This window comes from Delphinus delphis, chromosome 2 (assembly GCF_949987515.2).
Source record: "Delphinus delphis chromosome 2, mDelDel1.2, whole genome shotgun sequence".
Lineage (NCBI taxonomy): Eukaryota > Metazoa > Chordata > Mammalia > Artiodactyla > Delphinidae > Delphinus > Delphinus delphis.
This window is the reverse complement of record NC_082684.1, coordinates 152,520,060-152,664,238: the sequence shown is the minus strand read 5'-3', so window position 1 is coordinate 152,664,238 and position 144,179 is coordinate 152,520,060. Positions and strand designations below refer to the sequence as shown.

General features: G+C 42.0%; 3 protein-coding genes and 1 long non-coding RNA gene across 7 annotated transcripts; all 4 read left to right on the top strand.

Annotated features, from left to right (window-relative positions):
* Positions 1–28,762: 28,762 nt before the first annotated feature.
* Positions 28,763–70,874, top strand: LOC132421005 (dihydrodiol dehydrogenase 3). Of its 2 annotated transcripts, XM_060005977.1 has the most exons (11): positions 28,763–28,875; positions 41,782–41,831; positions 51,653–51,690; positions 55,223–55,390; positions 56,244–56,360; positions 57,519–57,596; positions 58,334–58,456; positions 61,015–61,124; positions 62,051–62,216; positions 64,578–64,660; positions 70,800–70,874. In XM_060005977.1, the coding sequence occupies exons 1-11, from the start codon at positions 28,763–28,765 to the stop codon at positions 70,870–70,872; spliced, it is 1,119 nt and encodes a 372-aa protein (XP_059861960.1). In that variant the 3' UTR covers positions 70,873–70,874. The 2 variants fall into 2 exon arrangements, with proteins under 2 accessions (XP_059861960.1, XP_059861961.1); XM_060005978.1 differs by lacking the exons at positions 28,763–28,875; positions 41,782–41,831; positions 51,653–51,690; positions 70,800–70,874 and adding exons at positions 52,816–52,899; positions 66,870–66,912.
* On the top strand, positions 70,792–97,781 carry LOC132421006 (aldo-keto reductase family 1 member C3-like). 3 transcript variants are annotated; one of them, XM_060005982.1, is made up of 11 exons: positions 70,808–70,880; positions 80,705–80,831; positions 82,074–82,216; positions 83,889–84,056; positions 86,087–86,203; positions 86,902–86,979; positions 87,963–88,085; positions 92,622–92,731; positions 93,444–93,609; positions 94,197–94,279; positions 97,548–97,781. In XM_060005982.1, exons 3-11 carry the CDS (start codon positions 82,130–82,132, stop codon positions 97,588–97,590), a joined length of 975 nt encoding a protein of 324 aa, XP_059861965.1. In that variant the 5' UTR covers positions 70,808–70,880; positions 80,705–80,831; positions 82,074–82,129; the 3' UTR covers positions 97,591–97,781. The 3 variants fall into 3 exon arrangements, with proteins under 3 accessions (XP_059861964.1, XP_059861962.1, XP_059861965.1); XM_060005981.1 differs by lacking the exon at positions 80,705–80,831 and having other exon boundaries at positions 70,792–70,880; XM_060005979.1 differs by lacking the exon at positions 80,705–80,831 and having other exon boundaries at positions 70,792–70,880; positions 82,071–82,216.
* A 6,254-nt stretch (positions 97,782–104,035) lies between these two features.
* LOC132419868 (uncharacterized) lies at positions 104,036–107,457 on the top strand. The gene is made up of 3 exons (XR_009518264.1): positions 104,036–104,138; positions 105,472–105,605; positions 107,374–107,457. It is a non-coding gene; the product is annotated as an uncharacterized lncRNA (long non-coding RNA).
* A 10,260-nt stretch (positions 107,458–117,717) lies between these two features.
* Positions 117,718–118,536, top strand: LOC132419867 (malignant T-cell-amplified sequence 1-like). The gene has a single exon (XM_060003751.1). It carries the CDS (start codon positions 117,849–117,851, stop codon positions 118,392–118,394), a length of 546 nt encoding a protein of 181 aa, XP_059859734.1. The 5' UTR covers positions 117,718–117,848; the 3' UTR covers positions 118,395–118,536.
* The last annotated feature ends 25,643 nt before the right edge of the window (positions 118,537–144,179 follow it).

Here is a 144,179-nt window from a genome sequence, read left to right as displayed (position 1 = left end):
CAGATATTCTTTAGGTATTTTAAATGCCTTTGTTTCCATGAACTTTTCTAGAATCATAGAGTGTTTGGCCTAAAAGAGAGGTCATGCTCTAGTTCAATCACTTAGCTCAGGTCACACACAGGTTACCCTCATAGCTCAGGCCCCCAACACGAACATTCTCGAGGGTCATCTTCTTTTGCAAAGCTGGATGAGGCAGCATTTCTGACCATGAGGAGGGAACAGGACTTGGCCTTGAGAGTGAGGGATTGTTTCGGACATGGAGCCCCTAATTGAAGATCATATTATTGTAATGAAATTAAAATTAGAGATTATTAGAGATTTATTCAAAAAGACAAGTTGTAGGGAGTCAGACTGCATTGAGATTCCATTTTATCTCTAATAATCAAGGAAGGGTGAAGAATGTATGCGTGGGTCTCCACAGCTCGAGGCTGCGTTAGCAGGGAGTGGTACCTCTATAGTCGGCTTTTGAGAGTGTGAAGTCATACAATTAATTTCCATTATAGAAGCTGAAGGAGTAATTCAAATTTCAAGGAGTACGCTTATGTGTATATATATGTGTACAAGACAGGGAAAGTAGGGGGAGAATAAACAATGGATAAATCTGCAATTTTGGCCAGTAATTGTTAGGAAGTTAGGGAGAGAAGCTGCTATAAGCAGGTTCATCCCATGATGCCAGATCACTGGCCAAATGGGCAGGGTCCTCCACTATTGATGCTCTCTCTTGTTTTGTTCTACAAGTCAAAAAATAAACACCACTTTGCCACTTCTGCCTCCACCCAACAATGCCCCAGATTCCTTACTCCAAGTAAAAGGAGGATCATGAGTAGGATGAAAGGCAGCTGTCTTGTTAAAGCTTTCCCCCTCTATTCTACTACGTAGAAACATTCAATAAATTCAATCATCCCTCCAAATCAGGTTTATTGGAAACCTACTAAGGACAAGGAATATAAGTGCTAAGTACTTAGTACTAAGTATTATAGTAAGTACTAAGTATTACAGGAGTCTGCTGCTCAAAGTGTGGTCCTTGGACCCCCAGGCTCAGCATCCCTGGGAGCTTGTTAAAGATGCAGAATTTCCGATCTCATCCCAGACCTAATGAATCAAACTCTTCCTTTTAATAAGAGCCTCAGGGGAGAAGAGCAGCTATGGGAAGCACTAACAAATGGCTTTATTTTTATTAATTAATTAATTAGACCTTGCCGGGCTGCTTGCAGGACCACCAGGGAATTCCCACAAATAGCTTTATTACAGGAATATTTTTGTAGACATGTTTGAGGAATCAGGTGATTGAATGAGAAGAGAGCCTTGCAAGAAGACTAGAAATGATCAGCTTTTTAATCCTTTGTGGGACACAGCTTGACTTTACCCCAGGGAAAGCCGAGGGGAATAGTGTCACTTTGCTCCCATTAGGGTCTGTAGCTTTGGGAAGGACACCATGTTACCATGGTGGGGGGCTGGAAGTAGATGAAATTAAAAGTACTGTTCAGTAAGACACCCCAGAAATAGCTCGTTGGGCCTTGGGGGCAGTGTGGACAGTAGGTTCCATATTATCAGACCAGGGCATGAGAAATTGGACTTGTAACCTGAGAAAATGTGGGTACATGTATTTGTAGCCATAGCATAGATGTTATTTTATATTCTGCCCTTTCTCCCCCTCCCACTGCATTTTTGAACATTTAAAAATCTGCTTCTCTTTCTGCTCATCTGAGACTTACTTTCCCACCCACTCTGTGTCACAGGGACAATACATTCCCTACCCTCAATCTCACACTCTGTGTACCAGGTGGATGGCTTTTGGGGTTGCTCCAGTTCCCCTGTGGGAAAGGGAGGTCTGAACAGTCATCTTGGTGAGCAGCAGGCACCTTCTCAGGTCCCAGGGTTTGCAGAAACTATCGCTAATGTTGTACCGTACAGAAGGCAGAGAAGCCTGGGTTGAACTTGAGCTGCTAACGAGAACATCACTGCTCTGTGGAGTCTCCCTGCGGCAGCTCAGAGGTGAAAATGAGATCGTCCCAAACAATAATCTGTTGTTCATTCCAGCCAGCTAGTCCTTCTCTCCTAGGCTTATTTTCAAACATCCAAACTTTGTTATTGAAGAGATGGCTGGCTTCTCAGTGCTCTGCCGTGATGGTAACTCCACTATCCCCGTTGTAAAACAAGGGAGTTGCCCAAATAACCCTCTGTGCACTCTTTTTTGACCCCAACTTTTTTTCAAAAATTTTCTAGAAACGTAGAGATAACAGTGTGATGAACACAGGTATACCCTTTATCTAAATCAGCCAATTGTCAACATTGTGATTGCACGCGTGTGTGTGTGTGTGTGTGTGTCTTGTGTATGAAGAATCCAGGCCAGGTATCTTGTGGAATGCCCCACATTCTGGATTTGTCTGTTTCCTCATATTTAGATTCAGGTTAAACACTTTGGGCAAGAATATCACATTGACGATGTTATGTACTTTTTATTGAATCATATCAAGAGTGTGTGTTACTGGTAGTGTTAATTTTGTCATGTAGTTAAGATGGTTTTCCTAGATCTCTCCTTTGTAGTCAATAAATAATCTGTGTTGATGTTTTGAGAGCATGTGAATATCCTTTTTCCCCCATACCCTTTCACCCAATGGTTTTTAGCATTTATTGACATTTGATTGAATAAATTATAACATTGGGGGTTGCAAACATTAACTTTCTAATTCCATAATCCTTCACGTTTATTGGCTAACATTCTTCTGCAGAGAAGAATTTCTCACCCCCAACTTTCCCCTTTCTTTCTCTCCCTCTCTTTTTCTGTTTTGTTTCTGAATAACACCACAGACACAGATTCTTTGTTAAAAAACTTCCATGTGTTAAAATCCATCACTATAATTTTTTAAAATTCTCAAATTAGTCAAAATTTGTTGCATGGTGGGCCTTCAACCTCCTATGTCCTTTGTCATGTCCCTATTAGTTTTTTAAAAAATATATCCTTACTTTCTGGTAAAGCAAGATGTTCTAGGCTTACCTTGTAATTTCACTATCCAGCTGTCTGGGATCAAACATTGTTCCAAAGAACCCTGGTTCTTTTTAGTGGGAAGGGTATATAGAAACGGTATTTAGTGGGGATGCTTCTTGCTACAAGGGTATCATTGTTTCTAGGCCCTTTCTATAGGCAGAGCTAGGAAATGTATTTTAAGAAATAATGAGGCCTTCCCAAGTTGATCTATGGATTCAGTGCCATCCCAATCAAAATCCCAACAAAGCATTTTGTAGACATTAGAAAGCTGATAATAGAAATTTTGATAAATGATGTGTACCAAGAATACATAAACAGCACCTATGACTCAATAATAAAGACAACACCCAATAAAAATTGGCAAAAGCTTGAACAGACATTTCACAAAAGAAGATATCAAAATGGTAATGTGCAGATGGCAACATTTTTAGCAATATCAATCATCAGAAAAATGCAAATTAACATTGAATTGAGAAACTTCCAGTTTCTGGTTAGGATATAGGAATTTAATCTAAGAAAAAACAAGTACCCCTATCTTACTTTGGGCTGCTATAACAGGATACCACAGGTTGCATGGCTTATAAACAACTAACATTTATTTTTCACAGTTCTGGAGTCTGGGAAATTCAAGATCAAGGTGCCAGCATGGTCATGCTCTCATGAGCGTCCTCCTTCTGGTTCATAGCTGGCACCTTTGTCTTCCCACAGTGGAAGGGGCCAAGGAGCTCTCTGGGGTCTCTTTGATAAGGGCACTAATCCCATCATGGGGCTCCACCCTCATGACTGACGCACTTACCAAAGGCCCCACCTGCTAGTGCCATGAACTTTGGGGGTTAGGATTTCAACATATGAATTTTCGGGGGACACAAACATTCAGACCATAGCAACCTCCAAGGAGAGATGATTGTAAGTTCTCCTCAAACCTCATTGGGTGGTCATGAGAAAGATTGGACAGAGTGAGACATGGAGAAAGCCTGTCTCATGGTGTAGACTTAGAAGAAGCCACCTTGGGAGAGATACAAAGTGCTGTCCAGATGCTTTGGTCCATCTCACCCACAGAACAAAAGCTCTCTACTCACAGGAGAGGGGAATATATGCTGGGCCCAGATCATTGGAAGCCCCCTACCAGTATGGGGGAGGCAGGATTGTTGAGCAATCCCATCCCTGACATCCAGGCAAAATTCTATTTGAAGGTAGAATATAATTAACCAAACCGTATATTGTAAAATCTAGGGTAACCACCAAAAACATTTTTTAAAAGGATAAATAATAAGGTAAGAGTGGAGATAAAATAAAGTCATAAAAAATAGTCAATTCAAAAGAAGGCAGAAAAATAGTTTAAAAGAAATGAGGAACAAATGGAAAAAATAGAAAATGGCTAGCAAAAATTAGATTTGAGTCTGACAATATCAATAATTATGTTACATATGATCAGTATAAACACATCATTTGAAGAGTTTGTCAGGTATGATAAAAAAGCAAGACTCAACTACATTCTGTCTGAAAAGTACCTAGCTTAAATGTAAAGTCATGGATAAAAGAAAAGGATGAAAGAGATCAACTATGCAAACACTAATGAAAAGAAAGTGGGAGTAGATAGATTAATATCAGAGAAAGCAGACTTAGAAGAAGAAATATTACCACAGATAAAGACGGAGGTTACATAATGGTAAAGGAGTCAAATCACCAGGAAGCTAGAATAATCCTAAATGTGTGTGTGTCTAACGACAGAGCTTCAAAATACATGTAGCAAAACCGATAGGACTGAAAAGCAAAATACATAAATCTACAATTACAGCTGGAGATTTTAACCCTTAGGTCAGTAATTGATAGAATAAATAAAGAGGAAACTCATTACGAATTGGTGACTTGAACAATGGTCTCAACCCATTTGACCTAATTCACACTTAAAAAACATTCCACTTAACAGCAGAATACACATTCATTAAAACTGTACATGACTGAATCACCAAATACACCATATTCTGGGTCATAAAATAAGCCCTAATAGATTAAAAAAAGGAAATATTACGAAGTATGTTATTAGACTATAAAATAATTAAACTGGAAATTAATGACACAGAGATATCTGGAAAAATCCCCCAACTTTTGGAAATTGAACAAAAACAATTCTAAATAGTCCATTGATCAAAGAGGAATCCCCAAGGAAAATAAAAAATATAATTAAATGAGAACAAAAAAACCAATGTATTAAGAATTGTGGCATGTATTTAAAGCAGTGCATAGAGGAATTAAATGCTTATATTGGAAAAAGAGAAAGGTCTCAAATCAAAGATCTAAACTTTGTCCTAGGAAACGAAAAGCAAATTAGGTCCAAGGCAAGGAACTTAAGCAGTAAAGATAAGAGTATCTATCAATGAAATTGAGACTAGAAAAAGAGAGAAACAATGAAAATAAAAGCTGGTATTTTAGGCATAGCCAGATAAATAAGTAAATATTTTTTTTAAAAAGCTGGCATTTTAAAATATTTATTTATTTATTTATTTTTGGCTGCACTGGGTCCTGGTTGCTCTGCGTAGGCTTTCTCTAGTTGCGGTGAGCGGGCTTCTCATCATGGTGGTTTCTCTTGTTTTGGAGCATGGGCTCTAGGCATGCAGGCTTCAGTAGTTGTGGCACGTGGGCTCAGTAGTTGTGGCTCACGGGCTCTAGAGCACAGGCTCAGTCGTTGTGGCGCATGGGCTTAGTTGTTCCGCAGCATGTGGTATCTTCCTGGACCAGGGCTCGAACCCGTGTCCCCTGCATTGGCAGGCGGATTCTTAACCACTGCAGCACCAGGGAAGTCCCCAAAGCTGGTATTTTTAAAGATCAACACAACTGATAAACCTCTAGCTAGGCTGACCATGAAAAAAGAGAGACGACCCAAATTACTGATATCAGGCATCCAAGAGGGACATCATTGCTGACCCTTCAGGATAGTAATGAATATTACAAACAGCTCTATGCCCATAAATTCAATGACTCAGAGAAAATGGAAAAAGGTCTTCTGTGTTCTTTGCATCTCTCAGTCACAATGCATAGTTCTTTGCTGAGTGATAGGACAGGCATCTGGTTCCTTTGTCTCTTTCTTCATTCTGACTAATTGTCCATTAAAGCTTTGCATTCACTTGATTCTTTGGCTGTCACATGTCTCTGATGCCCTAACCTTTGCTAACACCCCTCCACTGAGTGTAATCTGAAGAGAATTAGTTGTAAATGACGGGAAATCTGTCCAGAAATGAATTTTCTTCAGAAATATTTGCAAAGGGGGAGCAGGTGGGAGCAACACTTAAATATCAGTAATAAATATGTTTCAGTTTTCAACAAAGGAAGTGCTTCAGAGATGCCCTGCTTCGCCATTTCAAAATTATAGGACTAGTTAATTGTTCCATTTGGAAGAGGAACATGTTGGGTTTGTAAAAATAGATTTTACATGATGAAGGAAATCTGAATTTTTGGTAAAGTCATTTGTTCACTTAAATATTTATTGAATGCCTATGGCCGTCAGGGACAGTCTGGACTTCGGGAGATTAAAGGTGCAGCAGGACAGTCATGATTCTTGCCTTCAAAACAGCATCTCTCAGAGCAAATGATGAACTCATTTCCTGTTGAGAAGGGATAATTCCTATTCATCCTTCACTTCAAAGATTAAGTGTCAGGTTAGATGTCTAAGAACTGCCAGATCAAAGAATCTGTACTTTTATAATTTTAAAAGATACAATAATATTTGAAAAATATTGCCAGTTGTCCTCTATAATGACTGTAGCAATTTGCAGTCTTAATAGCAACATATGAGAATGCGAGTTAAGGTCTGTTGAATCTGAACCACCTGCCAGGTGGGCTGAAGTGGGCTGAGGGTGGGTAAAGAGGCAGTGGCCAGACGGTGGGATAACCCACTACTACAAGAGAGGAAGACCAGGGTTCTGTGAGGACATCCCGAGGGGCCTCGTCCAGTCTTGGGGTCCACCAAAAGGTTCTTAGATGTCAAAGCTCACATTTAGTATGAGAGTTGAAGGATGAATAGGAATCACCCATTTCCAACAGGAAATAAGTTCCCGTTTACTCTGAGAGAAGTTGCTGTCTTGTTCAATCTCTAATGTAACTTTCTCCAAATCCCAGATGAAGATAAGATTTCCTGTCTGTCTGCGTACTTGGGGGGATTGTTTTCTCCCCCCCTTCCTTGATCATGCACCTAAAAAGAAAGCACTTTTTTTTTTTTTTTTTTGCGGTACACAAGCCTCTCACTGTTGTGGCCTCTCCCGTTGCGGAGCACAGGCTCCGGACGTGCAGGCTCAGCGGCCATGGCTCACGGGCCCAGCCACTCCGCGGCATGTGGGATCCTCCCAGACCGGGGCACGAACCCGTGTCCCCTGCATCGGCAGGAGGACTCTCAACCACTGCGCCACCAGGGAAGCCCAGAAAGCACTTTTAACAAATACATTCTTTATGATTGAGTTTCCTTCAAGCAAGACCTTTGATGGATTGTTTAATATCCTCCCCTAGCATCAGCTTCCGACAGACTGATGGGAGAGCAGAAGAACTTTGTGAATACCAACGTAAAAGGACTGCTTCTAAATATGCTCCTTCGAGCCTTAACTCCAAAGCATATTACAGCCCTGACATCCTTAGAACGTTCAAGAACCTTTGCCCCTGTTTGGACTGTGCAGGAAGAAACATGAGCAAGCTGCCCTGAGGGTAATGAAGTAAGGACAAGACTGAGGGGAGGGAGAATTGCTGAGGCTCAGCTGGGCACAGACTGATCTATTGCTTCCTTAGTAGCTTCACTAAGAAATGTGAATGAGAATCTGGTTCAACAATATTCAGAATGCATTTTCTGGAACACAGTTTTGTACCAGGTTCTGTTTATGGGCCCACAGATACCAAAACAGAGGTGACAGAGCCACTCCACTGTCCTCCGTGACCCACACACCAATGGAGAAAATACAAATAACACAATTCAGTCTATGAGACATACCATTATTTTTTTTAAATGTTATAAAAATTGAGCAATTATGATATGAGTTGGGTGTATGTCAGTGTCCTTATTAGGAAAGACAATACCTATTCCGTCTCCAACTAACCACTCAAGAAGGAGAAAGAAATATACTTACAAAGCCTAGGTGTATTGACAAAGTGGGTGAGTTATTCCTTTTCTCAAAGTTTCTCCCTCTCTGGACATTAAGAATTGCTGTTTCAGCAAGTGGTGCTGGAAAAGTTGGACAGTTGCATGCAAATCAATTAAGTTAGAACACACCCTCACATCATGCACAAATACACTCAGAATGGCTTAAAGACTTATACATAAGACATGACACCATAAAACTCCTAGAAGAGAGCATAGGCAAAACATTCTCTGACACAAATTGTACCAGTGTTTTAAGTCAGTCTCCCAAGGCAATAGAAATAAAAACAAAAATAAACAAATGGGACCTAATCAAACTTACAAGCTTTTGCACAACAAAGGAAACCATAAAAAAACCCCAAAAAGACAATCTATGGAATGGGAGAAAATATTTGCAAATGATGTGACAGACAAGGGCTTAATCTCCAGAATACACAAAGAGCTCATACAACTCAACAACAAAAATCCCCACGAATAACCCAGTTGAAAAGTGGGCAGAAGACCTTAAGAGACGTTTCTCCAAAGAAGACATACAGATGGGCAATAAGCGTAGGAAAAGATGCTCAACATCACTAGTTACTAGAGAAATGCAAATCAAGACTACAGTGAGGTACCAATTCACACCAGTCAGAATGGCCATTATTAAAAAGTCTATAAATAGCAAATGCTGGAGAGGGTGTGGAGAAAAGCGAACCCTCTTGCACTGTTGGTGGGAATGTAAACTGATACAGCCACTATGGAGAACAGTATAGAGGTTCCTCAGAAAACTAAAAATAGAATTATCATCTGGTCCAGCAATCCCACTCCTGGGAATATACCCAGACAAAACTATAATTCAAAAACTACATGCAACCCTATGTTCATAGCAGCACTGTTCACAATAGCTAAAACATGGAAACAACCTAAAGATCCATCAACAGATGAATGGATAGAGAAGATGTGGTACGTATATACAATGGAATACTACTCAGCCATAAAAAAGAACAAAATAATGCCATTTGCAGCAACATGGATGCAACTAGAGATTATCATACTGAGTGAAGTAAGTCAGAAAGAGAAAGACAAATACCATATAATATCACTTATATGTGGAATCTAAAACATGGCACAAATGAACTTATCTTCAAAACAGAAACAGACTCATAGACATAAAGAACAGACTTGTGGTTGCCAAGTGGGAGGTGGGGAGGGAGAAGGATGGACTGGGAGTTTGAGATTAGCAGATGCAAACTATTTCATTTAGAATAGATAAACAACAAGGTCCTAATTTATAGCACAGGGAACTATTTTCAATATCCTGTGATAAAATATAATGGAAAAGAATATAAAAAAAGAATGTATATAGGTGTATAACTGAGTCACTTTGATGTACAGCAGAGATTGGCACTACTTTGTAAATCAACTATACTTCAATAAAAAAATTGAATTGTTGTTTCCATTGGGATGCTGGCATTTCCAATTCAATCAATGTTTTTGAGGACATACCATGTGAGAGGTTCTGCAAGGGACACAAAGATGAAAAGGGTTGGCACCTGTCCTCCAGGGCTTACAGTGTGTGTGTGTGTGTGTGTGTGTGTGTGTGTGTGTGTGTGTGATTACAGACAAAAAATAGCTACCAGAAAAGCTATTGTAAATTGAGTACTTCCTATATGCCACGCACTACTCCAAGTTATTTTTAATCTCATTTAATCCTCTCAACAACGTGTAAGGTAGGTATTATTCTCAACTTACAGTTAAGTGACTTTCCCGGGGTCATGAAGCTAATAAGATAAGGATCACAAGAGAATTCCAAACAAAGTGATGTGGGGGCTCAGAGGACGAAATATCACATTCGAGTAAGAGGATATCCAAAGTTTTATCGTAGAGGGCGTTTATGCAAGGTCTGGACATTGGGGAAGAATTTTGAAAGACAAAGACTGTGGGTGTGAGGTGTGGGATGTATTCTTGGTGGAGGGAATATATGAGCAAAAGCCGAGGGTGTTCATGGAACAGCGTGGCTGGTGGGTTGGGAGGTGTTGGGGTGCAGTGAGAGATGAGGCTGGAAAGTTGGGACCTTTTTTGAGAATGGCAGCTGCAATGTAGGGAACATTAATGGCTGAGTAGCAGACTTTGTGATGTGGTCTTAGCTGTGCTTTGAGGAGGACCCTGCTAGGATTAATACTGGAGACCAGGAATGTAGGAAGCAGTGAGACCCGTGAGGAGCGCACCCCAAGAATTTCATTAAAGGTAATAAGAGTCTTAACTAGGGCAGGGACTTTGGGAGTGGGCACCATTATGGTTTTTAAGATGAGCATCATGTGGGCTATTTGGTTTTAGGACTCCCAAGGAAGAAACTGTGACTATTTTCAGCAAGTAAACCCTGAGTATAAATACTTTAATGGATAATATGGTTCTACTAATTCATCTAGAAATTATATATGCTAATCCTTTCCAAGGAACGTTGCTTCCAAATAGCTCCAGTAGCCATCTGCTGATGCTTAAGGCAAAGCACAGGTGGTAACATCAGCCCTCAGCCCTTAGTCCCATGTGACAGGCCAGTAGCTCAGCCCCTTGCTCACAGGCTACAGCAGGCAGACCAGGGCCGATGCTGTACCTCCAGGTGCTGACGTCACTCAAGGAATTAATCACAGGGGACCATGCCAGGTCATACAGGGGTCCTTCTTTTGAGAGGTCAACTAAATGTGGTGGAAAAGTAACTTCCTCTACAAAAGTTTTCTGGAGGCTGGTCTTTTCTATCTTGATGCTCCCGTATCACCTTGTACGTACTCTCATGAGACCACTTACCACGTTTCACTGTTATTGTCTCTTTACCCAGCTCACTCCTCTATTATCTTGTGAGCTTCCCAAGGGCAGGGACTGTGCCCTATTTACCCCAGGACATTTATCCCAAAGCCCAGCAGTAAGGAGGTGAAGCCCTCAATGAGTGTTAACTGGATGAGGATGAGCGAATGTTAGAAGGAACACAACATCTTTGGGAACCAACTTTGATCAGAGACCAGGATCAGAGTGAGAGAAGCCTTGTGGAGGAGGGCAGACAGTGGGGGGAAAGTGTCAAGACCCCACGCGCATTGAGCCCATCCTCTCCTTCCTGTCGCCTAGAGCTTCTCCTATCCACCAGTCTTCTGTTCAAAGCTTGGAGGGTTTTCAGTTTGGTTTTTATCACAGAGATCATTTCCCTTTCAAAACCGGAGGGGTTTGGCAGGTTGAACGTGAAAACTATGCTTTTCACTGTGTTACAGCCAAACTCCTCCAGCCATAGTGGAAGGAAGCTTTTGACCTTCTTGGTGTGAAAATGAGGAAGGAGGTGAGTATTGGAGTGAGGACAGCAACAAGTAAAATCTGTGGGGTGCCCACCTTTCAATCTGGGAGGAGATATTGGGCAGAATTCATCTGACCAAATTTTGTTCTTGGGAGCAGGTAAAGTTTTGTTATCCTTATTTTACTGAAGATGTAATTGGACCCAAGGTTAAGAGGGTCCAACAGCTAGTAAGAATGCAGATCTTATGACTTCTAAGGCAAGACTCTTTTCTCAAACTCTCTGAAGCTACTTGAGCAATAAAGTAAAGAGATCACTTGAGCTTCCTCCAAGGAGTGAGTCAACTTCCCAGCTCTTTCACATTGACATAAGTGCCTTTCTTTTCTGGGCTCTGGAATAATCAGAAGTCATCTTAGATGTAGACACATCAGGTAGTTTGGGTTAAGGGAAGGGGGTATGGACCCCCCCACCCCCAGGGTAAAGCAACTTCCTGCTATCCCATCACCCTTCCATAGGAAGGCATTAGATAGAACAGTCCTCTAGAGAAATGACATCCTTTTCTGAAAGTTCAATATCTTTTAACTTTGCTAAATACTCACTCATTCTATTTATTTTTGTTACAAACTCCATGGCAAACTCATTAGTAGCTTATTAGCCAGGACTGTTGGAGCTGAACTGATGCTAGTTAAGGAAAACTTGTTTGTGGAAGTTCAATCAGTGCTGGAAGTGACCCTTGTCTGGGCTAACGAGAGCTTGATAAATGTCACAGCAACAGTGACAAATGTCGGCAATCAGAGGCAATAAAACCTTTAATGAATTTCAATAATTCTGTCAAAAAAGGTCACATATTAGTCAGGGCTGGGATGAGCAGAAGGAGAATGTAAGAGTCAGAGAGTAATCTCATCAGGAATTCAATAAATTTGCCAGGTTTTGGAAAGGAAACAAACAGATCTTTTTTTTTTAAGTTTTTAATTTAATTTAATTTATTTTTTTATACAGCAGGTTCTTATTGGTTATCCATTTTATACATATCAGTGTATATATGTCAACCCCAATCTCCCAATTCATCACACCACCACCCCCGCGGCCACTTACCCCCCTTGGTGTCCATACATTTGTTCTCTACATCTGTCTCCATTTCTGCCCTGCAAACCGGTTCATCTGTACCATTTTTCTAGGTTCCACATATACGCGTTAATATACGATACTTGTTTTTCTCTTTCTCACTTCACTCTGTATGACAGTCTCTAGATCCAGCCACGTCTCTACAAATGACCCAATTTCGTTCCTTTTTATGGTGGAAACAAACTGATCTTGAAGCCCAAACTTCAGGGCAATGGTAAATATGTTAAAGGAATCTTGCTGTTAAATGTTAAAGAAGTATTGATATGTTAATTCTTGATAACGTTATCGTCTTGGGTTCCTTATAGAAATGATCGGTAAGTTTGGATTCACAGTGAAAGGGAAGAAAAAGAATGCTTTCCACTTGTAAAGCTCTTAATTCTGTTCTTAACCACTGCCCCTCTATGTGATTCCTGGGCATTTCAGTCCAGCGTGGTTTAGTCTGTTACTTAGAGGCACAATGGATGGATGACTAGGTGACTGGACCGTGCCGTCTTTGAGGGCCCCATCTAGCCTCCAGTTTGGATGCTATAAAATGAGATCCAAGAACCTATAGAATGAGTGGACTTTGTCTTTGGCTCAATGAGACTCCAAATAATTTCATACGAGTAATAAGGAGAAGCCCACAGTCACAGCCACCCTGCTTTATAAATACCTGCCCTTCCATCTTACCTGAAGAGGTCATACCTTCTCTTTAGGCTGACTGGTACCTTTGGAAAACTTCAAAGGCAGAATTTGTGAGACTCAGACATTAAAATATATATATTTTATATAAATTTACATACAGTAGAATTGACACGTGTGTGTGTGTGTGCGTGTGTGTGTGTGTGAGAGAGAGATGTTTCAGCTCTGCTCTCCAAATAGAAAAATTTCCATCATGTTTTACAGAACAGACACTTGAAGGCAACCTATAGGACAAAATAACTACTGCCAGAAAAAACTTGCATGCCTGGTGAGGAGTATCACCCAAGCCCAGAGCAAAGCCCCTGCTGGATAATAAACATGATAGATAATCTGTCTGTATGTGCTCTTTGTCCTATATGGGAGAAGGGACAAGCATTCTGCATGTAATTTTCAGATCTATTTACTCTTGTATACGTACGTTATTAAGAATGTTTTGTCAGCTCAATTTCCTCCGGTGCTGATGACTCCCACACTTATATATTCATATCTTCGGGTGCTACCTGTCTTCTAAATCAATTGTATACAGTCCTTCTCAGTCTTTTCTGCATCTCACATTTCACATGTACAAAACTGAGCTCTGATTTGTAAACCGCCCCCCTCCCCCCGCCCAAAATCAAACCTTCTCCCTGCAGCCTTCCCTGTCTGGATTAACGGCAATTTTATTTACTCGCTTCCTTAGGACAAAACTTTTGGCATCATACCTGACTATTCTATTTCTCTCAGAGTTTGTTGCAGCAAAAATAGAAATGAAGTTTTCCCTCTCCTGAGAACAAGGAAAATAAAGGGAACAGTGAACAGGCTAGAGAAGAAACATAAATTGGCCTGAGTTAATCAATCCTAGTTTTATTTGAACTGTTACTAATCTGTAGTGTCTGTAACTAGATTTGCCCTTCACGAAGCTAACCTGTCATCCCTAATTCTGTGTAATTTAGGTAATTTACTTCCTGCACCTGGTATTTGCTCTTTACTCTCCCTATAATTTCTTGTAGCAAATCTCTCTTTGTAGCTGTATTTCAGAAAGGAGGTCGCAGACCGATAACCCAGAGACACTAACGGACCCAATTACCGGGCTGCCAGACCCAATTACCGGGTTGCCGGACTCCAGTGGTGACTGTTTTGAAATAATGCAAGAAGAAGAATGCAAGACCTTCACCATTTTGATCCTTACCATTCACTTTGGACTGCGATTTTCCCTATAAGAATCCCTGTAATTCCCCAGGAAGGGGGCGCACAGTTCTTGAGGCGCTAGCCTACCGTGTCTTCCCTTTGCCTGGCAAAGAAAATAAAAAGCCTCTATTTCTTATCTTCCAAATCTCTGTCTCCGCCTTATGCACAGGGAGCCAAGATTTGGCAACAGTATCACATCTGAGCTGTCAGCAAATCCTGTAGACTTGGTCTTTAAAATACATTTGGAATTAAAAAAAAAAAAACTATCAACATAATTCATCACATGCACAGATTAAAGAATAAAATGATATGATTATCTCAATAGCTACAGGAAAAGCACTTAATAATACTTAACATATTTTTTGATTTAAAAAAACCTCTTCATTAAATTAAAAATAGAAAGGAATTTCTTTAACTGGATAAAGGGTATTAAAATCTATAAGTATCATCAACCTAAATGGAGAAATATTAGAAACGTTCTCTTTAAAATCAGGGGCACGGCCGTGGGATTTGTATGACTTCCCCAGAGCCTAGCCCCAGGGTGGACACAAACACAGCAGGTCTTCAATGAATAGCTGGCAAATAAATGAACAAATGAATTAATGAAGGAGATTAGTATAGAGATGTATCAAAGTCACCTTAGGTGAAGGGATAGAAGCTTCGTGAGTTCATTGAAAAGATGGGGGGCCGTTTCACATAAGTGTGGGAAAGAAATTCCAGTCTGTTCCAAGAAGGTAAGTCAAGTGTGCTGAGCCTGCCCCCGCCAAGACTGACCCCTCCCCCAGTTCAGGTGCCAATCCCAAGTCCAGGTTGTCACCTGTGCTTCTGACCAACTGACTACAAATCTGGGTTCCCACAACCCCCTCCGAAGGTTTGATGATTTGCTATAACACTTCACAGATCTGAGAGAAAAACAGTGTACTCACTAGATTAGCAGATCATTATAAAAGGATACAACTCAGGAACAGCCAGACGGAAGAGATGCACAGGGTACGGCACAGGGGGAAGAGGCAGGTCCTCTCTGATGCTCCACCCCACCAGCACCTCCACATGTTCACCAACCTGGAAGCTCTCTGAACCCCTTCAGTTTAGGTTTTTTATGGAGGCAGCATTACATAGGCACGATTGATTGAATCATTGGCCATTGGTGGTCAACTCAACCTCCAGCTCCTCTCTCCTCCCCAGAGGTTGGGGGGTTGGGCTGAAAGTTCCAGCCCTCTAATCAGTGGCTGGTTCCCCTGGCAACCAGCCCCCAGCTTCGGGGGTTTTCCAAAAGTCACCTTATTAGCATAAACTCAGGTGTGGTCTTTGGCTCAATGAGGGCTTATTACGAATAACCAAAGGCACGCCTTTCACCTTTATGGCTCTTATCACTTAAGACATTCCAGGGGTTTTAAGAGCTCTGTGCCAAGAACTGGAGGAGAACCAAATATATATTTCTTCTTATAAATCACATATCATAATGACCAAAAAAAAAAAGAAAAGAAAAAAAACCCCTTCAGCTTTAATGGGATTGTCTCAGGAGGACTCCTGTTCTGAGTACTTCGTGACATTTGGTTCCCTCTACTGCTCTCATCGACTGACATGAGGCCTCCGGGTTCCCTGAAATAACATGCAAAGGCTGATCAGAGGGACAAATGATAGCAGTTATTATCATCTTAAACATCAAAGATGAATTAGATATAACACAGAGATATCAGTTTGCATGTACTTGGCAAACACCTCTACGCAAGGATATGGTGAGGCAGGAAGCCTTGAGTGTGAACAGCCAGAACATGGTCCCTGCAGCAGGATTCTAAGCCAGTGGAAAGGATGGGTTAAGTAGATGGGCTGTAAGTTACATGGATCAAAGCCTTGTTAAGAGAGAAAGAGAGGGTTAGGGTCTAGTTCATGGTGCCTGCTATTTAAGATATATTTGTTGAGTGAAGTTGTTATTGTTAGCCACTTCATTTATAGGTTTACATTGTAGGCACAAAATTGTAGATTTACACAAGTCCATTTAATGGCAAGGAGAATCCTAATGGTCTAAATTGAGGACAGGTCCTAAATCAAATCCTATAAACTTACAAGAAGATAAAAGAAGCAGTAGAAGTTTGGGATCAGTGCCTCCGAACTCATCAGCAGGAATGGCAGCCCCGGGGTAGAGTTCTGGGGTGCCCTGTGTAATCAGCATATTTTAGGGATGTGTATGGGAGCAATTAGAGGTGACAGAGGCAATTAAAAGGTAAGGCACAGAGGTGGGAAGGTTGAGTCACAATCTAGTATGATTATATAGTGTTCAAATATATGAACACAGAGCTGTCCAGACCAGTTTGGCTAAAATTTTCCACCTTCATTATTTCAACTCTTCTGCATAACTCATTTTAAATTTTAAAAAATGCTATTATTATATCACCTTTAAACGATGATAATATTTGAAAAGATTAAATATTTGTCTCAAACTCACATAGAGCTACTTTCAGTTAGGTATCCTTTTAATATATTCCCACGTGAGTGAATACTTTTGCTATAATTTTAGAACACATATAACTTAGTTTGCTTCTGATTAATATTACATCGTAAGCACCTTGTTGTGTATCTATTGTCTTCATGGATTTTTTTTTTTTTTAATGGCTGTAGAATATTCCCTGAAGTTGCTATACTTTGTCTCTCTTCAGTTTGTGGGCCTTTTGTATTTAAAGATTTTTTCTCTCCTGTGACTGCCTTGGCACAAAGTAACTTTATGTTGATAGCTTTTTTTTTTTTTCTGTCTGCTTTTGAAGTATTGGCTTGGGAGTAAATCTCCAACATTGGTTTTAGTGGTTCAAAGCATAACATTTTTTTAAAAATTTATTTATTTTATTTATTTATTTTTGGCTGTGTTGGATCTTCGTTGCTGCATGTGGGCTTTGCACATGGGCTTTCTCTAGTTGCGGTGAGCGGGGCTACTCTTTGTTGTGGTGCACGGGCATCTCATTGCCGTGGCTTCTCTTGTTGCCGAGCACGAGCTCTAGGCACGCAGGCTTCAGTGGTTGTGGTGCACAGGCTTGGTTGCTCTGCGGCATGTGGTATCTTCCTGGACCAGGGCTCGAACCCATGTCGCCTGCATTGGCAGGTGGATTATTAACCACTGCGCCACCAGGGAAGCCCCTTATTTTTTTATTTTTATTTTTGGCTGCGTTGGGTCTTCGTTGCTGTGCGTGGGCTTTCTCTAGTTGCATCGAGCGGGGGCTACCCTTCATTGTGGTGCATGGGCTTCTCATTGCGGTGGCTTCTCTTGTTGTGGAGCACGGGCTCTAGGCGCACAGGCTTCAGTAGTTGTGGCTCACGGGATCTAGAGCGCAGGCTCAGTAGTTGTGGTGCATGGGCTTAGTTGCTCCAAGGCATGTGGGATCTTCCCAGACCAGGGATCAAACCTGTGTCCCCTACATTGGCAGGTAGATTCTTAACCACTGCGCCACCAGGGAAGCCCTGTACTAGTCTTATTCTCATCAATTTTAAGACTTTTAGCTCCTCCAATTTCAGGAGGAGCTAATTGCCACTTTGAGAGCAAATGTTGTGAGTTATATATTTCTATACACTAATTGTTTCTGTCAGTAGTACTGGGCCCACTTTTGAAAGTAAATACTTTCTGATCCTCAGTAAGTAGTTTTTACTTATAAGCTATTTCTTCCAATAGTCCTTTGAGGTATTCTTTCGAACCTTGTAATAGGCTCCTTTATTATTATTATTAACAGATAGTAGGGAAGGGAGTGTGACTTTGGGGGTGTGGCTTAACTGCTCCCAAGGGGATGAAATGCGCAGAAGTTGGCAATAAAAACAGAAAAATGTCAAGGAACATATAAATAGGAGGAAATTTATTCAAACATTGGACATATGTTGTTGAATATTAGCAGTTACTGACTGCACAGTGTTATGTAACACCCAAAAAACTCAGTTGGCTTAAAATCATAACCATATTCAGCTCACAATGCTGTGGATCAGCCCTTTAGGCTGGTGGTTCTTCTGGTCCCAACTGGGCTCAGGTACAGGTCTGGAGGTCAGCTGACTGTGGGCCGGGCCACTTAGCTCACAGCTACACATCTCTCCTAACTTTCCAGTATATCCTCACGTGAGATCCTATCTGAGCCGTGGAGTTTGCCCAAAATGTGGACAGAAGTGGCCAGAGGGAGGTGGAGAGAGCACCTGAGGTGTAAAGGAAAGACCTCGGAGGGTCCCATGGCCATCAGAGTGTTCAGAATCTCACCGGTTAGCTACAGTTGGAGTTGGAGGAATTGGGAGGTGGGAAAAACTGGGATTCAACAGTCAAGCTGTAACAGGGAAGAGCCAACTCTGACTACATGTTGGATCTGTTCCTTTTACTTTAACCTTTGCTTGCTGTTGCTTTTGTTCACTAAAAGGATACTGTCTATACACAATGGCCTGCCTCAGGGAAGCCTGCCCCTCTGCCTGAATGTTAAACCAAAGTGCCTTTGTTCAGGGAAGCATCCCGCCCCTGTCCACCTGTGGATGGCTGCAAGAAAGAAGAAATTAACACATCCCCTCCCCGGGGCTGGCCATTCCAGGGGACTTTTGTAAAACTCATGGCCTTTTACTTTACTTCCTCATCTCCTCCCCCTCTCTGTTCTATAAAAGAAACTGGCATCCAAACCCCCATAAGATGGTTTTCTGGAGACATTGGTCTGCCGGCTTTCTGAATAAAGTCGTATTCTTTGCCTCAACACCTCGTCTCCGATTCATTGGCCTGTAGCGTGGGGAACAGAGCAAGCTTGGACTCGGTAACAAAACTGGGAAGATATCAGTGTCAGGGAGAGGAGAGAGATGGGGAGGGGGTTGGGGGCTGAAACCTCAGCCAAAGGAGCTGGGAGATGTGCTGGAGCTGATGGGGCTGGGGGAGAAGGGGGGCCACTGCACACAGGGAGCTGAGAGGCTGTGCTCCCTGAAAATCCATGCATCTCAGCGTCGTCATGGGTCTGGGGAAGGCAGGCATCAAGCTCCCGGTGGAACTGTGGTGCCGAAGCAAGGCAGGAAGGAAGGCAGGTCCTGACACAGGTCTCGTTCTCCATCTGGGATGACTGCACAGACTTATATTTCAGGTTTTCTCTACTCCCTACCTTCTCTCCTGTCAGACAAAGATCTCAACAGCATTAAGCCCAGCACCATGACTGATCTGTGTTCTCCACATTTGGAAATCAAATCAGAGTTAAATCTAATCACTGAGGAATCAGTCATGGTCTGTGCTGGGCAGTTCCATCACCTCCAGTGGGGGAAGGAGGTGGTACTGATTTCATGCACCCGGAAAAGGGACAACACCTCCGTTGGAAGGATTTATAAGAGATTAAAAGAGAGTGAGGATGCAGTCCTGGGACGACGTCTTCCCACCCACACGAGGTTCACAAGCAATGCTGTGTTCAGTCCCTGTGAGGACCTGTGTCTCTGTTCTGTGTCCTCATCGTAGGAGACCCAAAAGCAGTCAGGGCACGCTGCTGGCATAACTTTAGGAGCAGAGCTCAAAATTATCCCTCCCATGGGACGATCGTGGTGTCGGGAATCAAACCATTACAGATTTCCTGCTCTGAGGCTTGAAGATACCGTGAAAAGAGTATTTCCTCCAAATGTCACCGGTGCGGTGGGGTGGGGTGGGGTGGGGGGCGGGGAGCGGGGAGCGGGATGGGGGACGCTTTGCGATGGGACAAAGCCTTTTTGGGAGAAGGAAGAGGAGCTAAAAGTCAACTCAAGACGAACCAGATCAGCTTCACAACCTTGTCCAGGAGTAGCTCTAATTCCAAACACTGCCGGGATTATTTTCTTCTAAAGTTGGTGTTTTGGGCAATAAGAAGAGTAAGCTGCTAGGCTGTTGGAGTCTCCGGTCTATGGAAGCTCACACGCTAAGACTTAGAAGAAATTCCCTTCTTTGCTAATTTTGAACGTCTTTCTTCATGGTTTTCTTTCAACTCTATTAAGAATATGTAAGCTTCATGCAGTAGGAGTCATGGCCGTCTCATTGGCACTGTAACCCTGGCACAGACACCCAATAAATATGTGAGCAAGATGTGTGAACCGTCGTGTTTTTCAGCCTGTAACACCTCCAAGGGAAGCAAGTTCCAAAGATTGGCTGCCCACCATGGAAAGTAACACTTTCTTTGTTCTTAAAAACGAAATTGGTATTTCAGGTTCAGAAGAATAGGTGATCAGATTGTAAGTGGTTTTCAATTTCTCCCTTTCCTGTTTTTTAAAAAATTGTTTTTTGTTTAAAGCAGTGAGACTATTTTAACAAGTGCTAATTTACTTAGAACTTTAATATGTAAAACATATATAGGACCAGGCCTCCCCTTCATTAACTCCACAAGGCAGCTTAGATAGTGTCAGAATCCCGACACCTCTGGGAATATGAAAACCGCGGGACCTTCCAACTCCAGCATTCTCTGTATGAGTATATGTCGCAAACACCCCATACGTGTCTAAAGAAGTTGAATTCATATTCTCCTTCTTTCATCCATTTTAGAATTTTATACTCATCATTGTTAGGAAATGCTCTTTAAGAAAAAAAAAAAACTAAGCACATTTTTTTTTTTAATTCTTCATCTCTATTTAGAAGAGAGAGTTATATGACTCCAAAGTGACTTGAAATTCAGTTACCTCCTTTCAAAATCTGGCCATAGTCTTTTTTGTTTACAGTCAAATAAAAAAGGGAAGAGGGCTTCCCTGATGGTGCAGTGGTTGAGAGTCCGCCTGCTGATGCGGGGGACACGGGTTCGCGCCCTGGTCCGGGAGGATCCCACATGCGGCAGAGCGGCTGGGCCCATGAGCGATGGCCGCTGGGCCTGCGCATCCGGAGCCTGTGCTCCGCAACGGGAGAGGCCACACAGTGAGAGGCCCGCGTACCGTAAAAAAAAAAAAAAAAAAAAAAGAGTGAAGAGACATAAAGTTCTTGGTTGTTTTATCTGATCATTTACCTAACTTGATATGACCAGGTTTTTGGAATGGTTAGAAATTAAAAATTTTTTAAGAATCAGTGTTTTTTCCTCCTGAAAACAAAAAAAAAATACCCGTTTTAAGAGCAGCTTTAGGCTCCCAGCAAAGTTAGGGGAAAGTACAGAGATTTCCCATTCACCCCCTGCCCACCATGTGAACAGACTCCCCCAGTATCAACATCCTCCACCAGAGGGTACATTGCTACAATCAATGAACCTAGGTTGACACATCATCATCACCTAAAATCCATAGTTTACATTAGGGGTCACTCGTATTCTGTGGGTTGTGTATTCTGTGGGTTTGGACAAATATATAATGACATCTGTCCATCCTTATGATAACAAACGTTCTTGTCTCAGTGCTCTAACATTCTTCTCCTCCACCTGTTCATCCCTCCCTTTCTCTAACCCCTGTCACTCACCAAACGTTTTACTGTCTCCATAGTTTTACCTTTTCCAGGATGTTATATAATTGGAATCACACAGTCTGTAACTTTTTCAGATTGACCTCTTTTACTTAGGAACATGCATTTAAGCTTCCTCTATGTCTTTCATCGCTTGATAGCTTATTTCTTTTTAGTCATGAATAACGTTCCGTTGTCTGGATGGACCACAGTTTATTTGTCCATTCACCCTCTGAAGGACATCATGGTTGCTTCCAGTTTGGGCAGCTGTGAATAAAGCCGCTATAAATATCAGTGTAGGTTTTTGCGTGGACATAAGTTTTCAGTTCATTTGGGCCAATACCAAGGAGTGTGACTGCATAAGAGTATGTTTAGTTTTGTAAGAAACTGCTAGGCAGTCTTCCAAAGTGAAGCTTTCAGGAGGTTACTTTTTGTTGTTGCCTCTGAATCTCACTGCTTCACCCAATAAGCAAACATTTTAGAAGCAAACAGACCTGAGCTCAAATCCCATTTCTCTCATTTATTAGCTTGCCTTGGGCATGTTACCTTCTCTAAGCTTCTGTTTCTCCATTTTTATGATGGAGAAAACGGTATCAGTCGTATTTGGCAGGATTTCGGTGATGATTAAATGCGGGTGTGTATACATAGAGTGACTTACGCATGGTAGGTAAGTGGGAGCTATCCTTCCTTCCCCTCAGAATAACCAAGAGACACGGTGCTTTCCTCCAGGGCTCAATCTCTAAGCTTGCTGGGGAAAAGGGGGTGTTACCATTTCAGAGCCGTCCATCCGCAGGGTATGGGACAACCTCACAAAGCATCCACGCATGGAGGTGCAGAATATAACCCATTCAGAGCCTCACTTTAGACCTTTAGGTAAAAGCACTTTTATTCTCCTCTCCCCTACACCCACCCCTTGCAAGGAGCTACTGGTTCCCTGCAATAATTTAATTTCTCTCCCCAAATCTCATCCCAACATCTAGGTTTTATGAAATAATTTAATGTTATTAGAATTTTCCTTATAATCTGTCTCTTCTGGTACAAAGGTTCTTATTTATACATTCTCAGAGACTCTATTCTCACCATTAATATTTAATTGTATATTGTAAGGCTTGCTGGCCCTGTTTTCTCTCCTCTCCATCTTCCCCCATTTCGAAATCTTTCTCTTTGGTCATGGATTGTTTAGCTAGCTTTTTTTTTTTTACATAGGACTCAGAGATAATATTCTCTCTGTTTGAGTCTATCATTAAATATCTTTCTTTTGTCTCAATAGGAAATGGTATGTTGGCTGCTTGGAGGGTTCTTGGGTGGCAATCTCTTTCTAGAAGGTCTGTAGATGTTCTTTACTGTCTTCTCCCCCAATGTGCCTGCTAGTCACTAGGGGTCTTATTAAGATGTGGATCTGAATCCAGAAGGACTGGGCTGGGGCCTGAGACTCTGCATTTCTATGACCCTCCCAGTCGATACAACAGCTGCCAGTCAGTGGATCACACTTTCTGCAGCAAAGTTCCAGGTAAATATGTAGCAGACAAGAAGTCCCAGATGAGTTGGATTCCCCCCCCGCCCTGGTCCCCTTTATGGGTAACTGATTCTTTTCCCAGGATGTTTGCAAATTTCTCCCTTGATCATGATAATCCAGAACTTCATTAGGGCATGCTCACTTATGTACCCTTTCTCATCAATCTAAACTAGGATTCAGCGAGCCCATTAAAACATAGACCCAAGTGTTTCTTCAACTCATGGACATTTTCCTTCTATGACTGTAGTTGACCCTCATTATTTACTGAGTGTGTATTTGTGAATTTTCCTAAATGCTAACATTATTTCTAACCCCAGAATCAATACTTGTGGAGTTTTTGTGTGCTGGGTGGTAGATCCTGAGTCGCCCCGAGTGCACCTTCCCAGCTGAGGCTGGACCAGATGACAGTCTGCCTTCTCACACTACCTGCACGTGTGCTTTTCACAGTCTACTTTGTGCCACATTTTTAGGTTTTCTGCTTTTTCTGGGTGATTTTGCTGTTCAAAATGGCCTCAGGCATAGTGCTGAAGTGTTACCTAGTATTCCTAAGTGCGAGAGGATGACACGTGTCTTGTGGAGATAATACATGAGTTAAAATTTCATTCAGTAATGACACAGCACTGTGGGTCATGAGTCCAATGTTAATGACTTAACAACTTATATTAAATTAAATGAGGTTTCCTTAAATAGAAGCACATGTAAAGCAAGGTTATGTACTGGTTAATTGATGAGAATGTTGTGACCAGAGGCTGGCAGGAACATAATCCAGTATTTCCCCAAGAAGTGATGGTTCAGTATTCACTAATTCAGCGTTCACAGCAACTTTATCAAACGTTGCCATAAATAATGAGAATCATGGTATTTAAAAATGTTTGTCTTTTCTCTATCCGTTTCTGAGATCTAATACCATTTGATCAAAATGTATTATCCTCCTTACATATTGTTGGGTTCAATTAGCTATTTTGTTGATGATTTTTATATCTATGTTTATGAGGAATATTACCCTGTAGTTTCCTTTTTTGGTGATATCTTTGTGTGGCTTTGGTATCAGGGTAATAAGATTTTTAATTACAAATTCAATTTCATTAATAAATACAGGGCTAGGGCTTCCCTGGTGCTGCAGTGGTTAAGAATCTGCCTGCCAATGCAGGGAACATGGGTTCGAGCCCTGGTCCGGGAAGATCCCACATGCCACGGAGCAACTAAGCCCGTGTACCACAACTACTGAGCCTGCACTCTAGAGCCTGTGAGCCACAACTACTGAGCCTGCGTGCCTAGAGCCTGTGCTCCGCAACAAAAGAAGCCACCGCAGTGAGAAGCCCGCACACCGCGATGAAGAGTAGCCCCTGCTCGCCGCAACTAGAGAAAGCCCGTGCACAGCAACAAAGACCCAACACAGCCAAAAAATAATAATAATAATAAAATAAATTAATTAAAAAAAAATACAGGGCTAGTCCTATTAACTATTTTTTTCTTGAGGGAGTTCATAGTGGCTTTCTCAACTATTGTTTTCTCAAACTATAATTTTTTCTTGAAAGCTCAATTTTTATTCTTGGCAACAAAAACTGTTAGTTGTTTTCCTTGCAAGGAGAAAATGCCTGCTATTTACCTGTGTTTGAGTAACCAGCTGGAGTTTGTCTGTCTGGCAGTTGTTCTTTTTTTTTTTTTGCAGTACGCGGGCCTCTCACTGTTGTGGGCTCTCCCGTGGCTGTGGCTCCGGACGCACAGGCTCAGCGGCCATGGCTCACGGGCCCAGCCGCTCTGTGGCATGTGGGATCCTCCCACATGAACCTGTGTCCCCTGCATCAGCAGGCGGACTCTCAACCACTGCGCCACCAGGGAAGCCCTGGCAGTTGTTCTTTCAAAGTAAAAATAACACTCTATGGAAAAAGTGACTTGTTCAGCCTGAAATTCAAACAATTGCCCAAGTGTTTCTCCTTGAAACAACCATTGTGCTGTGGATGTGACTGTGTTCTTCCCATTTTGTCACACAGGATAGTAAAAAGATGCCCAGTCTAGTGTTGAGAGGGCTGAGACTTATCTGTAATCTTGTGAAGGACAATCTCTTGTGAAGCTGGCAGTCCTGCACTGTCTGTCATCCAATGTTAGAAACACCTTTCCTACATTTTGGCTTTCTAGTCGCCTGTGGCAGGAGGGCAGAGGTGGTCCCTGTTATTTCCTCATAATCTGTTTCTTTTTCTTTTTCTGGAAATGCTATTCATCAAAAATCAGCTCTCCTGGAGCTATCCCTTCTGTATCTTCTCTTTCCCTCTGATTTCATCTCCTATTATTATTACTTTTTGTACTTTGACACATTTCTTAACACTTGGTCTCAATAGTGACCGACCATCCTCTTCTTTAATTCATCTACTAAATTTTAAAACTCAAAGCATGTTTTGGGGGAAGCCCCTGGAAGTCTTTTTGTGCTTTTCTTCAGTTTTCTTGACTGCTCTTAGTACCTTTTACTGCAGGTGTTCATTTTTCTCCCCCCTGCAGGTTTCATTGGGTTTGTGTTCTGAATGTTTCACCAGCTCTTCCTCTCTGGCTGGTGGGTCCTTCAGACGTGCTGTGATTTTTGTTCTGTCCGCTCCCTGGGAGTCACATCTTGTTGCTAGAAGTAACATAAAGGCAGGAATGCTGATACCTTTTCATTCTAGGTCAATATCTTTCTTTAAAAATTGAGGTATAACTGGCAAATAAAATTGGATCTATTTAAGGTGTACAATTGATGATGTGATATATACGTACATTGTGAAATAATCACCACAATCAAGCTAATTAACATATCTATTACCTCACAGTTACCATTTCCTTTGTGTGTGTGTGTGCCTGCGTGTGTGTGTGTGTGTGTGTGTCTGTGTGTGTGTGTGTGTCTGTGTGTGTATGGAGGGAACACAGGATCAAGATCTACCCTCTTAGGAAAATTTAAGTACGCAATACAGTTTTTACTTATAGTCACCATGCTGCACATTAGATCTCCAGTATTCATCTTGTACCATGAACTTTGTAGCCCTTGACCACCATCCCTCCACAGCCCCTGCCCCCCTGGCAACCACCCTTCTGCTCTCTGCTTCTACGAGTTCACCTATATTAGATTCCACGTACATGTGAGATGATGCAGTATTTGTCTTTGGCTTATCTCACTTAGCATAATGTCCTCCAGATTCATCCATGTTGTCTCAAGGGGCAGGAGCTCCTCCTTTTTAAGGCTGAAGGTCAATAATATCTTTGTCCTGGGTCCTGCCCTACATGTCTTAATTCTTTGGGAAACCTAAAGACTCAAGTAGGATTGGGGTCAGAGGTAATTACTCCCTTTGTGTGTGTGTGTGTGTGTGTGTGTGTGTGTGTGTGTGTGCGCGTGTGTGTGTGTGCGTGTGGGGAAAACAAGGCTCTGAGTCATGAAGTCCTTGCCTAGACTTCATCAGGGATCAGAAGCGGAAATCCAGGGGGGACATCTATGTCGTCATAGCGATTATCAGCCATCTGTTGAACTCTTACTCAGTGCTGGGCACTGAGATAAACGTTTTACACTATATATTTATTTATTTTTATTGACATAAGGTTGATTTACAATATTGTGTTAGTTTCAGGTGTGCAGCAAGGCAATTCACTTATACATATATATACTTTTTTCAGATTATTTTCTATTACAGGTTATTACAAGATATTGAATATAGTTCCCTGTTACACATAATATTTTAATCAAAGTTTCTTCTGAAGCTAAGTTGTCTGGTTATTAACATACAACATTTGTCCTGGGACGTAGGTACAGGGATCCTTCCCACCTAGGGATGGAATGATGAAACTGTGTCTTTCCCAGGTAGGAAGTGGAGAGATTGGGACCTGAGTTCAGGCCTGTCTGTCTCTGAATCCTCACTTGCTCTTGACCTCTCTGCTCTACCATCCCAGCTTTGGCCTCCATCTGCCTTGGACAAGAGTGGGACCTGCATCCATCCTCTGCCGCCCCTCTACACTTTGCTCAGGGGGCAAACATCCTTCATATTCTCCCAGTGCATGGGGTCAAGGGCACCGCCTCCTCATTTTCCCTGCATTCTTCCCAGCACAATAGCTCAGATGTGATTATTATTTTTAATTACTTTCCTATTTAATGCATAAAGAGGCTGGTGGGTTGGGAGGTGTTATCAGGTGATAATCCTGATCTCCTTTTTGCTTCAAACATCCCCGCCCTCTGCCCTTTAGAGTAGCTGATTCACAGGCTTCTCCTTATTACCATGAAAGCTGGGGGCAGAACTATTCTATTTCTGGTTGCCATCAGCATTTTTATTTTGAAGAGCTTGTGAGTGACGGGTGTCGCATACTCAAAAGTTCTCTTAGGGATCTGTGGGTCTCTGCCAAAGGAGTTTCCAGGCACAGTCTAAGAAAGAGATGTAGATGATCTGAACGAATGCTTAACCCCCAGTGATGTTTATAAAATCTTTGGAATGCAGCCTGTGGGAGAAGGTTGCAGGAGGAAGCCAGATACACCGGGTGCCCTGATGGGGGCTCCTGCAGGGGTCTAATGGCAGAAGAAGGAGTTTGGCTTCTTCCTGGTGTAGTGGGATCAGTCAAACCAGGATGTGTCCAGGCCAGCAGCTCTGACCCAGCAGTCACCGTTCCGGCCATCCAGGGAACTCCTAGGCTCCACCCCTACAGGTTCCATTTCAGAAGATTTTGTGGGGTCCTGGCATGTATGTTTGGACAAAGGTCCTTGGGGTGATGGAGCACCAGCCATCACTGCCCAGAGGACGCAGGTTCTGGGGTCTGGGGTCATTTACCACCTACGTGAGAGAGCCAGTGCTGATAGATAACTCCCGTAAAGTGCTTGCATTGTGCCTCGTCCTGACTGAACGAAAATTATTACTGTTACTGGACCAGGAGCAGGGTGGGTACTCCTAGGACAGAAATGGGAAGTGGGCTTGGAAACACCGAGGATCATCAAGCCAAGGACAGCGAGAGGCAGAGCCAGGCATGACCAGGAGACCCGGGATTCGGGTTTTAAAGTTGGAACAATCTAGAAAGGTAGAGACAGGTTCTCAAGGGACACAGGTGATCCAGGGCCTTGAACACCTGACTTTATGGAGTGCCCCACCTGCCCTCCACCACGCCTTGCTTTGCTCTCAACTCCTGCTTGTTCAGCCTTTCTGGTTCCCCACCTGGTTCTGACGTGATTCCCCAGAGACTTTGGGGTCCATACGCTACAGGAAATCAATTCACCCTCTGTGCCCTAGTACCATCATGGTAGATTTTCGATTTCCTGGGTGACCAACGCTTAAATGACTTACCTTCCCATCTGGGCCCCCAGTGGACCATCTCTGGACGCTCTGCACAGAGAAAGGAGATGGAGAATGAGTCAGTCCAAGGAAGGGAGGGGATGCGGAGCTCAGCCGTGGACGTGTGGGGACAGACCATGATTAATGACGTGCATCTCTCTTGCCTGGCAGAGTCAAGTTTTTCACTTAGCCCTAAGTGACCCCTGCCACTCAGAAATGTAATTGCTGCACTTGCCAAACTGAAACAGATTCACTACTGAGTTTGGAAAATGAGACAACCTGATGGCGAAGCTGCCTCCTTCACCTGGGACAGCCGGGGAGTCAGCAGCATTGAAGGCCACGGAGGAGGGAGGAGATGTTGATCCCCAGGTTGCCCTTCGTACTTTCCTGCTCAGGTACTGGCTCTGATGGGCCCCGATCCCACCCGGGGGCTGAGATGCAAAATGCTGCAGACATCCTTCCTTGACTGGGATCCCTGCCTGACATTTGGTCTCTAATTTATGGTCAAAGTGATTCTCTTTACTGCAAGAGTGACAAGTAATGTATTCATTTGCTTAAACACGAAAGTGAAAATTGGGGGATTTAGCTTCAATAGGTTTGACTAATTTACCCTTCAATGTGGTTACACCCAGTTTTCATTCCGCCGGCTGGGTATGAGTGTACAAGTTCTATATGCCCTGTGTCATCAAACACACACATTTTCTTTAGGCTGATGAGCAGGAAGGAATATCTCACTTTGCTTTCATCGGCATTTCCCTGATCACGAGCTGATCAGCTTCTCATATGTTGATTGGACATTTTTGTTTCCTCTTCTTTGAGTTGCTTGCTTATATCCTTTGCCCGTGGTTTCTATTTTTATAGTCCTTTTGTATTGATTTTAGGAATTCTTTATACTTTATGGCTTTAAGTCCTTTGCTGGATATTTATGATATTTCTCCTGGTTTGTCGCTTGATTTTAATTTTCCTTGTGGTCTCTATTAGGAAACTGGAGTTTTAAATTCTGATGTAGTCAAATTGATCAGTCTTTTCCCCTTTGATTTTGCTTTCTTGTGCCTTAATTATGAAGGTCTCCCACCCTCCTAGAGAGATTCCCCTATATTTTCTTGTAATATTTTTCAGATATTGCCTAATATTGCCATTTTAACTGAGGTTATCCATCTCTCATTTTTTTAGGAGATGTTGTGAAGTGGGGATTTAACTTAATTCCCCCTCAACTATACAGCCACTAGTGTTAATACCCATCAGTGACTGCTTCTCCACCCTCCCCCTTCCTATGGCCACTGCCTGAAATGACGTCTATACACATGTACTAAATTCCACATCTACTTTGTTTTGTGTCTGGGCTGCATATTCCGTTCCATTGACGTATTTGCTGATTACTGTTCTGTTAACACGCTGAATCACAATAGCTCCAGAATATTTGCAATCTGAGGGCTGTCTCCACATCTTGTTCTTTTTCAACACTTTCTTGGCTCTTCCTGTGCACAGGAATTTTAGCATCAGCATCGTTTTGATGATTGTTCTTTGCTTGTTTCCTTTCCTTTCCCAGTTGAATCTTTCACGCTTTTCTCTCCCCCACCTCACTAGTTTTGTCGCTTTGCTTACTTTGTCACCCACATTTCTCGTTTTCCTCCGTTTTCTTTGGGGAGGTGAATAGAGCCCTGGAGGGGAAATCAGGGAATCTGAGTTTTAACGCGAGTTCTGTCACCAGCGAGCTGTGTAACCTTGGGCAAGTGGTGTCTCCTCTCTGGGTTTTAGTGTCTTTTTCTATAAAACGAGGGAGTGGCCAAGTTCTGCTCTTCTTTCACAGGGCAGCCCATTCTTCCAAGTGACTCAACTCTACTCATCAACGTAGGACGTAGCAAAGCCCTCCTTTCTCTCTCTGCAGCCTCCCACCCCAAACTTCCCCTCCGAACCGCCTGCACCTGTAGCCCCCTGACCCCTCATTCAGGTGTGTGATGACCAGGTGCTGCTGACCAAGATGCTTGGACTCAAGATTTCCAGGCTGCTCCTCAGCAGAACAAAGAAGGGGAGCATCTGGGGCTGCCACAGGGAGGCTGAACTGGCTTCCCCTTTCCTGGAGTCCCACTTGAAGACACAGAGGGCCTTGCTGCCCTGCTCACCCGGGGAGGATTAGCTGACAACTCGCTGCCCACGTAACCACCACCTGTCGACCACGAGGCCTCCATCTTCAACCTTGCAAATGGCTGGGTGGTATTTGCCTTGTCCGGCTGCTGTGTTTGCGTTTCTAACTGTAATGGTCACAGTTAGAGAGTTAATGAGGCAATAGATGCTCTTCTGGGTAATTAAACGCTCAGTGAAGGTGAAGCATTAGCTCAGGCTGTCTGCATCCTCATTTGTCTGGAGGGAATGCTAGTGGGCCACCCTACTCCCATGAATTTTCTAAGGTCGTGGGGGAAGGTCTGTTCCATTCACCTGGGACACGATGTACCCTCTTCAGACATTTAAAAGAGGGTGTGTGTGGCCACTGTGGCTTGATGATTTGGTCTAAAGTTCTAGAAATTCTTGGAGGGCAGGATGGTTCACATCTGTACCCCCCACTGGAACATTTTTAATTTTTATATTTTTTATACAATTTTAAAGGTTACACTCCATTTACAGTTATTACAGAATATTGACTATATTCCCCGGGCTATACAATACATCCTTGTATCCTGTCTTACACCCAGTAGTTTGTGCCTCCCCTCCCCAACCCCTGTTGCCCCTCCCCCACTCTCCCCACTGGTAACCACTAGTTTGTTCTCTATATCTGTGAGTCTGCTTCTTTTTTGTTATATTCACTACTTTGTTGTATTTTTTAGATACCACATATAAGTGATATCATACAGTATTTGTCTTTCTCTGTCTGACGTAATTCACTGAACATAATACCCTCCAAGTCCATCCATGGTGCTGCAAATGGCAAAATTTCGTTCTTCTTTTTTTTTTAAGTTTTTTTTTTTAACATCTTTATTGGAGTATAATTGCTTTACGATGGTGTGTTAGTTTCTGCTTTATAACAAAGTGAATCAGCTATACATATACATATATCCCCAGATCTCTTACCTCTTGTGTCTCTCTCCAACCCTCCTTATCCCACCCCTCTAGGTGGTTGCAAAGCACCGAGCTGACCTCCCTGTGCCATGCAGCTGCTTCCCACTAGCTATCTATTTTACATTTTGTAGTGTATATATGTCCATGACACTCTCTCACTTCGTCCCAGCTTACCCTTCCCCCTCCCCGTGTCCTCAAGTCCATCCTCTAGTAGGTCTGCGTCTTTATACGCGTCCTGCCCCTAGGTTCTTCATGACCTTTTTTCTTTTTTTTTAGATTCCATATGTATGTGTTAGCATACGGTATTTGTCTTTCTCTTTCTGACTTACTTCACTCTGTATGACAGACTCTAGATCCATCCACCTCACTACAAAAACTCAATTTCGTTTCTTTTTATGGCTGAGTAACATTGCATTGTATGTATGTGCCACACCTTCTTTATCCATTCATCTGTCGATGGACATTGTTCTTCTTTATGGCTGAGTAATATTCCATCGTGTATGTATATATTTATATATATATATATATCTTGTCTTCTTTATCCATTCTGTCGGTGGACTTGGAAATTGACCCCGGAAGCAAGAAACTGCCTCACCCAAGGTTGTATGTCCTACCGGGGTGATTCACTGCCGCTGATTGCTGGTGCCCGTACACAAAGCTCCGGCCCCCCCCTAAACTCAAGACAACTCACAAAGCTCCCCAGCCCAGCGGAGCCTCAGCTGCCACTGCTTTGCCGGCCAGCTCCTCCCTTGGCCCAGTCTTGCCGTCCTCATCTCCTCACAGGTGTGTCTCCAAGAACATTCACCCAAACCTGCACATAGCTCTCTGTCTCAGAGTCTGTCTGGGGACCCTGACTTCAGACACACAGAGGACACACACACCGCATCGTCAGCCTGGGTACCAGCACCTTCTTTGGGGTCAGGGGCTCCCATGTCTCCACCTCCTTCACGTGGAGTCTGACCCAGAGCACTCACGCAGTGTTCATTGAACGAATGAATGAATGAAAACAAAGTGTGGTGGATGAGATGGGAGAAGTTTGGAATTATGTTCAGGCATATCAAAGTGAAAAACAGGAAAAATTCACAAAAAGTCCCTTTTAAGGCAATTTCTGAGAGAGCATGGAAAGTGACCCTGGGGAGCGTGTGTTGAGATGGTACAACTTTTACTATATTGCCCAGTGGGCGTTTTTGTTATCTTTTCAGCAAAACGCCTTCAGATTTGGCAGGTGGGTGGTGGGACTTGAAGTGGCCGGCAGCCTATGACCTGAAGGGGTGCGGATGCTCTCAGCTCCTTGCTGACTCTCTCTCAGGGACCCACAGGCAGGTCACGGCTGTTCTCAGCTGAGCCGTGTCTTTATCCATCCCCCCTCCCGCCCCAGCCCTGAGCTCTGCTGACACCGGCCTTGAACTTCTGGCTCAGGTCTGTGGGCTCCTATGTACCCCTCCCACCAGGCGGGTCTGTTGGCTGCCAGGCTTCCATCCAGGGACTTTGCACTTGGCTTTTCTTCTCTCAACCTTGAGGCCACCCTAAGAGGCTGTTCGTGTCCTTCAAGAATCCAGTCTGCGCTGAGCTCAGGACAGTCCCAAGGGCAGGAATCTGGCCTAGCTGTTCTTCTTTGCCCTGCAGCAAAGAGTCATTATTACTGGGATTTTTCCACTTTTGTTGACCTTTTCCATGGTCACAAGGAGTTCGATTTTTTTTTTTTTTCGGTACACGGGCCTCTCACTGCCGTGGCCTCTCCCATTGCAGAGCACAGGCTCCGGATGCGCAGGCTCAGTGGCCATGGCTCACGGGCCCAGCCACTCCGCGGCATGTAGGATCTTCCCAGACCGGGGCACGAACCCGCGTCCCCTGCATCGGCAGGTGGACTCTCAACCACTGTGCCACCAGGGAAGCCCAGGAGTTCGATTTTTTACTAGACTTTTTGTTCTTCCTTCACTCAGGCTCTTTCCAGATACAATCGTTGTCCAACACTTGGACTGGAATGTCCGGAGAGGCAATAGTAACAAATTAACACTTACTGAGTGCTGCTGATATGATGAGCTAAGGCTTAGGTTATACACACATCCCAACACTCCTAGGAGATGCAGCCCAGGGAGGGTAAGTAGCTTGTCCAGTTTACTGCAGATGAAGTAAAGTTTCAGGAAGCTGCCCAAGGTAACACAATGAGTCAGGGCTGGGATTTGAGCCTGGCTGTCTGGCTCTACAGGCCACCCACTGGGGTACCTCTAGACGGGACTGCTCTGCTGAATAGTGTGACAGTTTTCAAAGAGCCCTAGGTCACTTGGGTTATAATCTCAGCTCTGTTTTGGACTTCCTGGGTGAGCTCTGGAGAATCACCCAGCTCTTCTGGGCCTTAGTGAAACAAGACTGCTTCTTTGGGTCACCTTGAAGATTCACACTGGCTGGGTGATTCTAGAAACCCTCTTTCTTCTTCCCTCCATCAGTTAAAATCTTCCTCTCCTAGCCCATCTTCTCATTTTTTTTTTTTTTTTTTTTTTTTTTTTTTTTTTTTTTGCGGTACGCGGGCCTCTCACTGTTGTGGCCTCTCCCGTTGCGGAGCACAGGCTCCAGACACGCAGGCTCAGTGGCCATGGCTCACAGGCCCAACCGCTCTGCAGCACGTAGGATCTTCCCGGACTGGGGCACGAACCTGTGTCCCCTGCACCGGCAGGCGGACTCTCAACCACCGTGCCACCAGGGAAGCCCATCTTCCCATTCTTGACATAGAACACCGGTGGCATTTGGGGAGAAAGGATAGTTTCCTGGTACAAAGAAAACTTCAGTGCCTACTCCCTTTCAGGGAAGAGGTGAACAGCTGGTTTGCTACTGGTGCCAACTCTTGCAATATGTTTAAGTATGGGTGCCCCAATCAGCAAAGAAACTCTATGGTTCCAGCCAGCATCAGAAGGTGGTTCAGAAGTGTTATTCTCTCATGAGCTACGGGAATTAATAAGGAACTTGATATCGTTTAACTGCCTCTCCAAGGGCAAGACAGTTGATTGTTGCTATTTTAGTTTCTTCCTGGTGTCGGATAATATTAACTAGTTGGGCTTCCCTGGTGGCACAGTGGTTGAGAGTCCACCTGCCGATGCAGGGGACATGGGTTCGTGCCCTGGTCCAGGAAGATCCCACATGCCGCGGAGCGGCTAGGCCCATAAGCCGCTGAGCCAGCACGTCCGGAGCCTGTGCTCCGCAACGAGAGAGGCCACGACAGTGAGAGGCCCACATAACGCAAAAAAAAAAAAAAAAAATTAACTAGTTAACATCTGACATCCTAAGTCTTTGTACTGTGCTTAAAATTTCCTTTAAGGGACAATCAAACAAAGAGAGTCACAGAGTTTCAGCTTGTTGGCCGTGGAATGTGATTTAGCCACCAGAGTGGCCAGATGACGGCAGTGTGACATCTGTCTCAGCTGGCCTGTGGCCCAAACAGAAAGGAGCGATAGTTTTGGCCTAAGAACCTGTTTTCCCTTGTAAAAGGTAAATATCTTATGGGTAACATACCAAGGTACTATTCATGAGTTGTTCCCACCAGTATGGAGTTATACGATTCTTAATAGAGAAACTGTAATTTAAGAGCAGCTTTTCTTAGAGGGAGCAAGTGAATTTCTCATTTTCTCATTTCTCTTTCTGGCAAAAGTGCTTGAAAATATCCAGTATCCAATATCTCCCCTCCCTTTCTATCCTCTTTTAAGTCCAATCCCGTGGAGCTTTCTCCTCCTCAACCCCGTGAAATCCTTCTTCTCAAGGACACTAGCAACCTCTGTGCTGTCAAATCTCACTGTCCATTCTCTCTCCTGCTTTGCCTGACCTGTCAGCACCACTGACCTTCTGGGGGCCTGGATGGATTCCCCACATGCTGGGTGGGGGGTGTGCTGTACAGACAGGAACACTGAGCCTGGAGGATTAACCACTTTGGCAGCAAGCGGAAGGAGCCTGCTGTTTGGGGAGAGATGTTATTCCACACTGAAAACTGCTTGCTGTGAACACGACCCTGAGAAACAGCCTTGGTAAAGAGCAGTGAGGCCACATGGTCTCAGTACACCTGGCAAGAGTATGCAGGGACACCCAGGGCCCAGGGCCGTTCGCCTCTCCCAGCAGCGTGTCCCAAAGGCCATCATTCTCCAGTTCTCAAACGTCAGGTCTCCAGCCTAGCCCTGACTACTGATCATTGGCAAATATCCCATCATTAACCTACACCTCATCATGTGATGTATGTAACCGTAACCAACGCGCTGATCATCTACCATGGCGTGAGCCTGGAAGTAGCCTCCTTTAATCTCTACAGCCTCCCAGGAAGGGCAATATTTCCTGGCTCATACAGGCTACTAATTCAATCAGTGAACAGTCGGTGGTGGAACTGAGATTCCCAGCTGGGTCTGCCTGGTTCCAAAGCCTATTGTCTTGATGCCTCTCACACTTCCCGACTCAGTCTGCCGCACATGAAGTGCACACATGGGAGGGGATGAGGGAAGAGTCATGGACCAAGGATCACACGTTGAGGGACCTTGAAGAAGCCAAGAGGTGAACTTTTTACAAGAGGGACGTGAGCATCAGGACACGAGAGCTTAGGTAGATAAAGTCTGAGATGGGGCCAGCGCCTGACTCCTGGCATAGAAAAGGCATTAGTGGTGGAAGCTCCTCATCTTCTCTGACTACTAGACTGTCAGTCAGAGCCGGGTTTTCAGATTAGCTGATTGATAGCTTGTCCACGTCATAAGACATGGAGAACTTGAGGCGATGTCTTTCCAGAGGTGGAGGGGAGGTAAGGGAACGTAGGGCTGCAGGACCGGCCGGCTGGGAGTGGAGGTGACCCAGGGAAGGAGGCTGATGATGCACTGCTGGTCTCTGGAGTCAGACAGACCCAGTTCAAACCCCCAGGCCATCACCTCTTAGCTCTTTGGAGAACCTTTCACATCCCAGACTCTACATCTTTCTCATTTATGAAATAGGCATTATGATACCCGTGTCTCAGGTTTTTGTGGGAATTGAATGAGCTAAAGCACTGTCTCAGGTGTACAGATTTGAATGTGGTTGAAAAAGAGATCATTACACTTTCAACTCCAAAGTAGTGTCATGTGGAGCAACTAAGCCCGTGCACCACAACTACTGAGCCTGCGCTCTAGAGCCCACAAGCCATAATTACTGAGCCCACGCGCCTAGAGCCTGTGCTCCCAACAAGAGAAGCCACCGCAATGAGAAGCCCACACACACCGCACACAGGGGAGGCTTGTTCTACCCTGTCCTCATCAGCATGATGTTCAATTGCTCATTTGTGTCACGTGTTCATCATTTAACACGGGACACCGAGATCTTCTTTCCCAAACACGTCACCCCACCCCCAGATCTGAGAGCCAGGTTGTGATTCAGACCCTGTTGTTAATCTGAATTTCCACTTAGGGCACTGGAACCTCTAATATTTCATATGATGAAAAATTCCTTTTTCCATCCGTGAAGAATGTGACAGTGACCACAAGGACATAGGATGATCCTATCATATTGGGATACCATCCTATCTTCCTTCTTCCTCTCTTCATGTCTTGGCCTCCCTCTCTTCTTTGAGCAACTTGTGTTGTTCTAAGACCGTTGATGGCTTTCACCAGTCGCCCCTTGATGTATTGTGGACGGTCTGGAGTTACTTTTGGGGGGTTAGCATTTGACAGTATTTACAACATGTCTTGGACCTGCTCTCCTCTCTTCTGTGATGTGAGGCCCTGCTGTTATCCTGACAGCTCAGACTTTACTCTGTGACCCATGTGGATTTTTCCAAGCCTGTAAGGTGGTGCTCTCCCATCACGATCCCCCGGGCAGCCCCACTTGTCCCCAAGGCTCAGCTATGATCTTGGTGCAAAATCTGTAACTAAATCTACATTTTGCCCCTGAGCTCCTGCTTCTTTATTAACCTAGTAGATACTTCCACCTGGATATGCTAAAGGGCCTTTAAACTCAGTATGTCCAAAATGGAAATGGTTATTCCTTGACCTCACAAACCTTCTTGCTCCTCTCCTCTGTCCTCCATATCGCTTGATAGTACTGTTGACCCTTTAGTTCTTTAAGCTAGAAAATGAGGGTCTTTAAATCCTCACCATGCATACCCCGTATCGCACAAACAAAGGCTTTCTGGTCTTTTTGTCTCCAAGCATCCTTCAGTTTAGCCAGAATGGCCTTCCTAAATTGGACAAGAGTTCATAATTCTCCTCTGCTGAAGATCCTTCAATAGCCACGCATCTTGCCAGGATGAAGTTAGAAACCCTTAGTTTACTTGGTGGTAACTTGGTCTCTGCTAACTCTCCAGTTTTGCTGGTTTAATAGGCAAATCCTCTCGCACAAGGACTTGCATGGATTCGTATTGTTTTTTATTTGAGATTTGTCATCACCTTCTTCTCTGTTTCTGATGACAAATTCCTAGGGGGCGAGCACTGTGCTTTACGGTTTGTGGAAATTCCAAAAGCTTCACGGGGAGCCGGGCCGCCTGCATGGAGCCCTTTGTTTGCACGGTTTGCCCGGACGAGGCAGCAAAGTTGGCAGACGGGCACCTTGCAGGCCCGTCACCTCTGCCAGCCATGGCTGAGGGACCTGCCATGAAACCTAGGTCTTCTGGGTTTCCTTGTCTGTGAAATAAGCTTGTTGATGGGAGTTTCATCTCTAGGTTTTCCTCAAACTCTTGTCTGTCTGTGGTCACAATCCTGGGCTCATGCAATGTCACAGCCACACACGAGAGGGAAGCATTGGCTAAACTGTGTTGAGAAGCCCACGTCAGTTTGACTCTACTTTGGAAGTTGATTTTGCTTTGTTTCAGCAAATAATGGTGACGAGGATCACGGTAGAGTGAATGCAGTTTATCTCTCAGAGCATGAGTGTTGCATAATGTCATTATTTGTCTGGACGGGAGGATCCCTTAACCTACCCAGAGGGGCATATGAGTCAGAGGGGGTGGTGTCCACCAACCCTTCAACCCTATGAGGGATGATGCCAAAGTTCTCTTTGCCAAGTGGGCCACGATCACTTCCCTGGAGTCCAACTGAAATCCTTCTGACTGAAATAAGCTCTTCTGATCCTGTCCCAAGTGGGGATGAATAACAAATTGGGGGACCGTATAAGAAAACTTCAAATATTTAAAATGATTCATTGCCAATATTACATCTCGGTTTATTTCAGGATGAAAAATTTCAATTTGTTCAAACTCGTTTTTCCTCACAGGATGCTCTGAGTTCTGCCTTTGGCTGTGGCATAAGAATTTGCTAATAAGGATTCTGACCATGAATCCAAGGTAGAGCACAGATAGATCAGTGTCTCACTGAGGAATACTTAGAGCCACTCACATCCTTGGAGGAGCTCAACGTTTTGGAAATACCTGTTGTCTTTACCTGTGGAGAACGAAGGGCACTTTCCCTCTGCAGGCTCCAGGGGAGACTCCTTCCTGCCTCTTCCAGCTTCTGCTGGTTCCAGGGGTTCCTGGGCTTGGGGCTGCATCCCTCCCGTCTCTGCCCCCCATCTTCACCCTGCATCCTCTTCTCTCTATGTCTTCCCCTTTTCTGTCTCTTATAAGGACACTTATCCCTGGATTTGGGGCCCACCTGGATAATGAAGGATGATCTCATCTCAAGATCCTTAACGTAATTACACCTGCAGAGACCCTTTACCCAAATATCTCGTTTATAGGGTGAACATACCTTTTGGGAGCCACCATTCAATCCATCCTAAGACCTCTTCGCTTTTCAGCAGGGAGCTCTTGTCTTATGTCTTCTCTGAAGACTTTTATATGTGTTTTTATGTATGAGGATGGATTTATAGTCATGACCGATAATACTTCCATATGTGTCCTGCAAACCTGGATGTTGCAGACTTTAGTGGTTCTCAGCCTCAAGTACCATCATTATTCAAATCTAACAAGTTGACAGTTGTAAGATGCACTATTACTTTATGTGCTACCTAAGAAAGAAAGAACTCTGCCAGTTAAGTGATGACCTACTGTCAAGTTTAAGAGGCACCTTGATTTCACTTTATGTGAGAGAATGCGCAACTGATGAAATGCGGCATAACCTATAAAAAGTCAATGTGAATCATGAAAGTTTTAAACATTAGGATAAAGAATGTCTAAAGTAACAGTGGCTGTTTTGCCAGGAGAAGAAACTTCTCAGAGTAGGTATATTCAAATATCTTAGTAAATTTCCTGTAAAAGCCTGGTTAGATGGTGGTTTTGTCAAGCTTTGGGGTCTGTACCAGTTACCTGGAGGTGCTTATTAAGTATATGGATTCCCGGTCTCACCTCCACTGATACATTGAATATAATACAGTTACCCCAGTAATACACTGCATTATGCATCACTGCATAATGCTGATGTAGGAAGTTTGGGCTAGAACCCCCAAATCTGCATTTTTAACAGGCAACCCTGAGATTCTGAAAGGGGTTATCTAGGAACCACTCTTGGAGGAATATGGGATCACATTGATGCTTTTTAGTTCCAAATATTCCAACTTTGGACTAAGACTTTTCAACAATGAAAAGGAACATATTGGTACATGCAGTGACATGGATGAGTCTCAAAAATAGTTTGGTAAATGAAAAAAGAAGATAAAAGATTTCACATTGTATGATTCCATTTATATGAAATTTGTGGAAGAGGCAACACTCTTTAGACAGAAAGGAGGTTAGAGGTTGCTTAGATCTGGGGTTTGGGAGCAATAATTGGCTTCCAACGGGCACAGGGGAACTTTTGGGGGTGTTGGATACGTTCTGAAATGGGATTGTGGTGGTGATTGCAAAACTCTATAAATTTACTAAAAATCATTGGACTGTACATTTATGTACGGTGAATTTCATGATATGTAAAGTATACCTCAATAAAACTGATGAAAAATATCGATAAATATAGCTATTGCTATTACTATTTCTCTCATTCCACGATTGGTCTAACCTTCCTGGGCCTGAAAACCAGGAACAGTGACGGCCATAGGTGCAAGCAGCTGCCCTGCAGGCTCTGCTCTTAGTCTGGATAGGTGCTCTTGGGGTGGAGCAAAGACCAGGGTCTCCTCAAGACTTGAGTGTGTCTCCTGATTACGCTTTTTGGACTCTGGGCACCTCTGCTCTTTCCACAGTTCATGGATTGTATAAGGTCTGGGGGGCGGAGCAAACTCAGGATGCTGAAATCAGCTAGATTTTTGGTGTCAAAGGGGCAGTTCCATTGTCTGAAGTTGGAGTGTCTTTATTTGGGACTGATCCCCCAGCAACTAGTACAAATTCCCTGATGTGGATTCTTAGGAAGATCTGGGTTAAGAAGGCGGGCTCCTAGACCAGCCCAAAGTCTGCACGTTAGAAAAGCCAGATTTTCAATCTGTTGGGCTCCCTTGGCCAAGTGTGTTATAACCAACAGATAACAGAGTCAACTGCACTCAAATCCCTGATATTTTTCCATGGCATAATCCATGTGTAATCCTTGGTCTTCTAGGTCATGATTTGAGAGGTTTACCTCTGGACAAGGGGCTTCAAGATCCAGCAATAATTACTCCTGTGTCCCTGTTTCAAAGAAGGTTGTCATTTTAGAACCAGGGCAAGATTTGAGGGTATAGTCCTGCAAAAGCAAATTTCAAAACTCTTAAACTTGTTCTTACAGGCATGACTTAAAAAAAAAAAATCGGGAACAGTGTTTTTCATGTAGGAGAGACTCTGTAAATATTTGCTGAACTGAATTCTAGTTACAACACTTCCTGCAGCCCCACCCAACGTTTAGTAAAAGTGGCCCAAATCGTGTTAGTGCTACAGAATTTTTCCATTTCCCCAGGAGCAAGTTTAACATCTCTAGTTACACATTCAGTGGACATACTTACACTTACATAATCCAGTGTTCTGTCCCATTTGCATGGAGTACACAAGAAGACTGTATCTGACCAACAGGTAATGTTTACATAAAATGTTAAAATTGCTTAGAGAGGCTCCTATGAACACATTCCCCGAGGACGTTTCTCTTCTACACTAATTCTCATTAGAGCATTCATGTTCACCAAGCGTGATCATCCAAAAATGTTTCTATACCATTAACTCCAGCCTCCCTCTTTCAAAAATGTTGTTGACTCACAGTGAACAAAGCTGTTTGATATAGCAATATAGGACTGCTAAGAATACATCCCCTGCTTTGCCTGCACAGGTTCTGAGCCTCGCAGTTTCTCTCTTTTGGTACCACTGGATGGAAGGAAGCTCACGAAATGAGGGCTTTTAGTTTTAAAAATCATTCTGTTTCTTACAGCTCTCTTCCAGTGTTTCCATGGCTGGTGTCCAGCTTCGCAGGAGGCGGAGGTGAGGCCACAGACCAAGGGTCTCTCGGTGCACTTATGTTTTTAAGGCTTATCGTAAGGTGTGTCTGCATTTGGCATGGAAACCAGATGAGATAAAGGCAAATAATAAGTGGCAGTCCTAGAAGTAGCAAACATTATCCCGAAAATGGCATGGGGAAGGGGTGCACCGCCTATAAAGATGTATTTAGATAACTGAGGGTCCGAAAGGGTGGACCTTTTGTGAGCAAATATTTGCTGTTCTCTCTACAGGGGCACGTCTCTTTTACAAATGAGTGAGGAGAAAGAAAAGCAATTATTTACTTGTGGCACAAGAGAATGCTGGTTTATAACTCAAGATGTCCTCTTCTCTCCCTCCCTTCCTCTTGTCCCCTTCTTCATTCTGGAAAACATTTCTTGTTAAGATAAATAATACGAAAATTTACCTGTTTTTGCCACTCTTAGTCAACATAGAATTGGCAGTTCCAGCTAAAATAAGAAAACAAACAAAAAAGAAATACTCTACATCAAAATAAGTAAAATTACCTCTGTTCTGAGATGACATGATCGTGTGTGTAGAAATCCGTAGAGATAAAACAAAAAATGTTAGACTAATAATTTCAGCAAAGGTGTAGGATACAATATCAACACAGAAAAATCAGTTACATTTCTATACCTTAACGGCGAACCGTCTGAGAAGAAAATTTAAAAAGCAATTCCATTTAAAATATTACGAAAAAAATACTTAGAAATAACCAAAAAGGCAAAAGAAATGTGATAAATGGAATATTGCCTGCCATATCAGTAAACAAAGGAAGTCACAGTCATCAGTGATTACAGCCACAGCCTATGGTGAGCTGGTGAGCCCTGAGGGAACTCAGGGAGGAAACAGAATACCTGCCATCTAGCAGCCATCAGACTGCAGCCACTCCATAAGGTGAGCCCTGAGGAAACTCAGGATGTGAAAACACAGGATACTGGTCCCAGAAGCTGAGGTGTATAGCAAAGGAGTGATTTCAGTGAGCCCAGACTCTTGCATCTTCCCATACATAGAAAAGTGCTAAATTCCTTAACTTGAGATAATCTGGTTTTTGTTAATTAACAATTATCTTTGATATTCAGACTACCTGCCCTTTGTTGCAAAACTTCTATGTAACCTGGCTTCCCCCTGCTTCCTTGGAACAGTTCTCTCAGGGTTACTTGAGATGCTGTCTCCCGGGCTTGAAGTCCTAAAAATTTCTGCCGAATAAAACATAACTCTCAACTTTTAGGTTGTGAATAATTTTTTAGTTGACAAATGTATAACCAAAAAATTTGTTTGAAGAAAGTAAAGACACAGATATGGAAAGACAACCATGTTTGTGAATGAAAGACCATATTAGGATGACAATAAGAACGAAAGTGATCTACACATTCCATTGAACTTTATATATATCCCAACATCATTTTTTTGCAGAAGTAGAAAATCTCACCCTAAAATTCATACAGAATCTCGAGGGACCCTGAATAGACAAAGCAATCTTGAAAAGAAAGAAACAAGTCTTGGAAAAGAAAAAGTAAAGTAAAAAGAGAGAACAGATTTGGGTTTCTCACAATTCCAGATTTCATAACTTACTACAAAGCCACTATCATCAAAATAGTGTGGGTAATGGCGTAAAGACAGATATAAAGACCAGTGAAATAGAACAGAATACAAAAATAAACTCAAATATAGCTAATGTTGTTTGACAAGGTTGCCAAGATCATGTACGGGAAAAGTGCAGTCCTTTCAACAAACAATGCTGAGGAAACTACGTATCAACGTGCAAAAGAAGGAAGTTAGACCTCTGCCTTACACACACACACGTACACGCACACACATACATGCACACGCACACACAGGCGCACACACACACACAAATCTCAAAATGCATCAAAGACCTAAACATACAAGGTACATGTATGAAACGCTTAAAAGAAAAACTAGAGGGAAAGCTTGATGACATTGGATTTGGATATGTCACCAGAAGTACAGGCAACAAAAGAAAAAATACATAAATTAGTATTCATCAAAATTCAAAATGTTTTTTTGCGTCAAGGTAAACTACCAAAAGAGTGAAAAGTCAATCCACAGAATGGGAAAAAAGATCTTTGCAAATCATGTGTCTGATAAAGTTGAATAGAATGGAACTTCTTGGAAATACCATAAAACTTTATCTCAAATCGCCTTTTCTCAACTATCCCAGACATTACTTGGTGACCTTTACTCTTTCATGCTTAATATTTCCATAATTAATCTTTTGATTATCCCTTCCTACTGATGCAAAATTTAAGGTTTTTATATCCTTTTCCTTCAGAGTTTGTCTTGACTACCACCGTTTCTCTTCCCTACTGAATTCAAAGAGTATTCTAAGAGCATTTGGACCTACACCTTGAAGTAGTCCTAGTGTCTTCCAACTGGTTGACTTGGACATGGTTGAATTTTTCACAATCTGTATGTGAACAGCCTACACATAGGAATGGAAATACATTGTTTCACAAACATCACATCGAGCAGTTTGGTGTATTCTCTCCACACCCTTCAGAAGTGATCTCTGTTACTCTTCTGTTTTTTTCTTTGACTCCAATTTTCTATACAGTGCATCCAAAACCAAAGTAAATGTGTGGACAGGGTGACCCTTAGTTCCATCTGAAGGTGGCCAAGGTGTTTTGGTCACTTCCCCCAGTTCCTTCTTCTGTTCCCTCCCCTCTATATTTCAGAGGCACTACCTATTCTTCTTCATCTTTGTATTTTTGCACTTGCAGAATCTCAGAGTTTGAGGGAACTTGAAGGCCAATCACAGTCACAGAATAAGTGAAAGCATCAGATCACAACAGGAACAAAGTGTTACATCAATAAACATCTTTATTATAGAAGGAGTTGATACTCTTGTATAAGAAAATGCTCAGATTCTCAAAAAAGCATTCAAAGAATTCTTCTTAGGTAACATGCATTTCAACATCTGCTAGGTGTTCATCCAATCTGTCCTCAATGAGAACAATTTCTTCATGTCCTGGAGCAAGTACATCTATTGTTCTTGATCTGATAACTAGAAAAGTCTTGCATAATCGTGTTCATGATTTCTGGCCACAAATTCAGATGAGTAAGAAGAAAACACAGTTCTTTGTTTTTCTTGGAAGTGATCTTTTTTGGAAAATGGAAGCTGAAAAACATACTGTATTTTAGATACAGAACCAAGTCTCGGGGGTCCCCCTGATCATCAGGGACTGGATCCACAAAGACACTTATTGTCCCAGGTCCTTTGGTCCATTTAGGTCTGGCTGCTCTGCATGATGATCAATCCAGCTCCAGAGAGAAAAGAGATGGTTACTGCTTTGAGGTCTCAACGTCTAAATGTTGATATAAAAGAGAAAGAAGGGAGGATTTCCCTGGTGGCACAGTGGTTAAGAATCTGCCTGCCAATGCAGGGGACACAGGTTTGAGCCCTGGTCTGGGAAGATCCCACATGCCATGGAGCAACTAAGCCCATGCTCCACAACTACTGAGCCCGCGTGCCTAGAGTTCATGCTCCGCAACAAAAGAAGCCACTACAGTGAGAAGCCCACACACCGCAACCAAGAGTAGCCCGCACTCGCCCCAACGAAGACCCAACACAACCAAAAAACAAAACAAAACAAAAACCCCTTATTAAAAAAAAAAAAGAGGGAGAGAAAGAAATGAAAAAGTCTTAACATAATTGCCTATACGAGTGTGTGGGTAAACTTGCTTGGAACTGTGCTGGGAGAAAAGACGCTACATCAGAAGACACTTTTCTTATTTTCCAGACCACAGAGATTTTCTTTCAGATGTTGTCTGAAAGGTTTCACATGACACAATATTCTGGCATTCACAACAGAAACAGATAGATATCAAGGACTATTGCTCAAAAATACAGAAATTCAATGTCATTTATCCTATTATTTGGTCACAAACTCTTGAAGTTGCTTCCAATCAAGTCTGTGTTCCTCATCATTAAAACATCTTTTGTTCTCCCTCATGGGGAAAAATCCTAACCTCATGGATACGGTCTAATGTACACAACAATGCTAGTGGGATCCAAGTGAGACAGCTCTTTCTTTACTCACTGTCTAGCAAACACCAGATTTACTGTCACATGTATGCAACATAATAAAAAAGAGATGCCATTTTTATGTACCCCAGAATTTATTTGCCACAGAAACTGTATGTTCTACAGAAAATAAGGAGAAAAAGAAATTTTCATTTCCTATCTTTTCAGAAATTAATTAAAATAACAACCAAATAATAACCCAAAGCATGGAAAAATGATCATGGCTTAGTTCTGTGAAGTAGAGAAAAAAATAGAAATAAAAATAATTTTAATTGCTGACATACTCGAGGGGAAATGTAGCATTGATAGGAGCAACAGCATCAATTATACTACCCAACATTTTGAGTGATTACTATTTACCAGGAAGCACTCTCAATGAATCAAACATCCTATGAAGTAAGCTCAACTATTGAGTCATTTTACAGATAAAGAAACCACAGAGGTTATTGATTTGTCCAAGGCCACATTGAAGGTGATTATTTTTGTCATTTTTATAAACCTCAAGAGACACTGTCTTATATAGATGTTTGCACATTTATCCCTCCTTTCCTACTTCCTGCTTCCACCCTTAATCTGACAATAGGGTGGGTAAGGTGGATAATTTTTTGGGGGGGAAGGGGAACATTGGCAGAAATCTTCTTGCATTACATTTGTACTTTATGGAAAATGGGTAATTAATTGCAAGAAGGGAGACTGCTAGAACTGATTTTCCAACTTTTCCCAAGGGCACCCCATGGTTAAGGTAAGCCCACCTGCTCCAGTAGCACACCTGGATTCACACTGCAGGTGAGCAAGATATGTTTGGTATTTCACACATATCCTGCCATGCTAGGTGTAGTTCCATTCTTCTCCCAACGGGTCACCTGCACCAACATTTAATGACGCCATTGAGAGACACCAGATTAGATGTTCTAAGGATCATTCCATGTCTGGTGAGGAAGTTATCCAAAATTGGGTGGCCCCAGTGACTACCTCACATTGAGGACAGTCAGAATTTGCCCCATGAGCTCAATTATAGAGATCACAAATGGTTGTGGGCCCAAGAATACACTAGTTGGTATTCCACAGCCTGACCTTCCCTTGTGTGCTCTCTGAGTGTGGATGTTACTTGGATTTCAGCTGATGATTCTTCTTCCTTGGTCAGTCTTCTGAGTATTCAGCTCCCCTGCCTTCTGCACCACTGAAGACACTCATTCAAATGGCAGGTGTCCAGTCAGAATGTTGTGGAATTTTAATATCCAGACACACTCAACAGCAATTACAGTGTTGCTGATAGCAATTTAATAGCAATACCAATTCCCTCTTTATAAGGAGGTTAACATCCTTGATGTAGTGAGCTATTTTCTAACCTTTGCCCTGTTCTAATCTTTGGCTCATTCATATTGCATTCTTTCAAGAGTCATGAAGAATATAAGATATCAACCTAATTTGTGAGCTAACAAATCAGTTTGCCCTGGTTTCACGACGCTGGTAGAGGGAAGACTGTTTATTACTCACAACAATTGCTGTAACCAAAATAAGAGTATCGTTTTCCAGCTTTGCTGAGACATAATTGACATATAACATTGTATAGTCTTAAGGTTTACGATGTGATGATTTGGTGTACGTATATATTGCGGAAATGTTCACTACGACAAAGTTTGTTGTGCTAGTTCCTTGAGCCCCTATTTCTAAAGGTTGAAGTGAAGGGGCCAGGTGATACCTGAACATGCAGTGAGTTGAGTTATAGGAGAAAAGGCTTGAGTCTAGGGCCCCTGGATCAAGTATAGTGGGCACTCAGCATCCCTGCCCTTTCTCTGGAGGGAGATATTTTCTTTATATTACTGGACAGTAAACACACCTTCCATTTCTCTGGATGGAGCCACGATCTCTATATTGCAAGACTGTTCACTGTACAAATGTCTTGAAAAAATTAATGTGGGATGAAGGGTAGTCAGTGCCTCTGCTTACTGGGTGTACAGAAATGCGAAAAACTGTGCAACGTTATCTCCCAAGGGGCACTTACCCACTTCTAACAGCTGACTCCTGATTTCATTAGTAGCCTTCATCCTCCACTAGACTATAAACTCAAGGCATTTAACAATAATTTATTTCTGTCTACATTATTTATTGATAAAACAATGTCTGGCACATAAAAATTTTCAATAAAATTTTGCTGAATGAATCAATGAAAGAATGGCAAAATATGCAAGAACTAATCAAAATGCTAAAGAATAGACAAATGATGAAGAAATTAAAATAATGATTATGATACACTACTTAAAACAAGCAAAGTATAATACTGGATTTTTAAAATAATATTTGATAGCTTCAGAAAATACTTCTGTTAGGTCAAAGGAAAGTATACAATTTGTATGTTGAAGATTATTTTGATGTTTAAATAAAATAGAAACTCACACATTTGTAAAGGAAAATCATGAAGGAAAATGTACCAAACGTTAAATGTAATGGGCTAGTTACAGGTCATCTTTATTCTCTATCCTTTCCTTTTTTTCCCCCAAACTTCTGTAATTTGCCTGTATAACTTTAATGATCAGGAGAAACAAACATCCTTATCTTTTTCATTGAAATATAGTTGACTTATTATATTATATTATTTCAGATGTACAACAGAGTGATTTGTTATTTTTATAGATTATACTCCATATAAAGTTATTATAAAATATTGGGTATATTCCCCATTATTCTAGGTTGTAGGGTTTTCCCTTTCAGCACTTTAAATACATCATGCCATACCCTTCTGCCTACATAGTTTCTACAGAAAAATCAGTTGATTGCCCGATAGGGTTTTCCTTGTATGTGACTCGTTTTTCTCTTGCTGTCTTTAGAATTCTCTCTTTAAGTTTTGCTGTTTTAATTATGATATGTCTTGGTGTGGACCTCATTGGTTTTATCTTGTTTGGGACTCTCTGTGCTTCCTGCACCTGGGTAGCTTTTCCCGTTTTCAGGTTCAGGAAATTTTTTGCCATAATTTCATCAAATACACTTTCTGCCACTTTCTCTCTCCTACTTTTGGGACCCCTACAATGTGAATATTAGTATACCTGATGTTGTCCCAAAGGTCCTTTAAACTGATCTGTTTTTTAAAATTTGTTTTTCTTTTTGCTGTTTTTATTGCACAATTTCCATAATTCTATCTTCCAGATCACTTATGAATTCTTCCATATCACATAATCTGCTATTAATTCCTTCTAGTGTGTTTTTCATCTTAGTTATTGTATTCTTCAGTTCTGACTGGTTATTTTTTAAAATATTTTCTAGTTACTTGTTAACATTCTCACTGTGCTAATCTACTCTTTTCCCTAGTTCAGTTAGCATTCTTATTACTAATGCTTTGAACTGTGGTAAATTATTTTGGTAAGTTATTTATCTGTTTCATTAGCTATTTTTTTTCAGGTGTTTTTTTCTTATTCTTTCATTTGAAACAAATTCCTTTGTCGTCTCATTTTGCTTAACTTTCTCCATCTCTATGAAATTAGGTGAAACAGTTACCTATCCCTGTCTTGAAAGGGTGTGCTTGTGTGGAAGAAACCCTAGAGGCTTTTTTTTCAAAATAAATAAATTAATTAATTTATTTATTTTTGGCTGCATTGGGTCTTCTTTGCTGCACGTGGGCTTTCTCTAGTTGCGGTGAGAGGGAGCTACTTTTCCTTGCATGCACGTGCTTCTCATTGTGGTGGCTTTTCTTGCTGTGGAGCAGGGGCTCTAGGTGCGTGGGCTTCAGTAGTTGTGGCATGTAGGTTCAGTAGTTATGGCTTGTGGGCTCTAGAGCACAGGCTCAGTAGTTGTGGTGCACGGGCTTAGTTGCTCCATGGCGTGTGGGATCTTCCTGGACCAGGGCTCGAACCCGTGTCCCCTGCATTGGCAGGAGGATTCTTAACCACTGAGCCACCAGAGAAGTCCCAACCCTCGAGGCTTTGGTGGGAGGAGCTGAAGTGAGCACGGGTCACGCCTTTCCCCAGGTTGTGCTGGCAGCTATCACCTGGGTGGGAGGTGGGACGGGGGAGGCTAAAGCCAGAGACAAGTCTGAGCCGGGGTTTTTCCTATGCTCAGTGGCTGGCACCATCGTATTGGGCCAGGCTAGGTCCCAAGGTGCTGGAGCAGAAGCCCTGAGGGCTGGGCCCAAACTGGTTACATTCCCTTTAAGTGTGCACCCTCTCCCTGCCCCCCCCACCAGCACTGGTACCTTTGCCTAAGAGGGGAGCAGTGCTGGAGGAAGACAGGTTGGAGCAGGCACCTGGTGTAGGCTGCCGTGCATGCTGGTGCAATCCTGGAACACCCGTCAGAGCTCCAGAACACTTCTGATCTGCCACCTTTACCAATGGCAGTAATGGCCACCCTTGCCCTGTTCAGATGTCATGCTGGCCTGAGCCAGCTCTGTCCTCCACAACTGCACACTGTCCCCAGCACTGGCAGCCCTTGCCTTAGTAGGAGCTGACCTGGAGCCAGAGGTGCTGAAGTGGCCATTGGCGTGGGCATTGGCCTGGGCCAGGGTGCACCCTGGGGCTGTCACAGTAAACTGGTAGAGTCCTGGGCTGTTTCAATCTGCTTCCTCTGCTTAGTTCCCAGGAGCAAGCAAGTGTGTGCGTCTTTTTCAAGAGGAGAGTCTAGGTTTCTTACAGCCCTCCTGTTAGTCCCACTGGTTTTCACACCAGCTACAGGGACTCCACTTCCTGGTGGTGGGCCCCAGGGCTGTGGTGCCCAGTATGTGGTTTCAATGGCTCACTCTCCAGGGAGGCTCTCCGAGACCGAATCCCTGTAATCTCCCTCCTCTTCTGTGTCTCTCCTCAGGGCACAAGTCCTGATCTGATTGCTTCTCTTCCCTTCGCACCCAACTCTATGTGGATGTTTCTTTACAGCCTTGGCTGTGTAAGAACCTTCCTGCTGGTCCCCAGTGTGTTTTCAGTGATAATCGCTCCATATGTAGATGTAATATTGATGTGCTCATGGGGGAGGTGAGTTCAGCATCCTCTTGCTCAGCCATCTGGATCTCCTCCCCAAGCAGTGGTTTTAAAACTCATTGTGTACTAAGTTTAATACCTGTGATTGTTCAGGTGCAGTTTCTGCCAATTTATTTTCTTCCTTTCATGGACCATGTTTCCCCCTTTCTATCTTTCTTTCTTTTTCTTTCTTTCTTTCCTTCCTTCCTTCCTTCCTTCCTTCCTTCCTTCCTTCCTTCCTTCCTTCCTTCCTTTCTCTCTCGTATGCCGTGTGTGTGTGTGTGTGTGTGTGTGTGTGTGTGTGTGTATGTGTCTCTGTGTGTGTGTTTACAATTGGGCACCTGAAACAACAAGCAAATATCCACTCGTTGCAGATTTGTCCCATGCCATGACTGTCCTTCACTAATTAGCTTGGCATGCTCCTAGTCTTGGGATCAGCCCAACAGGAAAGCTAAAGGGCTACTCAGTTCTTTTCTGACTCTGCATCTTGCCTGGTATCTGTGTGGCTTTTTGATTCTCCTGAATACATGAATGCCTTACTGTCCCCCAAATCCACACCCCAGTTCTACTCAGGGTTTTATGTGGTCTATGCTATGTCTCCTCCCTTAATCCCTTTTCCCTGGCATCTGTGCATATATAATCCCCCTGCAGCTGTAATGAGCCATTCCAGCTGCCCTTCAGTTTAAGCTTAGGGTTAGGTGAAACAGACACCAGTCTTTAGACAGCCCCCAAATAGGTTGTGACATTGCAAATAAGCTTTTCTGTGATCATTCTGGTCTGAGGGATGTGACTGGGAGCTGAGCTGCTGTTCTTTACAGATCAAGACTGCAACGCACCAGGCAGGAGGAGGGTACAGGTGAGTAAAAACACCATGAAATGTCCTACCACTCTGTTCTGGATTTTTCCTAATTGGGTGTTCACTATGTTGCTCTAGGTTTTTGTTTGACTGTTTTCCAGAACGTCTATTAGGTTTTATAGCAAGATTCTGTTTTTTTCCTTATGTTTCCATGAGAGAATTCAGCACTTCCTACCTCACCATTTAGCTGACATTAATCTACATGTTAAATTTTAATTGGCTTCACAACATTCTCTTGTATCAATGTTTCACGATTTCCCTAACTCCTCCCAATTTTATTATAATTTAACTTGTTTACAGATTTTTCTTTTATGGATAATGTTGAGCAAGATAATAAATTATATAAAGTATCATTTACATCATGACAATTTTCAGAAGTTCTCTAACTAGGTAAAATGTATGAACAAAGATTCTGCTTGCATACAGCACACTGTAAAAACTATTAATAATTAACCTCCCATAAGCACTTTGCTAGAATGTCTGATTTTGGTATCATTTTCAGGATTTCACCCCCATCTGTAAGCAAAATAATTTTGCTGGTGGGAAATGTCAAAAGGCAAATTTATTTTCATTTGATGTTTTCATTCTTTATTAAGTGCTGACATTTTGAAAAATGCTTATTAGTCACTCCTTTAAGTTGTGTGATTGTGTGTGTGTGTGTGTGTGTATGTGTGTGTGTGCTGTAATATAGTTAATTGTTTCAACTGACGTTTGGTCAAGATTGGGCTTCATAATTAGAAAAACCAAAAAGATTGGTATGTGGAGGTTTCTAGTCTTAACATATGGTCAATAATTGTTCAGCAAATCCCATGCAATAATTTACAGTAATGTAAGTGGATCCAGAATTGTAAATTTACTTATTAAAAATATGAGGTAAAATATTTCCAAGCAATTAGTGATTTATTAATCATTATACAATACTTAATATTATTCTGATAAAAAACCCAAACAAGTTAATTGCCTTCAAATATTCCTTGCTCCATGGCTACTGATTTAATCATGCTCCTCCTGCAATATTTCTGCTAACATTGGTCAGTGCAGTTGGGGTGTTACCTTCCTGTTATTCACAGCCTGTGAGGGCAGAAGAAAAAATCAGAGTCTGCTTAGTCAGAGGAGCAAGAGGCAATGGACCCCAAATGCCAGTGTCTGGAACTTAATGATGGCCACTTCGTTCCCATTCTGGGATTTGGAACCTATGCCCCTGAGGAGGTAACATTTGTGGGTTGGGGTTAAGGTTAGAAAAGAAAATGGATGTAACGTGAGTGGAAGTGGACTTAGATTGTCAAGTTATTGAGTTCCTGTGCGACTCTGGGAGGGTCACTTGGTTCTACTAACCAGGCTAGAACCAACCCCTATGAAAGGGGAGGAAGCATTCAGTCTTCCCTCGGCATCAGGGTTTGAAGCTGTGGTCACCTACCGATGACTCTGGGTTTCCCTCCAGTGTCTGTCTCTTTCCCAGCTTGGCAGAAGAGGTGAAACTCAGCCATCAAGAATACTGACTGTCAGCTGCTTTGCTTTGAGGGTGATTGCAATTGTGTGGTTTCTCTGTATGTTTCGTTCATTCAAGAACTCTTTCCTCTTTCTGAAAAGAAGTATTTGAGGTAAAAGGTCCTGAAGATGAGGTGAATGATAAATAATGGGAGAGAATTGCTTTTCTACTGTGTTGTGCCTGCTAGGTGCCAGACGAGAAATGCTCCGCCTGTGTTTTGTCTTGTTTTTCTGTTTCTGCTTGGAAAGTTATTCTAATGGAATATATAATATCACTTGAGGGGATAAGCTACAGTCTTATAGGGCAAGGTTTCAATTCTTGATTTTTTGTAATATATTTTTTATTAAACTATAATCTTCAGTGCTTGGGTGTAAGAGGGGCGAAATGGACAATTTGCTAGACTGGAAGCCAGAAAGTTTGCTGTCCATCTTGTCTTTGGAGTACATAGTTGTATGACAAAGAACTGGTCCTTAAACTTTGAGTCTCACCTTTTTCATCTATAGAACAGAAGGAAATATTCAGAGACACTTTGGAGATTGAAGACAGGACATGTTTACTTATTTATTTATTTTTATTTAATTAATTAATTTTTGGCTGCGTTGGGTCTTCTTTGCTTCGCGTGGGCTTTCTCTAGTTGTGGCGAGTGGTGGCTTCTCTTGTTGCAGAGCACGGGCTCTAGGCGTGCCGGCCGCAGTAGTTGTGGCATGCCGGCTTCAGTAGTTGTGGCATGTGGGCTTCAGTAGTTGTGGCCCACGGGCTCTAAAGTGCAGGCTCAGTAGTTGTGGTACATAGGCTTAGTTGCTCCGTGGCATGTGGGAACTGCCCGGATCAGGGCTTCAACCCGTGTCCCCTGCGTTGGCGGGCAGATTCTTAACAACTGCGCCACGAGGGAAGCCCCAGGGCATGTTTAATTTGCAGCATAAAGTAGGATGAGGGGAGGGAAGGGTCCAGGCTATTCCTGAAGCTCACTGGTTAATTCCTGGGTAGATCTCCGAATGCCCGTACATTTAAGGAAAACCAGGACTAGACCCAACAAAGGGCAGTTAAACCAAGTCTCTACCTCCTTGAAAAAGAAAAGATTCTGAATCACATAAAAAGAAATGGAATATTATTCAGCCTTATAAAAGAAGTTATCCTGCCATTTGCAACAACATGGATGAACCCAGAGAACGTTAAGCTAAGTGAGATAAGCCAGACATAGAAAGACAAATACTGCATGATCTCTTTATGGGTAGAATCTTAAAAAATCAAACTCATAGAAGCATAAAAATCAAACTCATAGAAGCATAGAGGCATGGTGACCAGAAGCTGGGGCCGTGGCTGGGAAAAATATAAAGATATTGGTCAAAGGGTACAAACCTTCAGTTATAAGATGAATAAGTTCTTGAGACCTAATGTACAACATGGTGACTATAGTTAATAATAATGGGTTATATTCTTGAGATTTGCTAAGAGAGTAGATCTTAAGTATTCTCACCACAACCAAAAGTTAGCTATGTGAGGTGATGGATCTGTTAACTAGCTTGATTTTGGTAAATCATTTCACAATAGATACTTATATGAAAACATCACTTTGTACAACTTGAATAGATACGGTTTTTATCTGGTGTGTTCTGTGTGGCTACACTGGTAGACAGAGGACTCTCAGAAGCATTCATCTTGTTTCTTGATGCTTTGTACCATGAACATTATACCTTTGTTGACTTTGCTTAAAATATCTCACTGTATAAATCATATCCATGACTACAACTTTATGCTCAGTCTTATGAGTTCCTCCAGAAAATCACTGAAACTGGAGGTGGTCTTGGGGACCTCTAATGTCAGTGATGAACCAGTGATTGCCTGGGATTGAAGGACTTCCTGGATGTCCAACTTTAATTACTTACCAGGAACATTGAGAGAAACTGTTATGCGTTCATCACCACACATGCAGAACTAACCAAAGGCATGAAGAAAAGTTGATTCTTGGGAAGATCAAAGCTTGTGTCTTAGCAATCTCTTAATCCTGTGGATATCCAACTACTACCTTTGTTGCTTATGTAGGTTCCTAAGAGTGAAGCCCTGGAGGTCACCAAATTTGCTATTGATGTTGGGTTCCGCCATATTGACTGTGCTCATTTGTACCAAAATGAAGAGCAGGTTGGACAGGCCATTCGCAGCAAGATTGCAGATGGCACTGTGAAGAGAGAAGACATATTCTACACTTCAAAGGTGCTGTGTGTGTTGTGTGAGTGTGCACATGTGTGCAACGTGATTGTGCACAGGTGACAATTATATAATAGGACCAGTAGTTGTCTGGTGAACTGTGCTTATCGGTATAACTTTTTTCACACATATTTGTATATTAAATCTGGTATCCAAAAAGAAAATGAGAGTGATGATGGCATTCTCATCATTGCTGTGTTCAAATTTTAATTTTAAAGTAAAGTCACTTTACTTCTCTGAGCCTAGACCAGAGCTGTGTTATTTCATATGGGCTAATGAATCAGCCAGAACTGATTGATCAGATTATAGCTTTCCTTATCATCTAGGGGACTTTCTAAAATTTCTTCAAGTTCTAAATCTCAGTTCTTACGTCCATCAGTGAGAGAGAGCAATAGGAGAGGCAGTTTGTATATTACACAAGCTCTAGCAAAAGTGTCTTGAATTATGTTCTGCTCATATTAATATGTTCAAAGCACTTTTCCTACAGTTATGTAAACAAACAGATACTAATTCCTGAGAGGATTGATTCTTCGATAGAATTAGATTAAGTCTGTAAACTGCTTTTAAACTCTATCAAACATAATTCAGATAATGAGTATGGTAATTATTTGATAATACATTTATTTCTTGGATCATTTCTTTTTATTGTGAATGATGTACTGATGATAAAATCAATCAAATAATAAAATTTACTTGGGTTGGTTAGATCAAAAATGGAACTGAAAAAGAAACAGAGTGGTTTTCCTCTGTGGTCATCTGTTTCTAATCAGGAAAAATGTCTAATTTTTAGGTGAAAGAAGAAAAACAAAATTACCTAAGGCATTAATTTAACATAGCTCCCATTCTTTAACCTCTGCAGCTTTGGTCCACTTTCCTTCGACCAGAGTTCGTTCAACCAGCCTTGGAAAAGTCACTGAAAAATCTTCAACTGGATTATGTTGATCTCTATATTATTCATTTTCCAGCGGCTCTGAAGGTTTGCGATTTGTATGATCACGTCTATTTTATTTCTTGTGTGAGAATATCTATCAACTTGCATGGATGGTTGAATTCAGATTTTTCTTAGTAAGATGTAGGGATGATTACACTAGAGTAGAATTCCCAAAATCATAATTTCTGATTATCTTTTTATTGGGTTTCTTTGAATCCTTAATTTTCTTTCCATGCCTCCAAGAGAAAAGAGTTCAACAATCTCACATCCTCTGCCTCAAAAACTTGAGGAAATAAAAATAGACACGTTCAACACAGGGTCCCGGGCCTCTTGGGGATTTCATGAACACACAGTTTGGTGCAGCAGTGGTGAGCAATGAAGCTACCTTACACTTGAACATGATAAGTTTATCTCCTCTTTCACCCTTTCAAATTGACTGGAGTTGGTGGTGCTCTCTCTGGGTGGGTCTAAACCTAGCAGCCTTTATAGGGACTTGGGAGACCTTGCCTACACCATTGGCTGTCTTCACAATGAGTTTTGTAGACTGCACTTAGCCATTAAGAACTGCATTATGTAGAACTCTTGATCTGAAGTTACAGAAATCTACTCAAACTACCCTATGCAAAAGAGTTTATTGGACTATGTAGATGGGAAGTCCCAGCCATGGATAGATTTAAGGATTTGCAGTACTCTTCAGAAATGTCTCCTTTTTTTCTATCCCTTAACTTTGTAGTACTCTTGGTTTGCTTTATTTTTACCTCAACATTTTCCTTCGGTGGCAAATTAACCTTGATCAGTTCAAGGCTCATGGTCATTAACATTTGAGAGCAGGTCTGGATCTTCCACATTCCATATTAACCTAAAAATAGCCTTGCTGATTCATGTGCCTGCCCTAGGGCTATCAGATGTTCAGAGGGAAAAGGAAATCGGATTGTCAGGCTTAAGTCAAGATTGCATTTTTTTTCTGGAAATAAAGCCATGTAACTTATTGCCATTCTTTACATAAGTCACTCTGAGTCCCCTTTGGGACCTAGGAAAATTCTATTTATTAAAACATATAGTAAGTGTAAGAGATCTAGAATGTTGCTACACCTACCTCATGGATGTTTAGTGTCCTGGTCCTAGATGTGCCTGGCAGCCTGGTTAAGTGTGGGGAAATTATTTAGTGACATATTTAAAATGACTGCTTCTATTCTATTCCAGCCAGGGGAGGAACTTTTTCCCAAAGATGAAAATGGAAAAATGATATTTGACACAGTGGATCTCTGTCGCACTTGGGAGGTGAGTCTGTGGAGGAGAGAGCCCAGGGGAGGAAGCCAGGAGAGGGGGAACCTCCTTCATTTCTTCCACCTGTGAGAATGGGTTGTGGACCATCAAGATTCAGCAGTTCATGAACTTTAAAGGGCTGTTATGCTGGGGTGGTGTGGACGAAATCATTGCTGAAAGGTTCACAGAGAGGAACAGAGAAGAATTTGGGACAGTGAAGATAAGCATCTCTTTCCTTCAGTGTGATATATCTTCTTCTGGGATTTTCGAAGGAAGAGACAGTAATTCTTATTTTATTTTATTTTTATAAATTTATTTATTTATTTATGGCTGCGTTTGGTCTTCACTGTGGTGTGCAGGCTTCTCATTGCGGTGGCTTCTCTTGTTGTGGAGCATGGGCTGTAGACATGTGGGCTTCAGTAGTTGTGGCTCGCAGGCTCTGTGCCTCTCACAGTAGAGCGCAGGCTCAGTAGTTGTGGCGCACGGGCTTAGTTGCTCTGCAGCATGTGGGATCTTCCCGGACCAGGGCTTAAACCCGTGTCCTCTGCATTGGCAGGCGGATTCTTAACCACTGTGTCACCAGGGAAGTCCCGTAATTCTTATTCTTGTGTCACAACCTTCTTCCCCTCTTTTCTTCTTGATAATCCATGCTAATTCTTGACAGGTGACCCTGTTAGCATTTTTTCAGCATTTATTCTTGCTCTATAGCCCATTGCAAATCATGTTCACTACCCCTTACCCCCCACCCCCAGGCCCTGGAGAAGTGTAAGGACGCAGGACTAGCCAAGTCCATCGGGGTGTCCAACTTTAACCGCAAACAGCTGGAGAAGATCCTGAACAAGCCGGGGCTCAAGTACAAGCCCGTCTGCAACCAGGTGAGCAGCCTCCGTCTTCTCTCCTTTCTGCTCTTCATAACCTCCTTCCTGTAGTAGAGCCAGATGTCTATTTGTCTTCCCCTCCTATTCATCCTACCTTTGTGGGACAGAAGATTCTAGAGAGCAGAGCCTCTGTCTGGAAGGGTGTGAATAGAACCCAGAATGGTATCTCTGTGTGATAAAGTCTTGGTGGAAAAGATGGGGAGGGCTTCCTGCTAAATTGTGGGTAGGAATTTAGGGAAGGTAAAGGAGATAAAGGAGGGTTAGAATAGTTACCCAGACCTTAGAGGAAGGTGGCATTTCCCTGAGCTGTAAAGGATGACCAGAAATTGGATGGTGAAAGTGCCTTGGAGGGAACTGTGTACAGGTAGGAAGGCCATGAATACATGGAATGAAAAGCAAATAAAGAGCGAAAATGAGATCTCATTGAGGTTTTAAGAGTTTGTGTGGGGTTCAGATGCCTGAGTCCTTAGTCTTAGTGTCTCAGCTTTTAGAGATCTTCAACGAGAGGCATAGTACAGAAAAATTTGCTGGAGACTATGAAATTCATCCAGGTTAGAGCGTGAAGTTAATGTCTTATGGTGATACTAACAGTAGATGAAATAGTCACTCAGGAATTAGAGCAGACCTTGTGATTTACTTGGTCTTGGTATGGTTCTCCCATTGATTTCTACCTTAAAATTAAATGTTTAAACACATTTTTTCTCTGTTTGATCCTTTGCTCATATATTTTTTGTTGTATTTTTACTTTTCTGTGGTGAGAAAACTTAATAAGAGATTTATCCTCTTAAATTTTAAGTATTACAATACAATGTAATGCAATATTGTTAACTGCAGGGACAACGCTGTACAGCATATCTCTAGAATTTAGTCATCTTGAGTAATAGACTTCACACCCATGTTTAGAGACTTCCGATTTCTCCTTGCTCCCAGACCCTGACAACCATCACTCTACTCTTTAATTCTATGAGTTTGACCAGTTTAGATATTAATATTCGTTTTTCTGTGACTGTTGTATTTCATATAATGTAATGTCCACAAGTACAACCTGAAGTCAAGGAGTAAGAGTCTTCTACAGAAAAAGTAGCTTGTAAAATTCAAGATTTATATATATCTATATACAGCATCAACATTTTCAATTATAAAAGTTTAAAAATTAATGTGATTTTAGCACTAATTTTGCCTCCAAGTTTTCATTGTGAAAATTTTCAGATATTAGCAAAGTTAAGGGTATGATAGAGAACATCCATTTTCCCTCTTGTATGCAAAATTTTTCACATTTTGCCACACTGCCAGATGTATATATATATATGTATATATATTTATGTATGTAATATTTTGTTGACTTGAATCTCATTGTAATTCACATATCACTTTGAGACATGTTTCTCAAGCTCTTTTAACCTAGCATGGTGGTCACTCAATCATTTTTTTAACCATGATATCCAGACAGGTTTTTGACAAATATAATAGATTTATCAGACTATCATCTTGTGATGTTAGTTAATTTGTTTCTCTATTCTCAATTCCTGTAAATGAGTAGATAGATCTGAACTCCTTACTACCTTAAGGTTAAACATTTTGACAAGAACACGTCCTTTGCATGCTGTGCCCTTCAAATGCACCCCAGTAGGAAGCACGTGATGACAGCTTGTCCCACTGTGAATGATGGCACTTTTGTTCTGCTGGTAAAGCTAGTGGTAGCTAGAATTTTTGTTTGGAAATGTGTATTTTCCCTGTTGAAATTACCTAGTCATCTGGGGAAGTTAGATTCTCCCCAAATTTTCACATAATGGTTGAGAATCCATCAATGACTTTCACCGGAATTAGTTATTTCATTGGGATGTTTTTCAATATTTTCAACTTAAATACTCTTTTTGATCTTCTTACCTGACATTTTATTGCAAAAACAAAATTCTCTCACTAAGTCAGCATAAAATACCTTATTCCTATAAGACAGGGTAAAAACTTAACTCCTTCCCCTTAATTCTCAGTTTCTGAGAAAGGATTTATTGTAATAATCACCATCAGTGGAGGCAAATATTTTTGTTCTTTCTCTCTTTCATCACTTGGGACTCAGGGATTTTTATTTACTCTCAGTGTTACATTTGCTTTTATTCATTATTCCTTTTGATGCTCAAATCTACCCAAATGTCTCCAGTGGGATCCCCATCAAACTGGTTCTTTTAGTGCTTCAGACATTTCTTCATGAGTCTTGGAGCAAATTCTTTGCAAAATTTGATGTCCAAGACTCAAACAGGTGTTTTTCTGTCTCAGATCTGGAATTAGGCGTGTCTCTTGGTAGTGTGTTTAGTAATTGAGATCTGGTCCCTAGAGTTACTTGTTCTCAGGAATGTCATTATTTTTTACCTTTTCAGGGACAGAGATATAAAATGTATTTTTTTAAAAAAAATCATTATTTGATGTTGATACTTCCAGTTTAAATTTAATGTTACACAGTTTTTTTCTTTAGATTTTTTTAACTTCTAACATCTCTCTGTCATATTTACATTACCATTTCATATAATCTGAAACTCTTCTATGTTGGCCTTCTACAGGTGGAATGTCATCCTTATCTCAATCAGAGCAAACTGTTGGACTTCTGCAAGTCAAACGATATTGTTCTTGTTGCCTATGGTGCTCTGGGATCCCAACGATTAAAAGACTGGTAATGAACCCTAATGAAGACAATGGAGAGTTTACCTAAAATTGAGTTTTTGATGAAATATTTTTAGTCATACCGTACTCAGTGCTCTGGAGATAACTCTTAACTTGCTTGGGGGAGAAAGGGGAGGGATGGAAGGAATCCTTCTCTTTTGTCTTCCCATCACCCAGCCAATTTTCTTATATTATATGTGTCCTGTTGTAGATTGATCAATAACACGTGTTTGTATTAAAATCTATATATAATCCCCCAGCTGAGACCTAAGACATAAGCTTAAGTCATGATTTACTTATTTATTACCTAAGGAACACATTACTAGTAATAGACTCTCCAGGCTTCACTTACCTTATGTATAAAATCAGGATAATAACATATAACTCCCAGGTCTATCATGATCCAAAAAATTACAATTTGAACCATTTTTGTAAACATCTGTAGAAGTATTGCACACTGTAAGTAATGATGAAATGAATAGTTCTCATTTTGAGACTACTCAATTTTTATCAATACCTGAGAAAATTAAACTAAAAAATATCCCAGTCTTTTCCTTCTCTTTCTCCTTTCATGCTCTTGTACTTACTTTGGGGCTGTGATTGGAGAATAAAAACAGCCACTGAGATGTAAAACAGAAAAAAAACATGATTGTGGAAGCATTGATCTCAACTCAATCATGCATCCAAATGACCTGGAGAGCTTTGTAAACACAGATTGCCAGGTGCCACAATTGAGTTTCTGATTCAGTTTGTCTGCAGTTAAGCCATGGAATTTGCATTTCTAACAAGGTCCCAGGTGATACTGATGCTGTTGGTCCATGGACCACATTTTGAGAAGCAGTGGTCTAGAGTGGACCTACTTGGTCTGTTTGGGAAGCCTCCTAACAAACTGAATACTCAGTCTCAGATCTTCAGCATTTCCGAATTTCCTTCCAGGGTGAACCCGAGCTACCCAGTTCTCTTGGAGGACCCAGTTCTTTGTGCCATTGCAAAAAAGCACAAGCAAACCCCAGCACTGATTGCCCTTCGCTACCAGATGCAACGTGGGGTTGTGGTCCTGGCCAAGAGTTACAATAAGAAGCGGATCAAAGAGAACATGCAGGTGATGAGTGGGGCTGTGGGCACAGGGGTTCTAAATAATATCCTTCACGAGGGTCATTCTTTGTCCAGCTCTCAAGACTATCTTTGGGCCAAGATGATTTATCTGTTATTTATCGTGCACGTATGCCTTATGTATATTCCTAATGGTTTTCTCCTCCTACTGTGGCAACAGGAGAGGTGGCATGGCTGGATAGGATTAAGATTGGACAGAAAATGGAGATTTTAGTTCCAGCATTACATCTGCAATTTATTCTGTCACCCTGCAAGTGATATCTTATTTTCTTTATTCTCAGTTGACGAAATTGAATTGTGATTTTCTTAGACAGTTGGGCTGCTATAACAAAATACCACAGATTGGGTGGTTTAGAAACAACTGAAATTTGTTTCTCACTGTTCTGAAAGCTGGAGGTCTGCGATCAGGGTGCCTGTGTGGTCATGTGAGGGCCCTCTTCCAGGTTACAGGCTTCTCCTTGTATCTTAATGTAGTGGGGGGCAACGGAGCTCTCAGAGTCTCTTATATGATATATGATATTATTTAAATCAAATTCATGAAGCCTTCACCATCATGACCTAACCACCACTCCAAGGTCCCACTTTCTAATATCATTGCAGTAGAAGTGGGTTTTCCAACATATGAATTTGGGGAGCACACGGATTACAGCAGTGATCTTCAACCTCCATGTCATCATGGTTTTATTTTGCATTCCTCTGAATAGTAACGTAGTTTCATTTTCATACTTCTAATCTCCCTGAGTTTCTGCCTTTGTGAAGTTCCTGTTCAAGACTTTGTCCATTTTTATTAGGTTGTCTTTTGATTTATATGTATGAGACTATTATTATACTGTTAGCCATAGCTGTACAGCAAACTCGCCCCCATTAAGGGGTTTAATGCAGAAATCATTTACGCATCTCATGATTCTGTGGTACGACAATTAGCCTTCATTCAGTTAAGCTGTTCTCTCCTTGGCTGGGCCCTCTCTTGCCTTTGCAGTCAAATGCAGAGCAGCTAGGCAGTGCTGCTTTAGCAGGTGGATTTGGATGTTGTCAGAGGAGCCAGCCCTCTTCTCCATACGGTTTTTCATGTATAGTCGGCTAGACTGTGGCCACTAACCTGGTCTTCATCTCAGCACAGTGGTATGATACCAAGTCAATGAGTGGGAAAAAAAATCCTTGTCATGTCTAGGCTCAGAACTGACTCGCCACTTCTTCTGGCAAATTTCATTGTCCAGTGCAAATTACAGGTCAGGCCAATTCAAGGGGCAGGGAAATATTACCCTGAAAATTTGTTTTTGTCTTTCCATTCAAATTTAGCCCTGTAATATACCTGGAACTGATTTTCTAATATGACATGAAAATGGATATATATACATATACTTAAATAGAAACATAATGTCCATATTTTCCCACAGATTTTCATTGTCAACTCTGTCGTGTATCAAGTGTCCATAAGTACATTTCTGGCCTCTTTCTTCTAGTTAGCTATTTACTTTGCTGCACTGTCTTATTGTAGTGGAAAATAAGTCTTGCTTTGAAGAACGGTACATTTTTCTTCTTTAAGGATGTCTTGGCTGCTCTTGACTAGCTGTTCTTTTATGTAAAATTTAGTATCACTTTACCAACTTCTACAAAAGAAAAAAATCTTTAAGTCTTTGGTTCATGTTGCATTGAAACACTAGATCACTTTAGAGAAAACTGATTTCTTTTTAAGATTGAGATTTCCATTCCATGACTACGATATGAATTTCTAATTATTTAGGTGTTCTTTAATATTTTAAATACATTTCATAACTTTCTCTACAAAGGCATTTACATAATCTTTTTTGTTCAATTTATTCATAGAGAATGAGTAAGTTTGATATGGGCTTCTCGGATAGGTTTTCACGGCAGGGGGTTCTCCTTCCAATACTTGCTTAAGCTCAAAGCTGTGTCATACTTAGGGGTGCTGGGAATGAAAAATCAGTGTAATGTTTGGTCAAGTACGAGTATTTTCTCCAGGTTGTCCAACTGCCCCTTTGTCTGGAAAAAGATTTTTGTTTGTTTGTTTTCTGTCACAAGTAATTCACTTAGAAAGATTTGGGATTGATGCCTTGCAAGCTGTGTGTGTGTGTGTGTGTGTGTGTGTGTGTGTGTGTGTGTGTGTGTGTGTGTGTGTGTGAAATGGAGCAGAAAAGGAGAGGGAGTGGGAAGGAGAGGTGGAGAACCCCGCAGAAGTGTTACCAGGCTGGTTCACTTGGAAGCTGAGGACAGGCGAGTCTTCCCTGTACTCTCTTCTTGCCTCCATCCAGCTGGAAAGTCCTCCAGTTCCCAGGGGGAGGCCAACTCCTTGGGGAAGAGGTTAATGTGATTCTTCCCTTCCTTCCAGGTTCTCGATTTTGAATTAACTCCAGAAGACATGAAAGCAATTGATGGTCTCAACAGTAATGTACGATATTATGATTTACTCTTGTAAGTGACTTGTATATATTTCACACATGTTATTTTCTTTTTTCTTTTTTATTGGAGTATAATTGCTTCACAACGTTGTGTTAGTTTCTGCTGTACAAAGAAGTGAATCAGGTATATGTATACATATATCCCCTTACAGATGAACCTGTTTGCAGGGTAGGAATAGAGACGCAGACGTAGAGAACGGACTTGTGGACACGGGGGTTGGAGGTGGAGGGGTGGGATGAATTGGGAGATTTCGATTGACATATATACACTACCGTGTGTAAAATAGATAGCTAATGGGAACCTGCTGTATAGCACAGGGAGCTCAGTTCGGTACTCTGTGATGACCTAGATGGGTGAGATGGCGGGGTGGGGTGGGAGGGAGGTCCACACACATTGTTTTCTGTAGCATGTAGGTCAGCAGAGAAACTGAGCTTCCCTAACCAGGAAGGCAGGCCTGATTTCCAGTGTAGGAGTAAACCAGGGCTTCCTGTAGACCTCAGACCAGAGGTTTCTTCCAGGGCTCCGTCTCTGATCTAACAGAAATGTGAGAAGGGCCCAGGACAACTCATAAGTAAAATCACCAAAGTTCACATTGTGGTGAATTCACTACCTTATACCCCTCATCTCTGTGCCTGGTGTACTTCCTCTCAGGGCTGACGTACCCATTAGATACAGAAGGCACAGTGCCTACAGCCCACTATTCTTTTAGGGACGTAGGAAAATGTTTCACCTTTATTTTTTTTTTAAATCAGGGGAAAATGATTTGTATTAGTAATGACTATGTAACAGTGAATCCAGCCTGGATACATTCATTTTTATCCTAACACAATTGTAAAATATGTTAATATTTGTATGGAGGAGGAGGCCGTAAAGGCCAATGTGCGTCGGTGCTGCGAAGGCACAGTGGGGCATGCTTCCACCCCCTCCCCTAAATGTCTGGTGGCTTTTCTCCCTAACGTGCATTTCTTTCCCAAGACATCATCCATTTCTTCCAAATTTCTCTCTTCATTGGACCTTTTTCCCTATTATAACTCCATTTCCTCATCCTTGTAATCTCACCAAACTGAATTAGAATTAGATCATGAACTTAACTGGCCCTCCAGTAAGTGACTGCTGTATGCTTAGCAGGATACATCCAGATAAGATTGTGTGGATGTCTCTGGTTTCTTGATTTAAGACCTACCTCAGTGTTGCCCTTGTCCATCAGGAGTCCACCCCCTGGGGAGCCCCTACCTCTTCGACTTTGACTTAATTCACAAACATAGAATTCCATGTTCAATTACTGTGGGAGGATATCAGGACTGAAGAGAAAGAAGACTAATCAAACAGAGAAATTTGGAAGGGAGTTTAGAGAGAAGGGAATACAAATTATTGATAAAGATACAGTTTCAAATGAAAGATGTCAAAACGCTTTCTCTTGTTTGTAAAGCTATATCATGATTCAGAGAAAGGATATTATACATGAAAAAACAGGTGCAAAGTTACTTTTCTGTACTCAAATCTTTGAAGTATTCTTCTGTGTTCTCCTTATTAGGCTGTGAATGCCTAGACTTACTCATATTTGTGGACTCAGGTCAACAGCATGGCTCCCAGCACATGGACTTGCTCAGAATGCACTCTTTAATGAATTGAATGGAGAAAGACAAACTTAGAAAGAAAAGTAAAAACATGGAAAAAAAGGAAAACAGCAGTAATACTAATTCCTTGATAACCCGTGTTTTAATACATTATAAATTAAGAAAACAGTAATCCCTTTTTATCGGTATAGTTACTTATGTGTACATGATATCTCAAGAGATTAGAAGTTTTTTTAACAGAGCACCCTCTATTTTGGGGGGTGCTCCATGTTTATGTGTTGGATGGATGTGTGAAAAAGATCAGCAAGATTCTTACTGTGATTATTGCCATCATCCAGGGCCAAATGTTCCACCTGGGGCTGAAGTGACCTTAGCATTTCATCTATAGTTCTTAGACCTTCTTAGAAATTGTAATTCCAACCAAGGTAGATATCACTGTGGCTTTTATGTTGCATGTGAATGTGGGAACTGGATATGAAGATGCAGTTGACATATGGACCGGGAGCCTGCATATATGTATGTTGTAAATGAGTTGGTTGTAAATTTAGAGTTTTAGAGCATCCTAACTGCTTCCACAGAGGAACACTCTCCTTGACAAGTGTGAGACAGAGTTAATAAAATTAATCTCCCTCCTTCTCTTTCAGCATTTCTGATCACCCTGACTATCCATATTCTGAAGAATATTGATTATGAGTGATCCACCATGGTTGTATCAGAATTTATTGATTCTAGGGGTGTGGAGAGAATTGCTATAATCATTGGAGCTAATTAAAATCTGTGTCTCTAGTTTAAAGCTTCTTGCATGTTTTGGTGTGTGTGAAATAATAAAGATTTCAAAGTAAGAATACTCGGGAGGGGGATCAAAAGGCAGAGTCGGAGGATCTTGAACTCACCTTCCTCCATGAAGACATCAAAACTACCACTACACATAGAGTAACTCTCACTGCAAACAACTTGAAGAGTAGCAGAATGGCTCTCTACAACCCAAGCTATCAAGAAAGAACCTCACAGAGCCTAGTATGTGGACAGGAGAAGCAATGCATTCAGGACCCACACCCCTAGCAGGTGACCCAGAGGAGTATAAACAGGCTCAGGGATTCTCTTTAAAGAGCGAGGGGTACAAGACTCATATTAGGCACCCCAGGTCTGAGGACTGGCACTGGGAAGACGAGCCCCCTTGGCTGGCTTGAAAACCAGTGGGGCTTCCCATAGGGCTGTAAGAAACCAAGACTCCGTTCTTCAAGAGCGTGTACACAAACTTGATTGTTTTCAGTCCCAACAGAGACAGCAGATTGGATTCTGCTTGACGCTCTGGCCGGTCTGCCAGGACTAGCTCAGTGCATGCCCAAAGCCTCCTGCTCCATCCCCTCCTGCTCTGGCACTGGTCCCTGCTAAGGCAGAGACAGCCATCACATGCACAGGGAGAAAGTGGTGGCAACTCAGAAGTGTGTCTCCAGCCCCTTGGGCCCTAGCCCTACCCCCAACAGGTCACCAATTGCCATTGAGCCTAGAAGAAGCCTCAGCTCACACCTAACTCTGGCTCTAGTCCCTCTGACTCCAGCCCGATCTCCCAACAAAACAGCAGCTGCCAGCTCACCTAGGGAGAAGACATGAGCTGTGCTCACTTTAGATCCAGCTCTCCCACCAATGCCACTGGTCACAGGCAGACCACACAGAGATGCTCCCACACAAGGACACACGTTTAGACTCTGGAATAGGTAACTGTTTGCCTAATGTCATAGAGACGAACAGAAAAGACCAAACAAATTAGAAGAAAAACACACATGTTCCAAATGAAATAACAAGATAAAACCTCAGGGAAAAAAACCCTATCAAAAGCGAGATAAATAATTTACCTGATAAAAAAGTCAAAGCAATAGTAATAAAAATGCTCACTGAATGTGGGAAGATAGTAGAGGAACACAATGAGAACCTCAAAGAACTAGAAAATATTAAAAAGATCCAATCAGAGATGAAGGATACAGTAACTGAAATACAAAATACACCAGAAGGAATTAACAACAGGTTAGGTGACACAGAAGAACGCTTTCACAACCTGGAAGACAGAATAATGGAAATCACTCAATCAGAGCAGCAATAAAGAATAAATTATTTTTCATAAGAACAGTTTAAGGGACCTCTAGGGTAGCATCAAGTGCACTAACACTTGCATTATAGGGGTCCTAGAAAGAGAAGAAAAGAGAGAAAGAGGCAGAAAATATATTGGATGAAATTATGGCAGAAAAATTCCCAAATCTGAGAAGGCAAAAGATATCCAGGTGCAGGAATCACAGAGAGTCTCAAACAAGATGAAACCAAAGAGGCCCACAACCAGACATATCATAATTAAAATGGCAAAAGTTAAAAATAGAGAATTCTAAAGGCAGCAAGAGAAAAACAATGAGTCACATACCAGGAAAACCACATCAGGCTATCAGCTGATTTCTCAGTTGAAATACTGCAGGCCAGAAGGGAGTGGCATGATATATTTAAAGTGCTGAAAGGAAAAAAAAAAAAAAAACCTATGATCAAGGACACTCTACTCAGCAAAATTATCATTCAGAATTGAAGGAGAGCTAAAGAGTTTCCCAGACAAGCAAAAACTGAGTTTATCACCACTAAACTGACCCTACAAGAAATATTAGTGTCTCCCTTAAGTGAAAAAGAAAAGGCTATAACAAGAAATAAGAAAATATAAAATGGGGAAAATCCCACTAGTAAAGCCAAATGCATAGTAAAGGTGGTGCATCAACCACTTAAATAAACTAGTACAAACTTAAATAAACTAGTACAAATGTAAAAGACTAAATTAAAAAGGGATAGACATGAAGATGTAAAATATGACATCAAAAACACAAAATGTCAGGATGGAGGGGTAAAATGTAGATCTTCTGGAATGTGTTAGAGCATAAATGATATTAGTATAAAGCAAGTAGATATAGGTATAGGTTGACATATATAAACTTCATGGTAATAATACATCCAAAACCTACAGTAGAGGGCTTCCCTGGTGGCACAGTGGTTGAGAGTCCACCTGCCGATGCAGGGGACATGGGTTCGTGCCCCGGTCTGGGAGGATCCCACATGCCGCGGAGCGGCTGGGCCCGTGAGCCATGGCCGCTGAGCCTGCGCATCTGGAGCCTGTTCTCCGCAATGGGAGAGGCCACAACAGTGAGAGGCCCGCGTACTGCAAAAAAAAATCCAAAACAACAACAAAAATACCACAAGAAAAACCCTACAGTAGATACACAAAAATTAAAGAGAAAGTAACCCAAATATAACACAAATAAAGTTATCAAATCAAAAGATAACAGACTAAAAGAAGAATAAAAAGACAAGAAAAACTACAAAAACAACCAGAAAACAAGTAACAAAATGGCAATAAGTACAGTACTATCAGTCACTTTAAGTGTCAATGGACTCAATCCTCCAATCAAAAGACATAGAGTGGCTGATTGGATAAAGAAATAAGAACAGTATACATGCTGCCTTCAAGAGCCTCACTCCAGAGCTAAAGACATGCACAGAATGAAAGTCAGGGGATGGAGAATATCCTCCATGCAAATGGAGGCAAAAACAAAACAAAAACCTGTTCTAGCAATACCCATATCAGACAAAGTAGACTTTAAAACAAAGTCCATAATAAAAAACAAATAAGGGTATTATATAATGATAAAGGCATCAATCGAAGAAGAGTCTATAACATTTGTGAACAAATATGCATTTAATTTAGAAGTACCTACATATATAAAGCAAATATTAACAGAACTAAATAGAGAAATTGACAGGAATACAATATCAGTAGGGGACTTTAACACTCCACTTACATCGAAGGTTAGATGATCTAGCCAGAAAATCAATAAGGAAAAACTGGACTTAAATGATACATTAGACCAGTTGGACTTAACAGATATTTAAAGGACATTCCATCCAAAAACAGCAGGAAACAAATTCTTTGCAAGTGCACATGGAACATTCTCCAAGATAGATCACATTCTAGGCCACAGAAGAAGTCTCAGTAAATGTAAGATGATGCAAATTGTATCAAGAGGCTTTTCTGATTGCAACATGAAATTAGAAATCAATTATAGAAAGTAAAATTAAACAAACAAACAATAAGTGGAGACTAAGCAATATGCTACTAGAAAACCAATGGTCATTGAAGAAATCAAAGAGGAAATAAAGAAATCCCTTGAAACAAATGAAAACGGACACACAATTTCCAAAATCGCAGCTTAGCATTTTGCTGACATCACTGTACATGTTAAATTTTATTTGGCTTCATAACATTCCATTGTATCAATGTTTCATGATTTCCCTAACTCCTCCCAAATTTATTATAATTTAACTTGCTTACAAGTTTTTCCTTTATGGCTAATGTTGAGCAAGATAATAAATTATATAAAATATTTATCTTTCGGGGGGAGTTACATTGTGATAGTTCTTTAAAAGTTATACACTGGGTGAAAGATATAACCCCTCCAACAGTCTGTTTGCATACTGCAAAAACTATCAATAATTAACCTCCACTAAGCACCTTGCCAGCATGTCTTTTTTTTTGTTACCCTTTTCAGGATTGCACCCTTGTCAGGACTGGATATTCTTATTATAAAGCAAAGAAGAAGAAATGAAATAATTTTTTTCTGATTGAAAAGGTAAAAAAGCAAATTTTCTTTCATTGTGAAGTTTTATTTCTTTACTAAAGTTTAACATTTTGAAAAACGCTCATTAATCATTCCTTTAAATTGTGTGTGTGTATGTGTGTATGTGTGGTGTAGAGTAGTGTAAGATAGCTAAGTGTTTCAGACGATGTTTGGTCAACAAGGGGCTTCGGGCTTCCCTGGTGGCGCAGTGGTTGAGAGTCCGCCTGCCGATGCAGGGGACACGGGTTCGTGCCCCGGTCCGGGAAGATCCCACATGCCGCAGAGCGGCTAGGCCCGTGAGCTATGGCCGCTGAGCCTGTGCGTCCGGAGCCTGTGCTCCGCAACGGGAGAGGCCACAACAGTGAGAGGCCCGCATACAGCGAAAAAAAAAAAAAAAAGGAGCTTCATCATTGGAAAAACAAGAAAGATATTGGTATGTGGAGGTTTCTAGTCCAGCATATGGTTAATAATTGTTCAACATTCTCTTATAATAATTTACAATAATGTAAGTGTAACAGGAATTTAAAATTTACTCATTAAAAATATGAGTTAAAATTTTGCAAAAAATTAATGATGTCTTTATTATTTTGTAACACTTTACTTAAGACCACTCTGATAGAAGTACAACCAAGTTAACTGGCTTCAATTCTCTTCTTACTCCATGGGTACTGCTTTAACCTTGCTTCTCCTCCAACATATTTCCTAATAGCTGGTCAGTACAGTTGGGGTGTTACCTTCCATCTGTTGTAACAAATGTCCCACAGTAATGCAAAATGCTAATAACAGGGCAAAGTGGGGGGCGGGGAGAGGGGGGTATGAGAACTTGCGGTACTTTGTATACAATTTCCTTGTCACTCTAAAACTACTCTAAAAACAGTCTCTTATTAAAAATAAACAATGTATTGTCCAATTTTTATTCTTTCTAACAGTTTATTACCCTTAATTAAAAAGGAAACTTTTTTGAGAGTCTAAGAGTCAGATTTTGTGATTATCTCATGACAACACCCTTAAAGGATTTGATACACCTGTAGTCAAATTGTCAGTGTTTCTAATAGTTCTCAGGTCTATGGAGGTGAAGTGGAATGGGAAATAGGCCATTCTTTTGTCATCATCTACATCTTAGCAAAGTAGGTTAGAAGGTTTCCAGGCTTATTCACATGAGACTGTGTGGAATAGTTTTGGAGAAACTCATTTTCAAAGGGGCATTTCCCTCCTAAGGACAGTGGAATCAGACCTCAAGGAACTTTCCATTTCTGTGAATTTACTTGCTTATCTCTGCTCTTTTGTGGCAGCTCTCTTTGTCCAGACATTTCCTGCCTGCACAGCATTTAGAGATGTCAAAATTCTTTCATAACCTGCACAGCAAAGTAACTATTTCATTCCATGCTGACTTGCAGTACCACAAAGATAAAGAACAGATATTCCCTGGACCTATAGGAAGTTTCAAGATAAAGCCTGAGATGGCATGGCTTATGAATGGCACCCATGCCCAAGGCAGACTGAACGAATAGCTTAGTGGTTGTAGAACTGAGCCAACTGGGACAAAATTCCTAGTTCGGTGATAATATCTGTATTTTATTCTTTGGAATCAAAGCTGTCAAAAACAGTCTTTGCCAACAAGAGCCTAGGGAAATTGCAATTCCAAACACTATGGGCTTGAGATATCATGGAATTCATTCAAGAGATTCAGCTAGGATACTCCCAGTAAAATACTAAAAGGTCATACCAATATTGGCCTATTTGGAATTGATGTTAGGAAACCTGACATTTGGACTGCAATAATCCTAAATCTTAACATAAGACCTGGAACCACAAGAGTTACCACAAAACCCCAAGACATGCAGGCACAAGATTGTTTCTCAAATGAAAAATAACGATGCAAATGAGGGAATCTACCACCATAGAACAGAACCAAAAGATGTAACAAATAGGAAAAAAAATCACACAAGAAGACATAAAAATAATAATGTAATATGAGCATGATGTAAAAATAATGTGGTTTGGCATTCTCAAAGGAAATTAAGAAGGGACAAACATTTATGAAAGGAGAAGAAAACTAAGTAAGTAAAAAAAAAAAAAAGACAGATGGGAGAAAGAACTAATTGGAAGTCTTATGAAAAATAAATTATCTGAATGAAAAAAGGAAACCTTCAATAGATGCAAGAAGCAGATTAGACACAGCAGCTGTTAATTTTTATTTAAATGAGTGATTGTTTTTAATGCCTATTTGATGTCTCTTTATCTGGAAGAGACAAATTCTAAACCTGAAATGAGTGAATCAATGAATTTGTCTGTTTGAATCTTCCTTTCCAGTTTAGATGCCTTTTATTTCTTTTTCTTGTCTAACTGATCTGGGTTAAGACTTCCAATACTATGTTGAATAAGAGTGGTGAGAGTGAGCATCCTTGCATTGTTCCTGATCTTAGAGGGACAGTCTTCATTTTTTCACCATTTAGTATAATGTTTGCTGTGGGTCTGTCATATATGGCCTTTATTATGTTCAGGTACATTCCTTTTATACCCATTTTTTTGACAGTTTTTACTATAAATGAGTATTGAATCTTAGATGCATTTTCTGCATCTATTGAGATGAACATATGGTTTCCATCCTTCATTTTGTTAACATGGTGAATCATTGTTTTATTTGTGAATATTGAATCATCCTTGCATCCCTGGAATAAATCCCACTTGATCATGATGTATGATCCTCTTAATGTATCGTTGTATTCAGTTTGCTAATATTTTTCTGAGGATTTTTGTATCTATGTTTATCAGAGATATTGGCCTGTAATTTTCTTTTTTTTATGTTGTCCTTGTCTGGTCTGGTATCAGGGTAATGTTGGCCTCATAAAATGAGTTAGGAAGTGTTCCCAATTTTTTCTAAGATTGTGAGAAGGATAGGAGTTAAATATTTTTGAATGTTTGGTAGAATTCACCTGTGAAGCTGTATGGTCCTGGATTTTTGTTTCTTGGGAGGTTTTTGATTACTCTTTCGATCTCTTTGCTAGTGATCAGTTTATTCAAATTTTCTATTTCATCATAATTCAGTCTGAGAAGGTTGCATGATTCTAAGAATTTGTGCATTTCTTCTAGGTTGTCCAATATGTTGTCATATAACTGCTCATAATATTCTCTTATAATCCATTGAATTTCTGTGATATCTGTTGTTATTTCTCCTCTTTTTTTCTGATTTTATTTATCAGAGACTTCTCTTTTTTTCTTAGTCTAGTTAAAAGCTTGTCAATTTTGTTTATCTTTCCAAAGAACTAGCTCTTAGTCACTGATATTTCTATTGTCTTTTTAGTCTGTATTTCACTTAGCTCTGATTTTTATTTTCTTCCTTCTACTGACTTTGGGCTTCATTTGTTCTAGTTTTTTAGTTCCTTTAGGTATAAGTTTAGTTTGTTTATTTGAGATTTTTCTCATTTCTTGAGGTGGATCTGTATTGCCATAAACTTCTCTCCTGTTACCACTTTTGCTGCATCCCATAGATTTTGGTACACTGTATTCTCATTTTCATTTGTCTTCAGGTAATTTTTGATTTCTTCATTGAAAAGAAGAAATCAAAACTTGTTTACTAGCATGTTGTTCAGTCTCCACATATTTGTGATTTTTCTAGCTTTCTTGTTGTAGCTGATTTCTAGCTTCAGACCATAGTTATCAGAAAAGATGTTTGATATGATTTCAATCTTCTTAAATTTATTGAAATTTATTTTGTGTCCCAACATATGGTCTGTCTTTGAGAAAGTCCCATGTGCACTTGAGAAGAATGTGTATTCTGCTGCATTTGGATGGAATGTTCTGTACAAATTTATCAAATCCATCTGGTCTTATGTTTAATTTAAGGCCTCTGTTTCCTTGTTGACTTTATGTCTGGATGACCTATGCAATGACATTAGTGAGGTGTTAGCTATTATTGTGCTGCCATCAATTCCTCCCTTTAGGTCTGTTAATAATTTATGTGTTTTGTTGCTCCTATGTTGGGTGCATATATATTAATCACTGTTATGTCTTTGTGATGAATTGTTCCCTTTATCATTATATAATGTCCGTCTTTGTCTCTTGTTACCTTTTTAAGCTTGAGGTCTATTTCCTCTGATATGAGTGTGGCTACACCTGCTTTCTTTTGGCCGCTATTTGCTTGGAGTATCATTTTCCAACCCTTCACTTTTAGCCTGTGTTTGTTTTTAGAGCTGAGGTGAGTCTCCGGGAGGTAGCATATAGATGGGTCTGGTTTTTAATCCAGCCAGCCACTGTGTGTCTTTTGATTGGTGAATTCAATCCATTTACATTTAGGGTGATTATTGGTAGATGAGGACTTAGTAATGCCATGTTATCTTTTGTTTTCTCATTGCTCTATATCTCCATTATTTCTTTTTTCTTGTGTTCTGTCTCCCATTTTGGTTTGGTGGTTTTCTATGGTGTTTTTCAGTTTCTTTCTTTTTTTTAAAATGTTTCATGTCTCTGCTCTGGGTTTATGTTTTGTGGTTACCACGAGGTTTGCATACATCTCATAGATAAAATAGTCCTTTTCCTGCTGATAGCATCTATTTTCGTTTGCCTATACAAGTTCTGTTCTTTTCCACTTCCCTTTTATGTTTTTCTTGCCTCAAATTATCCCTTTTATGTTGTGAGTTTGTTACCAAATTGAAGTAGCTATAGTTATTTTTTCTGCTTTTTCCCCCTTTTAACCTTTATGCTATAATAAAGCATTTTTTAAAAACCTATTCTGATATAGAGTTTAAACTTTCTGATTAACTCTGTCTATCACCTTGCTCAAAGTTTTGCCTTTTTGTTTCTGGTACAAGAGCTCCTTTTGACATTTCTTGTAAAGCAGGAAAATTTGATGAACGTCCTCAACTTTTGTTTGTCTGGGAAAATCTTTATTTTGCCTTCATATTTGAATGATAACTTTGCTGGGTATTCTTGGCTGACAGTTTTTATCTTTCAGTATTTTGAAAATGTCATTCCACCCTTCTCCCTTCCCCCCAGCCTATTAAGTTTCTGTTGAGAAATCTGCTGATAGCCTAATGGAGGTTCCTTTGTAGGTTACCATCCTTTGTTCCCTGGCTGCCATTTTCTTTGTTGTTGACTTTTGACAGGTTTTTTTTTTTTTTTTTGCGGTACGCGGGCCTCTCACTGCTGCGGCCTCTCCCGTTGCAGAGCACAGGCTCTGGATGCCCAGGCTCAGCGGCCATGGCTCACGGGCCCAGCTGCTCCACGGCATGTGAGATCTTCCTGGACCGGGGCACAAACCCGTGTCCCCTGCATCGGCAGGCGGACTCCCAACCACTGCGCCACCAGGGAAGCCCTGACAGTTTTAAGATAACCTTGGAGAAGGTCTTTTTGCAAATATAACATGGGCTGATTAACTGAGTCCCCTACTTATTTTCCCAGAGTCTTGGTGAATCCAAGAGCCCTGTAACCCCACCCACCACAATACCTTCCCAGTGTCCTCTGGGAAACTGTCTCAGTGTTTACGTCTGCTTTTTCACATTCAAGGTTGGATATATACTAGATATCCACTTAGAGGTAAGTACCAAAATCTTTACATAGAGGAAACAATTCTCTGAAGTCAGGGATTCTCCCTTTCTTGGAGTGGAACCATGTCCAGTAACTCACAGTGAATTATAGTACATATAATTGTACTCTTGGTCTTCTTTTGTTTTTTGTTTACAACATTTCACAACATTTACAATATTGTGTCAGTTTCAGGTGTACTGCTAAGTGAATCTGTTATACATATACATATATCCGCTCTTTTTTTGATTATTTTCCCATATAGGTTATAACAGAGTATTGAGTAGAGTTCTCTGTGCTATACAGTAGGTCCTTGCTAGTTATCTATCTTATATATAGTAGTGTGTACGTGTCACCTCTTGGTCTTTTAAGTGATTATATTGACTGGTTTATCCTTTGCTGTCTCTGTAATTTGATATTGCTTACTGAATTATTTTATTTATACATAAAGAAAAAAGATAAGTATATAATTTTAAATATATACATAAATGATCATATATTTGCTTTTTTTTTTTTTTTTGCGGTACGCGGGCCTCTCACTGTTGTGGCCTCTCCCGTCGCGGAGCACAGGCTCCGGACGCGCAGGCTCAGCGGCCATGGCTCACGGGCCCAGCCGCTCCCTCTCAACCACTGCGCCACCAGGGAAGCCCCATATATTTGCTTTTTCGTTGAATTTTTTTCTTTTTGCCCTTTTTGTCCCCCATGCCCTCTTTTTCCCCCTTCACTCGTTTCAGCAACACTTCACAATAATGAATGTTAACAGCTTAATATGCACTTCCTATATTTTCTCCAGGCTTATATAATATATACCTATATATACATTTATATACACAAACATATATGTATGTATATACGTACACATATACAACATATGGAAATTATTTGTCATGTTTTAACAAAACCAGATCCTGTGTTCAGCACATGGAAACCACACTAGTGATCCACGGTTGGTTGAACCTACAGAGGCAGAACTGCAGATATAAAAGGGAGACTGCAAAGTTATATGTGGATTTTCAACAGTGCTTGGGTTGGCGCCCCTAACCCCTGCATTGTTGGAGGGTTAACTATATATATACGGTGTATTTGTCTTCTATTCCATCAATGACAAAAGTCTTTAGTACATTCTAGTAAATTATTTTTACTAGAATCTCTGTATTTGTTAATATATTTGCATCTTCCAAGATGTTTTTACTATAGTCAATTCTAAACTATGTATATTTTCAGTAACATCTTTTTTTTTTCAAATTAGCAGGGCTTTTCTTATTAATTAATTAATTAATTAATTTTTGCTGTGTTGGGTCTTCGTTTCTGTGCGAGGGCTTTCTCTAGTTGTGGCAAGCGGGGGCCACTCGTCATCGCGGTGCGCGGGCCTCTCACTGTCGCGGCCTCTCTTGTTTCAGAGCACAGGCTCCACACGCGCAGGCTCAGCAGCTGTGGCTCACGGGCCTAGTTGCTCTGCGGCATGTGGGATCCTCCCAGACCAGGGCTCGAACCCGTGTTCCCTGCATTAGCAGGCAGATTCTCAACCGCTGCGCCACCAGGGAAGCCCCGCAGTAACATCTTTTTCATTATCAGATTTTAATGAAATGATATTAGTATTTTGCAACACAAAAATTAGTGGGGATTTTTTTGAAAATTAACTTTATTTCTATCTTACCAGATCTTAGAGTAAAACAATACTTTCAAAGATCAACCCAAAGAATTTATAGAGTGTCCTCAGGAAAAACGGCAGAATTGGAAGCACCAGGAATCCATCTCTCTACCCTGACAAAAGTTATATTGGTAGAATCTGTCTGAAGTAAATATTTTAGAACTCTAGAATCTATTTGAAGTCTTGCTGCATCCAGAACAAAGCTTGGCTGGTAAACTGCAGTTAGTACCGGTCAGTTACAGCCCTCAGGGTGGTGTTTACCCACAGCCCACCGACCAGACCTGGGACAGGCAGCTGTGAGGAAGGAAACCGAGGTTCTGGTGTGATTTGCTGGATCCAGGGTGGGAAATAAGGAGCTTGTCTTCCACATATCAGTGTTCTGTGTTCTGACGGTAGGTTGTTGCTCTGATTGATGAAGTACAAACAAGGCTGCTGCCATTATTTTATACCTCACAAGCTGAAGTGGCTTCCCAGGGATCTAAATAGGCCATTTCTGCTTTGGGGGGCATTCAGAAAACACTTGTTTAACGCATTAGCTTTCTGGAGGGGGTAGTGTCGATTTATGGCCCCTGTAGGCTACTTAGCTGTACAAAACAGATGACAACGCAGTGATATTACAGAGTAGTTTAGCCAAATTCTCAACAAAGCCATATATGAAAAAAGTCAAGGTAACATCATACTCAATGGTATGATGAAAGACTGAAAGCTTTCCTCCTAAGATCGAGAATGAAAGAGGATGCCTATTTTTACCTCAGCTATTCAGCATCATACTGGACATTCTAGCCAGAGCCATCAGACAAGAAAAAAAAATAAAAACCATCCAAATTGGAAAGAAAGGGTTAAACCATCTCTGATCACAGATGACATGATTCAACATACAGAAAACCCCAAAGAGTTCACAAGAAAACTACTAGAGCTAATAAATTCAGCAGAGTTGTAGGGTACAAGGTAAATACAGATAAACACACAATCAGTTGTGGTTCTATACATCAACACTGAACAAGCCAAAAGGAAAATTTGTAACAGGTATATTGTTTTTGTTGGTTCTGGGTATAGATAGTGGTGGTGGTTCTACATCATTGTGAATATATTTAATGCCACTGGATTGTACACTTAAGGGTGGTTAAAATGAAAAATATTATGTTATGTATATTTCATCACAGTTAAAAGATAATAATCTACGGAAAGATAATTATAGATATTATAATAATGTCAGCTAATTGTGTAGAGCAGAGATCCACAAACCATGACCTGCAGGCACAGCTCACTGCCTGGTTTTGAATAGTCCATGAGGTAAAAATGGTTTATACATTTTTCTAACGGCTGAAAAATCCAAAAGAAAAATAATATTTCATGACATATAAACTTACGTGAATTTCGGGCTTCCCTGGTGGTGCAGTGGTTGAGAATCCACCTGCCGATGCAGGGGACATGGATTCGTGCCCTGGTCCGGGAAGATCCCATATGCCGCAGAGCGGCTGGGCCCGTGAGCCATGGCCGTTGAGCCTGTGCGTCTGGAGCCTGTGCTCCACAACGGGAGAGGCCACACAGTGAGAAGCCTGCGTACTGCAAAAAAAAAAAAAATTATGTGAATTTCAACTTTAAGTATTCATGAAGGGTTTTTTTGAGCAAAAAATTAGCCCAAATTGCTGAATTTGGATGATTGATTTATGCTTAGTAGGGCCCTAGTATGGTTGACTCTCTGAGAATGATTCAAATCCAAGCCACTGATTATCAAACGAACTTCTCTTTTTATGGTAAAGCTTCACTTTCTATATGCTTTTTAAAATGTCCATGCATTTTGTCCTTCTCACAGGTTTTAGTATTGTTGCAATACTGGTATCTCCTGAATTGACATGACTTTTAGAGTTTCCATTTATCAGTGTTATATAACCCTTTATATTTAATTACCTCTCTTCCATGCTGTTGAACTCTTCTGGTACTTGGAGAATGTGACTGGCCATTAAAGTGTTTAACTTTCATTTCGTGTGAATAATTACAGATGGGATTGATTGTTCCTGTACTCGGCACACTTTTAGTACTGATTGGATTGCTTTCAATTTCCTGCTTACGAAAACAAAGTACACAACTCTACTTTATAATCTGACATTAGTATAGAAGAGAAATTACTCATTTAGATGAAGAGAAATTACTACACTTCCCTTCCCTAACATTAAAGTCAGCGATAAATTAAATGTATTTTTTTGTTCATCCTTCTTTTGTATTTCAACTGCCTTTTCCTGAACTTCATCTTAATTTTCTTTTCAGTATAATTATGAATTCATGGCTTTCCATAGACTCAACTTTTTCCAAATAACAATATTAATAACATTGCTTTCATTTTCGAATTGTCATAATTTCCAGCAGAATTCCCTCAGCAGATGCCATTTGTTACTAGTTGTTGCTGGCGCCAAGGTAACCACCCCCGATTTTTGGCAACAACATAATATTCAGCCCTGTCCTAAATTTTCCTGATGCAAGATAAAAATAACCACTCTCTAAGAAGACAGATTTCTTTTAGAGGGAAATAGACTCTGGTCATTAGTATTGCACATGTGCTACTGGATATTATTTGCATCTTTTAGGAGAAATGGAGCTGGAAACATTATTTCAAAGGCATGAATTCATATAATTTTTCTAATTTAATATGTTATGTTTCTTACAGCGTGAAGGAGTTGTTTAAAGGAAATTAAAATAAAATGGAGGAATAAGCAGGCAAATAGGAACTCAGGTTTAAAGAATGTTGAGAATAAGTACTGAGGGGAGAACTGCAGAGAGGCTGAATCAAGGAGGTCTGTATCAAAGTCCACAAAATTAGGGTATTCCCTAATTGTACGTTCCTTGGTGTGACCTGTGGAACAAAGGGAAGGTACCAGTAGCTGAGCTGGCTTTGTGAAAGCTTAAAGGTTGCTGAAGAATTTCTAAACTCAGGAAGACAGGGGGACTTCCCTGGTGGTACAGTGGTAAAGACTCGGCACTTCCACTGCAGGGAGTGCAGGTTCAATCCCTGGTCAGGGAACTAGGATCCCGCCTGCCATGCGGCGAGGCCAAAAATAAATAAATAAATAAATAAATAAATACTCAGCAAGACAGAGATAGAAGCAGTTGTAGGCAGTGGGGCCAACGTCAGAGGTCAGAGTAAAAGGACAAGGAGGTTGGGCTTCCCTGGTGGTGCAGTGGTTGAGAGTCCGCCTGCCGATTCAGGGGACGCGGGTTCGTGCCCCGGTCCGGGAGGATCCCACACGCCGCGGAACGGCTGCGCCCGTGAGCCATGGCCGCTGAGCCTGCGCGTCCGGAGCCTGTGCTCCGCAATGGGGGAGGCCACAGCAGTGAGAGGCCCGCGTACTGCAAAAAAAAAAAAAAAAAGAATTACTCATAATAGCCAAAAGGTAGAAAAAGCAAAATGTTTATCAACTGATGAATATATAAATAAAATGTGTCATATCCATACAGTGGGATGTTATTTAGCCATAAAATGGACTGAAGTACTGATACAAGTTTCAACATGGACAAACCTTGAAAACATTATGCTAAGTGAAAGAAGGCAGTCAGAAAATGCCACATATTGTATGAGAGCATTAATATCAGATGTCTAGAATAGGCAGATCTATAGAGACAGAAAGCAATTGCCAGGAGTTGAAGGGAAGGACGGGTGGGGACTTGTTTCTAATGATTGTGGGTTTCTTTGGGGATGATGAAAATGTTCTAAAGTTGTGTAGTGGTAACAACTCTATGAATATACTAAAAACCACTGAATTGTATACTTTAAAGGGGGTGATTTTTTTAAGCTTTTTATTTTACATTGGAGTATAGTTGATTAACAATGTTGTGTTAGTTTTAGGTGTCCAGCAAAGTGATTCAGTTATACATATACATGTATCTATTCTTTTTCAAGTTCTTTACCCATCTAAGTTGTTACATAATATTGAGCAGAGTTCCTTAAAGGGGGGGATTTTATGATATGTGAATATTATCTCATTAAAGCTGTTAAAAAAATAACAATTTAATTGAATACTATTTTCTTCCCTCAGCAGATTTCTCTTAATAAAGAGGAAAATTAGTGTTTGTTTAGCCAGAAGAGTGAGAGAAGATGAGTCAAACGAGACTTTTTTCTTTAAAGATGAATGATGGATTCTTCATGCCTATGCTGGGATTGGGCACTTCTGCCCCTCCTCAGGTAATCAGAATGGTATTGGAGATGGAGGAGTAGCAGACTTGGGTCCTGATCAAGACCAGTCACTGTGTGAATTTGGGAAATTCAGATGGACCACACTTTCTTAATGTGTAGTACGCTTCTCTCCAGGTTAGGTTATTTTGTGCATTGTCAGTGCTTTTCAAATTTTAATAGGCATGAAAATACCTGAGGATCTTGTTTAAAATGCAGACTTTGGGGCTCTGCCCACAAAGGTTCTGATTCATTCGATCTGGGATGAGTCTCAAAAATCCACATTTCTAACGAGCTGGCAAGTGATTCTGATGCTATAGCAAGAGATACAGAAGTTCTTCATCTTTCAGCAATTCAGGGGTGGGTCCATCTTTTCCCTTTATTCTCATTTGCTATCCAGTTGTAGCCATTCCACAGTAGATTAGAATCAGTGAAACCCAGTTGTCTTGATTACCACGTATCAGAGATGTTGCCACAAATTTCTTGTGATGAAGTTTCTCTGTAATTTCTAATGTCCAAGTTGTCCCCAACCACCTCCAATTGTAGAGCATCCAGAGAAATCTCGGGGGCAAAAGGACCTGGAGAAAGAGAGACAAGATTCAACTTAGAGGGAGTTTTGGTGGTCTGAGGTGAAAATAGTCTCTTACAGGTCAGGCTGTGAATACTGTGCTGTAGGGAGAGGCATGTGGCACTTGGAAGTTCTCTCTCTGTTTGGAAGACTGAACTTCATGCTTGATTCCCAGCAGGAGAGCCACGTGGAGTGTGATGTTGAGGTCTGTAACAAGGACACTAGCATGGACTGTTGCTTTCACTTTGACTTGGCTCTTTCATCTGTGGACAGTCAGTTCATCCCCATGGGACTGGTCAATTCATCAGGAGTTGCAAATTAAAAAAATATACCCAAAAGACCTTTTAATTACTGAGTGAAGTAGAGGGGATAATGGAGCTGTGAAAATGATAGGTAACTTCAGAAGTCCAGCCTGGTGGTCCAGCAGAACAATAGGCAGCTAAGAAGAATAACAAAATTGTGAAGGAGAATATTAGCTAAGGATGAACTTAGTAACCAAAGAAGGAATTAATTATAAGATATTTTTAAGTGAAAAAAAAGAGGGTTTTGTTTTTGTTTTTGTTTTTTACATTTTAGTTCTTCCTCAAATGTTGTGTGAAGTGTTTCTCCAATTTTACAAAGGTAAATCAAAAATTTATTCTCTCTGAAGTTACATCTTCATCGCATTGATCATTTTTTGGCATTGGATTTCCGGGTTGAAACCAGTTTAATGATCTCTTACAGAGTGAGTTAATTTAGAAAGGTAAATCTATATATTGTGTAAATCTATACATGTATATAGTGTAAGTCCAGAAATAGAGAGTTCATGATGTGATGTGCTGGGACCAGCTCATGAGCTCAAAGATTCAACTGTAAGAGTCTTTTCCCAGCATCGGTTGCGTGAAATTAGCAATGGTGGGAATAGTTCCACCATAGAAACTGGCTAATACTACAAATCAGGACTCCTTCAGAGTCAGTTGTTAAATATTTACTGCCGGTCATAGGTCAACATTAAGCTTTGTCACCACTAGCTCTTAACCCTTAGAAAAACAATGGGTTCTGCTGACTAGCTCTGCTTATGGAATTGGTCATCTGTTCCTGAATCAAGTAGGTCTTTATCTTTTCATGCTCTTCTAGGTTGCTAAGAGTGAGGTAGAAAAGGCCATTAAGAGAGCAATCGACATAGGCTACCGCCATATTGATTCAGCTTATATGTACCAAAATGAAGAAGAAATTGGGAGAGCCATCCAGATGAAGATTGCAGATGGCACTGTGAAGAGGGGTGACTTATTCTACACCACAAAGGTATTGTGTATAGTCGCATATGTATCTGTGGAAGCTCACTCTTAGCTGAATCATTTCTTGGCATATGTCTTTTCTCATTGGTTTAATTCTCATTCACTCTCAGACCTTGAACTATGAGAAGGCTGGTTTGGAACAGCTAGATAGGAATGTGGGTTCTGTGGTCAGACTTCCTATATTTGAATCCAGGTTCTGCCACTTACTTTGGACAAACTAAAGTCTGTCCCTTAGTTTCCCAAGCTGTAAATGAAGATAACAATATTTGTCTCACAGGATTTTTATGAGTATTACTTCAAAAAAATACATGTAAATCTTTAAAAATATTTAATGTATTTTAAATGTTCAAAAATACTAGCTGTTATTATTATCATATGTTTTCAAACTCAGGGATGGATTTGGCTTTTCCAACTCTGTTATATTCAAGTTGTTTTTTTTTTTTTTTTGCGGTACGCGGGCCTCTCACTGTTGTGGCCTCTCCAGTTGTGGAGCACAGGCTCTGGACGTGCAGGCTTAGCGGCCATGGCTCACGGGCCCAGCTGCTCCGCAGCATGTGGGATCTTCCTGGACCGGGGCACGAACCCATGTCCCCTGCATCAGCAGGCGGACTCTCAACCACTGCGCCACCAGGGAAGCCCTATACTCAAGTTTTGATGAAGCGACAATCTTTCTTAGCTGTAGTGTGAGGTAAAGCAATTTAGTCAGAAAGTGTAGGCTTTTGGAAACTTACAATCAAATTTTAGTTTTTTAATATTCTATATATTTGACTTTGTGAAATTTCTTAACCAAAAAAAGTCTTTTAACCTCTTTAAGTCTTAGTCTTTATATCTCAGTCTATTGCGCTGTCAATAGACATTTATTTCTCTTTCCTATGAGGTAGGAAAAATAATATAATACCACGGAACTGATATAAGGATAACATTCATGTTTATAAAAGTATTTCTAATGCATTTTTTAAACTTTCAAGCCACTTTTACTAATATAATTTATATCCACTGATATCACATCTGAAACAAATAAAAGAACTTAGTATTTAAGTTGGATTGGAAATGGAACACAAGAGGAATTTTCCCCATCGTGTTCATTGAACTGACTACTGCTAGAAAAAAAGCATTTGAATTTGAGGTAAAGTAGCCCAAGAGGAGGGAGTTGGTGTCCATGATAGTGAACCCTATACTGGTCTATGAATGGATATTTCTTCCTTCTAGCTCCAGAATGTGAATCTCTCCACACTTTGTTTAGATGAGGTATTGCTAGAGCACTACCCTCTTAACTCTCAGCTTTAATCTTCTTTACATGGGATCCGTTTGTTTCCTTACCTGTAGTTATTTTGATGGATTTTCCTTAGATTATTACTTCTTAAAATGAAGTAACTAAAATGCCCTCCCCCCCAAATTCCTAAAGGGCCTAGCTTTCTTTGGCAAACCTAACAACTGAATGCAGCCAAGATAGAATTTCCTGAATCACAATCACTTGATGTGCTTGTTTCAAATGCAGTTTCCCAGGGACCTCCCTGGTGGTCAGGTGATTAAGACTTCCCCTTCCAATGCAGGGGGTGTGGGTTCAATCCCTGGTCAGGGAGCTAAGATCCCACATGCCTTGGGGCCAAAAAATCAAAACATAAAACAGAAGCAATATTGTAACAAAATTGATAAAGACTTTAAATATGGTCCATATCAAAAATTCTTAAAAAAATAAAATGCAGTTTCCCAGCAAAGTCTCCAGATATTAAAATTTATGATGTTTGAGGGAGAACCCAGGGATATATCTTGCACAAACAAACCAAATAATTCTTTTTTGTATTTTCAGTATTGAGAGCATCTGTGTAAGACCATATTTTAACTTTCTACCATGTTTTCTTAATTCAATGTGAAAATAAGCTCTGATGATAAAGAATCCTGAGCTTCACAGGATGACTTGTCACTTCCCAACGACCACGAGCGGGTTTTTGGTTGTTGTTGTTTATTTGCCATTGTATTAATCTCTCCTAAATATTCTTAAATAATCCCACCCCACTTCTCTTTCCACCACTGCAGTTGTGGAGCACCTTTTTCCGTCCAGAATTGGTCCAAACTTGCCTGGAAAGCTCACTGAGGAAACTTCAACTGAGCTACGTGGATCTTTATCTTATTCATTTCCCAATAGCTATGAAGGTTAGCGAAAGTTATTTTACTTTGGTTATCAACATCATTAGTAGCTAAATAAAAAGAGGATATAGTTTGTGAAAATGAGAAGAATCATATATAATACTTTAATATTCTCTCTTTTTGTTTTTTCTTTTTTCTGCAACTATCCCTATCCCAGTTTATTATTCCAGCCCCAGACTGATGGGTTTACTGGTTCCAATGTATTTGCCTTGATCTTGTGGACAACTATGTATATTTTCAAGTCCCTGTACTCTTGAATTTCAACCTCATGCCCACTGGTGTCTGGGGAACGTGCCAGTGTAGAGACCTGTGAAGGCACAGAAAATTTAAGGAGGATGAGACTCAGCCCTTGAGATGGTGACAAGTCCCTCTCTCAAAAGACCACCTCCAGGTGGAAAGCAGGGACGGAAGAGCTTTATCCCACAAGGATCTGGGACAAAGGAGCCCATTCAGCTATGGTACCACTCTGGGCTCTCACTAGGATGGGGTCTTGGGTATCTCAAGTTGTCCTTGACACAAACAATATTTATTAAACCTTTAGGGGTTAAAAACATTTCTAGGAACTGTACTTTCTCAATGTACTACCATTCCTTTCAAGAATAAGGATAGATGGTTCCATTAGCCTCAAGGTCTAAAGGCTCCAAACATATTGGCTGAGGCCAGACATAGCTTGATCCAACCTCTTCTTCTTTCCTATGTTCCAGCCTGGGGAGGACTTTTTCCCAAAGGACACACATGGAAACATCATTTTTGACACAGTGGATCTCTGTACCACATGGGAGGTGAGTGCAGCTCCAAAGAGGCCATGTCTCTGCACCTTGGGGCGGAGAGGACAGAAAAGGAATTGAGGAGAGGAGGATGTAGTCCAATTCTGCCCCCTGTGTAGACTTGGGCAAGTCCCTGAACGTCCCTCTACCTCAGTTTCACATTTCTTCTATTTAGTAATTCAATAAGTGGTTATTGAGTGCTTATGATTACTGAGTACTTCTAAGTACTCAAGCTACATCCATGAACAAAACCAAGGTCTCTGACCCCATAGAGTGGTAGATGCTACTGGTGGGGGGGAAGGATGCAGTGGTGTAAGAAAGAGTAAGGGAACTGAGTGTGCCAGGCTGGGTTTGGGGCACAGATAGGCAATTAAAAACAGAATGGACAGGGCAGGCCTCTTTGAGAAGGTGGCATTTGACCAAAGACTTGCAGGAAATTGATTAAATGGATAATGAAATTGATTAATTGATTAATGGATTAAGTAGATTAAGTGGGTATCTGGAGGAAGAGTGACGCAGGCATAAAGAAAATCAAGGCAAAGATTTTAAGATAGGAGAGAGCTTACCATGTTCAAAAACCAGCAAAGGGGCATGTGTGGCTGGAACAGAGTGAATTTGGTGGTCAATAATAGGAAATGAGGTCAAAGAGAAAACAAGGAGCTGGTGGTCTGGGAGATGGCATGGCCACTTCCTGTTTCCCAGGCTGCACCTGACTCAACCTCCATTCTCCTGGCGCTTGTTCTGATATTGTTCTATCATATTATTTTAGGTGCTAGCTAAAGATCGCACTGGATCTCTTAGCCCTGCCTTGGCTGCTTGCATTCTTACTCTATCTCCTTACCCATTTCAAAAACTATTTTATTTCTCATTCTCCTCCTATTGGCCAATTCTTGTCTTATTTACTGACAACTGCATCACGTATTGTCTCCCATCCACAGCATGCTACCATTTGTTATGCTTCTCTAGCCAGTTACTCCTCACCACCTCTTCCTCCCCAGGCCCTGGAGAAGTGTAAGGATGCAGGACTGGCCAAGTCCATTGGGGTGTCCAACTTTAACTGCAAGCAGTTGGAGATGATCCTGAACAAGCCAGGGCTCAAGTACAAGCCCGTCTGCAACCAGGTGAACCCCACCAATTGGCCCCCCAACCTCTTGTCCCTCATCATCATCTTACTCTTTTCTCACTTCAACAAAGTCACCAATGGCGCTCCCCTCTCATGTACTGTACCTTTGGACACTAGCTGCTGATGTTACTATTGTAACTGTTTTGGCACTTTTTAACAATTGAGTCGTTTTAAATTAAGGTATGTAGTTTTTAGACATATGCTATTGCACACTTAATAGACCACAGTGTAGTGTAAACATCACTTTTTATGTTTACTGGGAAACTGAAAAATATGTGGCTCCTTTATTGCAATATTTGCTTTATTGTGATGGCTTGGAACTGAACCTGCAGTATCTCCAAGGTTTGCCTGAACAGGTAGCAAATAAGCATATGAAAAATTGTTAAACATCACATATCATTAGAGATTTGCAAATTAAGACAAAAGTGAGATACAATAGTTCTCTCTAATCTGTGGGATAAGACACCTCCCCCCACCCACCACCACCACAGTGGATGCCCCAAACCATACCATGGATATTACTGAACACTATATAGACTATATTTTTTCCTATATGTACATGCCTATGATAAAGTTTAATTTTAATTAAGTACAGTAATGGGACTTCCCTGGAAGTCCAGTGGTTGACTCTGTGCTTCCAATGCAGGGGGTGCAGGTTCGATCCCTGGTCAGGGAACTAAGCACAGTAAGAGAATATTTGATTTGTTAATTATGGTGTATCACAGTGATTGATTCGCATATATTGAAGAATCCTTGAATCCTTGGGATAAATCCCACTTGATCATGGTGTATGATCTTTTTAATGTGTTGTTGGATTCCGTTTGTTAGAATTTTGTTGAGGATTTTTGCATTTATGTTCGTCAGTGATATTGGTCTGTAATTTTCTTTTTTTGTGATATCTTTGTCTGGTTTTGGTATTAGGGTGATTGTGGCCTCATAGAACTAGTCTGGGAGTGTTCTTTCCTCTGCAGTTTTTTGGAAGAGTTTGAGAAGGATAGGTGTTAGCTCTTCTCTAAATGTTTGATATAATTCTCCTGTGAAGCCATCTGGTCCTGGACTTTTGTTTGCTGGAAGATTTCTAATTACAGTTTCAATTTCATTACTTGTGATTGGTCTGATTATATTCTCTAATTCTTCTTGGTTCAGTCTTGGAAATTTGTACAAACCATATGGTCATCTCAGTAGATGCAGAAAAAGCTTTTGACAAAATTCAACAAACTCTCCAGAAAGTGGGCATAGAGGGAACCTACCTCAACATAATAAAGGTCATATGCAACAAACCCACAGCAAACATTATTCTCAATGGTGAAAAACTGAAAGCATTTCCTCTAAGATCAGGAACAAGTCAAGGATGTCCATTCTTGCCACTATTATTCAGCATAGTTTTGGAAGTCCTAGCCAAGGCAATCAGAGAAGAAAAAGAAATACAAATTGGAAAAGAAGAAGTAAAACTGTCACTGTTTGCAGATGACAATATACTGTACATAGAAAATCTAAAAGATGCTACCAGAAAATTACTAGAGCTAATCAATGAATTTGGTAAAGTAGCAGGATACAAAATTAATGCACAGAAATCTCTTGCATTCCTATACATTAACAATGAGAGATTAGAAAGAGAAATTAAGGAAACAATCCCATTTACCATCACAACAAAAAGAATAAAATACCTAGGAATAAACTTACCTAAGGGGCAAAAGACCTGTACTCAGAAAAGTGTAAATATAAGACCAGACACTATGAAACTCTTAGAGGAAAACAAAGGGAAAACACTGTTTGATATAAATCACAGCAAGATCTTTTTTGATCCACTTCCTAGAGTAATGACAATAAAAACAAAGATAAACAAATGGGATCTAGTGAAACTTAAAAGCTTTTGCACAGCAAAGGAAACCATAAACAAGACGAAAAGACATCCCTCAGAATGGGAGAAAATATTTGCAAACAAAGCAACTGACAAAGGATTAATCTCCAAAATATACAAACAGCTCATGCAGCTCAATATCAAAAAAACAAACAACCCAATCAAAAAATGGGCAGGAAAAAGAAAAAAGGGCTGGAGACCTATATAGACATTTCTCCAGAGAAGACATACAGATGGCCAAGAGGCATGTGAAAAATGCTCAACATCACTAATTATTAGAGAAATGCAAATCAAAACTACAATGAGGTATCATCTCACACCCGTCAGAATAGCCATCCTCAAAAAATCTACAAACAATAAATGCTGGAGAGGGTGTGGAGAAAAGGGAACCCTCTTGCACTGTTGGTGGGAATGTAAAGTGATACAGCCACTATGGAGAACAGTATGCAGGTTTCTTAAAAAACTAAAAATAGAACTACCATATGACCAGTAATCCCACTACTGGGCATATACCCTGATAAAACCATAATTCAAAAAGACACATGCACCCCAATATTCATTGCAGCACTATTTACAATAGCCAGGACATGGAAACAACCTAAATGTCCATCGACAGATGAATGAATAAAGATGTGGTACATATATACAATGGAATATTACTCAGTCATAAAAAGGAACACAATTGGGTCATTTGTAGAGATGTGGATGGACCTAGAGTTTATCATACAGAGTGAAGTAAGTCAGAAAGAGAAAAACAAACATTGTATGTTAATGCACATATGTGGAATCTAGAAAAATGGTACAGATGAACCTATTTGCAGGGCAAGAATAGAGACACAGACGTAGAGTACAGACATGTGGACATGTCAGGTGGGGAAGGGGATGGTGGGATGAACTGGGAGATTAGGATTGACATAGATACACTACCATGTGTAAAATAGGTAGCTAGTGGGAACCTGCTGTATAGTACAGGGAGCTCAGCTCGATGCTCTGTGATGACCTAGATAGGTGGGATGGGGGCGGGGAGATCCAAGAGGGAGGAGATATATGTATACATATAGCTGATTCACTTTGTTTTACAGCAGAAACTAACACAACATTGTAAAGCAACTATACTCCAATAAAAAAAAGAGAGAGAGAGAGAGAGAGAATATTTGAATGGCCAGCATCACTAATTTTGTGTTTTGGGGACATTACTAAGTAAAATAAGGGTCACTTGAACACCAGCACTGCGATACCACAACAGATGATCTGATGGCTGCTAAGTGAGCAACAAGCTGGTAGCATATAGAGTGTGGGTACATTGAACAAAGGCATGATTCCTGTCTTGCATGGGATGGGGCAGGACAGCACAAGACTTCATGACACCATTTAGAACAGTGTGAAATGTAAAACTTATGAATTGTTTATTTCTGGAATTTTCCATTTAATATTTTCAGACCATGGTTGACTGTGGGTAGCTGAGACCACAGAGAGAAAAACCACAGATGGGGTAGGGCCACCCTCCTGCCATGTACCTGTTAAAAGTGTCCAAATCCAGAACCCTGACAACACCAAATGCTGGTGAGGATGTGGAGCAACAGGAACGCTCATTCATGGCTGATGGAAGTGCAACATGGTGCAGCCACTCTGCAAGACAGTTTGGCAGTTTCTTGCAAAACTAAACATACTCTTACCATATGATCCAGCATTGTAGTCCTTGGTATTTACCCAAAGGAGCTGAAAACACACAAACCTGAACATAGAGTTTTATAGCAGTTTTATTCATAATTGCCCAAACTTGGAAGCAACCAAGATGTCCCTCCATCCCTCCAGAGGTGAAAGGATAAACAAACTCTGGGACAGCCTTACAATGTAATATTATTTAGCAATTTAAAAGTGAGCTATCAAACTTAAATGCATATTGTTAAGTGAAAGAAGCCAATCTGAAAATTCTGCCTACTGTATGATTCCACCTCTATGACATTCTGGAAGAGGCAAAACTATGGAGACAGTAAAATGATCAGTGCTTGCCAGGGGTACAAAGGGACAGAAGGGTGGATGAATAGGTGGTACACAGGGGAAATCTTAGGACAGTATAACTATTATTCTGTTGGATGTTGTAATGAAAGATACACATCATCCATTTGTCAAAACCCATAGAATTTACATCACAAAGAATGCACCCTAATGTAAACTATGGGCTTTACTTAATAATAATCTGCCAATATTGACTCATCAATTTAAATAAATGTACCATACTAATGTAAGAGGCTAATAATAGGGGAAATTGGAGAGGGAATGAAGGGAAATATGGAAACTGTACTTTTTGTTCGATTTTTTCTGTAAAACCAAAAGTGCTCCAAAAAAAAAAAAAGAAAGAGGAAGGAAGAAGGAAAGGAAGGAAGGAAGGAAGAAAAGGGAAGAAAGAAAAGATCAGTGGTTGCAAAGGGTTCATGGGGAGGGAAGGAGGGATGAACAGGTAAAGCACAAGACATTTTTAGGCACTAAAACTATTGTGTTTGGTGCACCATGGGTACAGCTGTGGATGACGGTCACTTGCTGGCCCAAGTTCCTGGTATTTCTAAGTATTTCTGGTGCCGTGAATCTGTATTCACTGTATGTTCCTTGTAAATTTGGTGCTGGCAATCCTGCTGGTCCTACACTCCAATACTTCTGCTTGGCAATTTACAGGTGGAATGTCACCCTTACCTCAACCAGAGCAAACTGCTGGAGTTCTGCAAGTCCAAGAACATTCTCCTTGTTGCATATGCTACCTTGGGGTCTGACTTAAGGAAAAAATGGTAATGATCTCTATAAAGGTATTCCGACCCTAGATGCTGTGCCTTCTGGAGACATCTCTCAACGTCTGGAGGAAATTAAGTATAGTCAAGAGAAATCATCCATCTTTGCAAACCCTTTACCTAGCCTACATTGTGAGGACTCAATAAAACATTATTGAATAATAAAGTAATTATTACTGATTAAAATGTTCATCCAATTCAAAAGGTTTGGATTTAAAGAGTGACAAGGTAATTCCAAGCCATGATTCTGACACTTAGCAGTTGAGGGATATGAGACAAGTTACAACTTCTGTAAGTTTTAGTTTCTTTATCTCTTCAAGAGGAATATAGATGTGTACCTTTTAACAGTTGAGGACAAAATGGAGACAATTAGTTGAGAGCATTTTTTGCAATAGCAAATTCTTATAAAATTCTTGGTTATTATGATGGTGGTCATTGGGTCTTACTGTGGACAACAATTTTGTCTTCTTGACTTATTCAATCTTTTACTAAGTTTCTCAGAAATGTTTAAAAGATGAAAAAACTACCCGATTTTCCCTTTCTTTCCCTTGTCCTTCTTTGGATTTACCAAAAGAAGCCAAAGAAATATTGAGACAACCAGAAGGTAATGAGGAAGATTCTAGAGGATCAACCACCCCTAGCCTGAATGAACTATCCCCAAGTAGAATGGATACACAACCTCAGACACATAGCACCTCTGCCTCCCTCCCAGGGTGAAAAAGGACAATCCAGTTCTCCTGCAGGATCCAGTACTCAACACCATTGCTGAAAAGCACAGGCGAACTCCAGCCCAGGTCACCCTGCGCTATCAGCTGCAGAGAGGGGTGGCTGCTCTGGCCAAGAGCTTCAATGAGAAGAGGCTCAAGGAGAACTTCCAGGTACCTGCTAGGGTTTGGGGCAGCAGGGGGCTGACAGAAGCACATCGTTTTCCCTGGGATGGGTTACTTGGGAGGCTCCCAATGTGTATTGGGGCAAAGCTTATCTCCCTGTATATTCTATGCGTATATGTGCTATAGTTAACTGTCCTGTCCTCCAAATCCTACAAGCGAGGAGGCCTGGTGGTTGTAAAGAACAGTCGACAGAGCGTCAGGTTTGAGTCTCAGTCCTGGTTTTCACTCAGCAGTATGGCCCTGAGTAAATCATCCCTTGATTTCTTCAGCTAAAAAAATGAAGGAGTTAGCTGAAGTGAGACCTGGGCTCAAAAATCTCAAGGATTCCTTGGCTACCACCACAGCTATTCAATACAAGTCTCTGAGGGTGACCTGAATTGCTAACCTCAACTCTTTGAATGGACAAATGCCCATGACTTTTATCAGGGAATGAATCCCAAGTTCATGACAACTGTCTCATGAAACCTACATAAATTCCTACATAAATTTGTGTGTGTATCTGCATGTGGGGGGCATGTAGGGGCTGCAGTAATTGCCTCCAGGAAATTGAATTGATCTTCTCACGTTTCTGATAGGTTTTTGAATTCCAGTTGACCCCAGAGGATATGCAAAGTCTAGATGGCCTAAACAGAAACATGCGCTATTTTGAAGAAGATTCGTAAGTACCCTGTTCCATTGTAGATGCTGGGGGAGCAGGGTAATGAAGGAATTCCATTTATTCTAATCCACAAAGGGCAGGGTCTTCTCTTGCCTCTTCTTTTAGGGAAGTGGATGGAAAACATTTTTCCTTCAAGCCCTCATACCCCTGTTACTCCATGCCCCTCTGTCCTTCCTCTGCTTAAATTCCAGGATCAATCAATACGAGGACATCCTTTGCACATATTTTCAAGTCTCCTCTCTCTTCTTTGTCTTACTCATTGGTCTAAAACCTGGTTACATCCTGCTCTCTCTCCCTCTAGTTCATCAGATTTCCCCTCCCCATGAGATTACTCCTAGAGGCATTGGAACATTCCCTCATCTTCAAAGAAGCTCTGTCTCAAACTGACTTCATCTGCAGCTCACCCCACCATCCCCGTTTCTCCTTTTACAGCAAAACTTCTTGAAGAAGTCCATGCTTTCTTCCTCTCTTGTCTCTCTCCCCGTTCTCTTCTGAACCCACACAAACCAGGCATTGCCCTCCTCTCTGCCAAAGCTCCTCTTGTCAAGGTCAGCCATGACCTCCTCTTTGCTTAACCCAGCAGTGATTCTCATCCATCTTATTTTACCTAGTGGGTCACTCCTCCTAGAAACACTTTCTCAGCTATGCTCTCTTCACTGCAGATCTGGTTTCCCCTTATGCCCCATGCCATTCCTTCTCCTGGTCTTTGCAGGTGTCTCCTCATCAACCTGACCTCTTAACTTTGGAGTGACCTAAGGCTCAATCCTTGGACGTCTTCTCTTTTCTATCCACATCCTCATCCTTGGTACTTAATCTAGTCCCGTGCTCTAAACACTGGGTAAATATACACTCCCCCAAATTATATCCAGCCCAGACCTAGGCCCTGGACCAAGACTTGTATATCCATTTGCTCTACTCCACTCAAACTTATCAAGTCTACACTTGAGCTCATGATGCTACCTGCACCCACCCCACCCCCCCAAACCCCACATACCTCACATGCTTGTATCAGAATCTTCCTGATCAACTAACTGGCTGCTATTTGCTCTCTCTGCTTCTGTACTTTGTCTCTGCCCGTACTCACCAGAGTGAATGAGGTAAAAATGTAGGTCTGTATATGTTAATCCCAAACTCCTAATATCCCTCCCCCAACACCTTTCCCCTTTGGTAACCGTAAGTTTGTTTTCTATGTCTGTGAGTCTGTTTCTGTTTTGTAAATAAGTTCATTTGTATCATTCTTTTTAGATTCTACATATAAGTGATATCATATGATATTTATCTTTCTCTGTCTGACTTATTTAACATATACACGCTACTACATATAAAATATATAGTATAGGGAACTCTATTCAATATTCTGTAATAACCTATATGGGAAGAGAATCTGAAGAAGAATGGATATATGTATATGTATAACTAAATCACTTTGCTGCACACCTGAAACTAACACAAAATTGTAAATAAACTATACTCCAATATAAAATAAAAATTAAACTAAATCAAAAAAAATAAAAAATAAAAACACTACTATTTTCTGGAAAAAAAACCCCACAAAAAACAAACAAAAAAAATAGTAGGTCTGGTGGGGAAATCCTGTCTCGGTAACTGGTGGCCTGTCTTCTCACTCAGAGTAAAGGCCAGAGTCCTCACAAAACCTACAAAGTCCAGCAGGATATGGTCTCCCCATGCCTCTGCCTCTAAGTCCTGCTGTTCTGCCCCTTCTGACTCCAGTGCAGCCCAGTGGCCTCCTTGCTGTCCCCCACATGCATCAGGCCCATCTTGGGGCCTTTGCACTGTCTGTTCCCTCTGCCTAGAACGCTCTTCCTCCAAATACCTGGATGGTCACTCCTTCACCACTGTCAGTCTTAACTCAGATGGCACCTCTGTGACACCTTCTCTGTCACTTTATCTAAAAATGCAGCCCTGTACAGCCCTTCCTTCCCCTCCATCCTGCTCCCTTTTTCTCTTGGCCCACCTCCCTAATTAACATACCGTGTGGTTTGCTAACCTATTCTGTTTACTTTCTGTTTACCACAGAACGTTAGATTCGTAGGGAAGGAATTTTAAAAAACTGCCCCTCTCTGAGTAATTAGTAAATGTTTGTTGAATGAATAATATAAGAAAATGATAGACAGGGAAAAGTAAGGGACAGTGAAGAAGCAGGTAGTAATTTTTAACAATTAATATCAGTCATTTTAATCAACAATAATTATCCAGTGGTTTAGCATTGCCTACCTCGAAAATGATTACAGTAAGTCCCCTACATAAGAATGAGTCTCCTTCCGAGAGCGCATTTGTAAGTCCAACAAGGTTAGCCTAGGTACCCAATTAACACAATCGGCTATACAGTACTGCACTGTAATAGGTTTATAATTCTTCTCACACAAACATACATAACAAATAAACACAAAAAATAAAGAAAACATTTTTAATCTTACAGTACAGTACCTTGAAAAGTACAGTAGTACAGTACAACACCTGGCATCCAGGGGCTGGCATCGAGTGAACGGGCAAGAAGAGTTACTGCCTGCAGGAGGGAGAGGAGATGGGAGATGGTAGAGCTGAAGGATCATCAGTAGTAGGAGACAGCGGGCAAGCTGTAATTTCACTCATGCCTGACGTTGATGGAACGCACGTTCACAACTTTGAAAGTTTGCAACTTGAAGGTTTGCATATAGGGGACTTACTGTACTTTATATATACAAAGACAGTTCACTTCCTTTGCTAAAAATGGAAACCCCTGTTGAAGTGGCTTATATTATAATCACTCTGTCTCTAGATCTAATATATAATTTTTCACCCAACAAAGTCATAGGTAAATTATTTCTGAGTGCTTGAAAGAAATTGAACAACAGTGATATTCTTGTCACCTTCCACATCATCACCTTGAAATATTTGTTAACTTTAGGTATTAAACCAGATTGGCACTGTTTTAAAAGAGGAAGAACTTATTTCTGCCCTCTTGGGAGTTTATAATATCAACGCAAATAGTTTATCTCTTTAAGTTGTAGAATAATATACCTAAAAAATGGAATATATTGGTTTATTTTTGTGTGTGTGCCCAAGTGCATGTAAGTATATTTATTTTTACAGTGTGTTCATTACATTGTAATACAATTGTATATGGTTGTTATAAAACTTGTTGGGTTTGTACTTGTCCAAAAAAGAAAACTACATTAATTCTCATGCTTAAGCCAGTTTAAAAGAAACCTCTCTTTACCCAGCCCAGAAACAGTTACTTGACTAAGACTCTCCCTTTATCTTTTAGACTGTCTCATCATCCAAATTATCCATTTCATGTTGAATATTAACAGCAGTGTCTGTGGTTGCTCCAGAGTTCTCAGTTTTGGGTTGATGATTGGAGGACATCTCAAGGATGAGAACGTGCCTGCTTTGTTGCATGTCACTTAGCCTGATCAGGCTGGAGTCCCTGGAGCAGGAAATAAAAATCTCTAAACCCAGTCTTTTTCCCCCAAAGTAAATAAAGATACATTACAAACAATCCAACCTACTGCTGCTTTGGCTTTTTTGGTTTATCTGTTTTGTTTTGTTTCCCTGTATAACTGAGGTTGAAATGCTGTCAGCTCTGGAAGTGATCATAGGAGATATGGATCCCCCAGAAAAAGCTAACCATAGTATATTTTCCAAATTTTCGAAGTCTGGCTTTTCACCTGTCTGTAGTTCTTGTGTGTTTTTTCCCCTTTTGTTCTGTGAATTTGCTGCACTATATAATTTTATGAGACCTTTTAAAGGGATCTAAAACTTAATGAATACACAATACCCCAAATGTCCAGATTTCAATAAAAAATTACTCATTATACCTAAAACAAGGCATCAAATTGAATTAAAAAAGACAAGCTACAGATACCCACACCAAGATGACTGAGATATTAGAATTATCTTACCAAGATTTTAAAGCAGCCATCATGAAACTGTTTCAACAAGCCATTACAAACATACTGGGGACAAATGAAAAAGTAAAAAGTTTCAACAAGGAAATAGTGTCCTAGCAAAGAAATAGAAGACATAAAGAAAAACCTAATGGTAATTTTAGAACTGAAAAATACAATAATAAAAATTGAAAACTCAGTGGATAACCTCAGTAGATTTGAAGGAACAAAGGAAATAAACAGTGTGCTGGAAGATAGAGCGATATCAATTACCCAGTGGGAACAAGAGAGAGAAAGTAGGTTTTTTAAAAAAAATAGGAACAGGGCCTTGGGGACCTGTGGAATAATAACAAAAGATCTAACATGCATGTGATCGGAGTGGGGAAAATAGGGAGATGTTTGTCAAAGGGTACCAAATTTCAGTTATGAGATGAGTAAGTTCTGAGGTTCTCATGTACAGAATGCTGACTGTAGTTAATAATACTGTAGTGTATAATTGAATTTGCTTAGAGAATAGATCTTAAGGGTTCCCACCAAAACAAAAACAAAAAAAGGAATCTGACAGTTGATGGATGTGTTAATTACCTTGACTGCATGTGGGGATCATTTCACCATGTATATGAATATCAGATCATCACTATCTATAATTTTAATTGTCAATTATACAACATTAAAGCTGGGGAAAAAAAAAAAGAAAGTGTGATGAATCTCATCCAATGTCCTTTCATGGAATCAACCAATAGAATTGACAATGAGGATAGTACTTTTAGTTTATAACTATTCTAATTTAAAAAATTGATTTTTATATTTATGGCACTAGTATCTACTACTTACTCTGTTAGAGTAAATCTTAAGCCTTCTAACCACACACAAAAAAGGGAGCTATGTGATGTGACGGGAGTTAACTTGATTGTGGGAATCATTTCACAATGTGCACGTGTGTCAGATCATCACACTGCACACTTAAAACACATACAGTTTATTTGTCAATTACACCTCAAGAAAGCTGGAAAATTAAAGGAGGGAGTGGGGCAAAAGAGAGGGGGGAACAGTTAGAAAAGGGATTGGTGATGGAGAAGTTCTCTGTCCTAACTGTGGCCACGATTCATGAAACACATAGGTGAAAAAATTGCACAGAACTAAATACACGCCCAGCACAAATTTGGGAAAATCTGAATAAGCTCAGTGGGTTGTATCGTTGTCGATATCCTTGTCATGACATGGGGCTGTCATCTTGCAAGATGGTAACGTTGCGGGGAGCTGAGCAGAGGGGACACGAGATTTCTCTGTATTATTTCTTTCAATAGCATGTGAATTTACAGTTCTCACAAAATAAAAGTTTACTGTAAAATGAGCAACTAGAAAATTGTCACCGGCTCCACACCTGCTCCTCCCTTTTGGATTCCTTTCTTTTTTTTTTTTTTTTTTTCCTGTACGCGGCCTCTCACTGTTGTGGCCTCTCCCGTTGCGGAGCACAGGCTCCGGATGCGCAGGCTCAGCGGCCATGGCTCACAGGCCCAGCCGCTCCGCGGCACGTGGGATCTTCCCGGACCGGAGCACGAACCCGTTTCCCCTGCATCGTCAGGCGGACTCTTAACCACTGCGCCACCAGGGAAGCCCTCTGTTTTATTTTGTTGGCTCTTAATTACTCATAAATAGAATTCTACTCTGCTATTTGTTGAGTGATCTGAGACCTTTTACTTTTCTACCACCTAGGCAGCCAACTGCAGGGACCCCTAGAAAATGAGGCAGTTCCCCAGGCAGGGTAAGAGGGTCTGACCTGAGTACCTGCTTCTGGGACCGATAATCTTACTAAGACTTTCTGTGCCTCAGTTTCATCACCTGTACAATGGGGTGTTAACAACAGTCCCCACCTTACAGGCTTGTGAGGATTAACTGAGAAAGTAAGTGTAAAACAGTGCCTGGTACATCATTAAAATCATACTATTAGCTGACAGTAAGTGCAAGACAGCTATTACCGTTATTTTAAGTATTATTCTCTGAACATTGGATTCCAAACATACATAAGTTGTTTCTGAATCATCCTCTCTTGTTTTGCTTTCTAGGCATCTTCTGCTCTCTGTTACTGTGACTGATGCACAGTTGCTACATCCTTTACTGAAACTAATACAATGACTTAAAGTATAGCTGCACTAGGAATGAAGCAGTTTTTCTTGTTTAGTCTAAAAAGATGAGCGACAGCTCAGCTTACACCATTAGATTCTCAGAAAAGGTGCTCTCATGGGAGACGCCCAAGCAGCGATCATTCAGCCTAATGTAGGAGAAATCCTTTCCAGGATGTCTGTAATCCTTTCTCTGTCCTGTCCTGACCTGCATCCTAGTTCAGGCCGTCATCACCCCCGCCTCTATGGCTGTTACTGTCGCCTGTCTCCTGCCTCCTGTTCAAACACGTGCTTCTTTCAGCGGCTACGATCACCTCGACACAACACAAGTCTCTCTTACATAGAATACAAGCTCCCTACTTCAAAGCCTTCAGCTGTGGTCCTTTATCTAAGAGGAAAAGAATAAGCTCCTCAAATGGCATCTGGACTTCCACCATCGGCCCATCTGCTTCCCCAGCCTCGCATCTCTGCTGCCTAACATTTTTCCATGTAGGAACGTCAAGCTTCTTATGGGCCCCTGTACCCCGTGCTGTCCCATACCCTGTGCCTTTGCTCAAGAGGTCACCTCTGCCTGTCATGCTGTCCCCGACCCCTTGACCGCACCAATCCCAGCATCTGCACGAAGCTGCAGAAGTCCTGTCCCGTCTGGTTCAAGCACAGGTGGAGTCATCAGCTCGCATGAGGAAACCGGAGAACCCTCCCTGTGCTGCTCCCCCCATCTCGTGGCCCAGTGCTGAACGGTCTGCAGCCCGCTCTCTCTGCCAGGGAAGGCCCACCTTGCTGACAATAAACAGGTCCTTCCGCCTCACCATGCCCTCCTTGACCTTGCACTGGATCCCCACTCCAACCTCATTCTCGTTGTGGTACAAGCCCACTTCTATCACAACTTTTACTGCTCTGTCACTTCCCCTGGGGCCGCCTGCAAAACAAGGAACAGAAGTAAACCACCCACATTCAGGGCCAACCCTAATTCCCCCTTTGCACTCTAGAATGCACAGCCGTAAAAAATGAAGTTACTGAATTGGTACTTCTATCCCTTTGTCCTAAAATTAGGGAATGTCAGAGTCAGAAAGGATTTATAGTTAATCTAAGTTCAAATTCCTTTACTTATTTGGGGAAAACGCTTTAGGTATTTTTAGTGCTTGCAAATAACTGAGCTAGAGGCCGTGTTTCCAGAATGGAACACAGGAATAAATAAATTTAGGAGGAATAAAGATGACAGGTGAGCCGCAAGGAGGTACAGGCTCACCCTCTACCCACAAAGACCATCAGTCCAAGGTAGACATGTGCACACAAAGATAATCCATCACACAGAGCATCTGCCAGACCCAAAGGAACGCGATGGACTCTATCAGGAATGCGGAAGTTCGGAAAAGAAAATGCTCACTGTGAACGGGGTTGTTCTAGCAGGCGAGGGGCCTGGAACCAGGGGAAGAGGCCCGGGACGGCTCACAGGACCATTAAACCCAATGTTCCCAAAGGGCTTCACAGCTCACAAGGCGCTTTCTCACTTGAACTTGACATCACCCCACGAGATGCATCAGTATAATGATCTTCATTTAACGAGAACACATTCAGAGTGGCTGGGAGCTAATGAACTAAGTGTCCACCTCAAAGTTAGAAGAACCACTTACGAAAATAAGAATGAATATCAAATATCAATAAAGAAGATCAACAAAGCCAGTGGTTAGTTCTTTGAAAAATCTTAATAAAGTAGACAAACTTTTTGGTTGTTGTCCTTTTTTTTTTTTTTTGGCTGCGCTGCACAGCATGTGGAATCTTAGTTCCCCAACCAGGGATCGAACCCGGGCCCCCAGCAGTGGGAGCGTGGAGGCCTAACCACTGGGCCACCGGGGAATTCCCTAAAGTAGACAAACTTTTGACAAGACTGAGGAGACCAATTTTTAAAAAAATGACATGAGAGGAAAGCAGTACATATAGATAAAAATAGAGATTTAAAATCTAAGAAACTATTATCAATGACTAGAAGCCGACAATTTGGAAAAATGAAATAAAATGGAAATATTCCTAGAAAAACTTAACTCAAGAAGAAATAAAGCTCAATTGTCCTATAGTTATTTTTAAAATGAAGCAATTAAACACAACACACACATAGTTCTACAAAATCTTCAAGTCAGAATTCACCCCACTTTAAAACAAAATCTTTCTGACAAGAGGTAAAAAGGAAATAATTCCAACTCATTCTACCAAACCACAATGAATTAAACTACATCCCTGGCCTCTACGAGTTAATTGGATAGAAGAAATAATTTAAATAATATTTTGATGAGCAAGGGTGGATCATTCGAATTCCTACTCATCCAATAACTTCCTATGTGACTTCTTTTTTTTTTTTTTTTTTGCGGTACGCGGGCCTCTCACTGTTGTGGCCTCTCCCGTTGCGGAGCACAGGCTCCGGATGCGCAGGCTCGGCGGCCATAGCTCACTGGCCCAGCCCCTCCGCGGCATGTGGGATCTTCCCGGACCGGGGCACAAACCCGCGTCCTCTGCATCGGCAGGCGGACTCTCAACCACTGCGCCACCAGGGAAGCCCCCTATGTGACTTCTTAAATGGATATCTTTTTACCAAAGACTAAGTTTTAAAAGAAAGCAAATTTGAAAAGCTTTTTAGTTAGTGCTATGTCTAAATCACTGACAGAAAGTCCGAAGTAGAGAAAGGTCCAAAGTACTTCCACTATCAGGTTTTTACACGGGGAAGAAGACAAAGCTTCAGTGTTTCTTTTTAGGGCTTCCCTGGTGGCGCAGTGGTTGAGAGTCCGTCTGACGATACTAGGCGATACGGGTTCGTGCCCCGGTCCGGGAAGATCCCACATGCCACAGAGCGGCCGGGCCCGTGAGCCATGGCCGCTGGGCTTGCGCGTCCGGAGCCTGTGCTCCGCAACCGGAGAGGCCACAACAGTGAGAAGCCCGCGTACCGCAAAAAAAAAAAACAAAAAAATAAAAATCAATGTTTCTTTTTAAAACCAAACTGGCAATGGCAGCATTTCTTTGTCTCTTTGATACAGACATTTCCCCAATCTTCCGGTTGGCTGCTGCTCTGATCTGTGAGGTGACTGCCAATGTTCCCGCCCTTATCCAAGCATGACCACCTTTTCTTCTGGGCTTTCCCGGACGTTATTTCTGAATAATTATGATTGGGACTCAATATGAATAAGGACAACCTCCATTTTCAGAAAATCTGATATCTAAATATTCCATCTTTCAAACACAGGAGGAGCCCTGCGGCAGGTGCGGGCGATCAGCTGGGCCTGCGGAGGCTGAGGTAGGTGTCCCGGGGGTGTCCCCGCGGGTGTCCAGGTAGGTGGCCCCTCCACGTCAGGGAGCGCCGAGGAAAGGCGCCGCCCCTCCCCGACCACGGGGCCGCCTCACCTTCCAGATGCCCAGGCCCAGGACAGGTATCTTCTCCATGCTTCAGATCACCTCTACAGCTACCGCGCGGCTCCGAGGGACGCCACCGTAGTGGGTGCCCGGATTCGCTGGCGGCACGGTGGTGGACACTTCGATTGGCCGGCGGCTCCGATGGTAGACACCTGATTGGCTGGAGGCCCCGGTGGTGGACACCCTGATTGGCTAGCGACGCGGCCGGTTAGCCAGAAGCGCTTGCGGGCAGTGGACACGCCCACATGGGCGGAGACGGAAGGTAGGGCGTTGGGGAGAGCATGTGCGCACGCGCCGGGTGGGCTTTGCGGTCCAGGAGGGAGTAGGCCCAGCACCCAGTCTCCTAGCAACACGCTGGCGGCGCAAGGCATCCGGAGCGGAGAGATGCCGGGCTGCTGGGCGGGGATCCAGAGGTTCCCAGGGTCGTCTGGGCAGGGCCATCCCCAGGTCAGCGGGGAGAGGACAGGGTCTGAGGCCTTGTGTCCACTGCTCTGAGCGCGTGGGACGAGGGTAGGCTCCCAAGACTCCCACTCCCATGCCAGGGGACACCAGGATACGGGAGGGAAGACCTGCTTCATCCTCTACAAATTGTGCTTGGGCGGGACCCCGAGGGTTCCACGATTTCATAGAAGAGTGTGTTGGCCTTGGTTCTCTGTTGGCGACCCGCTGTGCTGAGTCCTGTAAATGTTTTCTACCTTCTGGGGCCCTTGGGAGCAGAGGACAGCCTGGGGACCTGGGTAGTGCACAACGTGGTAGAGCCCTGGACCGCTCCTCCGGGGGCCAGGGAACAGACCCTCCCTGCAGGAGCCTCCAGTCCTGAGGTGGAAGGGGGCGGAGTCATTGCCTGGGGTGAGGCCTCCTGTCCTCATGGATGTCCCAGGACAGTGGAGGGAAACTGGGAGACATGGAGGATCCAAGGTCCCTCTGCTCCCCCCTGGATCCCGTAGGTCCTGTTTCTTTGCCCCCTGGGGCCTGGGAGCCCCACAAAAGTGGGGCTTGCCTTGATGACCCCAAACAAAGGTCTGTTTTAATTTCTGGTTTCCTGTCTGGTGCCGCGGTGCTGCCGGTGACCACCAGGGGGAAGTTGTGCCCACTGTGGTTAACGGAGCAACTGGCGCAGGGAAGGACACCAGGGATCACGTAAGCCTGTGTACCAGGGGACAGAGGGACACACAGGCCGAGATGAGGCACTTGGGGGCCTGATTCTAAATGTGGGAAGTCCTTGGAAAGTTTCATGCCAGAGAAGGGGAGTATCTGAATTTCATTTTAACCCCTCCATGGGAGAGACTAGGGCATAAGGCCAAAAGGCGGGAAGATTGCGGAACAGAACCCACGCCAGTTTTGAGTTGTATTCTAGCTACATCCCACGCCTTTCTGTAATCATCCATCTCTGAGTTTGTGCATTAGCCTCGTGTGATATCACCCCTGGGGTTTCATTGGTCTTATCTCTTATAGGCCTGATGACATCCGGAAGCAGATGCTAGAATGATCGCCACTGGAAGGCCCAGTGTGTGTGTGTTTGTGTGTGTGTTGGGGGTTACAGGCCCAGGGGCTTTGCACCTGAGTGGTCAGGGTCCCAAGGAGTCTGGGCTCCTCCCTTCCTCTACCTCCACCAGTCAGACCCCTCCTTGGTCAGTTGCAAAATTACTTTTCATATATTTGGGGGGATATCTGAGAAAATTCTTTATATATTGCTTTGGCTTCTTGCTATGGCTGTATTTTTGCATTTTCCTACTGTTTACGTACATTATTTGAAGTGTCCCCCTTCTGTCCACCCCAGCATGAAAACAAGTCAGCCCTGAACGTGGAGAATCTGGTTCCTGCCCACCGGAGCAGAGCTCCTGTGTCCCACCTCCCATCCACCTGCTGAAACGTCATTGGCACCCAGCAAGTCCCCGGCCTGCCGGTGAAAAGGTGGGTGCTTCTCCCCTCTACAGCACAGCTGTGTGTTTTGGGAATGTCGCTTCACCTCTCTGTTCCTGGGTTTGCTCATGTGACAGCTGGGGTATGACAAGGACCAAACTCATAGGGTTACTGCCAGGACTCAGTGGGACAAGCTACGGGAAGTGCTGAGTCCCTGCCTGGCCTGTGGAAAGGATGTGGTGCTTCTTATTTATGATTTTCCTCTCCTTCATGAGGAAGGTTTCTGCTTCAAGCCTCACTTATCCTGTGACCGTGGGCCAGGCTCTCTCCCATTTGTAAAGGAGGTTTCACGTTCTGTCTGTTGGGCGGGGTCTCCTGTCCTGGGTGTAGCCAGAGCAGGGATCCCTGGCAGCTGGCTGGGGGGCCCCAGGTACACTCAGACATCTGAGAAGTTTCATTCTGTCAACAGTACATAAAGTACCTACTGTGCACAGGCCCTTTTCTAAGCACTTAGCAGAGTTCAGTGAACAGAGTGGACAAAAATCCCTGCCCCCCGGGCTTCCATTCTGGTCCGGGGTCCACCAGTCCCACTGGACACCAAGGCAGGTAGTGGACACGTGTGATGCCCTCCTGGCCTCCTCTGGATAGGGGTCCCTCTGCCCTCATTGTCAGAAGGAGGACGGACCCCGGGAACAGCTAAAGAAGTGAGTGGGCATCAGGGAGAGGACTCCTGTCTCCACACGGGGCGACATTTGGGGGCTGAGGTTGGGGGTTCAGGCAGAACCCTGGATCCCTCACATCTTGTGATTCCCGCTAGAGGGCTGAGAGCTGAGGGCTTTTCCTGCAGGAAGAAAGGAGTCAGAGAGCTGTGGCTGGGGTCCCGGGTCCCCAGGGAGCAGAGGGGAGGCTGAGAGCTCAGAGCCAGTCCCCAGAGAAGATGCATGCACCCACAGCCCAGCCGTGCTTGCCCCTTGCCCAATCTGAGGGCTTAGGACAGAGGTGTGCCGGGTATCCCGATCACACATCGGCCTTGTCGCCCATCCTCCGAGCCCAGCTGCGAACGGAGCACCTACAGTGGGCAGTGACCAGAGCAGCGCAGCCCTCCCTGCCCCCCTGGGGTGGATGTTCCAGCGGGGCAGGGACAGACAGAGGGCTGCGCCTGGCTTCCCTGAGGGAGGGGGCGGGTGGTCAGAGTGTCCTGCATGGACACTGTTTGTAGCCCCTGCCTGTTACCAGGCCTGCCCCTGCTTGGCAGTCAAGTGGGGGCGGGCTGAGGTGGGGCTGGCCTCTGGATGGGCAGGGGCTGGCACCGGGGCCCACAGGGGCGCCTGTGGAAAGGAAGGAAAGGCCAGGCCTCTGACTCTGCTGCACGCCGTCTACCTCCAGTACCACCTGCTCCTTCCTGGGCACCTGACTGGACCAGTTTCTGGAGGATTTTTGTCAGCCCTCAGCCTAAAGCAGTTTATGGCTTACGTGCAGCTCAGCACGCTGGGCTCAGACCTGGAGCCCCAGGCCTACCTTCTTCTGACCCAGCCGGGGACCAGGAGCACAGGAGGCAGAGCCGAGCCCAGGGTGAGGAGGCCAGGGGTGGGCGCACATGAGCATAGGAGGAGGGGTCCCTATGGGCCCCTCAGGTCGAAGCCCCCAGGGGCCGCTGTCCGACCAGGAGCAAAGACTGGCCTGGGACCACCCCTCAGCCTGGGAAGACTTCCTCCTGTGGGCTCTTGGGCTCTGGCTCCTCTGGAAAGCACCGGGATGTGTGGTCTTTGGAAGGCGCATGGGAGCGCAGTCACGCCGGTGACCTTTTCTCCTCTTGCAGCTCCACTGCCCTCCCGCGGTGAGGCTGGCTCCAGCGCCAGCTGCTGTACTATCTCAAGACCTCGATCCAGCTGCATCACTGCAGTGCCAGGGCCAGCTCCAGAGAGGCCCAGCAAAAACAAGGCAAACGTCACTGGTAGAAAGACAACTGAACCTAGGAAAGCATTCCTCAGAACCCAAAGCCAGAGGAAGGTTAGCATCCCTGTGGTACCAAAAACTCTCAAAAGTCAATGTTTTAAAAAAGGTACAGAGAACAAACACATGCAATTCAAACGAGAAGTGATGCACGTGGCCATAAGCAGCAGAGATGCTCGCCTCCCTGCTCTGGACGCACACAAATGTCCTCACCGCCAAGGAGCACTGGGTACCATCACTGGTGGGTGTTTATTTCTGGTGATGGTGTGAGGGAGCAGAGGCCCCATCAGCTGCCCTGGAGGGACACTCCTCTCTGGAGAAGAGCTTTCAGGACCTGTCAAAGTCCCACAGGTGTATACCTTTACTAGTGGTAATTTATCCAAAAGAAATCCTTGCACAATATTTCAAACATCCATTGATACGACTGCTCATTAGGGCCTACACAGACTCTCCACTGCAGGCCATGCCCTGGTCCTGGCCCCATCCCCACCCCCGCCCCTCCTGCATCTTAATGCAGCTTCTGAGCTGAGCACCCAGCCCTGCTGTCCAGGACACCGGAGGGCGTGGCCTGCCCGCTCCCTCTCCTCCAGGCATCCATCCAGGGGATGTTCTCAGCTGCAACAGCAGGACCCTTGAGCTCCTGTGAGCAGAGGAGGCCTTCACAGAGCACAGGGGTGGGTGGGGGCCTCAGGGAAGCTGCTGGAAGGTCAGAGCATCAGGCTGGGGGCTTTGGAGACGGAGCACTGCTCAGACTGCATCTCAGGCTCCACGGGAGTGCGGGCTGCCACCCCGAGCCCAAGCTTCAGTCACACTCAGCTCTGCCTGGCAGGGAGGAGTCGGAGAGCCTCACCTGCCTCAAAGTGGGTTGGGGACAGGGGGGTCCACATGGTCTGAGGCTGTCGGATGAAGCCACAGCCACTTGTGTCTTATCTGCCCAGACTTGGAGACCCCCAAGCAGACAGCGTTGGTCCTCAAGGGGGGAATTCACCAGGCTGTCCCTGGAGGAAGGGGAGGGAAGACCCTGACCGTATGGTGAGCGGGTGAGGGCAGAGAGCAGGGATGCGTGACGGCCGCGTGGCTGGGGCAGTGCCACTTGGTGGTTGAGGCACAGGCTCTGAGGTCAGACAGACCCCATCACCGGGGAAAGTGTTGCTATTCGAGCCACAGTTTGCTCGTCTGTGAAGTGGGGCCAGCAGTGGCCTTCTAAGGTGATATGGAGACAGGCTCAGCGCGACTGCACTTGGGGGCCCCCGTATGTGCTCAGTGACAAGGACCCAACAAAGGGCCACCTGGAAAGAGCACCCGTCCCCGTGGGAGGCACATTCTCGGGGGCTGCGGGTGCACTGTGAGCTACTGTAGCTGTCCTTCACATGTGACAAGAGGCGTCAAGGTGCCTGTCCCCTGTGCCTCAAGAACGGGACCCTGGGAAAAAGCAAAGCAGCGATTTGCCCAAGGACATCTCAGCAGTGGTGTCTGGAGCACAGGAGGCCTGGGATGTATCTTGGAAAAGTGAATGATCGTAAGCTCAGCCGGGCGGTGACTGACTCCTGTTGCTGCTTCCTCGGTGTGATTTCATTGCCTGAGCAGAATAACACATCCCTCGGTACCTGGCATGCAGCTGTTGATCTGGGAAATGCCTCTTCCTCCATACCTGCTAGGAAAGACCACCAGAATCAGAGCCGGCCAGCAGAACTCATTCATGTCCTGCCTCAGGCTGTATCAGGTCTCCAGCCCGATGTCACGGTTTTTTCCCTTCGTTCTCTTACAGTGTTGCATTGATTGGTTTTTGCATGTTAACCCATCCTTAGAAGGTCCTACCTCGCTGTGCTTGTAGCAGTCCTGAGCGTCTGCATGTGGGCCTCTGGATGGAATCTGTACTTTCTACCGTTCCATGTGTCTGTCCTGCACCACGACCACACTACCTTGTTTACTGTTGCTGAATTAAAAGTCTGGATATCTAGTACTGTATGTCCTCCAACTTTCTTCTTCAAGATTATTTTGACTATTCTTGGCCCTTTATATTTCTGTATATATTTTGAAATTAGCTCATCAGTTTCCACAAAGAGATTTCTGCTGAGGCATTTTGTAGAGATTGTACTGAATCTATAAGTCAAATTGGGGGAGAACTGACATTTTAACATTGTACCAAGGGAAAAGACACCGTATCCTAAAAAGGAAAAAGTGATAAGCTGGGAAGAAATATTTGCAACTTATATCCCAGGCAAAGGGCCTAACTGCCTCTATAAATAAAGAGACCCTAGAAACTGGTAAGAAAGAAAAGAGCCACAATATAAAATTGGGCAAAAGACATTATCATACATTCCACAAAAAACCAAATATAGCCTTAAACACGTGAAATACGCTGAGGCTCCTATGACAAAATTCGTAAATCCAGAAGATTGAAGGCATACTCTGAAGCTGCTGTAGAAATAGCACATGGGAATGCCTTCTAACAGAGGCAGTGGAGCTCTATCTATCCACAATTACAAATGTATTTACCCTTTGATTCAACAGTCACAGTTCAGGAAATTTACCCCATGGAAACACCTCTACACTTGGCACATGTACACAGTTATTCATTGCAGCCTTCTTCATACGAGCAAAAGATTGGAAATAACCCAGTTTCCTCCATTAGTGACCTGGTTAAATGAATGATGAAAAATGAATGAAATGGTGGGAAAAGACAAGCATGAAGGGAGGAAGCTCTGTCTACTGATTTGCCAAGTTCCCTCCGTGGTCCTGATGCTCGCAGGACTGATCCTCGCTGTTCTGCCCCTCCCACTTCCAGCTGGCTTTTTTGAGCACCTGTGGACATGGCTTCACTACTGTGCCACCAATGCCAGGGGCATCGTGGGCACTGGGGCTTAAAGCCCAGGGCTCCGAGCCCAACTTAGACACCGACCAGAATGGGGACCTGAGCAGTCTCCTGGAAGACACAGCAGTTCCCTTGGAGCACACTGGGGTTTCCAATGAGAAGACAGGTCACAGGGAGTTCTTTGTCTCATAGGATCAAGACAAACTTCAAGGAGGAAGCTAGGAATGGATTTCCTCAGATGCCCACTGTAAAGATGGCAAAACTGAGGACTTGTGAGGGGAATGGTTGCACAGGGATCCCACGTAGCATGAGCGTTCAGAGCAAGGAGCCCACGTCCCCTCCAGCCCCACCTAAACTGGTCTTCACTGGCTGACGAGGACAGGGCTCCACCCGCTGATCCTGGCAGCTGCCCCGGCTGGGCTGGGACACACCCCTGTGACCCGCTCTCCTCACTCACGCCCTGGTCTGGTCAGCTCCGCGTGAGCCCGGGCTGTGGCGCTCCTTTGCTCTGCTCCCAGGTCTCTGCGACGGTGCCCAGCACACAAAAGGCACTTACCTATGTATTCGGTCAGTGTGATCCTCCCAACGGTCCCAGGAGGTAGTGCTGTTCTTTTACAGATGTGAAGCCTGACACACAAAGAAGCCCTGGGCTGGGGGATGGACTCATTCACATATTCACATGTACTGCTTCTTGTAGTGTGCAGGCACCTGCAATATAAATGTGAACCCTGGACACCTTCCTGACCTCAGAGCTCACAGCCTAGCGGGCAGGACAGCATCTAACCCACAGCTTGCCAGTGGGAGACACAAAGCTACAGCCACTTCCAGCCCAAGATCTCGCATAGCTGGGAAGATGTGTCTGTCTGGCCCCAGCTACACAGCGAGATTGAGGACCAGCTACAGAACTACAGACGCCTCCAGCCTGAACCCTTGGACCAGCTTAGGAGTTACAGCAGCTCCAGTTCTAGATCCAGGCTGAAAGTGATCCAGGCTCATCCTCAGTTTCCTCACCCACTGTGGTCCTGGGGCCGGAATGAGAGGCAGCCACAGAGTGAGAGCTCCTGTACCAGCTCTGGCACCAGATCTGTGCTGGTGCCCAGCCCAAGCCAGGTGCGTCTCCAGCATCTGCTGCTGCAGTGGCTCTGGCATCCCCGTCAGCATCAGCTTCAGTACCAGAGCTTCTTCCCTTCCCTTGTGATGACAGCTTTTTTTTTTTTTCCAAATGTTTTCTATTTCATATAGTTTAATGGCTTATTAGATTTTATGTTTTAAAATTTACCTTTTAATCATTTTAAATTATACAATTCAATGGCATTAAGCAAATTCAATATGCTGTGCACCCATCCCCATGATCTATTTCTAGAATGTTTTTATCACACAAAACAGGAATCCTGTGTGCAGTACTGCAGAGGCCCGGATTCTGCCAGCACCCAGGCCTGCTTCTAGCTCTGAGAGATCTCAGAAGCTCTGTTCCCGACCCAGGGATATTGGCTCTTTCTGTGGGTGCAGAGTGGGGAACCTGGCACCAGGAAGGGTCCCAATCCCCATGTCCCTCCCACCCCCCTGCCCTCCACTCATCTCCTGTTTCTAAGCATTTCTTCTCCCTGGCCCGTCGCCCCTCCTGAGCACAGCTGACCTTTCCCCCGCCCTTCCCTGACCAGAGCTAATGATCCCTGACAACGCCAACCTGTTCTACAACATGGGCCCTTCAGGACTTTGTCCCGAAGACGTGGACTTTCACCTTGGGGACGCAGGTCAGGCCTGGAGCTAGGGACTCGAGATTGCCAAGGGCTCCTTCTAATCGGTCCCCAGCGCCAACCAGCACAAGGCCACGTCCCCCAGGGTCTTTCTAGTCAGGTAGCTAAGCGTTTACACACCACAGAGTCCCAGACCAGGTGGGCATCTTCCCCCAAACCTGCCAGCCCAGGCCACCCCTGGAGCCCTGATTCATCCTGAAACTCTCCTGCTGCAGCCACGATGCCCTCCAACAGGCTGGGCACGCCAGCGCTCCGCTGCACCATGGGGACACAGAGGCGGTCTCCTTAGCCCTGGGCGGTTCCTGGGGATCCATGCTCATTAAGCTCGCTCCAGGTCTAAGATGCTGTGGCTCTGGTTGGACCACCTGGATTGTGTCTCCTGCCCACCCCCAACCTGCAGTGTCCCCTGACTCCTTGCTTGGAGCTCAGAGCCCTATGTGTTCATATCCAGAAGACCTCCCCAGGGTGCATCGTCACCCTCCCTCCCTCCAGCCTCCCTAGAGCCTTCTTTACCCATGGACCCCACCGCCCTTGCCCCTCCCCATACTCCCCCATCCACAATGGACTCACCTCCAAGCCTGGGCTCAGGGGCCACCTCTTGGGCTCCTGGGCACAGCATGGCCTTTGGGGTGAGATTGACCTGGGGCCAGTCACAGCCCCGTGACAGGCAATCTTCGTGGTGACTTCTCAGAGTCTCAGTTTGGCTGGGCTTGGTCACTTAGAGCTGAGTGACCCATGCCATGCCATGGCTCATCTATAAATTTGGCACTGAGTGCCCAGGAGGGGCTCCCTAGTAACAGGAATTACCCCCAACACTCACTCGGCCCTCCCTGTGGGGCCACCTCCTCTGGGGGCTCCCTCCAGTCCCTGCTACACCAGCCAGGGCCGCGGCCAGGGCCAGGCTGTACCTGGTGTGTGTCCCAGGGTCCTGCTAGAGAAGGCAGGGAGAGGCGGGTGTGGAGGAGTGGCGGGGTGGCCTGCCCTTCTCCTGCCCAGGCCCGTGTCTACACTACCTCTAGGCTCCCTGACCCAGCCGTGCACCGAGCTGGCCTCGGGGAGGAGTCTGGGGACCAGGACAGCAGGTTGTGTATGGGGGGTATTCCGTGACTTTCACGTTCCCAGGTCTCCAGCCAGCCTGACTGGAGTAGGGTGGCCTGGGGGTCCCAGGGGTCATGGGGTCGCAGAGCAGCGGCCGTTGGGGCCGTGAGATAACGGCCGGGCTGGGAGCCGTTGGTGCCCTGAGCTCATGCGCCCAGTGCACCAACGGCTGATGCTCATGTTGGGTCTTGTAGCCCGCGCTGCCCGGGGTCTGCGTGTGAGCCGGGAGGCGGACTTGGACGCGGGGCCAGCGGCCCCGTGCTGAGTCTGCACGTGGGAGGGAGGCCCCTGCACCCCTGAGCGCATCCTGCTGCACCCACCCAGGGCCCTGGGGGCGAGGAGCCCAGGCCGTGTCCACACCGAGTGAGGCCCCCACAGTTCCGTGTCCATCCCCTCCTGGGACAATCGGGGGAATCTGAGACCAGGAGAGTTGGGGACTGGCCCAGGGCCCGAGAGGTGGGCCGAGTCCAGAGGAGAAGGGAGGGTTCAGTATCCCGAGGCCAGGGTTTGCTTTGGGAATGAGAGCCCCTAGGATCCTGAGGGACCCCCTGCCCACCTCTCCCACGTAGGGCCCTTTCCTCTGTGCATCCCCACTTGGGCACAGGTGTGACGCATGTGCGACCTCATGTTTTCTCCCCATCCATCTACGATGCTTGGTATGCAGAGTACATTTTTGTAGTACAGTATATGAGAAACTTAGCAGTGTTACCTGTGGAATGGAGCAATGAGGTAGATGACATAATTTAAAACATTCTGGATGTCGTGAGATTATTTTTATAATACACATAGCTTTTTTAATTTTCAAAAATAGTTTATACATTGAAGCAATGTGAGAAAAGTCACTTTTAATGTTTCTTTCAACAGGCAAAAAATGTAGGGCTAATTTTTTGTTTTAAAAGACATCATTTTGGAAGTAATTATTTTATTGCTGATTGTCTATAGTTGCAGAGAAAAATTCACAAACTGTAAATTAAGTAGATTACTATTTAGAATGTGCTTCACCTGAACTTGGGAAATGTTTTGTGACTCTCTAGAGATGGGTTTGTTTATTTCGGAAATATAACTGAGGAAAAACAACTGTATGATAAAAAATAGTTACCTTTTAATTGAGAATAGTTACGTATTAGTTGAGTTACCTATTAGTATTCCTTCTAATGCAGAACTTCAATCTTGGTGAACGGTATGAAGACTTCGTTTGGTTCTCCTGCCCTCTAGTGGTCATTTATCAAAATGCAGAGAAACTTGTATTAGGTGAACCCCCTGAAATTATACAACCCAGGTGTGGGGATCAGGTTCCGAATTTTGGAGATTAGAGGAACCTGAGAAATTTTCTGACTTGATTTCCTCATCTTTGCAACATAAACACCATGTGTCGATTACATATTCCCTTGAGATTACTGATATAAAATTCAATTCTGGCATCTCTTGACTATTTGACTTAGTAAATTATCCAAAGCTAATTTTCTGTAATTTTTTTACATATATGGTATAATCTTAGATCTTATCGCTATTGCATAAAGGTTGTTTTGCAAGTAAATAAACACTTTAAAATGTACTTACACTGTTTCCTACTATTAGGTAAGTCCGTTATATACTGTATTTTTTATTCCTCAAAACTACCCCGTACACTTTGTGAAGTACATGCTATATTATTCTGATTTCATGAGGAAATAAAGTGATACTGAGGGGGGCTGATAAGACTGAGGAAGTGGTACACCCCGGGCCCGAAAGACTGAATTTTGTGCCACGACTTTCTTTCTTCTAAAAATTCATATGGTTAATTAATTTTGAATTGATTTAAAATTATTTAACCAGAATAAGTTGGTCATGTTTTAACATATTAGTATGTTTAAAGCAACATTTGTGTATCACATTCTTTAATATGCTAATGTATGCCAGCCTCAAAGACCTAGGTTTTTCTATAAAGTTTAAGAACCAGGCCCCATGATTTTAGAGAAGGTGAGTTTTTAGAAAGTCTAAAAAGAGGTTTTCCATTTTAACTGAAGAATTTAAAAGCAAAAACTAGAGCTTTGTGTCCCTTTTCATGGTAGATAGCAAAGAGATGCTTGTGGGCTAAGAAAGTTGCACCCTGGGGAAGAGTTACATGGTATGGAATTAAGAGTATGATTTCATATAAGGATAATTAACTTCAAAAAGATTTTTCATTGCTATGGAACTCCAGACTAAAAATTTTTAAGTCCTTTGCTTAAAATAGCTTCACTACAAAATCCCTTGCGCATGCCTCTGATAGCCAGGTCTAGATCAGATCATTTCTGATTAAGCCATTTGGCATCTACACAGGTCACCCTAGTCATTCTAGCCAGTAATGACTTTACCTCCCCTGAGTTTCTACATCTCGTTTATGCTGCTCATACATATGACTTCACAGATCGGAACAATGGGACAATCCTTAAGAACGAAAGAAAGACGATCATCCTATAAGAAGAGTTAAGCCCATAAAATCCACACATAATGAATTAGGTTAGCGGCTTATAAAATAACCAGAGATGCATCTGGATGTGTGCGACTTCACAGGATCAAAGTGACTGGAGTGAAGTTTTAGGGAAGCAGAACAGACTCAGCTATAAATAGGAAGGCACAAATGGGGGGCTAGTTGTACTGTGTCCTGTGTGAAGGGTGTTTAAAATATTTATGTAACTGTTTTGCTGTTAATTTAATAATAATAGCTATGTCAAATATTTAAAACCCATTTGTTATAAGTATTAATTCAAGCAATTCTCACCCCAACCCCAAGGAGATGGGTATTCTTGTTAACCACACATTCATGATGAATAAACTGAGGCACAGATGAAGTTAAGTAACTTCCAGGATTTCAATCTAGTAACTGATGGAGAAGGAGTAATTTCTGGGCTCTAGGGTCAGACACATAAATACCCCATTATACTGCCTCATTTAAGATGGTCTACCCCTGTGACAGTTCATTTATGTGTCAACTTGACTGGTCCACGGGGTGCACAGATATTTGATCAAATATTATTCTGGGTGTTTCTGGATGAGATTAACATTTAATTGTAAAGTAAAGCAGATTGTCTTCCCTAATGTGGACAGGCCTTATCCAATCAGTTTGGAAGCCTGAATAAAACAAAATGGTTGACTCTCCCCTGAAAAGGCCATCCTCCCGCCGGATGGCTTTTGAGCTGGGACAATGGTCTTCATCTACCTTCAGACTTGGACTCAGACTGGAATTTATACCATCTTGGTCCTCAGGCCTTTAGATTCAAACTGAATTACACCATCGGCTCTTCTGAGTGGCTGGCTTGTTGACTGTTGATTTTGGAACTCCTCAGCCTCAGCCTCCATAATCGTGCGAGCCAATTCCTTATAATAATGATTATATATGTATATGTATAAAATACACATATATAAAACCCTCATGTGCTATAAGCTCCCCCAAATGAGGAAATGTATGTTATTTTTCCACTATACATTCAGCACCTGTTACAATTCTGCTGCAGTGCAGGCTTCCCAAATTAAGCATGTGTCATTGGAGAGAAGTGCTCACAGAGCAAGGATTTGCTCTTATTCTCTTCACAAAGCACTGTCTGGGAAACGGACCAAAACTTTGGGGAGAGGAAGCATTCTTTCATTTATTCATCAGTCACTTATTGTGTATGTAGTATGAAACAGATCTATCTTGTGCTGGGTGAAAAAGTACAGAGATAAAATATACAATTACTGTCCTCACGGGCCTCACACTTCTTTGGATGACAATTAAAACCTAAGCGGATAAAATCCTAATTAACAGGGTGACCTCCACATTAATCTGAAATGGGTATGGACCTAATAACGCAGCTTCAAAATCTATAAATCCAAAGCTGATAGAACTGAAAAGGGAAAGAGCTCCACAACCATGGAGATTTCAATATGCTGCTCAGTAACGGACAGAATGAGCACACAGAAAATCAGTAAGAATAGAGAAGCGCTGCACCCAAACAAAGCAGAAAGCCCATTATTTTCAGAAGCACCGTTACATTCACCAAAAGAGACCGTATGCCGGCCCATAAAACGAGTTTGGGTGTGTTTAAAAGGATTGAAATCGTACAACATTCGCATTCCTCCTGGCCACAAAGCCTCTCCTCTCCGGGTGCAAGTGGAGAGAACTGGGAAGGTGACAGGCAGCGACTGTTTGCAAGTATTCGGAGCTGCGCTAAACCAGCGAGAGATTGTGAGAGCATAAGAGATTGTGGAGGAGGAATAACGCACAGGACTCGACTCCTTGCCGTGACCGTGCGGAACAGGAGGTCTTATCGTTCAGCATTCGTCCCCCGGTTTCTGGCATGGGTAATTGGACAGATGGCGAGCCATTTCCCAATTAAAAAAAATAGAAGACAGGCCCCCTCCGTTATTCTCTTCCTGTAACAAAAATGATTGCTCTACCACCCTTCCTTTTCAAGTCCCGCCCTTTTACAGTCCCGCCCCAAAGAGTAATCGGAAGACCAAATACTGCCGGAAAGTGCGACGCCACATTCCAAGGAGCGGAAGTAGATTTCCCGGAAAGCCGTAAAGCGCCTCCCTCTTCCGGTTAACAACAGCCGTACCGACCGTCCACGCCGGCAGTTCTCCGGTAAGCGCCTCCGCCGGGCTCTCTGTAATTCAGTTTTCTCTTCGATTCCGGGCGCTTCCTTGTCGTCGCCCTCTTCACCTTGGATCATGTTCAAGAAATTTGATGAAAAAGAAAATGTGTCCAACTGCATCCAGTTGAAAACTTCCGTTATTAAGGGTATTAAGAACCAGTTGATAGAGCAGTTTCCTGGTATCGATCCGTGGCTGAATCAAATCATGCCTAAGAAGGATCCGGTCAAAATAGTGCGATGCCACGAACACATAGAAATCCTCACTGTAAACGGGGAGTTACTATTTTTTAGACAAAGAGAAGGGCCTTTTTATCCAACGCTAAGGCTGCTTCACAAATACCCTTTCATCCTGCCCCGCCAGCAGGTTGATAAAGGAGCCATCAAGTTTGTGCTCAGTGGAGCCAATATCATGTGTCCAGGCCTGACCTCTCCCGGAGCTAAGCTCTACCCCGCCGCGGTGGACACGGTGGTTGCAATCATGGCAGAAGGAAAACAGCACGCCCTGTGTGTGGGAGTCATGAAGATGTCTGCAGAGGAAATCGAGAAAGTCAACAAAGGAATCGGGATCGAAAATATCCATTATTTAAATGACGGGCTGTGGCACATGAAGACGTATAAATGAGCCTCAGAAGAAATGCGCCTGGGCTAAACATGGACCTCGTGCAGTATCTTTGTGTATGACGGCATGAAGACGGCACCTCTGTGGATAGCAATTCAACAGACGCTAAAAACCGGAAATAGACGAAGTAAAGCTTTGGAACGAATCCATATGTCTGTGCATGTGTCATTGTGTGTGTGTCTGTGTGAGTGTGTATGCCTGTGGATATGTGAGGGTGTGTGTGTGTGTGTTTGTGTGTTTACAGGGGAGTGATTAGATTTGCTGTCTTGTCTGTTTAAGCAGATATCAGTTCAAACAGGTAAATTATCTCTTAGAAAAATAGATTTCAAAGTCAAGAGCGTGCAGTTGCTAGATGGACCCAAGTTGGGAGAAGAAAATGACTGGAGAGAGACCCTAAACAACTCTATTCATATGACCGTTTAAGGGATGAGTACTAGAAACAGAAAATCCGGTTAAAAGTACACAGTGGTCATTATTGGTTGTCCACCCAACAGAGTAGCTCCCTCCCTGGTGGCATAGCTCTGTCCATCCCTTTTCTACACGAGTCTAGAAAATGCTGATTAGTCAAGGCCTATCACGGTGGTCTATTTCCCTATGAGATGGATTCATTTGTAGGTGGGCGTGGGGCCTAAGGCCAAGGAGGATCTTATGTTTAGGAACCCATGGGAAAGTGAGGGTCCTTCCTCCCATGGTTTTGAGTCATTTATAGGTGGGACCACTAAAAGAAAGATGCATGGGGAGAAACTCCCTACTTTGGATGGACATTGGCATATGATTTTGCTCTTGCCAAACACACACACACACACACACACACACACACACACACACACACACCCTTGATTAGCATAAAGTCTGAACATGGTAAAGTTGAAAATAGAAAAGAGTGCCCTTGGTGATCTATGAACCAATGATTAATCAACTATGCAGATTCCATATATTGGGACCTCTTAAGGGGTGTGACTAAGTTCTGTGAAATAATAAAATTTTCTTATAGATTACTTCATTTGTACTTGAGTTTTCTGAAATTTAAAGCTAAAGAGAGCTCAGTTTTTATAGAGTGGCATCATAGACACCCAACTGAAAAATACCTTAAACAGGGATAAAATAGGTCAGCTGAAAGTTCATCAGTGACTTTCACATGAGCAGTTTCAGTGAAATTCATATGAAAGCAAGATAAATTGCAGTAGATCTGGGGGTGAATGGGGAGTGAGAAGGTTAAGGTGTGGGAGTTTACACTTCATGTTATTATTTACAGAATTTTGGGAATTAAAAGGGTGAAAGGAAGGTCATAGTCAAGATAGTCTGTTTTGGAGTTTATATTATTTTGCTGTTGTTATTTTAATTGTTTTTGTTTTTTTCTTTCTTGTGGCATGTTTGTTAGTGGGGTATCTGAGTATATTTATATGCTGAGGGGAAAGATTCACTAAGAGAGGGATACTTGATGGGGATTTAATCAGTGGAATAGGAAAGCAGAAAGGAATGGCTCCAAATGCAGGGGTAGAGGATGGCCTTCTGTCCTCAGAAATCTGCACAAATGAAACACATTTTCTGTTTCTAGTACTCATCCCTTAAACGGTCATATGAATAGAGTTGTTTAGAGTCTCTCTCTAGTCATTTTTTTCTCCCAACTTGGGTCCATCTAGTAACTGCACAAAAGATAATGGCACTGATTAATCTGCACCACAGGGTTGTCATGTAACAGCTCTTAAATACTCCTCTTCAAAACACTGTTTTTTCCTTAAAGGCTTAGGGCTTTTGCCCTTATTAATTCTCCACGCAAATCGCACCATTAAGTCTGGTCAGTGGTGGATACCTGTGGAGGGTCTCTGAATGTCTCATGATAATCTGGAGCACCCAGGCCTCTGACGAACACTGTTGGAGACAAATAAGCAACCTTTCAGTTCTTCTTTTACCATATTGTAACTATCTCCACCAAAAATTGAACAAGGACCCTCTGGATCTACTCTAAGCCTTCTTTCAGGTCTCTTCTATTCCTTCTCTTATTCCAGCCTGGTTCACTTGGTCCTATTGGATGGTGGTGTAATCCTACTGAACAACTCAGAATGGACAGCCTGTATACAAACTGGGAAGTGGATGGAGATAAAGAGTTCTATGAACGTCTTGGAATTTCACACAAAATCTGGTGTGTATGTGCATAGATAACTGTACTTGGTAAAGCATTCTCTACACTGATCATATGTTTAAGGTGACCTGTGAGCCAAAAGGGTATTTTGAACAATTAAAGTAGAAGAGGATCCCCATCTACTTCTTGGCTAATGCCAGTGCATAGTTCACTGATAGGATGCTGGATAATGAAATGCAAATTGCGGTCATATCTTACCTCAAGAATCTACCCACTCCAGTGCTATGTAACCCAGAATAGTTAAACAAACATTATTGGGTACTTACTGTAGGGCAGACACTGGGCTAGGAGTAAGGGACAGAAAGAGAAATATACTATTACCTTAACTTTTAGGAGCTTGATCTTGTTAGGAAGGCAAACTTAGATAATTTCACTTTCATATATTCGTGTATGGTATAACCTATGGTAAATATCTGAATTATCTATTACAACATAGCATGAATGAATGAGGGAAAGCTGTCTCTCCCTAGAGAATCAAAGAGGGTTTCTGAATGACAGGTTGTGTGAGTAGGACATAAAAGATGATTAAGAATATCGGGAATTCCCTGGTGGTCCAGTGGTTGGGACTCTGTGCTTTCACTGCTGAGGGCCAGGGTTCAGTCCCTGGTCAGGGAATTAAGATCCCACAAGCCAAGTGTTCTGGCCAAAAAAAAAAAAAAAAACCTTCATAATGAATATGGTGAAAAATTACAGTAAAAGATACAGGGCGAGCAATGCAGTAGATTCACAGAAATGCAAGCGGTTTGGCTTTTGTAGGCCATGATTTTCCTGGAAAAGGTGAGAGGAGATGAAGCTGGAGGCCTATGGTAGAGACCCATTTTTAATATGCTAAAGAATTTATATACTTAAGGGACTTCCCTGGTGGTCCAGAGGTAAAGAATCCACCTTCCAATGCAGGGGATGTGGGTTCGATCCCTGGTCAGGGAACTAAGATCCCACAGTCGCAGGGCAACTAAGCCTGCATGCCACAACTGCTGAGCTGACGCACCTCCATGAGAGAGCCCACATGCTGCAAACTACAGAGCCCACGTGCTCTGGAGCCCACACGCCACAACTAGAGAGAGGAAAAAACCCCCAAAAAACCTGCACGCCACAACTAGAGAGAAGCCCGTGTGCTGCAACAAAAGATCCTGCATGCTGCAACTAAGACCCAGTGCAGCCAAATAAATAAATAAATATTTAAAAATTTATATACTTGACAATTTAAATCGGTCTTTAAAAGGCTGCTAAAAAAGAATGAGACATGAACAATATATTTTGGATAGATGATAATGGTGAGGATGGGTTCTAGTGGGGATAAGACTAGAGAAAGTAACTAATACTGCAGCATTGTAGGTATTTCAGGCAAAAGATAACGGCACTGATTAAAAGGATTTGAACTATCCTAAAAATGTTTGTGGAGGAAATTTTCCTAAGACATTAAGGGAACCACCAGCTCACTTAAGAAGAAATGGATAACTACAATAGTACTGTATCTATTAAAGTACATAATTAAATTTGTAGTTAAAATTCTACAAACAAGGAAAACTCCAGACCCAGAAAGTTTCACTAGTGAAATCTACCAAACATTTCAGGAAGAAATAATTTAAAAATTTATAGAATTTCTTCTACAGTAAAGAGGTTTGGGGGATACTTTCCAACTCATTTTATGAGGCCAGCAGTACTGAAAAATCCAAACCAAAGACATGGCAAACCCCCCACTAAACTATAGACCAATACCCATCTGAATATAAACACAAATACCGTTTAAAAAATGAGCAAACTGAGCCCAGCAATATGTAAAAATGGCAAAATGGATTTATTCTGGAAATGGAATCTTGGTTTAATATTTAGAAATCAATGTAATATGCCATATTAATAGATTAAAGAAGGAAAAGCATAAGGTATTCCTACTAGATGCAGAAAAAAACATTTGACATAGTTCATTATTTATTCATTCACTGAAAGAAGTCTTCCTCAACCTGATAAAGTAGGTCTATAAAATACCTACAGCTCACATATATTTATTGGTGAAAGACTGAATGCTCTCTTAAAATCAGGAACAGGGCAGAAATGTCTCCTATAACTCCTTCTATCAGTCATTTTAGGTAGTGATTCAGTAAAGGAAGACCAAAGAAATAAAAGGCATACAGCCTGCAAATAAAAAGCAAAACTGCCTCTACTTACAGACAACTTAGTTGTCTAAGTAGAAAATCCAAAGGAATGTACAAAATAAACCATTAGAACAGATACATGAGGTTAGCAAATCAATATTTAAAAATCAGTTACATGTCTACATGCCAGCAATGAACAATTGTTGAAATTTAAAAATAGACCATTTTCAGTAGCACAAAAAACCTTGAAATCCTTAATCAAACAGTATGTGCATGATCTGTATGCCCAAACCACAAAACACTTATGAATGAAACACTGATTAAAGGGCACTTTCATAAACACAGAGGTTTGATCTGTTCAGGAACAGGAAAGTGATAATGTCAATTCTCCCCAAAATAATATAGAGATTTAATACAACTTGAGTCAAAATCACACAGGCTTTTCATAAGAATTGGCAAACTATTTCTAAATTTTTGTTGTTGTTAAATTTATTTATTTATTTATTTCTGGCTGTGTTGGGCCTTCTTTGCTGCACGTGGGCTTTCTCTAGTTGCGGTGAGTGGGGGCTACTCTTTGCTTGTGGTGCGCGGGCTTCTCATTGCGGTGGCTTCTCTTGTTGCAGAGCACGGGCTCTAGGCGTGCGGGCTTCAGTAGTTGTGGCACGTGGCCTCAGTAGTTGTGACCTGCAGGCTCCAGAGCTCAGGCTCAGTAGTTGTGGCGCACAGGCTTAGTTGCTCCGTGGCATGTGGGATCTTCCCGGACCAGGGCTTGAACCCGTGTCCTCTGCATTGGCAGGCAGATTCTTAACCACTGCACCACCAGGGAAGTCCCTATTTCTAAAATTTTAATGGCACTTCAAAGGAACAGAATAGTCCAAACCATTGTGAAAAGGGAGAACAAAGTTGGACGGCTCACATTTCCAGACGCCAAAGCTTCCTATAAAGCTGCGGTACACAGTGTGGTCTTAGCAAAAGGACAGGCTCATGAATCAAGGGAGCTGAGAAGAGTCCCCAGATGGACCCGCTAAATATTGTCAATTGATTTTCTACAAAGTTGCAAAGGTAATTCCATGGAGCAAGAATAGTCTTCTCAACAAATGGTGCTGGGGGCAACCATAAGCAAAAATATTGAACTTTGGCCCTTGCTTTACAATGTAAATAAAAATTAACTCAAAATGCATTGTAGACCTAAATGTTAAAACGTATCAAATTTCTAGAAGTAAACATAGGAGAAAAACTGTGAGTTTAGCAAAGATTTCTTGGATGTAACATCAAAAACACTACCCTTTTTAAAAAATTTAATTAATTAATTTATGGCTATGTTGGGTCTTCGTTGCTGCAGGTGGGCTTTCTCTAGTTGCGGTGAGCGGGGGCTACTCTTTGTTTGCGGTGCGCGGGTTTCTCATTGCAGTGGCTTCTCTTGTTGCGGAGCACGGGCTCTAGGCACGCAGGCTTCAGTAGTTGTGGCTCGTGTGCTCTAGAGCGCAGGCTCAGTAGTTGTGGCGCACGGGCTTAGTTGCTCCGTGGCATGTGGGATCTTCCCGGACCAGAGCTCGAACCCGCATCCCCTGCACTGGCAGGCAGCTTCTTATCCACTACACCACCAGGGAAGACCCCAAAACACTACCCTTAAATGCAGAAATAGAATTAACTGAAATTAAGAACTTCTAAGTTTTTAAAGACACTGTTAAGACACGGAAAGAACAAGCCGTATACTAAAAGAAACTCTTATCAAAACATATATTTAATAAGTCATTAGCATCCAAAATGTATATTTTCAAAATTCACTGATGAAAAAGCAAGGAAAAGAACAGGCAAAATGTTTGACAGACACTTCACTAAATAAGATATATATGAATAGCAAATAAGCACATGAAAAGATGCTCAACATCTTTAATAATTAGAGAAATTAAAATTAAACCACAGCGAGATACACTACAAACAAATAACAACAACAGAAAAGGCTGGCCGTGTAAGTGTTGGCAGAAATGCTGAGCAAATGGCACTCTTATCCATTGCTGCTGGGAAGGCAAGTGGTGTAGCCAGCTGTGGAAAAGAAATGTTTATAGTGGCTGTATTTGTAATCCCCCCAAACTTGAAACACAGTAAAGGGACATTCCTACCATTGCCATATACTTATCCACTCTCAATCTTTATTTTAATAGAAATCTTTTAACTGCAAACATTTTACAAATAATGACCAGTAAGGATGTTGAATATTACAAACTGAGGTTTTCAGATTATGAGGATTAATGATAGTGAACATATTGGCACATTTTTTCACCTCTATGCACTTTCTCATTCTTTTAAAAATCAAGGTCTATGTTAATCCTGGGACCTCAGTCCTTCAGTTCATCCTCACGTGATAAACTCCAGGAAAACTTTAAAACACTTACAAAGAACGTGATTGCAATTCTTGCATGCTCTTTCAGCAGAGCTAAATTCAGGGTATAAATATTTTCCTTAAAAATTCAGTTGGCTCAACATATTTTCAAAGGAGGAAACTCTGAGGCTTTGAAAAGCACATCTGTGTTACAGAGAAAACATTTTCTAAGCAGGAAAAGTATTTCTGACTCTGCAAAACAACATTTTCACTTGCATATTTTGGGGTTATCTCTGTCCGAAGACTCTTTTTCTTCAGTCCGAATGATGTAGAAAGCTGTACAAGCAAGTCATGGTTATGTCAGAAGCTTAGCCAAACAATCGTGAAAACCAAATATGATATCAAATGGTTTTCTTTGGGCAAAATAATGCTTTTTAAAGTAAGCCTTGCATTTCCGGTCTGTTGAGGATTTGAGCTGACGCTGACCATGCCTTTCACCATGAAGTGAGCAGCCCCTCCAAGGGCTCCTTATATACATACTGACTACTGGGCATTACGTCTCTATTCTTTTGAGGTCAAATGACAGTTGATTTTTAAAAATTTGTATTTATCTCTATATCTCAGTAAAAATCTATAAAAATGTAAGAAAAGAATGAAAACATGGGTGCATGTAGAGGGCATTAGGCTAAGCAGGACACATTCTTAAAACCATTGCAGATTCTCAGGCCAAAGAGAGCTGTGATTTGTCATCGTGTTTATCTGTTATGCTGTTTTCTCCTTTCTTATTAACCTTCCAAGTTGTACCAGATGACATTTGAGAAGCTGCACTAAGGTTTTGAGTATCACTCTCTTAATTACAGGTAAAGCACCACTTCGGTGAATGTGGTTTATACGTGAGCCCTTAACCAAGCAATGCCCTCATTCTGGTGATGCACCAAAGAGGCTTAGGTTTATTGCTTTTGTTAAAATTCAGTTTAATGTACTATTACTCTCAATGGAAGGATGCTGTTTTGCACTACCTATTTGTAGATGAACGCAGGAGAAGTTCCCTGAGCTGTGTATGCTTCCCCACAGGATTAGGTGGTGACTGACTCTCCATAGCTGCTAATACCCTTTACCCCAGCCTTCTTTTCCTGGTGCCCTTTTCCGCAAACCTACACAGCCCTTCCTCTTCAGCCTCCCCCTCTCCCCATATACCCTTTAAAATACTCATAATTTATGAGAACAATCATCTGAGATAGGATTATAACCTCCTTTTTTTGGAGCTGACAATTTGAGTCACACAGAGAGGCAAGGTTAATTACCCAAAGTCACAGAGCCCGTGAATGATGGAGATGGGCTTGGGTCTCAGACATCTGACTCCAGATCCGGGTGCTCATCTATAGAAGACACCAGAGTATTTCCCCACCTGATTCAACATGCTGTTTCACTTGTTACCTCACCCTCAGGGACATGCAAGAATTTCTGTTAGTTTCCTCTTACTGAAAAAAAAGTCACAGAGTCTTAGTTTTCATCTCTAAAAGCTAACCATCCCACTTCACTCTAGCCAACCTGTTTTATTCACTCTCTCACAGACTTTTTGTGGACATTTTGGAGTCTAGCTTAGGTTCAAATTATTCTTTTATCTTGAGTTTTCTATTCCCTCTTGGCCTAACTATTATATACATTATCACTCTTCTTCAGAACTTAATGAAGGCTTGCATTTCCTCTATTAGATTCTCCTTTGTTATTCCCCTCGCCAAAAGTCGAATCTTCTGAGATCTTAAGAGAACGTAATGTCTGTATATCTCATTTGCCATTTTATCACGTTGGCCTCAAGGAATCATATAAAAGTTACATGGATTGTCATCTACTAGCAAAACCACAGTGCTGGTTATGTTAGAACTGCACAGCACTGTGAAACAGGGTTTTTGCACTCAGTGAATTTATATATATATGAAGTCAAGATATAAAGGTGAATTTTTTAAAATACTTTTTTTAAAACCAAAACTAGGAATAAGACAAGATGATACCAAAGTAGCTGGCACTACACAGACCTTCTTTGTGAGGACAATATCAATATATGCATGAAGAGGAGGGAGAGGTAACTAGTGTCCCGACCAGTCCAGAAAGATTTATGGAGGAGACAGATGAAGCCGTAAACATGTAACAGAAGAATAATGTAGTGGAAGTGGAATGTAAGAATGGAAAAGGTGGATTGAAGCCACATAGAGAGTGCTTTGAGTTCTCAGTCAGTGCATTCACTTGAAGGTAACAAGTCACCTGGGCTTTTGAGCCCAGCAATGGAATGCTGATTTTGAAAGCGTCTTGCAAGAGAGACTATAGATGTGGGAAAGTCTGCGTGCTGTAAATATGGAGGGTTGAGACCCTGAGCGCAGGAAGTAAGAGAGAGAAAGGGGGGAAAGTCATGTCTGTGGGTTACATACCCACTGTTGTTGTTGTGTGTGTGGTGTGAGAGTGTGTGTGCGCACACGATTTAGCAGGAGCAAGCTATTTGAGAATTGAACAGGCCAACTTTACATGGACTCTTCCCTACAGAATCCTCAAATAATTAGCAGTTCAATGGAGACACTGAAGTCTGTTGTCTGACACACTGTAGCCCGGCAAGAATGGCTCCGTGATTGACAGCCCCCACTCTCACCTGCTGGGCTGGAGTTACTTGGTGTTGCCTTAGTGTCTGAACTGTGTCTTTTTACCCCATCCTGTACTAAACATCAGAAAAAACACCATCCATGTGGTTAGGGAACATCTGTTTGTTCTTTTTCTCTTTTAACAGCAAAGAGAACTACAAAAGCCTAGATCTTTTTAGCACTAGGAACATGGATGATTTAAAATACGGATGATGGAATTCAGGTACGATAAAATTAGTGCAGAAATCTAGCTATAAATAAATACCAAAGAAGAATAAAATAAAATGTGCAGGATTTTTCACATCAAACTCTAGTTCAGGGATAGATTATGCATATGTTCATGTATTTAAATACCTGAAAATTAAGAAATATGTGACATACAATATGCACAAACTCTAAAGTATGAAATTTATAGTAGAATAGCTTTGTAGTATATTTTATTCCCTTAGACTATTTTAAGATTTTAATGTAATAATGAATTAAACTATTAACAATAAAAACAATTTTGTGAAGTGCATTTGTCAATTTTAATACACAATCCAATAATCAGTAATAATGGAGAAACCCTCAATACTTCTTATAGCTTTAAAAAATCATAGCCTTTCCTTTTAGACTTACAGCCAGAACTCTGAATAAGAATTAGTTATTTTTAACATTAGAAAATACAGTTTTAATTAAGGACTGGGAGTTTACACAGAGAAGGACCCCTTCCCTGCTCTCCCACCCCTCCACCATGCTACACACATTAAGTCTTTTCGTTTAAAACAAATATTTCGAGCAAGGTAATCATACTAGTGCATGAAAGACAAACTGCCTCTTTTGGGGGGGAGGGAGTAGAATTGGGAGTGAAAATGTAATAAACAGATGTAGATAATTAGTTGGAAGAAATAATAGCCTTATGCTGTTAATGAGATTTCCAAAATTCATCTGAAACCATTGACTTAATTTATGTATTCATTTATTCTTACATTAATTCATCTGACAACTACTAATTAACACCCACCATGAAATGGAAATTAAAATACTTAGGCAAGCCTTTTTGGCTGCAATTAACAAAGCCCTATTGCCCTAGTAGAAGCAAAACATTGCCGGCCATCTTAAAGATTTGGGGCATCTCCAGGAAGGCACAGGGTGGGAATGGGGTTGGTTCTCACGGGGCTGTGCCCGCAGACCCGTTACGACTCAAGGTGAGAGGGGGGTGTCTCATCTCTGTCTCTTTTTTTCTGCTTTGTTCTGTTCCTTCCTTGCAAACCAATTGCTCTGATTTTGGTGTACATGAGTCAGAATTGCCCAGGCTGTTCTCCTGAGTTGGCCACCTGTGGACGCTGATTAGTGTCTGAAATCCAAATCCAAGCTCCAGGAAGAATGTGTACCCTTGGCATTGCTTTACTCTCATCACCCCTCAGCTCATCAATTACTGCAGCAGCCTCCTGCCCTCCCTACTCTGGTCTTTTATTTTTCCCAAACAGTCTTCCCTGCTGCGTTCAGATGGATCCTTCTGAAATTCAAATCTGATCATCCCTCACACCTAGCTTTTAGTCTTAACAGGCTGCATATTACTCTCTGGTTAAAATAGGGATGCCTTAAATGGAGTGCAAGGCCCTTCCTGATTCAGCCTCTGGGAATTCTTAGGTCTCCTCTCTCACCAGCTTCACTAATTCTAGCCCTCTCTGCTACGGAAACCCTGAATTTGTAATTTTTCTAAGGCACCGTGCTGTCCCCTGCCTTTGGGTTTTCACTTCTCTGTTCTGTCTGAAGAACTTCTCTATTCTGCCTACCCTCTGCCTTCCCGTGGCTAACACTTACTCCTCCTTCTGTGTTAACTGCATGTTGCATCCGGCAGACTTTCCTGATCCCAAGTCTGAGCCACGGGCCCACATGCCCCCTCGCACCAGGGACCACTGCTGCTGCAGCCCTGGGCATCTGTACAGTTGTCTGCTCATGTGTCTGTACAATCTGTGAAAACTTGTTTCCACCTATTATATACTGTATTAGCAATAAATACTGATTACATAGGGAAATAATCAAATCAGTGGAATCCATAATCAAATAATAGGATTTCCAGATGGGAAGGAGACAAGGATTTTAACTGCCCCACCCCCTCACTAAGTGAACCAGCTGCCACAGAATGCTGTTGTTTAAGGAAAATATACTGATGATGTAACTCAGAAGAAAACTGGTTGGTAAGTAATAGGAGACAGGAGGGGTTAACTTGAATGTGCTGGATGTTTGAAAAATACAATGTCTAATCCTGGTTCTTCCTGAACTTGTGTGAAATTAGTCAAATTCCTTACTAACATTAAAGGGTTGGTATAAAATTTAAACAAAACAAGTATTTAGAAGCTGTAGAAGTATCTCCCCAAAGAGTACAAAGTCTAAAATACCTTTATAAATATATATCTATATAAATCAATAAAATATGAGTAACTTGGGGGTTGACATTCAAGTAATACCTAAGGTATTAGCTCTTTTCTTGGAGTTCCTATGTTCAAATAGCTACATGCTTGTTCCAGGTGGTCGCCCTCAATACGTGCTTCCCTGTTCCTCTTCTGCATCTGGAATCAAATGAGAGAAAGACAAACCAAAAGGTAGATGGGGATTAAAATATTCGCAGCCACAGAAGCCAATTCTGTGGGCAATTGCTGCTATCTGGTCCTGCCAGAATGATGCCCAGGGCTTTATTTACCTAAAGGACAGATAGCTTAGTTGTGTGACAACGTTCTTACTAATACTATGACAAACCCACAACGCTTAGTAACAAAAACGGTGGGAATTAAGGCTTTGAAACGTCCTAGTCTTCATGATCAAGGCCAAGTCATACATCCTTGTTTGAAACTTGATTTCATTATCTGTAAATGGAAATAAATATACAAGCCCCCCACCCCCTTATATTTGTTTTGGAGACCACATTGATAACGTGGGAATTTAGTCCATGTATTTTTAAATGGTGTAGACATTTTATTAATTAAGCATTGAAACAGCAATAATGCATTGTAATATCCCTGACATGAGGTTGGGTAACTCAAGAGACTAAGTCCTGGCTGTAGGGCAGTTCATGCACCAGCCCTCTGTATACTTTGGTGATAAGTGTATCGTTCCAGAATTTGTACCTTGAATACATTTCTGTGCATTTGCTTATTTTTCTTTAATATTTTAGTCATCCGTGCATTTGACTATCTTTCTTCTAATCATCGTTTTATCGTATTGTATAAAGAGAATTCATTTGGGTTCACTTCAGGTTTTTTCAAAATATGACCTAAATATAATCCAAGTAGATTCCATGTGTCCAAGCCTGAGTTACCTGGAGAACAGTAGTGCAGCTGAGAGAAATACAGTGTTCTGTGGGCTGGTGTGGACGGGAGAGGTTTTGTGTGCTCTTTTGTAGATTTGCTGGGTTGAGGGAATAGAGGGACAACCACATTACATATAAGAGTCACCTGCAGATTAGTGTGTGAATTTGAAGATAGATGTTAAAAATTAAGATGTAGTTTTGAGTGTCCTCAATGAACACTTATTATTCCTCTCTTTTTAAAGGAATAGCTTTCCAAAGCCTACTTACTGTGACAATCTATTGTTTGGGCCTCCTTACTCTCTCCTTCCCCCTTTCTTAGTACAATAACTTAGATTTTTGTTTCAGTATTTCCGCAACCTTCAAAATTGGTTTGTTCTAGGAGCAACTAGATGGCCCTGCAACCCTGGGCTCAGGCCTAAGCTCGGCAGTGCAATCCTTGCCCTGACCCCAGCCCTGGTCAAATTGACTGTTTTAGGGGTCTGGGCCATTGCTTCTCTTTGGCTCCACCAGAATGATGTCAGGACTTTAAAGACTGGGGAAGAAACTGGGCAGCAGGCTTGGGACAACGGCAAGCAGATTGCAACCAAAAGGCAAGTCAGCCTGAATTTGAAGCCCAGTCATGCATGGGGGGCGGATCCAAGAGGATGAGAAGAGCAGGAGGGGGGCTGTGATGAAACTGCTTTCGAAGCCTGAAATTCTTCTGACCTTTCAGTTATGTGTCCATAACTTTCCTTTATAGTCTTAGCTAAATTGATCTGTGGCTTGTGGGTTATTATTTTTGTTATGTTGTCACCTTTGCTAATATAATCAATGCATGAGGTTGAATTTACAGATTGCACGAGATATTCAAACCATACATTAGCATCACGTATCTCTAACTATGTGCAAGGAACGCCCTGGCAACTTAATCCGAGAACTGCCCACTATAGGCACCTCTAAAATCATGTAGTTCAACCCCTCATTTCATAAAGGAGAAAACTTGAGGCCAGCAAAAATAACTGAAATTGTCCAACTTAATAGACTTGGATAATGACATAGTTAAGATTAAAAAATCAGTTCTCTTTGTCACGGAAATCACTTCTCCCAGCACAGAGCATTTTCATTATGTTTTCCACATACTGTGAAATTAGCCAAGCAAGTAGCCAAGCTAAGCCAGTTGAGAACACTTTGTGAAATGAGGGAATACAGGAGCATCCTCTCTGGAGCCCAGAGCCAAAGGTGAGGAACAAACCATGAAGGAGATTAGCATACATTTTAGCCCTGGAAAGACATCTGCCCACTTCACAGAACACAGCTGCAAAGACAAAATGAAAAGAGAGGAAAAGAAAGATACAAATTAGCTGCCACACCACCCCCACTGATTTATTAATTTAACAAGTCCTGTGTGTTTACTTAGTCCTGTGCTAATGCCTGGAGATGGAATGGTGAGCAGAGCCAGGCTCTGCCCTCACACATCCCCGTCTGGGTAGGAAGGGGAGTCTAGCAAAGAGACAATTATAGCACAGACAGAAGGTAAGTTCTGCAGGTCAAGAAAGGAATCCTCAGGGAACCCACACCTGTCTTCAGACTGCAGGGTAGGGAAGGTTTAGGCAAGTGGAAGTCAGGGAAGAGCATTCGAGGCCAAGAGAAGAGAAAAACGAAGGTTTGTGTTTGGGAGCAAAAGCCTCGGAAATGCAGAAAGTCATGTTCACGTGGCTGGGTCGTGGAGCAACAGAATGCTGAGTGATGCTAGAGGGGAACCAGTCCTCTGGCAGAGAGACAGAAGTACACAGGAGTCCTTCAAAGGGTTAAACACCTCCTGGGAGATAGTATGAATGAACCCTTCATTACAGGAATGCACCCAGTTTTCAGCTGTAATTTGGATTGTGACTTTGCAATTTAGAAAATCCTTTCCAAAGCAACTGAACTTTAAAGATTTTAAAGGCCATAGGCCAGACAGCATTCAAAATAATATGTTTTTGTGTTTGCTTATAGATGCAAGACAGGTGGCTTCCCTTTCACATATTATAAGGCATTTTTAGGTTTAGAAAACTGGAATGCATGCTGAACAAAATTCCTGTAAACAATCATTTATTTATCTGTGTCTTTGAAGAAACAAAAGATTGCTTTCTTTAAAATTGTATTACAGCAGAAGAAAAAAATTGTCTTTTCTACAAAGAGGTATCTAGATTATTGGGGTATTTAAACATTCCCTTCCTGATATAACCAAGTCTCATTTATTCCAATACATTAAAAAAAATTATGGTATACATGTATTTGCCAAATTATGTCATGGGCACTCAGTATACTTTGAGTAAAAATAGCAGATGTCTGTATTTTCCAGTTTTATGTGAATCCACTAAACATATATAGTCCTATACTCAACTGTAGTTTTCTTTCTAATTAAAAATATATGTTGGATACATATTTCCATGTTAAGCTATGTGTGCCTTATGTATAGACTCTTTGGCCTCCTTAAAATAATATCTCCATAGTATTTATGGCTAACCAACCACCTGCCAAAATTTTGACATACTAAGAAATGGTCAATCTACTCCAAAAATAGCATGTTCTCTCAAATTTCTTAGTGGGCTTTGGACAGAATATTTCATTTCCTCTGACATTTTTAACTCCCTTCGAGCCAGTTTCAAGAGTCCTAGCTTCTCAAAAGTAGCTATAAGGTAGGAAACTTGAGTTTAAATACATTTATGAATTCTGTTCACTTATTAGGAGCATGCCACAGCGCAAGTTCTATGAATGCCTTTAATTATCCCATTTAACCAAACATCTCAAACTTAGCGTGTGGAGTAGGATGAGCTCATTGTTCACAAAAAGTCTCAAAACAAGCTTGATGCTCTGATTTAGCGAGGGCCTGTTACAGAGAGCAAGACACAATCACGAACTTTAAGCGGCTTAAGTTTAGTTGAGGAGTCAGAATGTATGTATTTACATACAATAATAATACTGAAATATCATCGACGTGTTAAATTTATGGCACAGACTAGTTAATCGAGAGTTGCTGGGGCTGACTAAAATTAAAAGTTCACCAAGTTCACCAAGCTCATATGCTTGGCATATGATAAACTTTCAGTAATAATAATTACAGTTAGTAGTAAAAAAAAAAAAAGTGTGTGTTTGTGAGAGTGTGTGTAATTTGGCTCCATAGACTTGCACTGAGAGAAAGAAACACGAATGGGTAGAAACATCAGAATGAAGATTTTTTTAGTGCTATTGTTGCAGCAATTAAGACAAGAGATTATGAGAATCCCACCACTAAAATAGAAAGAAAAGGAGAGGATTCAGGGGTTTTTCTTGCTATGGTGGTGGATTATGTGTGATTGGCAAAAAAAGAAAAAGGAAAAGAGGAACCAACTGATGGGAATCGCGGGGGCTTCTGTGTTAGTGGATGTCTCTGTGGCTGCTTCACCAATAGCAACAGTAACCATCGTGCATAGTGGTGATAACGTGCTCAGTCGGGGTCAGAGGTTAGGGTTGAAGATGTAGACTTTGATCAGCGCTTTGTGGTACTGGAGGCCCTGTGGTCTCAGCGGGATGGGTCGAAACTCACAGAACACCCCTCTTGATTGGGTGCAGAGCAACGGGGCCGCCCACATCTGCAGCTCTTCCTTCGTTTGCATGGTTCCCTGTGGACTTATTTCAGCTCTGAACACGTCTTGCTTGTTATGAATTTGGAGGTCATGTTACTGGCACGAATATGAATTCTAGGAAGTAAAGGTAAGCCACCAATCAAGGTTCACCGATCTGATATTGGCCTAGGGCCCAAAGCTGGGACCGATGTGGGGAAAGTGATTTGAAACAGTGCTTGACATTCACGTAATAAGCTAGAAATGTCAATTGCTGCTTGAGGTAAACATTTATTTTCCAGAGTAAATGTTACAGCCCCTGCTTTTCATGACCCTGTGTCATTCAAGCGCTTGTCTAAAGGGCGGAAATGCATCTTGGAAGTAGCTTTCATTCCTAATTCGTATTTGTGTTTAACTACAAAACCATTTAATCCACCCGCTCATTGTAATAAGCAAAACAGAGAACACACATTTCCTTCATTATAAAAATAAAACAAAACCAAGCACTTTTCTCTGTGTTAGATTCCTTTTGAATACTAATGTATAAAAGCCCAGGTTAAATTAATCTCAGCTGTCACAGTCACACTTGGCAAATGAATCATAAAATAATTTCTTCTTCATGTGACATAATTTGATAGCAAATTAAAATCTTAATAAGGGCTTCTAAAATGCACATGCATATATACATGCATAATCTTTATTGGAACTCAATGTCAAAATACAAATTATTTTGCTTTGTTTTTTTTAAATTGTGATTTTTAAAAAAGATAAAAAGATTTTCCAGATCTTTTTATCTGGTGGTTTCAAACTCTCTATACCCTTGAATACTTTTAACTTACCTACAAAATAAGTTTTGGAAATCTTGCCAGAGTTGTTGGATAATGGTTTGGGTTTTTTTTTTATCACGGAAAATTATTTATTAACTGTTTACTTAAATGATACAGATATCAATGATACAATTCTCTACCTCCTAGCTTTCCTCAATAACAGTGGCCTCTCAGGGCTGGGATGTCACATGAAGAAATCAGAGGCCAATTACAGGGGCAGATTCCTGCTAGCTCTGTAGGTACAACTCTCAAGGTACAGAGAGGTTGCAGAAAGACACATCAGGAAACAGGTGGAGACTTACAGCTTCAACTCAGACATGTGAAGAGCCTGGAAGTTGTCATTACCATCCTTACATCAGGAAAAAAGATGAACTAACTGAAAAAAAATCAATGAAGTCTCAGGTCTAGGTACCACTCCAAATTCTGGAGAGAAACGTGAATCTGGAAAGTCAGAGCCAAGACCTGCTTTCCTGGAACAGAACTCACTGCAGCCACAAACTGGTAGCAACACTTACAGGGTAATTTAGTTGAATTGCTGGAAGCAGAGTATGGTCTAGCTTGAGAGTAAGAAGTTGGTGGAGACCACTGAAAAGGGCTTTACCTCCAGGAATTCTGTGAAGAGCCAAGGAAGAGCCCCTTGTGGCTCTGGCAGGGGAGAAGGAGAGTAATCTTTGAGAAAGACACCCAAGTGTTCTCCATAACAGAATCCTACTCTGTGGGGAGCAGATTGTACCATCACCTTATTCCACCTGGGGGAAGACCACTGCCCTGACTCCAGCCCCCTCTAGACTTCCTGAAGCTAAGTAGCATGTGTGACGGTCACAGCTCAGGGGCACAGGCCCACCAAGAGACTGGGGTTTAATCAGAGGATAAAAGAGCACTTCTCCTCTCCCCCACCCCACAACTACATCAGCAGGGCTCCTGTATAATAACAGCAGACTGTACGGGATTCAGACTCCGAGGAGGATTCGTAGGGAAGCCCCAAAGACGTCAGGGGAGATGAAACCAATGGAACTAGAGGAATTTGAAGCCTCTGGCGTGTACAACTATCACAAACATTAAACATAGCCTGAACTGCACATGAAAGGTCTGTTTACCTCAGTTCCTATTAGCCAGCATGTCATGTCTGGATTTCAGTAAAAAAATCACAAGGCATGCTAAAAGGCAGGAAAATTACAGTGTGGAAAGACAAAACGAGCATCAGAAAGATACTTAGATATGGCACAGATTTTGGAATGTTTTAAAATAACTATGATTAAGCTCTAATGGAAAAGGTAGACAGCACACAAGAAGAGATGAATATGATTTTTTATCGACACAACTACAGAGCACCTGTGGATTCCCTGCCTCCATCCCTTCCCTTCCTTTCTTCAGGGCAACCAAACAGACTGCTTGAGTTTCTTGATGCCAACTGGGTCTCTGATAGAAAATTGTATGTGCTCCTAAATGATCTTATTTTCCACCGTGGATGTTGAGTGGTGTCATTAAAACTAGATAAATCAATGTGATGAATGTAAAAAACAAATGATGAATAGTGGAAGCAGAGAGGTGGAAACTATCTGATGGGCTCATGAGTAGATGAGACACAGGCAGGGAAAGAATCACCGAGCTTGAAGGTATATCAACTGAAACTTTCCAAACTAAAGTGCAAAGAGAAAACAACAACAACAACAAAAAATTAATGAAGGAAGGAAGGAGGAAGAAATATGACTGGTAGCTAGATTTTATAATATCTATGGTAATTTGGGGATTGGGCAAAAATAAAGGACAAAGGTCTAGTCAAGATCCCATAATCTTGAAATATTTAATAGATGACTGGATACTTAAAGGACCACCCAGAAGCTAGGATCTGGGTGATTTAAGTCCAGCTCAAAGGGGCATATTTTAACTGAAGTTTACATAAGACATTTTTTTCTCTCAATGTCACATCTTCCTTTCCCTCCTAATCTCAATTCTATTCTCTATGGGTCTGGGAGGGAACATTAAGTGCTAGGAAACATTAAGTACCATACAATTCAGGCTTCTCAGTTTCCTGGCAAGGGCGTCCAAACTTCACATCCACGTGTGCAAGATAGCCTGGCAATGCTCCAGTAACTGTAACAGCCATATCACTGTCTGCGTATCTGGCACAATTAAAAGCAGACTGAAAATTGTTCTCAGACCCATTTTCCTCCATTTCAGTATTCCAGTATCTTTATAGCTTTTTAAATAAAATATCGTTTAAATATGGACTTTATAGATGAGAAATGTACAATGCTTTCAAAGTCGCTGTGTTTTTAATAATAACTATTATACCATTTGCAAGCTCATGTTTTGATTTACATAAATTAGTGCCTTGTATTTTCCATAATACTTCCTGACAAAATTGCATTTGATACTTGATGACGAGGCTTACTTGGAGGGTCATCAGTTCAGTCTTACGATGATTGAATCTCTAAATGGAGTAGTTGGCAGCTGTTTCGTAGCCTCGATTATGCTTGGGTGGCCTTAACTCTATCAGGGTATAAATAATACTCCATAAAAAATAGATTTGTGACTACAGTTTTATATCAAACATGTTTGGTTTAGTTTGAAACACTGAAATATTATATGGCCTTTGCTGAGAGTCAAAATATCCTGTGGGGTTTGAGGTCATGGGCTCTGGAATAAACTTCCTGGGTTGAAATCCTGTCTCTATGCCCTTAGAGGCTTTGTGACTTTGGGGAAGTAACTTAATCTCTCTATGCCTCAGTATTTTCATATGTAAAATTGAGATAATAATAATACCTGCCTTGTTTAGTTCTCATGGGATTAAAGGTGTTAATATACACAAATCACTCTGAAAGGTGACTGAATAAGTGCTCAGTGAGTATTTGCTGTTACCTTAAAACTTTCTTTGGTCCTGGGGCTCCCCATACATGCTGTTAAAGCCAATTGAAGATAAAGTATTGGTCGTCCTGAAAAACGTCGTAATGTTTGACTAACTGGTAGGTATTCTACTTGCCACCCAATGATGCAGAATTTAATCCGTATGTACAATGCTTCCTTCTGTAATTGTCATCAATGTATCTTGATGACTTTCCACATCTTTTTTGGAGTTCTGTCTTTTCCCAACTGGGCTCATCAGCAGAATTTCATGGGCACTTGTTAAACACAGTGATTCCTAAATCTCTCATCTGAAGGTCTGGAATGTGGCGCCTCAGAATCTATATTTTTAGTAAGCACCTCAGATATTTTAATGACTACCTCAGTTGGAAAAAATATTGGTCTAAAACATACATTTTAATTAAGGTCTACATCCTAAGAGCATTGTAAACACACATTTTTTCATATATATTGGAACATGTTAGAAAAATTAATCTCTGAGGTTACTGAGCACTTGGTGTCTTTTGTGATCTATTGACATGGTTTAACTTGACTCTCAGTTGCTACGACAATCCATTCTTTTCCATAATGAAGATGTCGTTAGCAGGATATGCCCCCCCCCCACCACTCTAAAGATGTCTGAATCTGAATCTCCAGAACCTGGTAATGTGTTATGTTACATGGCAAGGGAGAATTAAGTTTGTAGATGAAAGTAAGATTGCTAATCAGTTCACCTTAAAATAAGGAGAATCTCCTAGATTATCCCACTGGGCCCAATGTAATTTCAAGGGTCCTTTAAAGTATAAGAGGGAGACAAAAGAGAAATTCAGAGTCAGAGAAAAATTGGAAGATGGAGAAAGGTGCCGTGAACCAAGAATGCAGGCAGCCTCTAGAAGCTGGAAAAGGCGAGAATACCGAGGCTTCCTAAAGCCTTCAGAAGGAACACAGGCCTGCTGACCTGATTTTAGCTCAGGAAGACCTATTTTGGACTTTTTGACTTCTAAAACTATAAGATGATAAATTTGGAGAAAATCTATTTGAGCTTCAGTTTGAATCTCTACATATAGCACCAAAAGCATTGTACACACACACACACACACACACACACACACACACACACACACACACACGGTGAATGAGAGCTAAACCCTGCTATTTTAAGCCTTTCAGATTGGGAGTTATTTGTTACCATAGCATAAGGATAACCTCATCTCTCCAGACTGGTAAAAGCCAGAAGAATTAACCTGCAGTGTGTAATGTGAAATCATTCAGGGGCAGATATGAGATCAAATCCCTTTCTGTTACCTCAATAAGTAGAAGCTGACCTTTGAAATGCTAGTAGGGGAAGTAGATTGTAAGATTAGGATGGCATGGAGGGAGCGCTACTTCATTTGACGCTATTTTATTTGGAGATGAAAGGCAAGAATGAACTTTCACCTTGGAGGACTCAGTTGCTTTTATCTGTTAAGCACTTATATTAATATTATATTCATATTTTGGAAAAAGAATGTGAAACAAGTGAACAACAAAAGCAGTGGCAACAAATTCAGAAGTAAATTTTAACTTGAATTTTATATAGCACATTCTGGTGAAAATATTGTTCCTATTATTGGTAGTTATATAGAGCTTTAACGTGCATGCCTATCACCTGGAAATCCTGTTAACTGCAGATTCCGATTCCATACGTCTCAGGTAGGGAGTGAGATCCTGCATTCTCGTGGAGCCCCATGTCGTGCTGAATCCATGGACCACATTTTGACAAGCAATGTGTAGAATACACACATGCAAATAGAATATTTTAATTTCATTTGAAAGCATAATTCCAGTTTTAGAAAATAAAGGTGTATCTAGGCAAGTAATTCCAGTAGTTGTAGTTTCTCAAAATATGAGTTAGCCAGCTAAATTCAAATCCTTCGTTTGTCTAAGGTGTGGATGTACCACAGTATGTTTATTCACTCAAATATTGAAGGATATATTGATTACTTCCAGTTTGGGCAATTATGAATAAAGCTACTATAATACTTGCTTGCAGGTTTTTGTGTAAATGTACATTGTCCAATCAGTTGGGTAAATACCTTATGGGCCTGATTGCTAAATCATTTGAAAGACTATGCTTAGTTTTGTAAGGAACTGCTAAACTGTCTTCCAAAATGGCTGTACCATTTTGCATTCCTGTGAGCAATGAATGAGAGTTCCTGTAGCATGCTTGGTGTTTATGGGTCTTTACGGTTAAGAATACTGTGAAGTGTATAATGGTTTTCATCACTGGTTTAATTTGCATTTCTCTGAAAACATGTACCATTGAGCATCTTCATCTTTTCATGTGACAATTTTCCTTTTTGGTGAGACGTCTATTCAGATCTTTTTACCATTTCTTACTTGGGTCCTTTGCTTTCTTATTGTTGAGTCTGAAGGGTTCAGTGCATTTTTTAGAGACAAGACTTTTATCAGATAAGTGTTTTGCAAATGTCTTCCCTCATTCCGAGGCTAACAGCATCTTTCACAAAACATACACTTTTAATTTTAATAATGCTCACCCTATCAATTTTTTAAATGGATCATGTTTTTGGTGCTGTATGTAAAAATTCATCACCAAACTGAAGGTCAAATAGATTTTCTCCTACATTTTCTTCTAGAAATTTTATAGTTTAGTATTTAACACTTGGGTCTATGGCCCATTTTGAGTTAATTTTTGTAAAAAGTGTATGGTCTGTGTCTACACTTTTTTTTTTGCATATGGATATATACAATTCTGGCACAATTTGTTTAAAAGACTATTCTTTCTCCACTGAATTGCCCTTGAACCCCTATCAAAAATCAGCTGACTTTGTTTGGGTCTAATTTTGAGCTCTGTATCCTGCTCATTGATCTATGTGTCTATTGTTTTGCAAATACCACACCAACTTGGTTTTCTGTAGTTTGAATATAGTCTGTGATATTTAAAATAAATATTTTAAAATATAAAAACATATGAAAGTGTGACTTTTAAAATAAATATTTATTCTTCCTGATGTTCTATGAGCTTCCTAGATTTGTGATTTAGTGTCAGTCATTAATTTTGCAAAGTTCTTGACCATTATTTCTTCAAATATTTCTTTTCCTCCATCCTATCTTTATTCTCCGGATATTCCAATGACACATATGTTACATACTTTTAAATTGTCTCACAGTTCTTGTTATTTCTCTTTCTCTTTTTCTTTTCTCCTTGAATTTCAGTCTAGGAAGTTTCTATTTATATATCCAAGCTCACTGACTCTTTCCTCAGCTGTGTCCGGTCTACTGATGATCTCTTTGAAGGCATTCTTCATGTCTGTTACTATGTTTTTTATTTCTAGCATTTCTTTTTGATTCTTAGAGCTTCTGTCTCTCTGCTTACATTACCCGTGTAAACTTACATGCTGTTAACTTTTCCCATTAGAGCCCTTGACCTACTAATCACAGTTATTTTAAATTCTCTAACTGTTAATTCCAACATCTGTGTCACATCTGTCTGATACCGATGCTCACTTTGTCTCTTCACACTGTATTTTTTCTTGTCTTTTATGCTTTCTAATTTTTTGTTGAAAGCCGGACACACATTGACTAACAGGTACTGAAGTAAATAGGCTTTTGGTTGAAGGATTTATGGTCATCCGGCTAAGGGTAGCTGTAGCGGAATGTGCTTGAGGACTCAAGGTCCTCCAGTGCCCCTGTTTTTGTCTCCATTGTGATTTTGGGGTTCCCTAATTAATCCCCAGAGAGAGTCTCTGTCTTCCAGCTCTTTCAGGTATAATGCAATGTTATTGTACAGGAACCCTATGTTTTGGTGGTAACACACAGGGAAGGACAAGCATTCTATAATCTCAGGACTAAATCCCAGTGTCTTGCAGGCCTGCATCTCTGAGCTGTGACCTTCACGAGTGTTTTTCCCATGGTATAGTTTTCTTCCCTCATCCACCTCTCCCTTCTTGACTAGAGAGTTGCCTATCTATTTCCTTAAGGCTCTAACCTCCTGACTACTGTTGTGTTTTTGTTTTATCCTCTTGAGTGAGATATAAATATTAGAGGGAGTGGAAGGAAGACCCTCCCCCAGCTGAGGTAAGGCCAGTAAAGTCTTTTCTGGACTCACTGGTCTCCAGATTTCAGAGTGGCAACTTGCCCCACAGCCTCAATTCTCTGATGGGTCCGAGAAAGTCATTTATTTTCAGTTTGCCTAGATTTTTTGTTGTAAAAATGGGAGTGACAGCTTCTAAACTCTTTACACGTCAAAGCTGAAACCAGAAGTCAGGCATCAGTTTCTCCAAACTGATCTTCTCCAAAACTCCTTTACCTTAAAAAGAAGACAGTTTTGCCTGCAACAATGACCAAGTAGCGAATGCCTACAGGAGTGATTTCAGGACCATGGAGACACAGTATTTTACATGACTAATGGTTTAAGCGCCTTGGGATGTTTATCCAGGTGCAAAGAAAACTCTTGAAGGGTGGGTTGGAACATTCCAGCGGTCCTCACATATTTGAAAGGAAGCCTTGTGAAAGCACAATCAGGTAGGTTTGTATAATAAATGGATTAAAATCACGTGCCAAACAGATTACCGAAAGAATACATCGCTCTCACAAGTTTATTTAGAATGTCAAAGGTCAAGCACACACAGGCAGTTTTCCTGCTCTGGCTAATACATCATGTCAAATTGTATACAATCCTCTGACTCCTCTGCCACTGTTAGAGTTTCTTTGTTGATAAACTTAGTCAGTGCTGTTCAGCGCTGGTGTACACATGGGCTCAACTGGGATTTTGGGGATACTACCAACACCTTCTGCATCTTTCCTTCTCTCCCTCAATGTTTGCTCTGTTTTCTGAAGCCAACCCTTTATTCTTGGGGAGTTGAGGCTGCTCACTTTATACTCCTGATTATACATACAAGTACTATGTGTGTGTGTGTGTGTGTGTGTGTGTGTGTGTCGGGGGGGTCGGTTGTCAGATACACAATCACGTACAAATGGCTGAGACTTTCTGTTGACAGGGGTCTGGCAGGGCCTGAGGACAGGAGTGTGTGTATAAGGAGTGAACGTGAACCATCAAACATCAGAAAGTGATGTCAAATGCCCCTGAAGAGGAAACTGGGAGAGTCAGAATATTTTCTCTGGATACACAATGTCCCCATTTTCCAGTCTTAAGACTGTCTAATAGGATTCCTACACCATGGCCACTGGCATCTGAATTTATTTCCCTTGGCGGTTGCCTGCTGCACACTGTGTTTTAGGAGGCAGCGTCTGTAGCTGGGTGCTATGCCTGATCAGGTCAAGCAGCTGAGCATTTTCTGTGTTCTGCCAAGCAAGTGTCAAGCACCCAGCTTCACAGGTAACCTTCCTCCATAGAGTCTTCTTTAAAAACGTGAAGTATAGTTGATTTACAATTTTATGTTACTTTCAGGTGTACAACATAGAGACTCAATATTTTTATAGAATATACTCCATTTAAAGTTATTATAAAATATTGACTATATATCCCTGTGCTGTACAATATATCCTTGTAGCTTATTTATTTTATACACAGTAGTTTGTACCTCTTAATCCCCTACCCCTATCTTGCCCCTCCTCCCTCCCCTCTCCCCACTGGTAACCACTATTTTGTTCTCTATATCTGTGAGTCCGCTTCTATTTTGTTATATACATTTGTTTGTTTTAGTTTTTAGATTCCACATATAAGTGATAACATAGAGTGTTAGTCTGTCTCTGTTTGGCTCATTTCACTTAGCATAATACCCTCTAGATCCATCTATGTTTTTGCAAATGGCAGAATTTCATCCTTTTTTATGGCTGAGTAATATTCCATTGTACCTATTTACCACATCTTCTTTATCCATTCATCTGTTGATGGACACTTAGGTTGCTTCCATATCTTGGCTATTGTAAATAATGCTGTTATGAGCACTGGGGTGCGTGTACTTTTCAAATTAGTCTTTTCATTTTTTTGGGTTATATACCCAGGAGTGGAATTGCTGGATCATATGGTAGTTCTAGTTTTAGTTTTTTGAGGAACCTCCATCCTGTCTTCCATGGTGGCTGTACCAATTTACATTCTTGAGCGTGGCAT

What these genes read in the sequence shown, in the direction of transcription:
- LOC132421005 (XM_060005977.1), top strand. Translation starts at nt 28,763, where the DNA reads ATGGCGAAGCTGCCTCCTTCACCTGGGACAGCCGGGGAGTCAGCAGCA. An exon ending in ATCTCTGTCGCACTTGGGAG is followed by an intron (nt 57,597 to 58,333) that starts GTGAGTCTGTGG and finishes CCCCACCCCCAG; the next exon opens with GCCCTGGAGAAGTGTAAGGA. An exon ending in GGATCAAAGAGAACATGCAG is followed by an intron (nt 62,217 to 64,577) that starts GTGATGAGTGGG and finishes CCTTCCTTCCAG; the next exon opens with GTTCTCGATTTTGAATTAAC.
- LOC132419867 (XM_060003751.1), top strand. Translation starts at nt 117,849, where the DNA reads ATGTTCAAGAAATTTGATGAAAAAGAAAATGTGTCCAACTGCATCCAG.
- LOC132421006 (XM_060005981.1), top strand. Translation starts at nt 82,130, where the DNA reads ATGAGTCAAACGAGACTTTTTTCTTTAAAGATGAATGATGGATTCTTC. An exon ending in ACAAGCCCGTCTGCAACCAG is followed by an intron (nt 88,086 to 92,621) that starts GTGAACCCCACC and finishes GGCAATTTACAG; the next exon opens with GTGGAATGTCACCCTTACCT. An exon ending in TCTGACTTAAGGAAAAAATG is followed by an intron (nt 92,732 to 93,443) that starts GTAATGATCTCT and finishes CCTCCCTCCCAG; the next exon opens with GGTGAAAAAGGACAATCCAG.